At 31.7% G+C, this 144179-nt stretch overlaps 4 protein-coding genes across 5 annotated transcripts; 2 read left to right on the top strand and 2 right to left on the bottom strand.

The window, feature by feature from the left end:
• Positions 1 to 45462: 45462 nt before the first annotated feature.
• On the top strand, positions 45463 to 58137 carry LOC148282276 (uncharacterized; the record flags this gene model as incomplete). Its single annotated transcript, XM_088225354.1, has 4 exons — positions 45463 to 45587; positions 49526 to 49683; positions 55937 to 56088; positions 56194 to 58137. Coding segments are annotated over 4 exons (2043 nt in total), but the record flags the coding sequence as incomplete, so codon positions are not given.
• Positions 58138 to 67922: 9785 nt separating this feature from the next.
• Positions 67923 to 75106, bottom strand: LOC148282275 (uncharacterized). 2 transcript variants are annotated; one of them, XM_088225353.1, is made up of 7 exons: positions 74859 to 75106; positions 74699 to 74781; positions 74153 to 74562; positions 72702 to 73858; positions 71979 to 72165; positions 69299 to 69523; positions 67923 to 68176 (listed from the first exon to the last, which is right to left on the bottom strand). In XM_088225353.1, the coding sequence occupies exons 1-7, from the start codon at positions 74903 to 74905 to the stop codon at positions 68015 to 68017; spliced, it is 2271 nt and encodes a 756-aa protein (XP_088081479.1). In that variant the 5' UTR covers positions 74906 to 75106; the 3' UTR covers positions 67923 to 68014. The 2 variants fall into 2 exon arrangements, with proteins under 2 accessions (XP_088081479.1, XP_088081478.1); XM_088225352.1 differs by having other exon boundaries at positions 74981 to 75106.
• A 1656-nt stretch (positions 75107 to 76762) lies between these two features.
• fand (Pre-mRNA-splicing factor SYF1 fand) lies at positions 76763 to 79756 on the top strand. Its single transcript, XM_088225351.1, has 2 exons — positions 76763 to 76932; positions 77188 to 79756. Exons 1-2 carry the CDS (start codon positions 76894 to 76896, stop codon positions 79705 to 79707), a joined length of 2559 nt encoding a protein of 852 aa, XP_088081477.1. The 5' UTR covers positions 76763 to 76893; the 3' UTR covers positions 79708 to 79756.
• A 3448-nt stretch (positions 79757 to 83204) lies between these two features.
• On the bottom strand, positions 83205 to 88394 carry LOC148282273 (F-box only protein 42-like). The gene is made up of 4 exons (XM_088225350.1): positions 88098 to 88394; positions 87222 to 88018; positions 84460 to 84924; positions 83205 to 83899 (listed from the first exon to the last, which is right to left on the bottom strand). Exons 1-4 carry the CDS (start codon positions 88255 to 88257, stop codon positions 83417 to 83419), a joined length of 1905 nt encoding a protein of 634 aa, XP_088081476.1. The 5' UTR covers positions 88258 to 88394; the 3' UTR covers positions 83205 to 83416.
• Positions 88395 to 144179: the final 55785 nt, after the last annotated feature.

Below are 144179 nucleotides of genomic sequence, written 5' to 3'. Positions count from 1 at the left end.
AACAATTTGATATCATTGTTGCATTTTAATAAAAATTTAAACCAGCAATAGTGTTCGTTGGAAAAGCTACTGTACACTCGTATATTATTTATCAAAACGTTTGTACATTTTATAATAAACGAGCTTCAAAAGTTATGTGGATTATAATTCAACGATATTAAACCAGCTTTTGAAGCACAATGTGTTTTGTGAGCTTTGTATGAATAAATTAAACGCTCGTGTTAGTACATATTTACTCATAAATATTTGATACTTCACACACATAACTGTGACAAGAGAATACCAGGAAAACATGTTAACATTTTACACGCCTCTTGGTGTTTGGGATATATGTTGAGGGAGGAACAAGCGTGCTTCCCCCTGGGAACGCACTTCCGCAGGTTATATTTACCTGGAAACGAAATATTATATTCGCAAAATACCTTTAATGAACTCGTATATAATAACATTTGATAAGACTCCCACTTAGTTGCCAGGAAACAAAATGAATTGATATTTATTACGTGCCGTAGATTCGTGTAATTGATACAATATAAAAATGGATGCCCTTGGGAATATTATTTCGAGTACATGACATTAACATTCAAAACGTGATATTGGGTTTACAAAAAAAACACAATTAAAGAAATAGGAAAAATACCTTAACAATTTTTGTATTTTGTTTCAACATATGTTAGCAGGATTAACAAAAAAATAATCTAAATCAGACAGTAAATAAAAAAATTACTTACATGAGAACAATATTTTCGGCAGAATTTTTAAATACTTTAAATGACTTGAATAAATTAATTAAGAAAGAGACGATGATATTTTTATTATAATATTTATTTGTTTAAATGTGTGTTGTTATACAACGTATATTTTAGTACTAACAATATTTAGTGGAACACAATACATACTTTTTTTCCCTTCTCTTCCATGTCTTAAACAATTTTCACTTTGTCCCTTACAGCATTTCGAATTTTTGCCGACAAACGCGACAATATACATAATTGATAAGCAAAACAGCTAAATAATTTATTTTTTTAAATATTTTTATTATGTAATTCTTCACTAAAAACAAAACCTGAATTCGCGTCCGAGACCCCTACGTATCAGGTCCATCGCTCTTAAAAGTAATCTTAGTAAATCTTTTTTGCATCGTTTATTCAGTTCATATGTTGTTGATGTTTTATAGCAAAAAATGACAGTTTTATTCATTCTGAGTTCTGAATTCATCCCGAACGTTGGACAAAGTTTTCCAACCGAATTATATTTGATCAATGTTCCCGTCAATATGTCACACTATATCAAAATCAAATATCCTCTACTTCTTGTGTGAGGCGAAAGGTATTCGTGTTTTTTGCTTTTATGTATAAAATTTATTTTATTTTTTACAATAAATAATTCGAGTACCTACTATTTGATAATACGAGTACCCAAAATAGCAATGAATTTCTTACTTATTTTAAGATTTATGTGTCAGTTGTCCATATCCAAATGGTCAAGCGATGAAAATTTTATAATATGTGAACCCTCCCACAGTACACTATCCACCTGCCAAGAACGACCTGAGAATAAATTGACTGGTTTGGTTCATCTCGCATTCCCTATGTGAATTATGCAACGGGGGTGCTCAATGCTCATTCCAATAAGCTGAAACCCGCTCCCCAAGGATCAATATATTACAAACTACGTGTTTCTGAACACGACGCAATATTCCGGTCATTACAATTATACGTGGTGAGTGTTTGCTGTATGGAGCCACCACCTAAATCCGTAAATTAATTGAGCTTCGTTGGTAGAACGCATTCATGCATCAATAAAAAACTTCTTTTAATTCAAAATTCTGTGTGAAAAACACTATCAAAATTTGGGCATCAATTTACTCCCGCCGACGCCGTTCTGGAATGCCGTCGATAACAATTTTTCGGCTGTGTTAAACTGAACTTGGGGACACGAGATTACTGTGGGAGAAGACGAGAGTGCTGACTGGCGATAGGCGCTTAAGCTAGGGTTTCCTAGGACAGCGGTGCCCGTATTTTAACGGCCGTAGTGAACGGTGGTGCGGTAGACAGTCGTCGTAACGTCGACTAGAGAGTGGTTTCCTAGTGAAACGGTGTTAAATGGTGTTGATAACACAGTTTTCCTAGGAAACCACACTCTAGTCACCGTTACGACGGTTATCCACCGCATCACCGTTCACTACGGCCGTTAAAATACGGGCACCGCTGTCTTAGGAAACCCTAGTTTTAAGGCGTCTGGTGATGTCCACATGCTCTATGAGTAATTTTTTAATTTGTTTTTTTTTTACTGAAATAAACGGCGCTTAGCGCCTTTTACATATTAGTTGCATATACAATAAAATACACACACGTTAGTGGAATTATAAGTAATATACCTATAGTTTTTAAAACAAATTATTACTCAAAAGTTACTTACAAATTAAGGAGTCAAAAAAAGATACAAAGGTTAAAAATTATATTACCAGTTTTAAAAATATTTTTAAAAGATAATATTAGTTGGTTCTAGAAATATTTTGATCCTGTAAAAAAAAAACTACAAAAGCAACATATAATAATAAAACAAATGAAACAATTTTTAATACCACTAAACGATAAAAAAAATTAAAAAATACACGTATAATTATTTAAAACTGCTACTTAGGTAACTAGTATAAATATACACTGACATAAAAAAAAAAATATATATATATATTTTTATCTTTATCATAATAATCCTTCCTTACGAATTGATAAGGTTAAATTGAATAGAAATCGAGGTTTATTAAATCGAAATTTAAAAAAAGAATGTTAAAAAAAAGGTTTTTTTGTGTGAGTGAAACCGATAAGAAGACCATGATTTGGTAGACTAGGTCTTTAAAACGGTTTTCGGGTATGTGTAGGGAGTGGTTTCACATGCATAGGGGTGCATGTGGAAAAGAAGGAGACTGACATTACTTGTTTAATGAAGATGTCTAGCAACGGGAAATTAGATATTAAAAACTGTTATCTTAGGCGCGGAAAAAATTAAAGCGTGTAATTGTTCGGCGAAGTTTCTCGAAAATATATGAGAAAAATAATAAAAATGAAATACCTTAAACGACGTCACTAGTTCTTCAAAATTTAACAATGACAGAGTGTTATAATATTTCCATTCATCGGGAAACCAACCCACCAATCAGGACAACTAACCGTAGAGAACTTGAAACGTCACAGCCGGAGTCATTTCAAAATCATAAAACTTGAAAAAATTATAGCGCTAATAAAATATATTCTCGCGTTGTTTTATTAATCTTTAAAAATAAACTTAATCGGTTTTAGTTTGTATGCATGCGTTGTACAATGTACATGTGCGTATTTTAATGTTGTACTTTTATGCTCGCAATAGCCTGCTGTGATGTAATGTATGTATGTACAACAACGCATTACCTGCGATACCAATACGTTACGTGAGGTCACGTCTGTATTGAACCCATTTTTCACTAAATACTATTAAGTTTTTCTCCCAAGTAAGAAGTTTATCTTGAATATTATGCCACATATAAATGTAATCCATCTATAAGAAATATTTTGTTCGACTATTAAAAATAATAAATTACTTTCAGTACAAAATTACAAGATGTGTCATTTTGTTTTGTTCTTATTTTCCTTATTTAAAAACTATAATATCAAAAACTGTAATAGACTCTTTAAAAAAAAAATTCCAAAATCCTCTGAAAAGAGGACGAAAAAAAATTATGGTTTATCTATGTTAAGCTTCAAATCAGTTTCGGATTTATAAATTCCTATTTTTTTATTGAAAGTTTTTTAATTTGTTGAAACTTAATAATAGAAGAATAATTTACCTATTTTATCTATTCGGGATTTTTACAGCTATTACATAAAAAATAAGTAGAAATATATTAACAAAAAAAACAACAAAAAATTGTGTGTGTGCGACGATTGTATTTATGTGTGTGTATATGAATGTGTGAGTGTAGCTTAAAATGGCTGAATTTTGACTTTGACTAATAATATATTATGTTCATGTTTTATGTTTTTCATGTACGCGTACATTCCACATTCGGGGCAGTTATTTTACAATGGCGCAGAATATTCCGGAGCTGTTTATCGAATGAAACACCCCAACGGAGGGGTATTTTATAATTTGTGGAATGAATTTGGTTTTTCAGAGCATAGCTTTTACGTGGTCCGGCACTGCACCAGATGTTACGGCGAGGAAAGTAAATGCTTGCTAGACGGAAGTGACGCAACGAACTGAAATTAGCATCTTGAATAACTCATACATTTACAATAGCAATTGCAATTGCGAATTTTTTTGCTAATCTTAATTAAACAATCATTACTCCATAAATTTGCAAAAAAAATTACGTCTGTTCTAAAATTTTAATTACCAGATAGGTTACTAGATGATAATTTTGTTAATGTGCTACAGTTGAAATTTTTTTTAAACAAAATATCCATATTGATAGATTCATAAGAAATGGAAAAAAGTCTTCTTCTTCTGCTTTCTCTAGGAATGCTTTCTGTTATTGCTCAGGCCTGTTCCTGGGATGCGGACGTCCAACTCTGAATCCAAATGGAAAAGGGTTCAAAAATGTCCAGAAGAGCTGAATAAAGGCTTTAATTAAATTTACAAAATAAAATAATTTAGTGTTTTGTCTAGTTATCAATCATTTTTTTTAAATATTAGCGACGTTTTTTTCTTATTTCTATTTAAATTTGCTGAAATGATTATTAAAGCAGTTAATTTTTTTTTTTTATATTACCGTTAACATTACAAATGGTCTCTTCTGCATCTGGCTACCAAACTGTCCCGCCATCTTTTTTATGGTTTTCCGCGACTCTGCTGACAACTGGTATCGCATCTGCCACGATATTTTCCACTCATCCCGAATCTTCTCACTCTCCGTGCTCTCTCCAGAATCGTCTTCTCAATCTTCTCCGCCCCAAAACATCCTCGACGTTGCAGATCCTTCTTATTTCGGAGTATTTTTTTATCAGAATAGCACCCTTGATCGCGTCACTCGCCAGATAGAAGGTAGGCGATCGCGGTTTTGCTGGTTCTCGGATTTTGTAGTTGCAAATTGCGTTATCTTATGTACTTTAACTCTTAAAATCGCGCTGTGAATACAAATATCATATTCACAGTCGTTGACAGACTAGGTGATAAAGGCCCGAAGAGAAAAATAGTATTACCCACAGTATAATAATTGCAACAGGGCTCAGTGGGTAGTTAATACATTTAACGCAGCAACCTAGTAAATGTGAAATAAACGATAAAAATAGTAAATGTGGCTCAACCAACATCAACATTATGTAGGTTTTTATACTAAAAATTAATCTCCAGGAATGAAAATTTTCAGATGCTAAGAAAATTTTCGCATGCTAAAAAAATTAATAAAAATAGCAATAATTTCCGTCACCACTCGACGGGCTAACGCCATGAGCCACTATCGTCTGTGGCCAGATGGAAAATATTGACTAGGCAGGTCTTTTTTACAAAACCTTTGTTACTCCAAAAATATAAACGCGGAACGAGGAACAAATTGAATATTAAATGTAACATATTACTCGGCTGTGTTTACATAAGCCCCATTTTGTGTAAACACGCTTTAACCCATTTTTGTTTATTTACGTTTTAGCGTGTATAAAATAGTAATAAAATAACGAATGTAACATACCTATGTAATATTTTTTTTTACAACAATCCTCGGTAGCTGTTTTGTTAGCTAAGCACGTCGCGCAAATAATAATAACATACACACTTTTTTTTAAATACTACAAACAACAAAATTGCTTACAAAATATACAAAAATCTAAAAAAAAGACCAAAATAGTAAAAATTATGGACATAAAAACTAATTGTTTATTTTTATGCTAAATAAATCTTAGTCTGTGAAATAGAATTAAAATCATAGACGAGTGTTTTTGATTCTATGGCTGCTCTCAGATAATACTACTGAAAAAGAGAATCGAGTTGGAAAAAGCCTGCCTCGTAATACCGCCTACCATGCTTGAAGTCTTGGGTTCGATTTTTGGAAGGGTTGACATGAAATATTTGTGTGTGAGGTGAACTGGCACCTGGAGCGTAGGGTTAATAATTTTAATATTATGTAACAGATGATCGAAATACGTTGCATTTGATGTACCAATGCAGTACCCTATGCACCATAGTGTGTGAATAGGAGTATAATAATGATGATAATTATTTATTGCAACTTTATATAATATGGTATTTATGTATTTAATCGATGTAAATATTTTAATATTAACAGAAATAGATAATCTCTCGGAAGGCGAAATATGGAAATTTGCTTTCTACTTTTGATATTCATATAAAAAATACTGTGATGTCTTTTTTTTGCACCACAACAGACCAGAAGGGCTGATCATAGTGGTACATTACAAATCACAGACCATCAGGTTTGATAGAAGTCACATTAATTGTTTGTGATCTTACCGGGAATCGAACCCAGAATCTTCCGGAATGTCATCTTGCTTAGATTCATTTTTTTAACAGTCAATGACCACAACGTTTGAAATGCACTCGTTTATTAAAAGATACATTTGGTTTTTAAAATATAGCTTCTCAAGAATAATTGTCATCATCAGCCCCCTCGTTTCCAATGATGAGCATATAAGCCTCCCCCTTAAATGTACACATCTCCCTATCCGGAGCAAACCGCATCTAATCATTTTCTGCAACCTGTCTTATAATATGTATCATCATACCGCTTTTCCGGAGGCCTGCCGACACTTCTTCTGCCTGTTCTGGGTCGCCATAACGGGACTTTTTAGTCTAGAGTCTATGGTTCGGGCTTTGTGATCAGTTCAGCTCCATTTGTGGTTGATAACACTGTGTAACCTTGGATTTTCCTATTGTAATATTTGATTTCAAAGAAATATCATCAAAGAATTCAAACGGCCTAAATTTTGTTCAACGGCTTAAATTATACCCAAAACAAGTTTCAAATTTTATTCTGAATCAAATCTATCGATGTGTCTATCAAAGATCATTCGATTATTTATTTCACGGCCCAAATTCTGCGCAAAATGTCAGAGGCAGATGAACTATCCATTTCAATACTTTTCCAGAATATTAATGATTCTGTATTTCCTCCATTACTGCCAGACACGAAAACTTGGTCGTTTGTTGAACAAATGTCAAAAACACAACTTTTGGCTTATTTGTGTTCTTTCTTTTCTTTTTTCATATTATTTAATTGTCTAAAGCACTTAAGCAAGAATTTATTGAACAATCGTATGAAACTTTTTCCCTAACGGCTACTTGAGATTTTTAAAATGTTTTCATAAACACGATTTAGTTAGATTTTACATAAATGAAATAAAAGTTTCATAAAGTAAATAGCAAAAGCAATGTTTGAATTTCAGCATTCCAGAAAAGTTATAACTTGTAAAATGAAATATTTTCATAACAATTATTAATAACATATTTGAACTACGTGTAGTATCTTTATATATACATAAATAAATACATATTTTGTCGATTGTAATAACTCATTATGCAATCTGTATAATGTACTAAATATATTTTTCAATTAACTCATGGACAGGTTTAAAGAAAGAGGAACAAAGGAAAACTGACAGGAGGGAAAACGCCGAATCATTTCAGAAATAATTACCATTTCGGAACTCCGTTTTTCCGGTAACATAAAAAATTGAAATCAGCATATTTTATGTACGTATAAATGAGTGTGAAAGATTAATTTCACTTTTTTGTGGTAAAAATAACTATCTGTTTTATTTGAAAATGGGTATTGTCTTATTATTTTGTTTTTATACAAATTTGGAGTTAATATGAAAAAAAAAGAAATACAAAAAACTATACAAAGAGCGTACCCGCATTAACAGAAGATTATAAATTATAAGCTATCAAGTCTCACATTTTTATAAACGCAATTTTTTCACAAAAATACAATATTTACAAATAAACCAAAATTATTAGTTATTTAAAAAACTGACACATTTACGGTGGACTTGATATATGGATCTTTATTCTTAGTGCAACATACGTGACATAACACGTCATTTGCGTATATGTGTCTTGAAATATCCTATATTTCCGCATATGCGAAGCCTTCATAAATATGTTAATTCTTGAGAGCACCCTTCTATCTCATTTCTCGGTCATGTTTTCTTTATTAAGTTTCCTGGGGCGGAGCGTTTCAAAATATATTACATTTATTTTTATTCAGCACTGGGTAGATGATTGATATAAGGGAAACAAGCGGCAATAACGTTTTTTTTAGTCATGGCATCAGTGATTGTTTTATTTTATCAACTGAAACGTACCTCCTCTTGCTACTACCGTAGCGCCATCCCTCGGGCGAGCAAACAATAAAAACATAATGAGATTACTGACGATTTATTGTTTCCCACGCTTGATTTCAGAGAAAAATTATTCTGAAGGGATTATTAATAAAGCCAAATGAACTTAATATTTAATACAAAAGAAACCTTAATTTATTTTTGTGGTCTTTACCATTTAGAAAAAAAAAATTTACCACCATTCCTTATAATCTTGTATCTTACTGTTTAATAATTGTCTGGAACGTCTAAAAGATATTTTTTTGATGAACAATATTTTTTGCTAAATTTACTTTACTATCAAGAAATAATATACTTAATCAGATTTTTTTTTTTTTTTTTGAAAAAAAGAAATATTTGCGTTCTTATAATTTACGCAAATATTTAATTTTGAGGGCCATTTTCAACGAGTTGTAAATAACTCACTATTAGAAAATGGAAATCAAGTTGGGGTAGAGTGAGATTCGAACCACGGACCTTTGATCCGTGAGTCCGAGACACTAGCCACGGGACCACAATCCGATAAGTCTTAAAATAATACAAACATAAAATTTGTAAGTCCTAATATTTTATGTATGTCCTATAAACTTATATCTAATTATTATATAAATATATGCTTATTATTAACATTTCTAAATAATAAACATACACCAACTCGAATACAATTACTTTTTAAGAGCTAACTTATCTGCTACACACATATTTTTTTAACTTACGTTTAAACGAATTTTTTTTTTGTTCTTTTATTTCTAATGGTATTTCCTGATAATATTTATTTAATTCAATATAAAATACAAATACATAGTTTACAAAAAAAAAACAAAAATGTTTTTACAATTAGTACATTCAATATCATTTCATTTTTATTTATGGATGTAGCCACTCCACTGGCCCACATGCACTATACAATATATATAACTGTACATCTCGGTGCATCAACGAGTTCTGTGTCTTTGTCTTCTTCTAAATTTGGGTCGAATATGTAATATCAAGACAATTATGATATGTTGCATATTATACAAGTATTTAAATATTACAACACTTGGCAGATCATTTAAGACAAGAAATTTACCATCGTAAAGACCTACCCACTTTAATTATAACATTACCAGTACCGTTACTTTATTAGATGCTTTAATATTTTAGCAATACAGTGTTAACGTTGAAATCCGCGTTTTGTATTTAAGTTACAATTGGCAAATATCACATACTACGAATACATATAAAAATATGTGAAATGAATTTAGAAAAATAAATTGTCTTTAAAAAACGTTTTCACTTATAATGTTTAAATTAAAATTCTTAAAAAATATGCCCTCAGAAAAACGCGCCATGATTGATCGTGACATCAAGATTCATGTTCGTCTACAATATTTGGCAGTTTTCTTTACTATTTTTATGGACCATTATTGTCGCGCTGTTTTTACGAAGGATTTTGCATTGTGGTTTATAGTACATTCGCTGTGCATTTGGGTAGTATGCAATACTTATAACCTTTTTTTACAGATTTAGTACAAAAAAATAATTGTAAAATCACTAATATATAAAAATAAACGTGGATGAAATAATATACGACGGTCTTTTTGAAATTAGTTATATTTTTTTGTGATTATTTTAGTTTATATTGCTTATTATGTTAATGATAATTAGGTTTTGATTAGATTAATTACGTTTTTATTTTATCATTATGTAATTTTGTTAAATAACTAATTTAAGGCATGTTTCACTTATTGTGAAATGTTTCCCTCGGCACGGGACACCCCAGTGTAGGGAACATTATTCTGTCTAAAAAAAGAAAACAAATATTGTAAAAGTATAAATAAATTAATAAAAAATAAAATACTGCCATTTTGCGAGAGTTGAATAGTCGGCATTTCATTTTGACCGGGTATAGACTAGAGTTGCAGACAACACTCATCGTGTTGAAAGTTGCTCCAGCAAGCCTAAGGCGGCTTGTAGAATCTTTGTGCATGAACCGTCCTCAGTTATGTGAACTCCCAAGTATTCAATGCTGTCGACTTTCACGATCCTCTGCCCATCATTGTAAAGGGGCCAAGCAGAGTCAGAACCAAATTTAATGCATATAATAGGGGTCTCTTTGGCATTAATATTACGACTAGACGTAGACGAGCAGAGTTTTCCAGAAGTTTGTCAACAATTTCCTGAAGATCACCAACAGACTTTTTAAGGAGAACTCCATCGTCTGCGTATTCCAAGTCAGACAACTTTAGGGGGGAGTTCACTTCTATGCCTTGATCAGGTGGTATTGATTTACATAAGATAAAATTCATGAATATCGTGAACAAGAAATTGATTGAACTGCTCCATTCTTATTAAATTTAAAATTTATCTGCCCTAACGCTTTATTTTGTATAATTATTCTGTCGACATAACTTCCGTTTTGAATTTATGATATAAGTTGGTGTAAAGAATCACTTTGTTTACAAAGGCGATTACAAATTAACGTAAAGGTATTTATTTTCTTAAGAGAAATAAGCTTACTCTATTGTCCAGGAGTATTAAACCGACCCTTATTCCGAGACCTAACCCTCACTTAACAAGAGACCGGAAAGGTTCAATACAATAAAGTGCTGTTAAAATATTCATGATTCCTGAATGAGAAAGTTCAGTGAGTTTTTTTAAAGGTTTTTATTTGTTAATAGACTATCAAACTAAGCCAATTATTTTTATCACGTTATTTTGAAATTACTCCGAATGTGACGTCACACGCTCTCATCGGCGAGTTCTGCCAATTGGTAGGTTGACTTCCCGAAAACCGTAAATTTATCAGAAAACTATATCATTGATTGATTTGGGAAAACTAGTGACGCCGCTCTAAGTAGTTCGTTTTTATTTTTTTTAAATATATTTTGAAGAAACTTCGCCGAGCAATTTAATGGTCTAATTTTTACCCCGCGTTAGAAAACAATTTCCGTTTCCAATTTACCGTAGCGCCGAACTTCCATATTCTATTTTTTTTAATTTTGTAATTTGCATTAACTTTTAAGTGATTTTTTTATGAGATAACACATTTACAATAATCATCAACTGAAATTAATAAACTGACGTATTGGCTTATTTTAAACACCTCTGAGCAAAAAATCTATTTATTTTTCTGTTGAATAGTTATAATACAAACTATAGTTACCGACCGAAGTTTCGGATTCAGCCAGTTTTGGCCAATTAAATGAGTTTCAGTCGTGGTTTCGGTTTCAGCTAAAAATTGGTCGAAAATTCGGCTCAGCCGAAACCTGCGGTCGGGATGTGTCGGATTACGTTCGGCTGTACTCGAATGCATCTTATGGCTCATGTCCGTGACTTGGCCACGTGACCTGTGACCTGTGACCTGTGCCCATTAATTTGTTTTAAATTTCGAACGGTGAGTGTTGTTAATTATACGTATTACTCTTATCTATTTAAATTCTTACTTTTTAATTACTTTTAGCAAGTTTTCTTTCATTTTTAATATTATTTCACTTATGTAAATACCGATTATACTTTTAACGCTTTTTTTGTTTTTTTTCCTTGTAATATTATTTTACTCGAAAAAATTTAAATAGGTAATTGATAACCTTAGCATTTCTGCCTTGCGGGAGACTGCTGCGAGATATTTTACAAATGTATATACTATTAAGCGTGTTGTCTAGATTTTTATTGTAATATATGTTCATGTAATATTTTTTTAAATTATTTTTGCTGTTATTTGATAATGTACATGCTTCCACTTTCCATTATGTTGTATCCCAACTCAACACAGGGCTCTTGGCTTCAAAGAGTTTGGGATACGTTATTATTGTATTTTTGTAATATGTATGTAAATGTTTAAATAAATTTCAAATATTATAATAATAAATAAATCAAATAAATAAAATATGGAAACTTCACTGGTCCATTACAGTAAAGTCTAATTTTGTATACTTTAAAACTATATAATTGTACTGTATGTTATCTGAATAAAAGAAAATAAAAAAGTATAACAAAACAACTTTAAAAAAATACCTAAATTAAATTTATGCCTTTTATTACATTGTATATTCAAGTTAACATTTAATTTAATGAAATCTGAAGTAAACTTTGAAGTGTTTTAACTTATTTAAATAAGTTTCGATTTCGGTTCCGGTTCCAGCCGAAACTAAAACAGAGGCTGAAATTTGGTTTCGGTTTCATACATTTCGGTAGATGGATGTCTATGTTATACATAATGACATTTTATTATTTTTTTTAATTTATTTGTCTTTTTTTACAATATTATTTTCACATTGACGAGCTTATTGAAAATGAATATTTCTTCCAACCAACTAATATGATAAAAGTTGTATTCTTTTTGTTTCAATAAGTATGTGAATAAAAAAAAAACTATTCAAACATAACTAGTAATATGTGTACGTAAATGAATCAATTAAAAGAGTGTTTAAGGAAGAGATAGAAAATGTTCTTTTCAGATGTTTTTAAACAAACTTGCTGTAAAAATACATTCTACAGGACTCATATTGACCATATCGAGTCTGTCCAACACCGTTTTCAAAGAAAAGTGGCATGGTTGCTCGGATTACAAAGGGGTAATCCTATTTTGAAATAGAGCAATCTCTAAATCTGTCTTCATTGGAGAGACGTAGAACTGAGATGAACCTTATATGCATTTTTAAAATACTTAATGCTTTAAGTGATGTCCCATCTCTGTTGCAATCAATTTCTTTTCATGTTCCCAACCGTGTCACCAGAAGTCAAAACCTGCTATTTATAAAATCTTCTAAGAGCAACTTTGGTTTTTATGCCCCAATGTCCAGAATGTGTAGATTAGTCAATTCATCACACGACTTGGAATTTTTTGGGATAGATCTTCCGGCTTTTCGTAGATCTCTTCGCGACTAAACAGTGTGGGATGAAGTTGGATTGGCATGGTTTAGCTCAAAGTTTTAGGTCTTTCGTTTTTTGAATATATTGTGTACAATTATTGTTTTGCCCTTGTTTGTCTTTGCTGAATAGTTTTATGTTCTTTTTGTTCAGTTTCTTGCATTTATGTTTCTTCATGTAACTGTTGTAATTGGCTTAGGCCGTATATATAATAAATAAATAAATCTTCTTTGTTCAAAATCTGTAATTAGTTTACAACTTTACCTTTACATGTAACACCGTATGTGTTTCTTTGAAACAGGATTTCATTATAAAGAGTACTTACTTACCATAATTGTATTTATATTGATAACGAATAAATAAAAAAATTGATAAATTGAAAAGGATAAATCCTTAGATACTGTCTTCAGATCTTAACAAGAATGCTGGTACTTAATTTATCTTTATAATATCGGTTTTAGGCTTCCGTTTCAATCTGATATTATCTTTTAAGTTCCCATCTCTGTTGTAATGAAATCCTTTCATCTCTCACAAAGCTCTCTCTGGTCCAGAACCGAGAGCCGAGGATGTAATGTCCTCAGAGACTTGAAACTGGGATCATGCGGGTCTATACACATACAACTTCAACTTATTGTGTCATTGGTAATTTTCTTCGGAAAAAATAAATATTTAACCTTTATTGGAGATTTCTCTGGGGAAACGTAAATAATATAAATAACAATGCTCTGTCCTTTGGCAAATATTCATATTCACACTAAATTAAAACACAATACTTTGCACCATTGAAATCAATAAAATAACTTTAAATTTAAATTAAATTTAAAAAACTTTGATTTTACCAATTATTTTATTACCGACCGGTTTCGAAGCTACACAAAGTTTCTAATTAAGATAAAAAATCTAATAAATATAAAATCTAAATATAACGATTGTGTTATGGAGTTTTTATTGTGCAATAAGTTTATATTTATACAGGCAGGCGCCGTGGAGCAGTTGGTTAGACGGCCAACTGTGAAACTGGCGTCGCGGGTTCGATTTCCGCCAGTTGCAAGAAAAAAATCCAAGAAAGATTTTTTTTTTCAATTGGTCAGGGTGTTGTGGTGTATTTTCATTACCTCCTTCCGTATCCCCTCTATCCCACCTGCTTACAAGCCTCAAAATAGAGGCTTAGTGGGTTATTCCTTTAAAAAAATATATGTTTATATATTCATATTAACATTAAATGATATATGTTTTACAGATTCAGAACCTTAGCTTATTGCCTTAAAAATTGTTTTTTTATTTTATTAATGAAAGTACCTTTTTAATCAAGATAGCTCAAGGTTGAATAAAAAATGCCTTAAGCAGTTTCTTAGCTGTTATTTTGATTTTTTTGTACTTTAACGTCTTTTTTTTATTTCTCGTAGAAAATATACAGTCAAAAAGTTATTTGAGAATCATATTTTACAATTGCAATAATATAATTTATGGTGGCTGATAGATTGGACAAATGAGGCTTTTCACAAAAAGGGCCACCCATTGCTCTGTGTCAACTATCGCGCCATCCATTGCTCTGTGTTAACTATCGCGCCATCCATCCCCCTGCTAAATGTTTCGTGGAGTTTCTTTTGAATATAACCAAAAACACAATAATTTGCAAGAATGTTCGTACATATTAATTTTTACTTCGCAATAGCTTTTGATTCTTTCTTGAAATAATAAATGTCTATATTTAATTATGAAAAACATTCAGTAATGGAAAACACATATAAAATAAATGCAATAGCTTTTTACTTAAAAATCTATATGTAAAATAAAACACTTTTTACAGTGTTATCGTTAACATATTACAACAGACATGAAGAACATTTAAGAGAAGGTAATATAGAAGACTAGGCATCTACAGGGCTTATGACCTGTCAATGGCTGGTTTAAGTGGCCACTTTACACACTGTGTAACATTCACCATTCCGCCTATATTTGAACATCTATATTCCTTCAATTCTTTCATCTGTTGATGTTTGTGAAGTTAAAGAGCTGAAACCTTTATTTATGCAGGTGAGATTCATCCAATTGAATTATTTCACCTACATACTAGGCAACGCCTGAAAATATTATTTTTTCAATTTCCATACTTCTTCATGGACCAGGTAATTTATCAACAATATTTTGAGTTTGTCCAAACTTTTGTAGACAAGAATTGGATTCAACTCCCTGGGGAGCTGTTTATATTAACATATTACAACAGACATGAAGAACATTTAAGAGAAGGTAATATAGAAGTCTAGGGATCTACAGGTCTTATGACCTGACAATGGCTGGTTTAAGTGGCCACTTTACACACTGTGTAACATTCATAAGGGAGTTGAATCCAGTTCTTGTCTACAAAAGTTTGGACAAACTCAAAATATTGTTGATAAATTACCTGGTCCATGAAGAAGTATAGAAATTGAAAAAATAATATTTTCAGGCGTTGTCTAGTATGTAGGTGAAATAATTCAATTGGATGAATCTCACCCGCATAAATAAAGGTTTTAGCTCTTTAACTTCACAAACATCAACAGATGAAAGAATTGAAGGAATATAGATGTTCAAATATAGGCAGAATGGTGAATGTTACACAGTGTGTAAAGTGGCCACTTAAACCAGCCATTGACAGGTCATAAGCCCTGTAGATGCCTAGACTTCTATATTACCTTATCTTAAATGTTCTTCATGTCTGTTGTAATATGTTAATATAAACAGCTCCCCAGGGAGTTGAATCCAGTTCTTGTCTACAAAAGTTTGGACAAACTTAAAATATTGTGTTATCGTTATGTTTATCCTTTTACCGAACACATTATTTTATAAGGTTTAATAGTAAAATAAAAAATTTCAATGCAGCTACATTTCATTCAATGCACCTACCATATTTTCTTTTGAAAAAAATTCTCGGTTGAACGGACTTTAATGTTTACAAAGCTCATAAGTACAATATAGCCTTTTGATATGACTTTTCAGGGAAGGTGTTTTGTGCTCACTTCCGCGCGAAGGGAAGGTACTGTTATTTTGTAACGTACGAACGGTCAAAGCCTTCAAAGCTCTCCGGCTATTCAAGAGAAATGGGCTCAAACGCGAGACCTACATGCTTTGACAAAGTAAAAGCATTAACATAATCAAAAGGAAGTTATTATTACCTCTTGCGGTTTAAATCTGCTAACTAAAAATTAAACCTACATTTGCAAATTGTCATTTATATTAAGATTCACTTTATATTTTATCTTGAATACATGGCTTACATATTCTGAAGAAATGAAAACTACAAATTTCCAAAAAATAATTTCTTGAAATTCCAAACTGCTAACAGATATTTATATATTGGTTACAACATGGTATCATCGTATGTATAATGATTTTGTTTCTTTTATTTTTTTATTACAGATGTTATAAAAAATTATAAAACATTTGTTTTTTTACATACATCCAGTTAAAGTTTTTCACTAACATAGGTTTTTAACAATAAAGAGAAAAATATTAAATATTAAATGAGAAATGAAAAAAAGAGCACTGTTAAGAAGGTTGGGGACGAAGAAAAAAAGTGGAGGAGTGGAGGAGAGAGATTTTTGTAGTATAGTTGACCAATTCAAAATTTACTAACGATAATAATATAAACACATTAAAATGCACATAAATGAAGTATTTATAATGTAGATACTCGTATCTTAAATACGAGAACTACTTGCTTTGACGAAGTGAAATCGAAAAAAGAATTAAAAAGACATTTTGCAACGGCGCGGGTGGTTGCAAAATAGACCCAGGCTTGAGCCTGAAGATGCCCATTAGAGGGTGAAAGCGCTAATTAGTCAAGTCAAACAAATAAGTGGAAGTGTACCAAGTATTTTTAATTACGCCATATGTAAATATAAGTTATTACATATTTAATTATGATACATTTTAATCATTGCGATCTCATCGGAAATCAAATGCGGAGACCGCGTGCTCGCACACCTCACGGTAAGCTTCTTAGCCATTACGCCACAACGGTCGTGTAATCGATTTAATTAGTGGATAATTATGTTATTCGGTTTTGGAATCCCCTACATAGCTGCCACCCGGTGCTCGAGGGACAACAGAAACATTTTTTTAAACCCCTACTGATTTTTCTACATTCAAAGAAACCTACCCATTATTGTTATTTTTTTGACAAAACACTTTTAAGGTGACACGTCATAAAAATTATTTAAAAAAATGTTATTATTTATCAAACTTTTTTACACAGTTCTGCGTCGAACGTATCACTCATGTAAAAAGAGGCTCCAGTATATTTTGTTTTACTTATCATATGTATTGTTAACTCGATGAAACAGTCGTTTTGTCCTAAAAGTTAATGATTGAGTATGATAGGGGCCTTGTAACAAAAATTGATCCATAAGAATGCCTTTTTTTTAAAAGATAAAATGTTATATGGAAATAAATTAAATTAAACATACATATGTAGGTGCGTGTAATCTTAAGCTTTTTGTTTTCCAGTGGTAAACATATGTTTTTTAACCAGAACCAAACCAAAATATTTATTCCTGCTACTTAGTCGCTTTTGAACTGTTAGGTACTAACTCAGTCTTGTTTGAAAGCGCGTGAATTCAAAGCTTCCTTGTGTCCTGTACTCGTATTAGCCCGAGGCATAACCATCCCAAGCAGAAACCAAACATTCAGTAACATAAAATAAAAGAACTTTTAATAAAAAAAAACTTCGTTTACTTTCAGCTAAGATGAAGCCTTTTTACCTCGAGGTGAAAAAAAGTAAGATAACCTACCTGTGTTTTTCTTACTATTCTTGCATTTGTTGCAGCGTTTTCCGATCATTTCCTCAACAAAAACAAATGAAAGTTTTATGCATCACGCGTCAATTCAGAGAAACAGAAATTTTGTCGTTTTGAAATTTTCTGTTTTGTGAAAAATACCTGCAGGCCTCAAATTTTGCACTATTATCATTTATTTATAAAATGCAAGCAACTTACTCTGTCTACTTGACCATTTTTTTTGTTTATTTCAGTAGAAAATTCCTTTTTTAAAATAAGATATTATTTTCAGATTTTTCCTTCAAACACCGTTTTTTATTATTTATTATTTAATAAATAAACCTTGTGGTTTACATTTTACATCTTTGGGTAAGTTTGTTGGTTTCTATCCATTTTTTTATACATTCTTTTTATCATTTTTATACATTCTATACATTTTGAGTCCATTGTTTACAAGTCGGGATTGACTACTGAATAAATAATACACTATATCTGTGGGATTGACCTATTCTTGTTTTGGCTCTTTGTATGTGGTAGTGTTGTAATCTTCTCGTGTTGTGATTGCGTACGTCAGTTACACGAGAAAATTAAAGATAATTATTTATAACATTATATATGTACATTGCACATGCTTTAAGTGCATCGTGTTTTATTCGTATAAATATATTTTTAAATATTCTTAAGCGAGAACACAAAAAAAAAGCCTGATACATTTTGGGAATAAAAATTACTATTTTTCACAACTATTGCGATTTAAAACATGTAGTATAATATACACGTACGGTATGTGTTGCTAACTTGGCACTGGACATGGGCAGTTCTGTTCCACTTGTGTATAAACTACAGCACTCTCACATTATTCTTTGGGTGCTACAAGAAGAAGAACTGTAGAAGAACCATAAACTATTATGTTTCCTGTGCATTAAAAGACCCATAAACTATTATGTTTACTCTGCATTAGAGCAACCATAAACCATTACGTTTTCTCTACATTAGAAATTCGAGGCCAGTGGCAAATATGTACACCAAAATAATTGTTTTCTCTTTGGATATACAATGTTTAACCCAGTTTTCGATAAACTTAAACTCGATATATATTTATTAGAACTTAACACATGCAATATTGGCCTTTTTATGATCTCACAAAATATTTTTATTTCGGACTTAATAAAAAATCTAGAATTAAGCTGCTTTTGTGAACCAAAATAACATAAATACATAATAATCTTTATACATAGAATTATTCTATACGTGTGATGTTACTGAACTCTTCCTAAATGGGTTTACCGATTTACGTGCGGTTTTTAGCGAAATGTAGATCTTTGCGCTGCGCGTTTTTGTAGATATTAAAATTTTCAATCGAATCTGTAAAAAAAAAGTTAGAAGCATAAATCTTTTTTTTCATCGATCTTCCAGAGTTGCATTCGACGAGAATGCTTATACAATAAAAATAGGATGATGTTGTTTTTTTGTGTTTAAAAAAGTATGTTTTGAATGTTTACAAACAACATTCGCTTTTTATGGATACCGGTCAGATTCTTTTATTACATTCCTAATAATTTCTTCCCATTTATTTCTTTTTACTGGATTTTCGGTAAAACTGAAATAATATTAACTGACATTCAATACATTTTTGAAAATCGCATTCATGAATAAAGTACACCCCTGTTGGTGAGAAGAGCCGAGTTTTATATTTGCAAAAAGAATTCAATATTTGAATATGAATAATTTTTAGTTTTGAAATTCAATTATAAACAAGTACCTAGGTGCCTACTTATCAATGAAAAGTATTTTTCCAAGCCAATAGCAGGCAAGCCAACGTTCGGGCAGGACAACTTAAACAAAGCTAGAAATTAAAATAGGGTGTAGTTTAAAATAAAATATTGTTATCTATGTGCATAATCGCTGATCCGCAAATGTTTAATTTTTTTTTTTTCATATCGTATTTTTATTTTGTAAAGTTTGTGGAATGAAGATTATCAATAATGCGAAAACCACAAACATCATAGTAATTAGCAGTGCTTCAAGTGACGAGTATTCACATTTGTATATTACTTACTCGTCTTCATTTGATTTATCATCTCTGATTAATCATTCATCCTGAACCCGAAGTGCTAATGATTAAATGTCTGTTAACATGACACACCCTACAATATTGGATATATTTATCATAATAATTTCATTTTCTTTTATCTGATTTGCGGTGTTGTGTTAATTAGTTGATGGTTGGGAACTTAAAAACTTAGTTTAATTTCATTTTAATTTTCATTTTATGTATTTAATGCCATATGTACTGACACTAAACATTAAATATGTGGGCTCCATAGTCCATAATCGATGATACACGTGTTAAATTAGTTCATCTGAAGTAGACCAATGACCGACGATGCAATGTCATCATTTTCTATCTAATCCAATACATACGTATTTTTATTTTTTTTATTTTATTTTATTCGGGAAACATATAGTCATACAAAATAAGTATTAAAAACAACAATTTTTTAACATAAAAAGACCAATAAAGTTTTCATAAATTAAAAAGATATAAACATTAAATGTGACAAAAAAAATAATAAGAATTGCAACTCTATCAGTATTGCACATGAAATCAGAGGGTATCGTTCTGCAGTACATTCACATTGTCCCTACCATGAAGAAATGAACTACAAAAAAACGTCATCTATAAAGAGACCACAGGACGCAGCCAACGTCAGTCAGTCCGTTCAGTCAGTCAGCCCAACAAGATCAGTGCAGTTCGCTCAGCTCCAGCATGTAGTTCAAGTGCAGTTACTTCAACCCATCATCGACGTAACACTTGTCCGACATAACTCATTATTTATTTGCCATGTAATAAATAAACATCAAACAGCAACCTCGTGTCTTCTTTGTCAATCTCTAACTGGGGTAGGAGCTCCAACGCTCAACAACCCAATCCTACAAATATATGTCACATTTAAAAATAATGCAAACAATATCATATAAAAAGAACACAACTGAAGACAACTGTCTTCAACATTATGGAAAATTATGTTTCATAACATTAACTGTAAATGGGATTTCGGAACATGAGATTGAGTATATTTTTTCAAGTTTATTTTATAAAAGGTACTTTTGTTATTGAATTTAATTCAAGGAAGTATTGTATGCAAAGTATTAGTTTGCTTTACGATTATAGCGTTATAATATATTTAAACTGCGGTAACATTGTAATATGTTTTAATGTGAGATATTATTACTTCCGGGTCGTTATGGCCCGCATGTCTTACACACGTTGCAATAATTTTTCACACAAATGGCCAATAAGATTCCGAATGGTTTTTTGTCCCATAAAATCAGACATTTTTTACACTTTGAACTTTAATACTTTGTTCTCCGGGGCGTGGATGAAATATTATTAATGTCACATCAGGTTCAAGGTAATGAGCTTTACTCTGCTGAAATAATAAAATAGAATCTCTATGAATATCAACGGTTCTTTAAAACATTTTTGTAACCACCATCTAAAATTTATGCGCGCTTAACACGTTTCTTAGAAAGCCCAAACTTTTGAGTAGAAAACGGGATTAAAAGAAGATATTATCTTTTATCTTTTAATTTGAGTGAGTAGGTTGGAGGGAAGGGGAGTAGAGAAATAAAGGAGATCACAAGAAAAGGTAGCCCATTAAAAAGTAAGCTCATTATAGGTCGGTTAGGGGGAAAATGTTTGTCCATAACAAAGGACACTTAAGAACGATTGTAAAACCTTCCTTAGAATAATGAATGCCGTCACTAATTACGATCGTTACTTGGTTATTACTTTTCCTTGTCTGGATTATTGCAGCTAGATAAAAGAGAATTGAAAAGAGAAATCTTGCTGTCATTTGCATTTAAGAATATAATACCTATTTTCTTGAAAATACTATGAAGACTATCAATTTATATTCACACCTTCATTTAGCAAAAGAATAAATAGTGATGATCAAATAATACCTCATTTCTAGATTTAAAATAACGCTTACTGAAAGCGTTTAGTTGCTGAAAGAAAAACGAATATTTAATGAAATGTATTTAATGTGTTAAATAAGAATAATAAATTCTTTTACAATTCGAAATTAACTTTTAATGACTTTTAAATATAACACGTTTATTACAAAGCTAAAATACGTTTTAAAATTAGTTTTAATAATAATTAACCGTTTGGGAAATTAATCTTAAATGTGTGTATCTCACAGCTGAAACAAATGCTTCTGTCACGTGAATTTTCGTTGAAACTCATAAAATAAGTTTAATATGTTTTATAATAATTTTAATGAGCTTTTTATTACAGTTTGTTCAGTTTGTAATTCAAATACTCGAAGATTACCAAAGCACAAACGCGAACGTTTGAAAGCTGTTTGACTTGTTTTTTGGACTTCAGTGACGTACTTTTGAAACGGTTAGATTTTTTACCGAATATTTAAATACGAGTAGCTTTTGTATTTGCTTTTCAATAAGTACATCACATTTACATTTTTTGCACTATAACAGGCCAGGAGACCTAATTACAGTGGTGAATTACATCACAGAACACCCAGGCTTGAGAAAAATCAAATTTAATTTTTTGTGTTCTTACCGGGAATTGAACCCGGAATCTTCCGTGCGTGAGTCAAGCGTCTTGACCACTACACCACGGAGGCCACCTAAATAGTATGGTTTTATCGTATTATAGTATGTCGATCTATTTTGATAAAAATTAAATTCAACATACAATATACAACTGGTTGAAATTAATCTAAAAGCTGCACTTTACACCACTTGAAAATAAATATAACGAATATCGGGTAATTTTTTAATTCTCAAAATAAGATAATATAAGTACTATTATTGTATGTTTTCTAGATATTTGAAGTGTAATTTATTTTTTTTAAATAAAAAATTGATCCACGAATATTTTAAAATTATCTTATCTTAATATCGAGGATTATTATGCCACCAGCTTTGTGTTTTACGGATTTTTTAGTAATTCATTTAAATTTACATTAAAAAAATATTTTTGACCACGTATCTATATTTTTTAAACCTGGATTTTTCTTTCGTGCCGAGCACTATTTTAAAATGCAATATATATATTTTTTTTTATTTATTGGGGATATCAACTGTAATACATATGAAAAAATAAAACAAATAAAATATACAGATAATAAAACCAATGATAGATATTTACAGAAATACATGAAATACTCGTACAACACATGTTACTGTGTTTTTGTGAGTGTAAATGTGTGAGAGGGTATCAATTCTGGGTGGGCGTTATAATGAAATGAGGGTGGACATGTGTGTGTATATTACTGCACAAGTGTCAAAAAGATATAAAGAATAAATAATTAGATAAAAAATAAATTTAACGGTCAACTTACTCAAAAACATCATTAAATAATAAATGTTTTAATTAAAGATTTTATATCTGTATTATAAATTAACTAGTTGGTACTCGTGTTATTCTTTACTTTGTATAAAAGTGTCTGCCTTAAAACAGATTGTACCTAGTTAGGCAGACTAGACATAATGCAGAGAAATCTATGTAATTATGTATGTAGTAGATTAACAAAGTGTATTTTTTGTTAATGAACCATGATTATTATTATAATAATAAAAATAAGATTTTATTATAGAAACTACTAAGTATAAGAAAAAAATATTTATTTGAAAACGCGCATTTTAAATGTTGATTTGTTAATTTGTTAATCAAAGGGATCGATAACGGGAAATTTCAAATTATACTCACAAGCTAAACGTATAAGTGGAGAGTTCTGGGTATGTATAGGCACAATCCTCTGTGATATATATTACTTAGAACAGTAAAAATTTTATGTATATTCAGAATTACTGTATCATAGCTTAAAAAAACAATTACTCGGTGTATTTTGTGGAATGTACAGCTTTTGCGCAACATTGTCAATCCTCACAAACATAATTTTCAGCAATCATTTTCAAAGCATAAATACTTCGAATCTCTGTTCCGTATTTGCCTACTTCTTGAAGTCGGGATATTTTAATAATAAAACGGAATATTTATTTGAGTGCAGCCTTCCAGTAAGGGATGTTTCCGTTTGGATGCAACCTACTTCTCTCCTACTTCACTCCCCTCTCCACTTGTACTACACTCCTACTCCACTATTTCTCCGTTTCCACTCGGCTCATCCAAAGCAGAAGTATTCGCATTGTAAGAAGAAAACTGCCCTTACTCGGTGCAGTTTTTAACCCATCGCGCATCGTCTGTGATAAAATAAAAATAATAAAACAATTTCGAAAATTGTTGGGATTTATTTTTTTATTTATATCATATGTTTATATTTATGATTAATTTCTTAATTACTCATGCTATATTTAATGATTTGTATTTATGCTTCAATTTTTATTATTATCGGTATGTTTTCTAATTTACAATAATTATGTCTCATTTCATAATTATTAATGTTATATTTCTAACTTATATTTATGGTTCAATTTTTATTATTATTACTTGCATGTTTTCTTATTTATATTTAAATAGATTTTTTCAATGTTATTATTATTCTTTGATTTTATTAAGTATCATTTAATGAAATAAATAAAAAACATGTAAAAGTGAATGTCCTTCCTAAACACAAGAATTTCCTAGCTAGCCGGGACCCGAAACAAAGAAACTCTGTACATTTCAAAACTGTGAAATACGTAAATAAATAAATAAATGTATTTACAAAATTATCTTAAAATTTAAGCGCATACAAACTGTGGTTAGGCATGTGTATACTCGTAACATAGTCAATACATCACCAGACACTGTATTTTACGTTTGTTTTGTTTGTATCTAGATCTTTCTATTTTTCGTTTCGTACTTTCTCAGAACTATTTCATAACTATAGGGACTTTTAAAAAAAATAATTGTGATTTTAAAAACCTATCATTTTACTACCACAGATTTTGTCGCTTATTTCTGAAAATTGAATTCCTGCGTTTTTTTAATAAATAAGTATAGGTATATGAAAATACTTATTTTTAATTTACTTATGCGAAATTGATGTGTATGTGTGTGTACATTATTATTATAATTGAAATATGACTATTTATTAACACGGCTTAACCTAACAACACGTTCTTAAAGAAGAACTGTTAATGATCTCATTGTACTGTATAAAATTGTAAACTCTCTTTTCGACGCACCAAAAATACTTGAATTAATTAATTTTAGAGTACCTGCTGTCAATACTAGGACTACTTTATTGTTTTATTGATCCAGTACTTCTTACAACCAACAAAACAATTCATTGGTACCGAGACTGCATAGGTTAGGTATAGGTAACACTTATGGAACGGCTGCAGACATTCTGTCTAATTCTTTACTATCTTATAAGTCCACAATATCAAGTTTATTTGTAGCTGCTCGTCAAACTACTATCGACAATTCTATTCCATAAATTAAAAAAATACTTACTTGTTTATTTTCACTACCTTATACTTGTTTTTTTATTTTTTACTATTATATCGAATTGCATTGTAGTATTGGCAAACACGCATTTCATAGAGACATATTTTTATTTCTTATTTTTCGTAATAATATATGCTTGCTTGTTTATTAATTTAACTCAAATGTCTTTCTTGCTTACCGTAACACTTTATTTATTGTTTGCTTTACAAAATTTATTTCATAAGCTTATATCTTTGCATTTTGTGTTTATATGCTTACTGTTTTTTCTTGCATACCTTTGTTATTATTGTAATTTTTTTTACTTTGTTAATAATTTATCATATCCTTTTTAACTGATTTCACATATTTTTCTGCATATTCTGTGTTTATTATTTAGTATGTTAGCATGTATTTCATTTTTATTTTTTGTAACTGCCTTTTGGGCGTTAATGAACAAAATAAATAAACAATACTTGAATATCGCTTTTTTTTCGAATTATAGAATTTATTAATTGATTATAACAACAATAATCATAGTTTATTAACAGAAATAAAAATTGTTTTATCTACTACATACACAGTTAGGTAATAGATTTCTCTGGATCATGTATAGTCTGCCTAACTAGGTACAACCTGTTTTAAGGCAGACGTTTTTATGCAAAATAAACATTGACATTACTACCTACTAGTTAATTTACTATACAGTTATACAATATTAATGTATTATTAAAGAATGTATTTTGAGTAAATTTTCCGATTTTTCTCAACCTTAACCCAGTAACCATTTTTTTACAAATTTACTAAATTGAATTCGGGTCATGGTTTTGCAATGTTTGGGTAACATATTCAATATTTTAGGATTAGATAGAAAAATCGTTACTATTCGTGGATAATATTGATTGAAAAGATTAGAGGTAGAAAATTATTAGGTTCTTATTCATACATTTATCATCAATTTTTAAATAGCTAATTTGTCACGTAAAATCATAGTACTAATTGCAGGTTAAGTTTTGTAATTTTATTTACTTTCGTTTAAAACTACAAATAAGAAGAACAGTTTTATATGTATTTTGGGTGATTTGCAAGCATTTTGAATATGTATACGTTAAATTTTAAGTATGGACATTTTGATAAACTTGGACTGTGGCTATTTTCTTAAAAACTAGGATGTTTATGTATTTATAATCATCATAACTCCGTTCTAAGACCCTTTGTGCATAACAAACCCACTCGACAGAAGCATTTGCAAATTTATCGGAATAATATTATACTTCCGTAGGCATGAACATAATGTAACAAAGGAACTCGACTTGTTAAAAACTCACAGAAATATTATTTTTTGTTTTCATCAACCCGAGACGATTGTAAGTACTCTTACTAAAGTTTTTTTCAAACAAAGCATTAGTTTGGCTTTCTTTTTTTCTACATCGGAAATCAACCAAATTTCTTGGAAAAAATATTCAAATTCAACGCTTATCAGTATATGGCTTTATTGATTGATTTGGTGTTTATTTTGTAGAACTCCATATTCAAACTTATAATTAGAAATCAAACACTGATTTGAGTCTACTGAACACTTTATTTTATTTTTACAAATATAAACATATAAAAATAAAAACTTCGTGAAAATTGTATTTAGACTCAGTCAGTAGACTCAAATCAGTGTTTGATTTCTAATTATAAGTTTAAATATGGCTTTATCTTCGTTCACATTCTCAAAGCATCTTCTCGATTCCTCCCGTACAATGTCTATGCGGCTTGACTGTGAAATCACCTCCCATCCATTATCAAAGATGTTTCTACAGTTGTAGCTTTATATATATTTGGATCATTTTTAGACCGCCATTTTTATGAAAATCACCTCAAGGGCGCTGTACAATAAATTAATGTCCCAGCACGTATTGCAGCTACAGAGCGCATGGACGATTGAGATTCTAGTTCCTCGTCTCCAATTGTGATATTTTACAATTCTAATTTACAGGAGCTAGATTACAGCACGTCTTGCAGCTACAAAGCGCATTGACATTAAGTAATCTAGCCCGTATTTGCATTTTTTATTTTTATTTTATGTTACAATGAGTTTAGAGTTTAAGTGATATTTTAAAAAACCAAATTTAAAAGAAAAATTAAAATAGAAGTTAGATTACAACAAGTCTTGCAGCTACAGAGCGCATAGACGATTGGAATTCTAGACCTCATTTACTAAATTTAGATATTTAATAGTTGATAACATTTACCTATTGAAGCAGCTACTATTATTGTGGATAATGTATATGGCACAATTTTTTGTGAAAATCACCTCAAGGGCGCTTTACAATATCTAAACACGTCTTGCAGCTACATAGCGCATTGACGGTTGGGATTCAAGTTCCTTGTTTAAAATTATAATTTAATTCAGTAGCTTTGTTATTACGTCTGAAGAAACGTCTCCTTTCTCTTCCTTAATCTTTTTTCCTCCAATCTCTTTTTTCTATCAAATACTAGTATCGATATTAATTTATTACACATGTTGGTAGTTCTATTTAAGCATCTATTTTATTGCGTATGTTTTGAAACTGCTTGTTTAAAAAACAAGCCAAAAGCCCAACCGTTCTTAAAAATAAGTGAAATATTTTCTTATTTTATTTTTTAAAAATGCTCTTTTACTCATGTAAACTTAAATATTTATTTGCATCACATTATTGGTAAAGGAAAGTGGCGAAGATATTAACCGAAGGTTTTTGCGGTATCTTACATATTTTAAAAAATTAAATATCATTTTCACATTCTCCTGAACAATTTGCAGCATCTCAATTATGTTATATCTAATTATATTCTGACACGACAAATCCCATTTTGAATACCTAGGTTTTATGAAATATTCTTTGAATTTCATTATTTTATTTGTTTTTCTCTTTCCATCGACGCGACGTTACTATTTAGCCATAACTGTCGATTTGCTCGACATGCCCAAATTTCTGATCTCCTTAAAAATGTGGTTAATGCTAACCTGACACCCATTTTCCTTAAATCTTGACAAAAAAGTATGAACGTGTACCAATTTTAGGGACAGTTTTTTTTGTATTTTTTTACCTAAAATAAGTTTTACCTAAATTAATTTTCTATGGTTATAAAGCCAGCCAACCATTCAAAATGAAATGTTTTTTTAAAAACAAATCATAATAGAGATATTTCATAATACCTGTGTTATAAAAAATGTTGCAATTATTACTTTAAAGTTATCCTCAGATTGCTTAAGCCTGCATTTCGGCAGAATTCGGGTAACTTTCTTATTTAATTCGTTGTAAATAGTATAAATATACAATTAAAGGAATCCCGTACTTTACAAATTCTCGGATACCGAAATAAATTTATAAAAGAGGAGCTTCTCTGCTTCCAGTTTGATTATCTTCTTCCAAATAAAGTTTGTTACCTAACTTATTTATTGGTCCCCCTTAGCCCATCCGTCCCTCCAGAAATGTGTTATTCAGGAGCGCCGTGACGTCACAGGGCGAATTGTGTGAAACTTACTGAATATTTTACAACTCTTGCGATAAAGAAATAAACAGAGTTCTTTTGTTTCAATGTTAAACTCATTAAATTTATAATTAAAACAGTTTAACGGGTTTACTGTGACAAAAAAATATTTATGAGAATTTTCCGTATTAGTATTTAGAATCAATTTCGGGAGGGGTTGTAAATTTGTTTTCCTGTACATGATTTGCACTGCCAGTTGTAATTTTTTATAGTTGCTAGATTCGTAAGCATAAAATGATCGCCTTGCCACGTACCCAATAATTGTTTAAATACTCTTCAATTCTTTTAATAACACACTATTCACCGTTAGCTAAAAATCATAAGAACAATAAACAATATACTGCCTAAAAAATTTAACATTTATTTTTTTTCCTTTTAACATGTAAAAAGTAACATATTTTTTAACATTTTTTATTATCTAATGAAACATGTCAATTCTGTTTTTGCAAATGGCCCCTGGGTGAGAATATGTATTTTTTATTATTTTATTTTATTTATTTATTTCACATAAAACTTTTTCTTTTTTCTTTTCTGATAAACACCTCACGGGCATAACCCATGTCGAGACATTTATTTACATTATTTTTATATGATGTACCATTTGTTAAAAGGCACAATATAACTAACAGCATTTTGTAGGAAATTAATTTGTTGCATAATACATTCCTCCAAGTTATGTATTACCCACCTGCTTAAGAAACGTTATTATGTTTATATATTATATTTGTAAATCGCCTTGAATGTAAAAAAAATAATTGAAAATCCGAAACACAGAGATTGTTCAACTTATATTAAAATATAAGAAATGGGAATGTTCAATTCACTTTAAAATTCAATGTTCAGGAAAACCGCTCCCAGACGGTTTAAGACATTCATTTTACGTTCGCGATATAGTCACATGTTCTTTAAATGTTCGTTCTTGAAACATTTCAAGTCTGTCAATTCTCGGGGCTGGATTTCTGCTGCAAACAAGTCGATAAGATATGGGAAACTGGTTTCCTCTTGTATCAGGGAACTTTTCCCGCATCCGCCTAAACCGCAAAAAGAAAAGGAAGACGTTTTATTTCCCCGAGCAAACGGGCCAAGGCTTTTAAGTTGCCGTTGTGGAGATTTATTGGCGCGGAAACTTTCCGAATAAAATTAGACGAAAAATAAAGACAAGATTGAATTATATGCGCTCATATTGAAGGATTCGGGGTCGGGTAAACAAATGTAAAGTTTCCAGTACTTTATTTATTTATTTACTGTAAAGGGGGGATTTTTAAATACCCGTACAATATATTTATGTTTATATACCTGGGATTAAAGGGTTTTCTTTTTAATTTATTGCAAATTGTAGAGTATGGACAGTAACTTTTGTTAAAAAATACACCTTTGTTTATTTAGAATTCTTGATGTTTTTTGAGCTTGATGCTTTACAAAAGGTTCATTTCTTTATTTATTTATATTTTCAAAATTACACTCGTTTATATATTCATGAACTTATTAAGGTTTTTTAGGCTGTGCCCGTGGAAGACCATTAAAATTAACAATGAAAAATATGTAGTAAAAATTAATTATAGTAACATGTGATGTAATAGTTTAACATTCCAAAAAAATAAAGTTTACATAATAAAATTCCAAAGAAAATGACATAAAAAAATAATTTGAAAATATTAAAATATAAATTTTACATATTTCGTCTCCTGGTATATATTCCTAACTTCTTCCGTATTCATACATATTTTCATACATGCCCTTCGGTTCTGTATGCTTTTGACATGACCAGACTTAAGATTTTGGTTTATTTGATCATGCCACATCTTCCTTGGTCGTCCTCGTCTCACGTTACCGTTTATTTTCGCCATATATACTTGTTTTACCATTATTTCGTCCTTCATTCGTTCTACGTGACCAAACCATCTCAGAGATCCTTTCTTAATCTTATCAATTATACTTTACTTAAATTTACACTCTTGCCTGATTTCATCATTTGTAACCCTGTCATACATTGATTTTCAACACATTCGTCAAAGAGATCGCATTTCAACCGCGTTCACTCGGCTTTCATTCTTCTTCTGCCAGTTCCATGTTTCACTTCCATACATAAGTGTTGGGAATAAAACTCCGTTGTGCACTGCCAGTTAAGCTTCGATCGACATATTTTTAGTATCAATTACTGTGCTTATTGCTTCGTTTATTTTGTTGCCAGCATTCACTCTCCTTTCGACATCTTTTTCTACTCTTCCATCTCTTGGAAACATACTTCCCAGATACACAAATTCTTACACTTGTAGATATATTCATATAATTTTATCGAATCGGGTCGTGGTCCCGAGGTAGTATTGTGGACTCATGGACCAAAGGTCCCAGGTTCAAATTCCACTCTACCACAACTCGATTCCCATTTTTCCAGCACAAGTTATTTACGACTTTTAGGAAACGGTCTGAAAGTTTAAATATTTGAGTAAATAATACGAACTTTAATATTTCTCTTTTTTTTTTTTAAATATATCTACCGACATATTGACGCCATTATATAAATTTACGTGTTTCGTTTTTATGAGAAAAATAAAATAAAATAAAGTAAAATATAAAATAAATAATATGCCAATAACAGTGAGTACTCAATTAAATAATTCAACAATAAATCATGGAAAAACATCAAAATATAAAAATATATAATAAGGAAATAAATACTTTACTGGAAAAATTATGGATATTAAATAAAATAGTAACTAACTTCGCATGTGTCAATAAGTATTAAAATCTTGGGACTTCAAACTGAGAGAAATCGCAGCGGGAGAGCGCGAACTGCGTCGCGCGCTTATGTATTTTCAGCTGATTCAGACCTAACTCCTAACATAGACTGAACATCGCGTCTAATCACCTGTCAATAAATAAGCGCGCAACGCAGTTCGCGAGCTTGACACGAGAAATTTAATGATTCAAATAAGTTCTTTATAAAAAATTCACTGGAAGTCTAGGCATTTACAAGGCTACATTGATTTTTGCCAAGTCAAGGAGCTGACACCTTTATTAGTGCGGGTGAGAATTATTTCACCACCAAGGCAACCCCTTAAAATACTTTTAAATTCTTATACTTCTTTTCATGGCAGTCGTTTTATCAGTAGTATTTTAAATATGTTCAAATGTTTGTAAAGGGAACTGGATTTTGGGATTTAAATGAGATAAAGATTGAAATTTACAGAGAAGGAAAAAATGTAAAAATACAAGTAGAATGCTGAATGATACTGTGTGCAAAGTGGTCACATAAACCAGCCAATGACAGCTAACAGCTTACCCACTACATACTGCACACCGCATCTGAGGACGTAAGTCTCCTTGGCGGTGCCCACATACACTGAAAATTTGCTCGTTGTCAAACGAGAAAAGCTGAAATCTGGTAGCCTTAGCATCTTTATGCTGAAAGAAAGTAATCCAGAAGTACATAATATGTACTTCATTGAATTGAGAAGAAAGGGAAGTGGATTCTTCACTGACTGGAATGAAATTGATTGGACATGATCAATTCGCCGAAATGATTACAAAACTTTTTAAAAGCCTTGAAAAAGTCTTTTTAGACGCCACCAGATCATTATATCCGACAGGACCTATAACAGGGCCACGGATAGTAGCGAGAAGCTCCATTCGGTAATCATAGAGATGGGGAAAGGGACAAGACCACAGGATGTGTTCAGAAGATTAGTTAGGATATCCGCAGCAGCACGAAGGGGAGTCAACAATATTAAAAACAAATAATTTTTGATTAAATTTACCATGACCTGATAAAAACTGCGTAGTCCAGTAATCGGGGATAACCCAAGAAGATTCTAAGCGCTGACGGATTGAAGAAAAAAAAAGAAAGGTAACCCTCTCTGAAGAAGAAGATTCCCATCGCGATTGCCAAGCATTAAGAAGAGCATTTAAAGTCATTATTTCATATTTGATTGAGACATTCGTTCAGTTGGAAACAGCCAATGACAGGTGATAAGCCCTGAAAATAATCAGACTTCCATATTTCCTATTGAAAATTAACAAATAATGGTGAACTTTGCGTGAACATCACAACCATCACAACCCTTGCGTTGTTACTTCAGAAACATAGAGGTGACTCATACAAAGTTGCTCGAATAATTCAATCAGATGAAGAAGGTAAAACACGAAAAAAATTAGGAATTCAGTGCGTTTGAGTTTAAGAACTTATAATCATCCTATACATTTACATATCATACATACATGCATGTTATCATATATGTATGTGTGTATTTGAATACTTACATATATATAGTTTATGTTTTTTTTTTTATTTATATATTTTTTATGCGGATTTTAGGCCGAAGCGTTATCAAAAAAATTGTTAACATTTTTACATCGATCGATAAGTTGATTGATAGATTTCCTCGTTATGGTTTTAAAAAAAACTGGTAATTTTTTTAAATCATTGTTCAATAAGTCCACTTATTATTCACTACACATTGTCACATACATACATACAATATTCACACACCCGTACGTCCCATACACATATACACACACCCTCACTAACATGTACAATAATAAAACTGATAAACTAAAACAAGTACTTAGCATAAATATAATTGTGTTATAGTCATAGTTATCCTCATAATGTAATTGAGACACATATGGAAACCATTGCATATATTCCATAATGTGTTTTATTTTAATGTAAAACATAAAATAAAATATATTAAAATTATTTAAAGTAATAACTTATTGTTTAATTTTATGAATTTGTATTACTAGATATCTAAAAAAAATACATTACATAACAAAAATTATTTCCCTCTCTGTTGCAATAAATTTCCATTTTTAATACTATGTTTATATTAAAACTAATACATCAATAAATAAATTCATAAAAAAATTTATTTTTGGAACAAGTGTAAAAACTGGTATGAACGTATTATTATTTTCTGTTTTTCCTTTTATATCCTATAAGTTTTTGTTTTTTTCTCATGTACTCGTATATTCAAAACCATAACAATTCTAATAAAAAAATAACTACAACAGTGTAAGTCACTCTCCAAGCACAAGAGTTAGTCTCTTTTTTTTAAGGGTTACAGTTATAACATTTACTATATGTATAAAAATAGATTTGAATAGAATAAAAAAAACATATACCATTTATGAAATATATTGAAATAAATAAATCCACAATTGTCAACGGACATACTGTATATATGTAATAGTTTATGGTACCCCGGGGTTTATATGATTTAATTTTGCCATTACGAAAATCAGCATTCTCCGTCTAGCGACACACTTTGCAGTCATATTAGTAGCACAGAAAATACTAGAAAACACTTTCCAAAATACTTTTTCGTTCTTTTTATCACAGCTCCGGGCGGCGGCGGCGGCGGGTTCCAAAAATTTATTGGTCTTACGATAAGATGGGAGGTGACGGTGACCCTTTGGCCGGTCCTGCTCTTTCATATCTCCATAAAATATAATAAAATGATTTTCTGACTTTAATCCGTAGGCCACGTTTGCTTCACCCGTAACAAACATACGATATTACAGCTTAGTTTTATGCTCAACATTACGAGACGAAAATGTGGATACATATTTATTTATTTTTAGAAAGTTACATAAATTATTGGCGTAAACACAAAATGCATATCAACGGTGGAAAGAAAAAAAATCCTAAGTGACAAATAGCAGCTTTGCAGATGAGCCATTTTTTTAAATTTTATTATTAACATTAAAAAGAAGCCTAGTAGGAGAAGACCCGTACTAAGGCAGACTAACATATACGTTTATTTATATATTTCCATATACATACACACACACGTGTGTACACATACAAACAAACATACACATACACACATACATACACACGTATACGTGCATACATACATACATATACGCTGAAGTCTTTGTAGGCATTTTTTCCAAATTATGTCATAGCTTAATTTTAAGATGTATTTTTCTAAAGTGTATTTTGTAATTATATTTCTATATAAATATATGTATGGAAAAATAAACAATTTTTTTTTTTTAATTAAAATATATATATGTATATATATATATATATATATATATGTAAATATACACATACCCCACATACACATCCGTACATATATATATACACACACATACATATACACACCCTAACATACACATACATATGCAAATATATAAATATAAATTTTGTCCTTCTTGTCTTTGTATTTGTTTTATTGTGTCGGCCTCGTGGCAAAATGATCGGCGCGTTTGCATACCATGTGAGAGGTCTCGGGTTCGAATATTTCATGATCCCTGTACTGGTACCTGAAGCGTAAGACTGATCATTTTACCTTCATGTAACAAAAATAATCAAGGTGCGCTGCAATTGGTGTACCAATGCAGTGCCCTATGCAGCATTAGGTGCGGAAAGGGAATGATATGATAATGTCTGTGTATTGGATAGTGTTCAAATTGTCGTGGATAATATTAATTAAAGTTTTTATGTTTTTTTATCAATAAAAAATCTCCTAAAAAACATGCTTGATTCCTTCATAATTTAAATAACAATTTCAAATATGATGTTTTTTATTAATTAAAAAAACTTTCATTGGCTCTTCTCAAAGTTAGCTACATGTTTAGGAGTTTTATCCTTTCGACCGTCGATATGAAGCTTTTTTTATTGTTTAGCGTTTAAATAAAAATATTTGGAAAAATACATTTCTTGAACTGAAAGTAACATTTTATATTTTTTCTTATTTGAGTATTAAATATGTTTATTTATAGCACTGACATCATTTTGGTTGGTGTTGTTATGACTGACCCAAATATTTCAATTTTTGGGCTATTTTCTTTTCATTGAAAACAGGAAACAAGTTGTGGTTGGGCGGGATTCGAACCTCGGACCTCCTGATCCGGAATCGGCAACACTACTCACGGAATCACAATCTGTCTCAAATACTAGCTACATCTAAGATAGAGCAAATATTGCACTGACCTCAACAATTAGCTAAAAAAAGAGTATTAATACACATAGACATCCCTGAGCCCTCAAAAATAATGACACTTAACTCATGCCTAAACGCTGAGTCATAGACAAAGCGTATTTAATCATTCTTCGATCGCCAGCTAGGTGTGGCATTTAGAATCGAAACCAAAATGTCTACCTGTTGGGTAAACATTGTAAAAAGGATCGTGTAACTTTTCGTTTGTAAATATTTGTTCTTATGTGATCAACAAAGCTTAAAACAATTAACATTCAAATTTAAAGCTCTTTTTACATGCAGGGCTGTACTGATAGAAATACGTTTTTAAAATATAATAAATGTGATATTATTTTTGCATTCCCCAAAATCCAGTGAATAGAAACAAATGGGTCAAAAAGGGAATTTAAGGAAATAATCTGATTGGGATCCACCAAAAACGAATGTTGAATATGAACATTAAAATACAAATTAAAAAAAAAAAAAAACCTGTTTTTGGTAGTATATGCATGCTCATTGAATGCAGCCCTTGTTTAAGTAAACAAACTCAGTAACTATTCGTACGTTTTCGTGTCACCGCTTTTAAAAATATTTTACTCTATAGGGCGCGCCTATGTATTAATATGTCAATGGCGAAACACGATACAAATGCAATAATTTATGCTAGAAAGTGAAATGAATATTTTACTTGTTCATATTTATTTTATATTAACTTGTTACCATAGATTATATATGACTGGCCGCAGCTGTCGATTTTTTCTAATTTATTATACTAAAAATACAGATAACTTATTTCCTGCTAATTCCATAAATTGGATTGTATTTAGCATTGAAACGATATATCTCTTTTGTTTTTTCATCATAGCAGTGCACCTTGAGCATTTTTTAAAAATATTCATGAATTAACTCCCTTAGAGAATATAAGTACGGAAAGCAATTACCCACCAATCGAAACATTGCTATTGTATTGTATTTTTTTCGATAGTTGTAAAAATAAAATTTGAACATCTAGTTGTACTTTAACTAATAAACAATTTAAATATATAAAATAAATCATTTCAAAAACAAAACAGTGTTATAAAATCCAGACGCTTTCCGATGACACTCTACCCATATGGATTATTGTTTTTAACAAAAGTCATCGCCATCCCACGAAACGGTGCTATAGACCCAGCATCCCTAATCTCCGCAGGCAACTCATTAAACATCTCAAGTCCTTTATGATACAGATTGTTTTCAGTTGCCTGGATTCTTGTTTTGGGGAGTCTGAAACCTTCATCTCCCTTCATAGGATAGCGATGAGTTTTGTCATTACGCTAAACATCACAAAACATGTAATCTATTTCTAAGGCAATAATCTATTTTTTTATTTAAACATCAACACTTAAGTATTTCAAATTACTCTTTGCTTTACCAAAAGCATGTTCAGTACCGTCAGCATATGCTGAATTCTTGTATATCTGCCTATTCTCAATCTAAAAAATATTAGAATTATATACAGTACAATCAAGACACGTGCGTACAACAATGAAGGAAACTTTCATTTCATGTTGAAAGCATTCAAAAAAATATTTATCTTATTTGCAGAATCCTTCTTATTTAATTTTTCGTTCAGTTTCATGGATGGTATCGAAGTGTTAGCCACAATTTATGCTCATTTTAATACCTACTTATTAAATCTATCAAAATTACAAAACCACGCATACCGTAAAGTACAGAATTCTAATAAACTATGCGCCGACCCCATGTTCGGAGTGAATATTGAATAAGGCCGTTCCAACCACCCACCCTCTTCAAACATCGTATAAATTACGTTTGTTTCTTTAGGAAAGATAAATCTACATTATTTCAATGATTGTGGTTCAACAGTAGTTATCCGTGTATTAACGATGTAATGTTTGTTAATCCGGCGTAACTCTCCATTTTAATTTTCAATAATTCGATGGATGCATTAATTCCATACATATTTCACAAATTGCCACCACCAGCGTCTCCTACTAAGAATAAAATTACGCTTAATTTTACGTCATAACATTTATGAGGTTTGTATTTATACATATAAAATCAATCGAGTTAACATTCAATTCAAAACTAGATTAATGGAGTCTCTCTACAATTCATGCAGTTATAATGGTAATTTACAACCCCTTACCCCCTCATTATTATTGTGATCATTGCGTTGCGTTTTCATGCATTTGTTTTTTTTTAAAAAACCTAAAAAACTTTTAAATACAAATTTCGTTTTGCGGTTTTTGTTTTTCACGTATTAACAGTACATTTTAAATGTAAAATCAAAATGGAAATTTATCGCAACAGCGCAAAATTATAAAACACACAGTCGCAATCGTTTTGAACCAGGTTGTAGTCCCGTGGTAGTATTGTGGACTAACGGATCAAAGGTCTGAGGTTCAAATCCCACGCTAAAACAGCTCGATTTCCATTTTTCCAGCACAAGTTATTTGTGACTTTTGGAAAATGGTTTGAAACTTTAAATATTTGAGTAAATAATAAAAACTCAAGTATTTCTCTTTTTCAATTTTTTTTTTTTTTAATTCATCCATCTACCGATCCACCCCGTTTTACGTATCAACTTTAACTGGGAATACCAAAAACATGATACCAATATCTCATAGTTTAACGACATGGTTGGTAAAAATGAGTTATGTATGGACTTGTATATACTCTTAGTGTATGGACCATTTTGACGCGTACATAGTAGTTAAACGTTGATCCATTGAAGAATTAACAAAAGACATAAAAAGGGTATTTTTACCTCGCCAATAAATTAATTGAACCATAACCTAAGTCTTGGTAAAATCACTTTTTTGTTTAAATTTATTTCAACAGAGAGGGAAAATATTTTTGAGAATGGAATATGGAAGTCTAGGCATTTACAGAGTTTATGACCTGTCATAGGCTGGTTTAAGTGCCCACTTTACACACTGTGTAACATTCACCATTCTGCCCATGTTTGAACTTCCACATTTCCTCAATTCTTCTATCTGTTGACTTTTGTGAAGTAAAAGAGCTGAAACCTTTATAACGTGGGTGAGATTCATCCGGCTAAACCAAATTACCAACTGGGCAACGCCTGAAAACGATTTTACAATTTTTACACCTCTTCTTTTACCAGTTAGTTAATTCAACAATGTTTGAGTACGTCCAAATGCTTGCAGACTGGCTGGATTTCCTCCCTAGGGAGTTATTTATATTTAAACCAGCCAATCACATGTCATAAGCCATGTAAATGCCTAGACTTCCATATTCCTTTCTCAAAAATGTTTTCCCTCCCTGTTGCAATAAATTTAAATATGAATGACTTTTTATGTATATCTTAATAGTATACTAAAAATACAGCGATGATTTATTTAAAAGGATTAAGTAATTTGACGAGAAAAAAATAGCACTACGTATATTTATAAAACATTTCATTATCTTCTCGAGGATTTTTAAAAATGACTTCATTAAATTGTTATTACGTATGTTTAACAATAACTCTAATAGCTGTTTTAATTCTTCAAGCAACATCGCTTAATGATCTGATAAACATTATTTTGAATTTGATTTCCAAAACTGGATTGAATTTTCCGGGGATTTATATGGTTAACATATCACAACAGAGATAGAGGACATCTTAGAGAAGAAAATATGAAAGACTAGACATTGGGGCTTATGACCTGTCATTGGCTGGTTTAAGTGACCACTTTACACAATGTTTAACATTTACTATTCTCCCTATGTCTAAACGTCCGCCTTTCCTAAACTCTTCTTTCTGTTGACTTTTGTGAAGTCAAAGAGCTGAAGCCTTCATTGATGTGGGTAAGATTCATCTGGCTGAATTATTTCACCTTCTAGGTGTTGTACGGTATACCAAGTAGGTACGTCGTACGAATGTTCTCATTTTAAATAAGTTCATTGTCAACACTGGGGTATAATTTAATACAGATGATACTTCATGGAACGATAGGTTCAAATTACGTTTTAAAAATGTGCAAAACGCGTAGTAGAGTAAGCTGTATGTCGCGCTTTTTTACGCTGCTTCACATTTACTGACCACTGCGCGTAAAACACTATTATCCATCAAATAAAAAATAAATTCCGGAGCCTCAATTGAATGGAACACGAGACGGATGCTTAATGCCGCATTTAGTGTAAACATAAATTTCAATGATTATTTATTTATATTTATTTTATTTATTTATTCACACATTTTATCATTTATACACTTTTTTGAACACTTTGCCCAGCTAACAACGGTACATAGGGGAAGGTGGGGTATGATGGGGTAGTGGGGCAAGATGGGGCCCTGTGGTAAAAGCCGAAATCTGCCGAGTAGCTCCGAGCACATTACGCCATTTGATGCTCTCCTTAGACCTCCCACCAATGATGCAATTGCAGCGGACATGTGTGCACGCTTCGATACGCAGCGATACTAAACGTGTTTTTAGCAAATTTTATGTTATTTTATCGAGTTTTGCTGCTTGTGACATTAAAGGAAGCATATCGTGATTTTAACTGGCTGATGGTCGTTTTACAAGCTCAAAGTATTGTAATTTACAGTAAGTTCATCAATTATTTCCAGAGAAATTGTATTTTGTAAACTATAAGCGTTGTTAACCAGCATAGTAAAAGAGGCAAGACAGAGAAGAGAATAATATTTACAAGTTGATAGAAAGAACAGACAATTTAAATATAATTTTACTAGCATATATATTGATACACATATATATGTACATGTATATATATATATACATATGTGCACACATATATACTTATACACTCATACATATACTCATGTGCACACACATACATACATAAATACATAAAATATAAACAATTTAATTAATACATGCGAAACTTTATGATTGCCATTTGTTTTCGTTAAACTATTCTTTATTTTTATATTTTATTTTGAACATCCAGTAAGAATCTCCAATCCGTAGCATGCATCAACCTCTCTGACTCCCCACGACCAATGTCATGAAAAAGCGAGGTCAACACCTTTCTCAACTTGACAACACTCTCGCTTTTCCACATTTTGGCAAAAAAATATGGATCTTCTCGCCAACGTAATAGCGTTGCCTCGATGCTAGAATAGTGTTGACCCCGTCACTTAGTATCAGATCCCTATTGGTGTATATTGTATTATGTTTGTGGTTGACGCTTGGATATTTGTCTCTATCTATGTGTGTAACCACTACCGTTCTAAACATATGATATATTGTTGAAAGTGTTTAATGATAATAAGTACTCTGAATTCTCTGAAAAGCAAGTCACTTGGATAACGAAATGGTTTTTTTTTAATTTTATTACTCTGATTAAAGATTTATGTGCAAGTGTTACCGGCTCAAGGGTGTTTTTTATGCAAGCTCCCAAACCAATTAGACCATAAGTCAACTCAATATTTTTCAGTGCGTGGTATGGTGTTTTAGGTCCGGAACTTGAAGTACATTTCTGGGTGGGATGAAAAAATGTATCAAGCGCTTTATTTTTACAGTTTCAATTTGTTCATCTCACCTCAAATACTGTTTTTTTTTTTAAAGAAGGCTGGATTTAACTCCCCAGAGATCTTTTTTACTGAACAGAATTCCTATTCACGTGTTCGTAATATAATGTTCCGCTTTTTAACCAATACCCTATTGAGAAGAAATGAATGGAATAGTTGAAATAATTGTGAATGGCTCAAGCTAAGCCGTGGCCATACCATAATAGAACTTCATTACATGTTATTGTCATAGGTACGTTATTCATTCAATAATCTATAATAAGTATCATTTTTTGCACAAATAATCATTTGATAGCTTAAATGTATTTTGGTGTTTATTTCGTATTTGCTCTATGTGGTAGCCCACCACATACATAATAACGTGTAAGATTGCAAAACAGGTCCTAAAATTAAGCATCTTACTACCAACCTAGGACACAGCTGCTATCATTATTTATAATTATTACCATCATCATGTCCCTATCCACTTTGTGTGGTGCATAGGGCATGACATTGATTCACCAAAAAGCGGCGTATTTTGATCACACCAGTTCTGAAACAATGAAATATTGCAGTGTAAAAACACCTTTTAAATCAATATTTCATGTCAAACTTCCCGGGAATCGAACCCGGGACTGCAAGTATGGGAGGCGAATGGGCCAATCAATACTACGAAATGAACTTTTAACCACTCGATTTCCTTTTTTTCCTTTTTCAAGATTTTACCTGAGAATACCCATCGAGGCAAAAACGCTCACCCAGAACACACAAAATGAGGAACTTTAGCCCTACGGGAAATTTATACGAAAAATGTTTTCTTGCGTTCGATAAAAATTAGGGCATTAAATTATACTGCAAAGTTTCTTGAAAATGTACGAAAAAAATGTACATATATTTAAAATAAAACACACTACTTTGAACGACGTCACTGATTCATATAATCTAACAAATGATATGAGAGCCGTGAAGGATATCCGGTTTGCTTACCGTCGAGAGAGCTGACAGAGAAGAACCTTTGACGTCACATGTGGAGCTATTTCAGAAATATAAAGCTTAAAAAAATCATAGCGCTGATAATACGATTTATAAATTATTATTTTTTTGCCTTTATTTAATTGACTATGAACAAATAAAAAAATATAAGAAAAACACAGAACTTCCTCATCGTATGGTTAATTCCCCCGGACACGGCAAGCAATAATAATAAGCGTATCAAAAAATAATTGTCGGTAAAAAGCAATTTATTGATAATTGAAAGCCTTATTTATGGAAAACTGTCTAGTATTAATTGAATTCCAAACAATTTAACTGCTCGCATTGGCCGTAAAATGTAATAAAATATAAAATTTACTGAAAACGGAAAGACATTTTAATTCACATATGGTTGTTTAATATTTTTTATGATTCATTCAATTCAGTGCCGAATAAATCGGCATCAATTGTAAAGCATAATAGTATAGTGAAAATTAAAGTAAAATTAAGTAATTTAGAGTAAAATTAAAGTAAATTAAAGTAAAAGCAAACATATTGGGTATTGTCTATTTTTACTAGGTAAAGTAAATGTAAACCTGTTCTGAGGTAGACAGCATTTAAAAAAAATAAATACACATAATAAATAATACAAATATTTTTTTTGTAGATTTCTATTATTAGTATCAATTATACAAAATTGAATAATATTTAAAAATATGAAATCTTACAAAAAGTTTTGGAACTAAAAAATCAAAACTGTCAAAATATACGTAACTGAAAAAATATATGAAAATGAAAAAATATATGAAACTGAAAAAAAATTAATACAGAAAAAGAAATAATCATTAAAAGGTATAAACTAACAGAAAGTAATAAATTTGTAAAAACAAAAAAAAACAACACATTGACAAATAAAATTATATCACTCAAAACTCTTATTAGCTGTTCCAACCGGCTCTTTCCCATTTTTTAAATTCACTCTTTTGTACATATTTTTAATTTTTTTATTTTAATTTTGTTGTTTAGCTAGAGCTTAGCATAATATTTCTTGTGAAAGCGTGTTGCATACTCGGGGGCCTATAAAAATTGGATGCCTTTGGACAAAATAAGTTTTCATATGAGGAATATTTTTTTCCCTTCAGTTTTAAATCTAGTATTTATAGTATGGGTGACGATGAGCGAAGCTTTGTTAATATGAATGCCTTCTAAAATTGCCTTTATAAACATTTGTCTTACATTTAATTTATTGGCTTTACGAAATAATGGTTCTGATTCACAACGCAAAGGCTTTTTGAATACAACTATTATTCTTAATGATTAATTTATTGATTATGCGAATCAGTAATGTATATTTTTTTTTTTTTTATCTCGGAACCAGATCTAGGAGGTTGCCGCGGGATTCGCGACAACCTCCACGTTGGCGTTGGCCAACACTCCAAGCTGGCGCTTTTCTGAACAATTTACATTCCTAGAAAAGTATCTGGCCGCGCAAACCGCTGAATTTCAATCTCGCTCTTGAACAACTTTCACAAAGAATTTTGAAAATATACAATACAGAATTATTTCCCAGGGCACCCCTATTATGTGTACCTTTTGTAAAGTTTAAACCATTTTTGGGTTTCGTATACAGAAATTGCGAGGGATAAGGTTTTATTGTTTGATAAGAGAATTTCTAGAATTTAAATACCCATCTTATTGTTACGATGGTTACGATTATCATTTTCAAAGAAAGTTTTGACTGAATAACTTGGCTAATTTTATTGCGGACGGTAATTTACAGCAGAAACGATTAATGGTAAATTTTTGTGGGTGACAGATTCGTGCTTACTGTGCTTAAATTTTCAAAATACTGGTTGAAAAAAAATTATTAGTTCACTTTCTAAATCCTTTATTTTTATTACATCTATATACATGTACAAGTTGTACTTATATACATAGAAAATATGAAAAGTTAAAATTATAATTCTGAAAAAATTATATTGAAAATATAAGTTTTTTTTTTTAAAAACTTCTTATCTATTCATATCAAATACACGCCCATTCACCCTCCAAAACCAAACCCCAATCACATACTCACACACCCTTACGCACATGCACTCCCCCTATAATTATTTTTAGTATGTTTTCTTTTCTTAACTTAACGGGATTTAAAAAAAAAAATCTGTGGAACACTCTATTGACTTTATTTTACGCTTTCGTATAATATTGCATAATGTATATTTATTTTGTAAAACCTGTTGATTTCCTTAGTAAAAAATACCACTGGAAATGTTTTTTGTTTTCGTTAATAGCCTTTTCAAAGACTGTTTTTAATATAGGTACAATTATTAAGTGAATATTTTGTTGAAATCAACAAAGAACACCTTCTAAATCATTTAATTAAATCAAACATATTCGTGTTATGTCATTTTTCCAGCGATTTGTCCTATTTTCCGCTTTTTATGATTCTTTAATCAAAGTGTTTTTATTACCCGTGTATTTATTACCCAACCCAGGCTCAGCTTTAATTTAAAAGAAGCATCTGACGATTACCTCTACCCACGCCCACGTATGTATGTACTGTAATCTAGAGCGATCGTGTGATCTAAATCACCAGATCCCAATTAAGCCTACCCCCATAATTAACTTCCGATTAATGACCGTTCTGTTGGTTGGAAGGTAGGCCTCTGTTTCCCGCGGTTTTACCGGGAAACCCTCAAAGGAAAATTCTCATTGTACCCGAACTTTCCATTCACGATTTTTGAGGGAATTTCGACGAAACCACAAATTATACCGAACTGGCATATGCAGGGAAACCCTTGTTTTTGTTTTATTCATTCGTTTGCCTGATATTCCATTTTGCCAATGTTTCCGGAATGGTTGAATATTTTTTTTGTTTTGTTTGGTTTTGGGTATAATTGAATCAGCTTTGGAAATTCATAAAGTCGAAATGAAAATAATTGTGTTTTGATAAATCAATTTTCCTTTTTGATATAATAATACCGAAACATTTATGATGTAACGTAATATATTGTAAATAATAAAATATATTTCAAATGCAATGAAATATTATTTTATATATGAACAAAAATTATCATTATGAATGAGGGCAAGTTTATAATTATATTATTGTGCGACTGTAAGTTCAGATACATTTATTTCGGAGTATGTTTCTAGCAATAAAAAATTCAAAAACATGTTTTTTATGCATTAAAACATAATCTACAAAAACCCGAGTTTGTAAAAATATTTTATTGTTCCAGTGGATACCACAGCACAGTATGATGCAGCAAGGGCCTATCTCAAGGAGCTAGACATCATGTCCAGTGTCTGGATTGGACTTATTAAAAGCAATGAAGAAGGGGATTTTACATGGACGTAAGTTTTCAACATTTTTCGTTTTACAATTCCTTATTATGTTTTAAAGAAAGATTCCATCGATAATATTATATTTTTTTTAATCTAGAAGGTAAATGAAAACAAGTTGGTGTTTTAAATCCATAATCTGTACAAATAAAATAATGTTAAAATAGGTAAGTTCGTTTTGTCCACGTTTTTTTAAATAATTATTATTCAATGTTGTATTTCATTGCCATATATTTTTTTTAATACTCTGATTTACCTCTTATGTACATTGTAAAAAAAATAACAAAATATTATAATAAATAAAAAAATAAATGATAACTTTTTTTCACAGCTTCTCTTACATCAATTTACTTTACAGACGGATCGAAATGATTATTTTTTCCGCATTGGAAACTGTTAATTTTTCATATTTATTTCTATTGACATCCAAAAAATACATGAAATAATACAAGAGTAATACAAATTAATAATCTAAACAATTACAATTAATTAAGCTCTTGCTTTTGTTTGAAGAGTAGGACCATTACGCGATGTAGTATGAAAACTTTGCAATTTTTAATATATAATTATTTAATGAAAGAAGAAAAATAATTAGGAATGACTATGGGCTTATGTAATAACCAGCATTTTTACTTAAAACAAATTTTACTGCCCGCGGAGCTGTTATCGAATCTGAGTGTAGTACAATTTTTGATTCGATCTAACTATCAAACTTGGCAAAAGCCTCCTCAGAAGTTGGGATAACGAATAGAACTTTGTACTATAAACGTATACCTACCTACAAAATCTCATAAACGAAGTTAAAGTACTTAAGTAGTCCGTAAGTATTTGGCTGTATTTAACTTAAACTATTTGCCCAGTCAATTGCCTCTACTAAATTCCAGAAACGTAATCGAAATCCGGGTCAGATTTTGAAACAAATCAGGGAAGAATGCAAACAATTTTAAATTAAGGCTCAATCTTATTCGGAAGATTGATTTATTGGAAGCAATAATTAAATACCACAGTATTAATACAATTTTAATATAATGGCCAACAGTTGTCGGAAAGGACAAATAAAAAACGTAAGAGGTATTCAATTTTTTTTTTACATTAAATAGTACAAACTTTGAAAGTCCACTTTTTTAGTAACTGCTTTGGATATTTTTCTTAGCTTGTTTAAATGAAGTTAAGTAAAAGTAAAAAGAACCTACTTTGTGCTACTACCTTAAGAATAAGATTACTTAATACAATATACTTTGTATAAAGGTTCTAAAAATTAATAGATCAGAAACATTCTTATTATCAAACACAAGACGCTCAAAACAATTAAAAATCTCATTTAAAACATTTCATCAATTAAAACTACTTGAAATGTATGGAAATATAATAAAATTACAACAATGTTGTTGTAATTCATCAACTATTTAGTTCGTAGTTATAAAATATTGTACATGTCATGATGCTTTATACTCGTGTACTTAATATTATGTCCTTGGATTTGCTCCAAAAAAGTTTTAAGACACGGATTCTTAATTCAACAAAACATTTTTATAACAGTTGAATTTAAACTCTTTGGAATTTCAGAAACTTATAGTGAACAATTTTATAATAAAGACAAACGAATTTACATTCCCGTTACGTTAAATGAATGAGGAAGTTCTGTGTCTTTTAAAAAGTATTATTTGTTAATAGACTATTAAACTAAGCCAAAAAACTAATTTATTTTTTATATATCGTATCATTTTTTTAAGGATTTGTATTTTTTAAAATTAATTCGCGTGTTACGTCTCAAGTTATTTTCCCCTTCTTTTCAATGAATTCTGCTGATTAGTCGGTTGACTTACTGTAAACCGTTAATCTATTACTAATTTCTTATCATTAGTTGATTTAGAAGAATTAGTGACGTCATACAAAGTAATCCGTTTTCATTAAAATAATTTTTATCATGTTTTTCATACATTTTTCATAATTAAGTGCTCTAATTTACACCACGGGTAAGAATACCTTTTTGATATCCAATTTCCCGTAGGGCTGAACTTCCTCATTGTAAACGTTGTGCTCTGTTGATGGGTTTCCTTTTCCTGTATTGTGAAAGTTTTCCCCTGATTTGCTGAAGAATATATTTTTTTAAATTTTGTTGATCGAGTTGTGAAATCTGATAGTTTCTCAAATTTTCAATTTTTCACATACACATAATATATAACCGCAGTTTGTTTATAAAATAGAGATTTGTGTTTAAACTTGGCTCATATTTTTCATAATTTACCACATTACGTAATAGTACGTTTTGAGTTTAATTTATGAATTGTGTGCATGAATATATTTCGTTACCGCTAGATCTTAAAATATTGCAAGAGGAACTGGGAATATTTTCCCGGCCGTTTGTGGACCGAATTTAGGAACTTCTCCGCATTTTCTTTTTTAAAAAGGAAACCACAGAAAAGTCAATCAGTAGAAACTGGACCATTGATAAACATCACCAGAGCTCCCTTTCCGCTTGGTCCGAGTAGCCGGCATGTTGTGTCCTACTTTTGTATTTCAACAATGGCATATACATATTACTCTCACCATGTACTGGTGATTTTTTATAAGCTGTCGCGTGCGCTATACTTACACATACGCATTGTGTAGTATCCGTGAATAAGCCCACGGTATGACATCGCACGGCATACGCATTACGAAAATAATCTCTCTCGCGCTCAGACGCGCTTATGAGCTTGACATAAACAACTATTGCTTTATTAGTTGCTAATGATATGGTAATACAATATACACAGGATGCTTCTGCGTTCGTCTGAATTTCGCTGCGATTCTTAATAGTAAAAATATAATAATATGTACAAGATTTATGTTATGGATTAAAAACACCGGTTTATAAATATGTAGGTATTTTTATTTAATCAAATCATGAATAGGTCGGTTATGTAGTGATGGCGCTTTCAGAAAATTTACGCAAAAACATTTTTAATGTACAGAATACTGATTTTAAAAATCTTGATGTTATATATTGTTATATTAAATGTTTTTAAAAATCTCTTTTGGATTAGAGCGAAAAAAAACAATTACTTAAGAAAATGTCATATATAGAGTATTTATTTTTAAACAAGCATGTTTTTTATTTAATATTTTGTGTTCATCATAATCATAATTAATAGAATGTAATTAAAATGCACATTTCAAATTATATTGAAGAAAATATGTATTCACACTTGTTGATAAACAATAAATCTTGAATTTATATATTTAAAACAATCTACACAATTTCGCACTCTAGTTCTAGAGTCTAGAGTAATTGACTGTAAAAAAAAATAATTTTCAAACTTAAATTGCCCCTTGTTCTTGGAAGGACTATAATTAGAAAAATGCAACATTTTAAAAATGATTTGAAAAATATAAAATAATGAAACAATTTATTTTAGTAAATTAATATGACATTTTCTTAACCCATTGAATTTATTTTTCATATACACAACCCTCGATTCCAACACCGAATTTTAAAAATGGATGGCACATTTGGTTCAAATTTAATGCAACATATTTTTTAATCAACATCCTGTAGATTTTAAATGCGTTAGTGTGAGTTTTCTGAACGCGCTAGCTTAAGTTAAACCACCAGTACGTCAAGACTTCTTGCGAAAAATCTCTGTGACTTTCAAATATTTTATACGGTCCGGTCCGTGCGAAGGTCCGTCCATCTGAAAAGTAAATTTTACGATGTGAAAATTATTGTATCGCATCGATATTGATATAATATCTTCGTTATTTATTTATTTTCTTGTGACTTGATCAACTGAAGGCAGAATTGATCTTTGTGAATTTATCAACATTTTGACATGTTTGTATGATAAAACTTTTTCAGAAATGATAGATTCGCAACTTTCCCATGAACTTGACGATTTAATAAATGCGTGTATTGAATTTGGGCGACTAATGCAGAATGTTTATATTTCATCCTGTTTCTTTTTTAGGGATTACAAAGCTTTGAGCGGTGAGGGTTACTGGGCCTCCGCCCCTGAGGGGGGCCGCACCCCCCTGTGCACCGCCCTGGACCCCGCCAGGGACTACCGCTGGGGAGCCCTCAGCTGCGGGGGCCCTCAGATTGCATCCTTTATCTGTGAACTACCAGGTTATATTGCTATAAGCATATTTTTTTTAATATTTGTTTTAATGACGTGTGAATTTAAAAAAAAAATGTGCAATGTTCGACCTTACCTGGCAAAACTAGGTACCTACCTTTATTTAGCTATGACATATTTGTAAAAATGCAAAGAGTCATTTCTCGTGCAGGAAACCTTGCATTGACATAAAACTAGAGGTGAAAACAAACAAATAAATTTACTATCCGAACCAACATAATTGAATAAATTGAATATTTGAACGAATTTGAATGAATTGAATATTCGAACAAATTCTTTGAATGAATCATTCATTTCTGGCATTCCATAAATAATAGAAATGAGCGTTTCAGTTATTGCGGCCTATAGTCACTCAAAACCTTAAGAGGTAGTGGCCACAAAATTTGGAGAAAATTTAGCTTCTTCAAAATTTATAAATTCGTGGGGAGGTAGTACGGAATCCGCATTTTCGTCTATTTTAAAGGAATAACCCGCTAAACCTCTACCTTGAGGCTTGTCAACAGGTGGGATAGAGGGAACATGGAAGGAGGGTAATGAAAAATACCCGACAGCAGGCAAACCATTTAAAAAAAAAATATTTCTTGGATTTTTTTCTTGCAACTGGTGGGAATCGAACCCGCGACGCCAGTTTCACGGTTGGCCGTCTAGCCAACTGCGCCACGGCGCCTGTGAAAATAGTCAGTATCCTCGAAATCCTTAAATTATGTGACTACCTCCCGCAGAATGTCAAATCGATATTTCAAATAATAAATTCAATCAATTCGTTCGTTCGATCATTCGTTTACTCGTTTATTCATTCATTAATTCATTATTTCATTTATTAATTCAACTACTAATTGATTCTAATGAATTACCGCATCAGAAAGAATTTAGTAATCGAATGCATTCGATTATTTTCATTCGAATGAATCATCTCTACATAAAAGATTTTACTATAATTTAATTTTACGTAAGATCAACGCACAAATATGTGTCATGATTGTCACAACGGTCAATATGCCAATGCGAAACGGAAGTATAAAAAAATCAACGTAAGTATCCGGACATTCGACATTAGGATTCGCGGCTCAGTTCAATATTCTGATTTGTGATATCCATATCCACTATCCATATGAACTAGATATTTTTTTTATTATATTTATAGTAATATTGGCAAACTATTCGATTTGGTTTTCTTAGTCTAAATATTACATTTTCTTGCGATAGAGAAACTTAATCCTATCACATAATGGATTCCTTTTTATTCCCATTTTATATATCTTCCTCTGGGGACATTTCACGAGTCGAAATCGCAAAAAAACAATTTATTTTACGCCTTTTGCTATGTTTTTCAACGCGTATCGCTTCAGGTGGGATCTGAAGATACCTACATCTATTTTATTTATAAAGTACAACACACGAGACCTTTAAAAACCAGTTAAGATAGTCCATTTTTTATATATCTGGACTCTATTAACGTCTGTATTTTTAATAATCACTGTGGAATAAACTGTTATGTAATTGAAAATATTTTCTATTTAAATTAAAATAAAATAACTTTGTTTTATACCACTTCTATTTCTTTATTACCGACCAATTTCGAAGCTACATAAGCTTCCTTATCAAGGTTCAAATAATTACTAAATTAATTATACCTTGATAGAGAAGCCTGTGTAGCTTCGAAACCGATCGGTAATAAAATAAAAGAAAAGTTATTAAAAACAAAGCTGTGTTACTTTTATTATAATGGTTAACCACAAAGTTAACGGTTCAAATTAGAGGTGGTAAAAAAACAACAAACAGACAACCCACCGGCGAAGCGCCTACTTATTTTCAAATTATATTGCTCATTATTGCTATATTTCAATATTTTTTAGTGTACTTTTTAATTTCGAGATGAAAAATAAGAAGCCTATTTTAATTCGCAGCTCTTCGACCATTCCTATGAAAAAAAATCAAGTCAATTGGTAGCTCCGTTGCGATGTGAAGAAAACACAAACAAACAAACAAACCCACTTTCGCATTTGTAATATTACATTAGTATTTCCATACTAGTAAACTTCCGTATAGATGTTCAATTCACAATATTACCTAATTTGCATTCTACATAACCTACCTTTGATTAGTAAAAAAAGTCAATAGATATCATCTCAATACCCACTCTTTTAACCGCAAACTGAAATCTGCATTAAGGTAAGATAATCACGGTTAGTCAGTTAACAGAGGTATCTTTAGTTGTGTCTAAATTAAACTCCACTGATATATTAATACATAGACGAGCCCTATAGAGTAAAATATTTTTAAAAGTAGTGACACGAAAACGTACCCATAGTTACTAAGTTAGTTTATTTATACCAGGGCTGCATTCAACGATCATGCATTTGTTACCAAAAATTGGAGGATACTCATTTTTGCATATAAAAAAGTTTATATTTCAACGTTAACAATCAACATTCGTTTTTGGTGGATCCCAATCAGATTATTTCCGTAAATTCCTTATAATTTTAACCCATTTATTTCTTGGATTTCGGGAAATGCAAAAATAATATTTTTTCGTATTTACTCGTTTGGGCATAATAATCATTTTTGATGACTCGGGGCATGTCTATGGGTTTCTAATATAGGTAAACTCGAATTTCCCGTCCGAAAATATTGTGTTTATTTCGCTAGCACAAAGCAACAGTAAGATATCTCTGAAAACCAAATTCTTGTCATTTTAGGCTGATTATTTATTTATTTACTATACGGCACAAGTGCCTACAGGTGGATTACATCAAATTACGAAACGGCCATATTGAAAAGCGACTGATCTATCGACGCTTTGTATTTTACAATTTGGATAACCACAGCTGCTTTGTAAATTTGTAAAGATTTTAGATATTTTGGAGAGAGCGTTAAAGTTATAATAATATAATTTACTTTACTTTTAAAATACGAAAAACAAGTTTATTTAGGTAATAATAATTAATACGATTAGGTTAGGTTTTTTGTATTTCAATAATTATTATAAATTAAACCATAAAACAGTTTAATAACTGTTTAATTTATTTTGTTATGTGAAGTTAGGCTAGGTTGGGTTAAGTTTAATAAAAAAAAAATGTAATATTTATTTTTACTACTTTTTTGGTAGAAAGGGAACCAAAAAGAACAATCGCGCGCGATTTATATTCGGCCAAAACATTATGGCTGATCGTTCGGTCAGCCAAAATGCAAAACGGCTTATTTTCCTTAAGCCGTTTTACATTATGGAACCGTTTCGTAATTTGGCTGGCAATGTATAATCCACCTAAAATGTCAATCCGGCTGGGACATATGTAATATGAAAAGTTTTTTTTTTCATTTACATATTTGAAGTTTTTATTTCTACTTAGTCGGCCTCGTGGTATAATGGTCAGCGCGTTTGCCTGCCGTGCAAGAGGTCTCGGGTTCGATTATCGACATGTTTGATACGAAATATTTATTAAAAGGGTGTTTTCACACTAAAATATTGTATAGTCCCTGAACTGGTACTTGAAGCGTAAGACTGATCATCTTACCTTTATGTAACAAAAATGATCAAGATACGCTACGATTGGTATACCAATGCAGTGCCCTATGCACCATTAGGTGCGTAAAGGGAATGATGATGAGCATTTTTTTGTAAGGTTAAACTAACACTAAACAAAAACATAAATAATATTAATCTAGATTCTAGACTAGATTATTACTTTGAAGAAAGTTATAATCTGTAGGTACCACTTTAAAGTGATTTTGTTTGACTATGAATAATAGGTACATATACGCCGCATTTTGTTGATTATTAGGGACTAAAATTACGGAATATTTACAAATAACTACTAAGTGCTTACTTACATAATATATTATATTATTATCTCGTTCTAATTGGGGATAGGATTATCTTCATTGAGAGAACAAACTAAGTCATCGGTCAACATTAATAAGCGGCTTAGAAAGATTTGCTTAAATTATTTGTTTACTCTCTAATTTGTTGAATGAACAATATCCAGAGAACTCCAGGCCTGGAGTTTTCTGGAGGGTTGGGGTGTTCGAACTCTAATTTTTGGTCGATAATAGTCTTCTTTAGACCAATTTTTAAATATCGTCGTTAACTAACTAAATAACTTGTAAATACCAAACTGTATTTTTTTCAGGAGAGTTAAAACTGTTTTTTCTTCTTCAGTAGAAAATTCCGAAATGTAAAAAAGACGTTTTTTTCATATTTACAGAGTTAACTAGATTTACGATTTTTTTTTAATTTTTACTAAGAACATAATCAAATTTCTATTTATAGATTTGAGGGGTTTTATTGATAATTTTTCTATTTTAGATAATGGATTTGGGAGGTTTTCATACGTAATTTGGGTGAGCATACAAAGGAAAAAGTGCAAAGGTTAAGTTTATGATGAAATTGAGTTTACTAAATTAAATTTCTAGGATTCATTTTAATACCCCAATATTTGCTAGAATATGGAGTAGGACTTTTTCGGGCAAAGCGACATACGCCAATGTATTCAGCGGGAACATTTATGTTCCTGTTTTTCATGTAACATTTGTTTGTTAAATGCTTTGAATCGACAGGCATTTGGGTAGGTCCATATTCCAAATAAACGGTGAAGCTAATGCAACCAAAATGCCAAAGATTCCAAACTGTTGAAAGTGAAATCAAACGGAGTTCATCTTTATTTTATGATTTTCCTCGGGAAGAAAATTATGTTAACGTTTGAAAATCGTGTTTTGTAATAACACTATAGCTCAACAGAGCTTAACAAAGAATCGAAAAAAGTAATCGCATGTAAAAAAAAGTCCGCATAATCGATTCGAAAATTATAGTAAAAACGTTTTATTATTATTATTATTTTTTATTGCGGGGTATATATTATTATATCAAAACCGAAACGCAACAGCGATAAATTTATGAAATATCACTATGATGTAAATTAGTTTTTATATTGAAACAGAGTAGTGAGGGACTGGACCAAATTTGAAATTTAGCCATTTAAAAACATTTATTTTTTGTGCAAATAGAAGTGAATTGGTAGATTTCTAGCAAAAGCGATGCTCTAAAATAAATGTACAAAAATATTCTGAAAAAAAATAAAAACTCATTTTTGGAGATAATTCCTGAACTATCTCGACAGAAGTATTAATTTTTGCTTTATCATCGTTAGTTAGTAATAAAATAAATATAAATAATAATGAAATAATGTGAACAGCTTCATAACCAGAAGAGCTTTCACGATTGATATTTAATACAATATATTCTTCATTAGCGTCAAGTGTTAATATTTGTAGAATAATTGTATTATCTTTTTGTGTTCGAAGCATGTCTACACTGTTATGTTCTTTGACACCTAAAAATAATAAAACCACTATATAGTAAGAGGTTACATAATTGTAGACGAAGAACTAAAACTTGTTAAAAATTGTAGTCAACATGGACATAATACGAGAATATCAGACAAATACCATATGCAACTTTCTAAAACAAGGCAAGGACATTGAGACTAATGAACCAGGGACTGAAATTATACAATAAACTACCAGACAAAACTAAACAAAAGACTCAGACAAACTTTTCAAAAGATGTAAAAAATATTATTTTAAACAACAGAGTATGAATGAAAAATGTATATATTATTTTATGTAAAATGAATGTAATAATCCGTAAGGGTTTATTAATAAATTTTCAAATAAAAAAAAAAGAAATCGCAACAATATGGATACTCCTTAACTTAACCGATATCAAGTTTAAATTTAAGATTTAAAATTTTGCAATTCAACTTCACATCCCATTGAAAAATCTAGAAAATAAATCACTTACGGATCTTTAAAAAAGTTATAATATGTTCGTAGAAATCAATAAATTGCTTTGCTTTAATCCTCGGTAAATAGCGCGAACCATTGTAATTTTTAAATAAAAACAATAATTATCCAAACTGGACACAACACGAAAGCTCAATGATAGTACCCGGCAAGAGAATTTCCCTCGCAGCGGGATTTACGAGGTTTACAAGTTAGGCCGACGAATATTTTCGGATACAAGTATATACTACTATCCGAAAATAGTTACGTATCATAAAATGAACGCTAATTTCATCAAATTGTGTTTCAATTTAAATAAGCTAGGTAGTTTACATAATTTTTTTACCTGTTTTGTTTGCTTTTTTTTAACGCGTAGTATCCAGATTTTTAGCTGTATTATTTTTAGACTTCATTATTTTAATTCGCATTTTAAATTACATTTTCTACGTCTTTATTTTTTAGTACCAGCATGGGCCTTGAATCCGCCTGGCGGTTGTCTATTGAAGTCTCTACCTTCTCTCACGGTACAATTCCTCCCAGAATTGGCTGGAGTCCAGCTCATCTCCGACTGTGGACTGGATGGAACAAAGAAGGTCACATGCAAAGCAAATGAGGTGATTTTAATTTTCCATTCTTTTGTTTTTCTTACTTTATTGTCTAATAACATCAATCCCGATTAAATATTGTTTTATTTATAACAAATCCAAATATTTTTATAGAGCCACACGGACGTCCTTAAAGAGCTATCGTGCGCGATCTCGGAAGAGGACTTCTCCGATAATACTGTGACAGGAGTTAATGCAGTAGAAGTCAGTAGTGGTTCTCCTCGACCTTCTCCGGGAGGTTGGACCTGGGCGCCCACTACGCCTGCAGGAGACCTCTCTACCCGGCCTCGCAGAGAAACAACGCCTCCTTCAACCTCGATGCCCGTCTCTACAACCACCGCCATGCCTTATTCCTCCACATCGCAACAGTCAAAAACCAGTCCGCCGGTAACCAAGCCTCTCGTCCTTTCAGAATCAGCGCCATCGACTACTAAATCTACAAAAATTAATCAATCTACAACACAATCCAAAATGCTTGAAGATTCTGCCGTTAGTGAAAATCCCAAACAGGCAACAGTGACAACAACTCTTTTAGAAAGCAGTTCTTTAAAAACAAATATGGCAACTACACCGATAACTATCTCTCCGATCACGGACAAAGTAATCACGACCCCACCTCACACCCGAGATATACAAATTGTGCCGAAATCAAAAGAAAAAGAACATCAGGATATATTCACGCAAGCCACGGATCATTTTATCCCTCCTCTTGTCATGGCTAAAAGCAAATTGAGCGCTGATATGACGGTTGTGTCTCCAGAAATTAAACATCAACAATACATCGCTCATCACCTGCATCAATTGCATAAATCTACGGAACAAAGTGACATTACAAACACAAAATCTGTGATAAATAACACAGATTCGAACAGTAAGTTTGTTGAATTAAAAACTACAGATAAAACTCTAGTTACGGAAAAAGTCACAGCAAGTGTAACTCTTAAGTCTCCCATAATAGTCCAGATAAATAGTAATGCACCAACAATTCCCAAAGAAGAAACGGTTTCTAATTTAACAACTCAGTCTCAAATAGAAGCAGCCAACACACCTGACCAATTTATAGATGACAAATCTAAATATCGCAAACCAACTAAGGGAAAAAAATATGATAAAGTAAAAGAAGAGAAGAAAAAATCTAAAACAAGTACAGAAGTACTGACAACTGAATCTGTGCACAAAGTAGTACAAGTAACAATACCAAATATGGTTGGATCTAATACGCCAACTACTATCCTAGATATCACTACTAAACTACCAGATAAAATCTCTACAATGCAGCAAACTACACCAAAAACTGTTTTCACTACAACAACTCCTCTCACTACTTCCTCACATGTAATGAATACAACTGATATTGAGGAAACTAAAATTTTGATAGATCCAAATTTGATGAAACTTAATAAAGAGGGAAACGTTAACAACGAAAGTGAAATTGTTCAGCAAATTATAGTAGAAATTCCTATTACAATAGAAAAGGAAAAGATTAATCAAACGGAAAGTAATCCTACTAATTTTGCTAACAAGAAAAATTCTACATCCATAAATCATTCGAGTGATTTAAATCCTCAAGTAATTACAAAGGAAAAAGACACAAACAGTTCTGAAGAAATTCTCGAACAAAATATGGAACCTATACCCAGGCCAAATAGGTCACGCACACTAACACAAACACCACAGCACAGATCATTCTACCCATATTTTTTCAACAGAGTTCTTGGTTAAAATTACATCATGAGAGAGATTAATCGAGATAGAAATCTATAGTTTTGTCGTAGCTTTGAAGCCAAAGATGTGCTAAATGCGGATTTATTACATTTGCACAAGCACGCTTTGCAATGAGTTTATATAAACAGATTGGCACAATCTGCACAGTGGGTTTGTGATATGATCACATAGTTTATAATAGCGTTGATGTTCCGAAATATTATATATGTATTACCTTCAAACAGAATTTGTTCAGAATTAAGTGTGTTACATTAATAAAGTTAGAGATGCATGATTTGACTTAATAGAATGTAACTCTTGGCACAAATTACTCATATACATTGCACAATTATATTTAAAAATATCTGAAAAACCATTTGGTTTTTATGTACGTAATACATAGTATGTACCTGCTTGTTGAGAGATACCAAATACCAATAATGAATAATTTCAACCCATTTAAAGAAAGGTCGTTATATAGTTAGTTTGGCAATGGATAAATACTGTATTGCTTTCGTACAGATCTACAGCTACATTCAATAGAACACATTTGTTTACTTAATTACTGACACGCTGTTTGTCACACTCCTTTTGATATTTTTTATGACAACTTGCAACATTGCAAGTTTAATATTTTGAAATATTTAAGCACCAATTATCACAGGATAAATAGCTCTACCTAGATCTAAGACAATTGATCATCTTTTGCTAATAAATAGTACTCACTGTAAATTTTAAAAAATATCCTTTTATATGTTATTGACAATTACATACTTGGTGAGGGTTAATAGTTCAGATGTCATTTTTAAATACAATGTATTAATAAAAACATATCCCACCGTAGAAAGATGTATCAATGTCATAATAATCTTGAATAATATTTTATGATATAATAATACTTCCCTCTCTCTGTTTTTCTATTTTTAAAAATTAGGATTATTACCTTTTTAGTTTAATATCAGACTCTTAATCTGCAAATTAAAGTCTTAAAGAGAACAATAGGAAGTCTTAGTTTAATCAGTCTAACAAGCTGAATAATTCTTCATTCCACTGTTTGACAATGCATCTAGCTAGATAAGTGTCTACGTTCTCTCAACTGTATTCGCATGGTGTCTGGGGTATTGGCAAACACATCTTAGGGAAATACATATTAAAATTATCGACCTTATCTTTATAATTACTAAAGAAATAATATATTTATGTCATTTATGTTATTTATACAGTTAATAGCTAAAGCTAGTCCAATGTATCAAATTTTAAGTAAAAAATTCACTCTATACCTTGTTATAAAATATTTTACATGGTATAATGACCAAAAATACGAAATTGATAATTGTAACTTATAAAGTGTTGAAAGCATTTATTTACTGCACATGAAAATGTAAATAACTAACAACGTTAATAAATTTGATGTCAATTTGTGTAGAATAAAGGTCAGTTGTTAGTTGTATTTATTAATAACATAACAGGCATATATGCAGGTGGGCATATTTCTGTGTAAACAAAACGAGGGTTCAACCAGTATTAAATTTAAAGAGGTGATCATGTAGTGATGCTAAAATTTGAGGAGGATTTTGATAAAGAAACAAAAATTCCAAAAGTAATGTCTAATGACTCTCAAATATGCACTTTTACAGTAGGTGTTTTCCACAAAACATACCTTATGTAGTGTGTTCATATTATTAACATTAATTATTTATATGAATGTATGTTAAACTTTGTTTAAAATCTCGGATATGTAAAAGAAATTTATTTTAGTTTGATAAATTATGAATAGTTTTTATTTGAATGTTCATATTATGCACACAACCATATCATTTAGATAACTTAATACCATAATTATACTAATTCATTATGAAATACTCAACACATAAATTGTATTTTACAAAATTAACCATATTCAAAAATAGATATTATTCACCAAGATTCTATGTAATTCACTTAGAGAAAATAAACATAATTATATGTATATATATATACCTATGTGCACACCCAACACAAATATGTAATGGTGTACTACTTATCAATGTACAATTTATCCACTTATATTTGTAATGTATTTTTACCATATAAATTTATTTCAAAAAGTTATTGGTAACATTTATTTCTATTCCATCTAGTAAACATAAAATACAATATAATACAAAGTTCAGTGGTGTTCTCATTAGTACTTTGAATTTGATTAACTTTTTTAGCCCATTGTAAGTTAACATTTCAAATTAATAGAACGTGCAATATCTGGGCAGGTAAGTCTAGATAGTTTAGCCTAAAAAAGCATTAATATGGCTGGAAAATAAAAATAAATTACGAAGACTATAAACTTCATAACTTATTTACTACAATATTTAACCGCTCAGTTCCATCATTCATAATAAAAATTAAATTATAAACATTCGTTTTCAAACAAAGTTGACATTAAATACAATAAACTAAACAAGAGAAGGAACAAAAAAAACGGTTTTAACTGGAAAAAAACAGCATCACTCGTAGTTATACTTTTAAAATGAGGAAGTTCAGTGCTATGGGAAATAAGATATGAAAAATGTTTTCTCACACGCTGTAAAAATTTAAGCATTTAATTGTAAAACGAAGTTTCTCAAAAATGTATGAAAAAATTAACTACTTTAAAATGTCACCAATAACCAATTCCCGGTTTCCAGGTAGCCGTGTTTTTTGACATTTAGTGTGTTTTGAAGGGTTTTCAAGTTCCTACTTTTAAATGTCGAGTAAACTTACGTCAAGTGACATAATTTCAAAATTACAAAAATTAATAAATATCATTGTGACGATAATACAATACACATTTTTTTTTATTAGTTTATAGTCTATTAATAATTAAAAAATAAATTTAAAAACCACCGAACTTTCTCATTATCCATGCAAACATTGGTTTTTAAAAAAGTAATAATGTGACCTTTTCAAATAACTAGGGAAACCAACATTTCTATACATACATACATTATCTTATACATACCAAATATCTATAATTTATTACACAATAGTTGGACGATCAGTCTTACTCCACAAGTTCCAGTCATATTGCAGTGAAAAACCATATTCTATATCAACCTTGTCCGAGGTCAAACCCAGGACCTACAGAATGAAAGGAAAATGCACCAACGAATACACCGCAAGACGGACATAAGCTTCTAATTTCAAGATAAACATACGAACCAGTTTATTAATCAAAGATCTGCGCCCATTTCGTTTGTCGTCGTGCATTACCACTCACCCATATCCTCATTACTGAATCACAATATGCTCTCAATATGCCTCACAGATCTGTGATGAATGTGGACTGGTTTAATGTTGTTAGCATCGAAGAAACAAATCGCAGACAAAAGGACCGGGATTTTTAATTTTATTAGTCATTTCAAACAAGCACCATTAAGCGTACACAACACTCAGCTAACTCATAATGGCGTCAACTCCTCAATAAGTCAGGGTAAGTACCACAAATGCGCAAAACTGTGATCGCAGCGCTGCAATGGCAAAAAATACAAACAGAACATACTTTCTTGATATACCTCGTATATTATTGTAATGTATTTCAAAGCTGTAAAGAATAAATTACAAGTTAATCAGGAGACCATAAAATAGATGGGATGTATCGAAAACTCTTTATTTTCACTTGTTTATAGTTATAAAATTTCAATGACATTTATGAGATATTTACTTTTTGATTTTATCAACTACTAAAATTAAATATAGGTATATTTTATATATAATACACAAGTATCACTGCGGGAAATTTCAATTGGAGGAAGATAGAACTTTTCGGGAGAGGTAAAAAATCTCAATTTTAAAACACTTTTGTGACACACATCTTAAACCGCTGTAGCATATTTCTTTTAGATTTTTTTATTTTTTTATTCTCTGAGATAAATAACTCCTCTATGCCAATTTGAATTTCCATAAATTATATTATGTATATATTACATTTACCTATATATTTTTAAAATAAGAGTTGATGAAATCGACTAAATAAATGTGAAATAATATCTACTGACATAGAGGGAGAGATTAGTACATGCAATGTGAATTTTTCTCTTAGACAACACAGATCAATGGATGACACTAATAAATACTAAAATCTTCTTTTTTTTATTTTTCCTTAAAAGGATCTCAAAATTTTGACAGCAATATAAACAAGTACCTGGTGGATGATAACTCTCTGATTTACTATAATACAAGAAAGTAATTAAACTACAGGTATACATTATCATATTTTCTGTTTTTACATTTTTATATTTCAGATGAATTAATTTTATAAAAAGTCTTGAAAATTTTTATTGATTGAATCGGCATTCACTTTGTAACACTTCGGGATGAATTTCTTATTATAAAAAAAAACTTTTATTATTAGCGTTACACATTTATTCCATTGAAATAATACAACTACAGTATCAGGAGACCACTACTCCCATTGACAGGTAATACAAATCTAATATTATAAATACAGAATGCTATTCAGTGTAATCATAGTCTATACAAATGAATAACGAACAAATCAGTGGTGGAAACTAAATTTGGATTGGTAGATGGGAATTCAACTTATCAAAGTTGTTAGCAGGATGTTTGCGTCCTATATACTAACACCTTAGATGAGTATTGACAATAATGTATAGTATTATCGACAATGTTTTATTTGTAAAAATAGTTACATTTATGGGGAAAAAAAAAATTGATTTATATTCATTATAAATTACCATCACCGTTTAGATATTCGTCCAAAAATAAATATGTAGGTATCAATAAAACGCGCCCAGCCTGTTCCCAGTAAATGAAGAAACCAGCAGATTACTTCAGCTTATTTCTTCATAGAATATATATACCGTATTTAATTTCGTAAAAACAGTCAATGTTATTTCCTCCTTGCAGATTACAGATATTATTTGCAGATAGTTCATTTGAAAAATAGTATTTCGAACATGATTTCCAGAAAGCCTATTTTTCTTTAATATTATACAGTTGACATATTAGGACATAGGACATGTGGCGCCCGATGTGGGCCTATTTGGCCATTATTCATTTCCAAGAGTCAGCACACAGCTTCACGTTGACATTTCAATCATAAAAAATATCTACTGAATGTCATTGTGGTATTTTTAATAAACTTCTGTACAAGTGTATTAAAATAGTGTGGAATATATATGTGGCTACATATATCGCAAAGTTAATAATAATTTATGTTTGTTGTTGATTTGATAGATTACTTAAATGTACAAATTTATGAACATGAACATGTTCATAAATTTGTTAAAAACTGTCAATCACCTATTTAAAAAAAACACCACTCGCCACTGGCATGGGCCCTACATGCTAAAACCTTAGATAAGTGGAATACCCGCCCACCAATCCAACTTTAGTTTCTACCACTGACGTGTTTGTTTTTTGTGTAGACTATGATTACACTGTGAATGGTAATCTGTATTTATAATATTAGTTTTGTATCACCCGTTGATGGGAGGAGTGCTCTCCCGAAACAATAGCTTTGTTCTTTTAATAGAATAAATGTGTAACACTAATAACAATTTTTTTTTAATACAATTCCTGAAAAATTATTTTTTATTATTCTTAAATCTATCTTTTCCACAGAAAAACTCATTTGACAAATATAAAAATTGTAATCAAAATCATACTAGGGCCAAAGACCTATGATGAGGAAGTTAAGTGGTTTTTTTTTTTTTCAATTTTTATATATCGCATTATCAGCGCAATGATTTTTTAAAGTTTCGTCTTTCTGAAATAACTCCGCGTGCGACGTCAGAGATTCTTTTCCGCTTATTCTGTCAGTTCTGCCGATCGGTCTGTTTACAATATGCAAACCGGATATCTTTCACAGCTTATTTATCATTGGTTGATTCATATGAACAGTGACGTCGTTTAAAGTAGTTTGTTTTTATTAAAAAAAAATTTATTCTTTTTTTCATACATTTTCAAGAAACTTTCCCATACAATGTAATGCTCTAATTTTTACCGCACGCAAAAAAATATTTTTGTTTCCAATTTCTCATAGGGCTGAAGTTCATTAAATAAACATGTTAAAAGCGCGCAATACATGGCATTTCAATTCGTGGGTAAATGCCTTTCTGGTCTTCATTCTCTTTCAAACTTTCGTCGTGATTAGACATGACACTAAGAAGATTAATGCTGCTGTGTGTGATGAGAAAATAAATTACACTTTGACTGTGAAGTGCATGAATAGTTTCATTCATGAATATAATCCATAGTACATTAGTAGATAGTACATTTATGAACATTTTAAAGTAGGAGTGTTAATATTTGATAGTTGCCAGCTAGTGTCGTATCTATGGTATTGAGTTAAACAGAAATAACAAATAAATAATATGAACAAAGGAAATGTGTATATCTCTTTCTTACATGAATGATTGCAAGTGTATCCATCAATCATCGCTATCTCTTTTTTTCAATTGTTGGAGAAAACACATTATTAATTTAATTATAACCCACGTAGAAGAGCATATACCATACAAATGAAAAAAAAAAACCGTTTAATTTTAACATAAAATGGTACAGTTCCCGGCATTATATATCGTACATCGGCACTTAGAAAGAGTATGTTTGGCCATTTTATCAAACTTGACATTGCAGAGTGTCGTCTCTGTTGCACGATTCAAATTTGAATCAGAGCAGCGCTGTTAAAGTTTTCATTCTTATAATTGAACGTAGTTATGAAGAAAGCACCAAGTCCACAATTGAAAAAAAATGAGATATTGGTGTTATCGGGTGTCGTAAGGACAATTTTATGTTTTGCTTAAAGCAGCTAAACCGCTTTTATACAAAAAAAACTGTAATAATCACCTTCTGAAAATAGTGTCGATCACAAAAACGGCATTACTCAATTTGCAGAAAACACCCACAACACCAAAAAGTCTAACGGCACTTTAAAAATCATTAAAACTAGTCAAATACATAATTAAATTATTGTTTGTTATATAAATAAAACTAATGTATTCATTGCTCATCATTTGTTGAAGTCAAAAACATTCGAACTGTTGTGTAATTTGATTATTAACTCTTTTCATAAAAGCGCTATTATCTCAGTTTCACTTTTCTATGGCTGGCTGCTTTCTGCATAACTACGTTTAATTGTAAGCATTATAAATAATAAATAACATTATAAATAACAGTAAGCATTTTAATAACTGATGACTTATGAGATGTCAAACATTAGAGAAGAAGTGATAGTTTATTTTTGTAGTATTATTGTCTGTGTTATATTTGCGCAGATTATTATATGATATTTGCGCAGTGTACGGTGAAGATGCTATGAATTATTTACTAATTTGTTATTAAATAATAAAGGAGAATACATTATTGAGTAATTCGTTGTATCCTCTTGTTTTCATTTGGAAAAAAACGCTGCTTATGTTAACACCCAATACATCACTGACATAAAATAAATAAACAAGTGCAGATTGAATTATGCTTGGTAGAAGGGTATGCGTGTTTTTTTTGTGTAATTCTTGAGTAATTCAACAAAAACTTATAGGCAAAGCTCAATTAAGTGAATTTGACCGATTATTTTTTAACAAAACATCGCCTATTTCACGAAGTTCAATGATTTTCAATGGTACTTTGTTGCTATATATACAGTACCCGTCAATATATATCGTACGTCGGTATTTAGAAAGAGACCTTCGGCTGTATTTGGCTTGTGTCACGCGTAATGTCCTGTAATGGTTAAGCATTCTTAAGAATGGATAATTTTAAATTAACTATCAATAAAATAAACTATCAGACTTAAATAAAAACTATCAAAACTAAAAACGAAATGAACTATCAGAAGTTTCATAATTAAATAACTGTAAGCATTTTTATAACTGATGACTTACGAAATGGCAAGCGTTAGAGAAGAAGTGATTGTTTATTTTTATTCGATTTACAAATTAATACAGTATTTTTTACAAATTGTTAGGAACAAAATAAACCTAATTAGATGGTAATAATGGAGAGTTACGGAAAACACCTCACAATTTAAAGAAGTGGGATATTCAATCAATTTTGGAAATCCCAAATAGGCAATTATTAAAAATAATCCGTTAAAGCAATTTAAAAAAATTATGTACAACCTTTACAATTTTGGTTTAATTTTTAAAACGGACACGACTTATGTTTACACCTAATATAAGAAATAGACCAGTTATTTCTATGCTGGCTACATCTAAAACCAATCGCCGGGTTTCTGGCAAAAGTTGGTAACTACATTTTACTAGTTGTGAGATATTTCACTTTTAAACTTAAAAGCTTATCCCAAATCAACAATTCAAATAAAACTGAAAATTGAATAATTTTTATTTTTTAATCTGTGTATTTATAAAACACGAAATATTTTTATTGACCTTTTAAACAAAGATTATTTGATGTCATTTATGAAGACATCTTATTTTTCCAAAATTTATATTTATCAACTTGTGCCAAAGAACCGACGAAATATTGCATCGGCCTCAACAATTTGAAAAAAGGAGATAGCAAAACATGTACATGCAATCATTAATGTAAGAGATATACACATTTTCTTAGCTCCTATTTATTCTGTGTAACCCATTATCATAGAAACGACACTAGCTGGCAAATGTCCACATCTTGAAAAATGTAACTAATTACATACCTACTCATTCCATAAATTAGTTTGTATTTACAAATAAAACAGTACATTTGTTGTTTTTCACCATTAGTGTTATTAAATTATTTGTTAATCACACAAGATGGCATATTTCTGCGTAGTGATCATGATGAAGGTCCGTTAAAGAATAAAAGCAAAGAAGGCCTATGAATTGAAATGCCATTTCCTTCGCACTTGTAACGCGTCTTTGTCACTGAACTACCGGACTTTATTTGATCAGAGGTCCTACTATAAGCAAATTACTATTCTATTTCAAACTAATCAACATTTTAAGGAAATTCCTCGGCAACTAATAATAGCGAGCAAATAAAACAACAAATAATGTATGACTGCTCTCAAAGTTTGTTCAGAATTTATTTTTGGCTAATTACATTTAATTTATGAAAAAAGGGCGCCTTTTTAGTATGTAAGTAAAATCAATTTTTATTTTGTCTAGTGGTAATACAAGTACAAATGATGTGTTTTTTTATTTATTGTATAAGAAGTGTTGTAAATGCTTTATTTCCAGCATATTTTTCGTAGATTGCACAAAATATTTCAAACAATTTTCTAATAAAATCAATAGTTTATATAAATTAACTATCTCAGTTAGTCTTGGATAATTGAGTTAAATTAGCAATTTTACAAAACATCAAAGTTATAAAAAAAAGGTTCGACATAAAAGATTTTTCAGACACCAGTTGGGTCCAATGATTAGTCTTATAGGATTAAATGGATTCAATATGCAAAATTATCATCTTTGAAACCCAGGATAATTGTTTAAAGTACCAACTATTAAAATTTAATTAAAATAAGAATTTTAATAAATGAGAACACAATTATTTGTTTGTATTTTGAACTAGTAACAATATTTCCAAACGACAACTTAATAATACTCATTAGAGTTGAGCCAGGTACATTTCGAGACCTTTAGAAAACTGATAATTTATGTTATAGATTTTAAGAATTAATAAACATTGCTACATAAAGACTAGCTTGAAATAATTCATGTAATGCACATGTTACTCCGTAAACATTCTGTTTGTATAAAAAAAAACATGTTCTGAATTCTAGGGCATCTGATTATATTTTCTAAACAGATGCATCTGATTATATTTTCTAAACAGATGCATCTCATTATGATTATTTCCAGAAACATTTTTTTTAATAATGAAAAAACTAATTGCTATACCAAGGTAAAGATATTTATTTATTTGAAAATTTTTAATGAAAGGATTGTATTATTCTATGAATGTGTTTTCTTTGAAAAAAACATTATAAACTAGGCCAAAGCGTATTTTTTAAATGTCACAAAACAATATCAGTGCAAAAAACATAAAATGTAATGTCTTCATAGACCCTGAAGAAAAAATAATATTGATTATTTTATTCCATATAAAAGATAAGTATATTTTTAACAAGAAATTTCATTTTCCCATTTATTGTTAAATAGTATTCGACTTATATTTTGATTATATTACTCCACTTAAAACTATTAAAAAAATCGATATTTGTGTAACATTTTTAATCACAACATCATAAATAGTATATTAATATGGGCAGAGTGTTTTTGCACAATACATATTAATCACAAATCACTTTTTACAAAAGGAGTTTCCCCGTTACAATTTCCAGAATCATTTTCCGCCTCAGGTAAGGCATGTCATTTTGGGAAAAGGAAATCGACGCATCTCGAGACAAAAACTCGGCAAAAGTGCACGAGAACATTCCACAGTCACTTCCGTTCATCTGCTGCGGTATGTCCTGGAATGTTTAACAGCACTTGTTTAATTATTCATTGTTATAAAACACTTCATCCCAATATAATTTTAACTATTGGTTAGTGAAAGTCGGTAACCAAGATACTCAATATGTAGATACAGCAAATAAGGTTTTGGAATAATCAACATGATCTAAAGTCAACCTGTTATTTACATAACATAACCTAAAACACATTTTCATACAGCACCAGTCATTTATAAGTGACGCCTACTATAGATTTGGTGTTGATCATTGACATATTGATACGCATAGACATGCCCTGAGCCCTCAAAAATTATGACACTTAACTCATGCACAAATGCCCAGTCATGCCCAACGCGTATTTAGTCATTCTTTGACCGCCAACCAGTCACGACGTTTAGAATCGAAACCAAATTGCCTACTTGTGTCACGAAAGCGTGTAAAAAACCTTTCGGATAAACATTGTAAAAAGGATTGTGTAACTTTTCATTGGTAAATATTTGTACATGAGTGCCTAACAAAGCTTAAAACAATTCATATTCAAATATGAATATTATTTTTTGCAGACGGCAATTACCAAGCTCTTCTTAGTTACAGAGCACTGATAGGAATATGTTTTTAAAATATAATAATTAATATTATTTTTGCATTCCCCGAAATCCAAGAAATAAATGGGACGAAATTATAAGGAATTTAAGGAAATAACCTGATTGGGATCCACCAAAAACGAATGTTGATTGTTAGCGTTAAAATACAAACTTTTTTATGTAGCAAAGATGAGTATCCTCCAATTTTTGTTAGCATATGCATGATCGTTGAATGCAGCCCTGGTTAGTTAAACAAACTTAGTAACTATGGGTACGTTTTCATGTAAATACTTTTTTAAATACTTTACTCTATAGGGCAGTGAGTTTGTACGTATTATATGTCAAAGGTGTTGATAATTGGAATTTTTTTAAAGGATGATTGAATGTTATCATTTCTTTCATTGCAGTACTGTATGTATACATAACATCATTAACAAAATTTTCGAAAATGTAACACATTATAATATACATTTATTTCAGGAAATTTTTTTTTACTGAACCAAATAACACAATATTAATTGTGAGCTTATCTATTAACTGATAACAGATATATTACCTTAAGACATTCTTTTCCCCATTCTGATGTATCCATTTTCTCTTTTCTTTTGTCCATGCTCTCATCTTCTAAATATTTTAGCAGAGCATCGCAACAGTCCATATTCTTTCCTCCCATACTATCGAAGTACTTTATAGATTGTTTACGGAAGTCGATTATACTCATGCACCAATGGATACCGAGGTGAACCGGTATAAGCATCAAATCATGCGCAAACAAATCAACCTGGGGGATGAGAAAATTCTAAATAAGGTGGACAGAATCATCAATTTAAACATCATAGTTACCCGCTAATTCCAAATTGTTTTTGGAGGAACACAAGTTTTAAAGTAAGTTTGTTATACACATACAATGAAAGCCCTCTCTCCACATACCTGAAAACCGTTTTAAAGGCCGGGAGTCTTCCTATAGGCATGCTAAAAATCTTTTATTTTTGTCAATAAACGAGGCACTTTTTAAAATTTCAATTTCATAAACCGCAATTTTAATTGTATTTAACTATACTACTTTCACTGGAAGTTTTTTTTAAATTTATTTTATTAAGTTCTATGATAACCATAGTCTAATATATATTTACAACATAATATTTACGTCTACACTTATTCTAACACTATTCATCACTATTGTACACTTACTATCTTAATTTATAATATTCAAACTGTTCAATATGTACACTTATGTATATTCACTATTTACAATACTTTTAATACTACTATATTTTACTATTATTTTGTTGATTTTAATGATACCACTATTTTGTATATTTGATTATGTGTGATTCTTAATTTGTATAATTTATATTTTAAAAATTATTTCTGATTATCTTTTTTGCATTGTATTCTTTGGAATTTGATTATTTATTACATTTACCTTTTTTTCTAGATTGTGATACTATGTCATTATAATTTGATCTAATTAACTTTACTATGTATTTTTATTGTTATTTATTGTGGTTTGACACGGGCATAGCCTAAAAAGCCTTAATAAGTTCACAAATATTTAATTTTGTAATTTTGAATGAATAAATACATAGAACCTAGTATTTGAGTTTGACAAATTATATGAATGACTTATATCGGATATTGTCATTCTTCCTCACAACCATATTGCAATTACACGAATGGTAGTAAAAACTGTGTTTACTCTGATTAAATTGAGTTACAAAAAATGTTTATAATTTTAAAATGATAAATCAAATTAAATCTAACCCATTCGTGTTCATCTTAAAAGTTCTCACTATGTAAAACCCAGAATATAATGTTTATGCAGAAGAGGATACTTAAAAAATAGGGTATGTGAAGTCACTTGTATGAATAATATTTTTTTTAATAAATTAATTTAATCAATAATACATTCAGTTATTCTAAAACATTACTCAGATCAGACAGCTTACATATACATGTAATTATTAGCAGCATAAAAGGAAAAGAACAGTAGTACTCTGCTTATCCTAGTCAAGAAACGACTGAGAGTGTAGAATTTAATTCCATAATTAATTTAATAAATCATTGTTTTTTTTGTGTTTTATAAATTTGTAAAGAAAATCTTCTATGTACATACAGAATATATAAAGGATTCAATAAATGTAAGTATTTCAAAAACCAGCTATCTCCCTATGACGGCCATAGGGAGATAGCGGGTTTTGGAAGTAGACAACTCAAATCTGGAAACTAACTAAATATTATTGTTTTCACAAACCTTGAGTACAATGTACTAGCATTAAATTTGAAAAAAGTAATTTCGTATTACCCTATTTTAGTTTTATAAAAACCTAAGTAAAATCGTCCAAAAAACTCTGCGACCTCGAGTATACCGATGATGCGGTTATAATTGATGATTAGTCAGGGGTCTTCGGGTCACTAAGGGAGGATAAGCTAAATAGGTACTCCGCATGCATGGGTTTAAAAATCAATATTGCAAAAACCCATGTACTGTGTAATGCTTCATGCCTTGCTCAAAATCTTCAGACTTTGTCAAAGCAAATCATCAAAAAGGTCGAGAGTTTCAAATACCTGGGAGTATATGTTACGGAAAATGGCAGCTTTCAAAAAGAACTGGGAGTGCGGTTAGGAGTAGCAGGCGCCAAATTTAACAGTATGAATGCTGTCTAGAGATCGGGTATTTACTCAGTGAAAACCAAATGCCGCCGATATAACACCTGCATAACACTATTCTCCTCTACGGATGCGAATCATGGCACCTCATTAGGGCCCAAAACCGAAAAATTCAGAGTTTTGAGAATAGGTGTCTCAAAAGAATCTTCGGTGTGCGGTGGTTTGACTTTGTGAGGAATGAAGTAATAAAAGAATGGACGCAGCAAACCCTGTGATAACTGTCGTCAAATGGAGGCAATACGGGTTGCTAGGCCATATACTGCAGATGCCTTATGAGAGCCTTAACCACGCTTGCCTACTTTACAAGGCATCAGGTACTCGACGTTCTGAACTTCCACTGCTAATGTTCGCCGGCAGTTTATGTCAGAACTTCGGGACAAAAAACTGACTTGGGAGGACGCAAAGGAGTTGGCAGCCGATAGAGATGCATGGAGTCTCTTTGTGGATACCATATGCTCCAACTAGGGAGCAGACATGGAATGATGATGATGATGAAGTAAAATTATACAATCTTAAAAAATACTAAGCTTCTTTGAGTGCTGAAATAAATCAATGGTTATTCTTACTTTTCGTGTCCACCTTTTGAGGCCTGAGTGACCAGATTGCATAAGTTTTGGGTAAAAAAAAGTATTCATTCCATAAACTTTGGGCAAATCTTTGTTTTCCTGCGCTCTCTCCATTATGAGATTCATATAAAAGTTTATGACTTCATCATTTAGCCAATTTAGACCAGCTAATGTTTGAATGTCTCTCCTGCAAACACAATACAAATGGGTTATTCTATTTTAAATTCAATTACCGTTTTCTTAACAGGCAGGTTATTTTAAACAAAACAACTGTCATTTTGCTGTCTGAAATCAATATCAGTTTCTCACCTTTTTATATTGCTTTACATAATGCCCTTTTGATAAAGCACATGATTAATCACAAAGGTCATTAAAATTAAAATGCATTAATATTTAGAAATTAAATAGATTGGAGAATCACAAAGTTTGCTTAAGGCATTTTTTAAATTATATATTTTGGTTTGCCTCGTATTTTTTAATTGCTTAATTCAAAAGTTATGGTACAATTATAAAAAACAAAATGTTTGACACTGAAATAAAATTATTCATGTGTCATTTTTTTTTGTTTTATCTTTTGGTGATTTTACACTCTGCAGAGGATTTTGAACATTTTAGTAGAAATAGAAATATGTAATTTAAAGTTAAAGAAAAGATATAGCAATACCTCCATAGATCATAGACATTATGTTTATCACAAATTAAACAATATATAACATTAAGTACCTATGTATGCTCATGTTAAATTTCTCAATCAGTACTTGATTCGATGGGTTGGGTCTCAGGGCATTGTTGATAAGTTTTTGTTGCTCTTCTGTCAACTCTGGTAATGGAACTTCTTCTATTTCTTCCGGTTCATCAGTCAAGTCATACACCCGGAGAGATTTCACATCATTTTGTTTTTTCTTTAACCAAAACTCGCGGTTAGATTTAGATTGCGTAGTAGAAACAACGAGGCAGTCTGATTCTTCCCTTTTTTTTTCTAGATGCATGTTTTTATATTTTTTATCGAGGTTTTCCAACCAAGTGCTGTTGATAAGAGGTCGCTCTTGAAATGATTGACGAAGGGAATTGACCGGTAATATGCGCACTGATGAAGATGTAGAAGCATCATCAGCCGAGACCACCTGTTCAGGATCCGAATCCGAAAGCACCACAGCCCCACCGGGCTCTTCGGGTGAATCTATATCTATTACTCCATTATGAATCTTTTGGCCTACTTCTGTATCATTATGTTCAAAATTGTTACTTAAACTTATTGAAGAAGTTAAATTTAGAATGCGACGCTGGGTGTCAGACAACTCTTGATTGGAAACATGGAGAGATTTTTTTCTAGAAAAGTTCGAACTCGAAAGTCTTATCAACTCTTCGTACCGCTTTTTATCATCTAGTCTGAAGCATTTCTCAATGAGACTTCTTGTAGTATCGGGTAAACGCACTCCCCCGGTTCTCTTTTGCAAGGGTCTAATACGGTTGACATATGATTTCTGTGATTTCCAAAACGGGGTATAAGAATTTAATCGCATGGCTTTGCTTAACGTGAGAGGAGTTTTGAAACGACCGAAGCTCTGTCTTGATCCTTTAGGAGAACCCGATCTTGCGTACGATCTCCCGGGCTCAGAAAGTCGAGGTTTACATCGGGTACAAGGACCCTCTTCAGTCAGGTCAGCAGTATCTTCAAAGTCATCATCGCAGCGATGAGGACTGTGTCCGTTAAATTCGTTAGACTGATTCTTGGTGGCAGGATTTACCCTTTTCAGTACGATAAGGTCGTAATCTTCAGAATCCGAGAGGTCAATAGTTTCTGGTTGGGGCTCTTTGCTCAGGATTGGAGAATTCTTGGATTTAAAGAACCGTCTATCTCTCACAACTTCGGGAACATACTAAAATTAATTAAAAAATATAAATTAACTAAAAATATAAACACACAGGTGCAAGATTTTAAAATTAACTGATATATCAAGAAACATCAAGAAATTATCACTGACAGATATCGCCACCAAAATGACCTGTCATTAGCCGATTAAAATTTAGAAGTGCCTAGACTTCCATATTCCCTTATCCCTTGAACACAGTTGGGATATCTATCAATGATGAATTCTTCATGTCTGTTGAGATGTCTAATTCTGTTTTCGGCTTCTGATTTCAAAATGAAGCGAAATAAAAATATTACAAACCAGATTTTCATCTTCATTTTGCGCAGAATGGAAACGGGTAGCACTGGTAGCAGATACATTGAGGAACCTATTCTGATATGCTGTTTCTATTTCTGCTCTTTTTTCTAGCTCTGCCTTGGATATATTGGATGCAGCTTTTCCTATTTTAGATTTAGAAAGAGGAATATCGAAGGATGACACAAGTGTTTCAGATCTTCCACTAACACGTCGAGATGATGTGGGCTTTTTATATGACAGGCCACATAAACTAGCTGCCCCCAATGATTTACCGAAATCATAAACGTCATAGTTAGACCCTTTATTGTTAGCAGGAGTAGAAGTACTAGCTGCTAGATCGACTTCTTTAACAATTGGAATGTAACGCGTGCGAGGAGCTTCCCCGACTCTTCTAGGAGCCGTCCATTCATCCTCTGAAAATAAATTAGATATTATATTCTTAAAAAATTATAAGGAATCCAGAGTAACAAATGTCATCTAAAAAATAACACAACAAATTGGGGAATTGTTTTATAAACATTTCCACATTATAATTAGTCGTAGACTTACCATCTGACGGCATGACTACCTTTGGAAAAATATTTGTAACTGTTTTATACTTTTTCATCACAGGAGGATCGTCATCTTGCTCTCTAAAACATAAGTCAAACGTATTAAAAAGAAATATAAGAGTACAGAATATTCGAACAAATATTTTATATGTACAAACTGCCAAAAATTGCTGGCATTCTTTAATGGTATCTTGAATGTCGGCATTGTCAGACAGGAGGAACACAAAATATTGCCGCCATAACAGACGAACCGCAGTGAAGTTAACAGCAGTTAATATACCTGTTCCTTTTAAATGTGGAAGGAATTTCATCATCACGAAGCCCTATAACACCTCGCAAATATCCTAAAATAGCCTTCATATTCTGCTACATGAACTGGCTCCTACAAATTATTTGAGAAAACGTCAACAAGGCAAAGTAAAAGCCTTAAAGCGTACATTGATAGTCCATAGACAACTTAGCGCAAGTGCACGAAGTGCATAAATTTGGCTTACATCTTTATTCGTTTAATCTATGGAGTTGATATGGCGTGACCACTCATCACTCTTATCTCTTTTTATACCTATGTTTAAGAACGTAGACCGATTGTTACATTCTGCACTTGTTACTTTTGGCACCACCTTCTCTTTATATATATTTAGTAATACATAAAACTGTTATATTTAACTTCTATTATATATAGTAATACATAAAATTTTGAAACATTACACGTATAACACTTAAAAATATTATGTTTTCAAAATTGCTGTTTTGTTGAGAACAAAAGTGAAGCAATTATGTAAGATCAGGATGTTTCAAATATAAATACTTTCAATTTTTTATAAAACATTGGATATTTGTGAGAAATATTTAAAAAACTTTATACAAATTTATAAAAATTAATAATATTGACACTGGAAATAAAAAAGTTACCAAGCGAAGGCTAGCAACTTTAGATAAGACCCAATACGTAAACATTAATTCAAAATCATTTTCAGTAAATAAAATTCAGGTTGACATACTTCATACAAAGCAACAATGCCCTTTCATAAGCTATACAGGGTGTTCATTAAACCCTGTCACATCCGAAACTACGATGATAAGTATAAGCAAAAAGACATATTGGCATATTCAAATATTTTTTTAGAACAAATAAAATTTATAAAAATAAAATATCAAAGAAAACAAATGGTTGCTTACTTCTACAGGGGAGAAACGAGGAGGGGAGGGGGGAATCTGAAACTGCGCCGCACTTCCCTCACTCCTCCCCTGGAAAAGTGAGCAACCATTTGGTTTTTTTTTTAATTTTCATTGTTCTAAAATATTTTTTAGTATGCTCAATTGTCTTCTTGCCTATACTGATCACTATTGTTTCGGTTGTGACAGGGCTTAAAGAACATCCTGTTTAGGTTTGGACATACCAAAAATAATGTTTTTACTATTTCTCCCTATATTAATCGTATTTACTGACATGATCATTCCTTGTCTCTTGAAAAAATAGTACAAATAATATTTTACCTTTGTTATATGCTGTGTCTATCGCGTTTGCAAAGAAGGCGATCCACTCCGGGGATCCTGCCTACAGTAATATTAGGTAGCCTCCTCCCAAGCCAAGGGTAGACATCTTTTATAACTGAAGCCAAATGTAACAGGAAAGCCTTGGTTTTCCAAAGTGATTATGAACTAGTTTGAGACATTCTCCGTATGCAGAATGCGCATTGGGCACTGCTGCAATGGTTCTAATCTGTTCAGAATCCATGTCCGGAACTCTGCCATTTGCGAATGTCAATTTGACGAGGAAGATTTAAACCATGTTTTTTTTGGATGCCCCATACATGATATTTCATTCCCTATTATATTGTAAATATCTAGTTATACATTATGTTAAGCTGTAAATATTTTATATTATTATATGTTTTTATTATATTAAATACTTACTTGTATATTACTAACGCATATGTAAATATGTAAAAATCAAAAAACTCGACACTGGCCAGAACACCCGAGTTGAGAGGTGAAAAGGCCATGAAAAAACGAAGAACAAGAAGAATGCTCTGTCTATGATACAAACGCAAATGTCAGAATTCAGAATATGTCAAAAAATCCGAGCGTTGTGTATTTTGCCGGTCTTCGTATAAATTCAAGTTTGTTAGAGTCATATTTGTATAAATGTTGTAAGATTTGATCATTTGACATTTTTATCGAGTATCAAAAATGCCCACTCTCGAAGGAAGCGAAATTGATATCGTATTCGTAAGTACAGTTTTAATATATTATCCGAGCACTTGTACAACCAAACGTCGTATAAACGTTTAGATATTTTCATTTTAATATAATGTTTTCTCTCTTTACGATAAGCTAGTCCAGAAAATACACATCGTTACAATATGCTCGATTAAGTCAAAACTGTCAGATTTTTTCAGAAATAAAAATATTAACCCAGGTCTAACTATTCAATTAGATTTAGTACTTTGAAGTTTTAAAACTCAAACAAATGTTTATTTTCAGAACGAAGATGATTTACCATATGAAGAAGAAATTTTAAGGAACCCATTTTCGGTGAAGCATTGGTTGAGGTATATCGAGCATAAGAAAGGTGCTCCCAAAAATGCAATCAATATGATTTATGAGAGGGCTCTCAAAGAACTCCCTGGCTCCTTCAAACTTTGGTACAACTACCTTAAATTGAGACGTACCCAAATGAAGGGAAAGTGTATAACAGACCCCGATTATGATGAACTAAACAGTGTTTTTGAAAGGTCTCTAGTTTTCATGTACAAAATGCCCAGAATATGGATGGATTATTGTGTCTTCCTCACTAATCAGTGTCGTATAACTACAACTCGTAAAGCTTTCGATCGAGCTCTGAGAGCTTTACCTATAACTCAGCATCATAGAATATGGCCTCTCTATTTAGAGTTTTTACGAAAGCATAATGTTCATGAGACTGCAGTAAGAGTTTTCAGAAGATACCTCAAGTTATGTCCCGAAAATGCAGAAGAATACATTGAATACCTTATATCGATCGATAGATTAGATGATGCTGCCGTGAAACTCGCCCAAATTGTTGACAATGAAAACTTTCAATCCAAGCATGGAAAATCAAATCATCAGTTGTGGAATGAATTATGTGAACTTATTTCTAAAAACCCTGACAAAGTGCATACCTTAAATGTGGATGCTATAATAAGAGGAGGATTGAGAAGGTACACTGATCAGTTGGGACATTTGTGGAACTCCCTCGCAGATTATTATGTTAGAAGCGGTTTGTTCGATAGAGCTAGAGATATATACGAAGAAGCTATACAAACAGTGACTACTGTGAGAGACTTTACTCAGGTGTTTGATGCTTATGCGCAGTTTGAAGAATTGAGTTTGAATAAGAGAATGCAAGAAGTTGCTAAAAACCCAATACCCACAGAAGATGAAGAAATAGATTTAGAACTGAGATTATCTCGCTTCGAATATTTGATGGAAAGAAGATTACTGCTTCTTAATTCAGTTCTCCTTAGACAAAATCCACACAATGTCCCTGAATGGCATAAAAGAGTTAAATTACATGAAGGTAATCCCCATGAAATAATCAACACTTATACAGAAGCTGTTCAGACTGTAGACCCAAAGTTGTCAGTAGGAAAACTTTTTACATTGTGGGTATCTTTTGCCAAATTCTATGAAGAAAATGATCAAATTGAAGATGCTCGACTCGTTTTCGATAAAGCGACTCAAGTAGCTTATATTAAAGTGGATGATTTAGCTTCAGTGTGGTGTGAATGGGCTGAAATGGAAATACGCCATGAAAACTACGAAGAAGCTCTAAAATTAATGCATAAAGCTACAGTTCTACCCAGTAGAAAAGTAGCTTATCATGATGATACAGAAACTGTTCAAATGAGACTTTATAAATCCCTTAAAGTTTGGTCAATGTATGCTGACTTGGAGGAAAGCTTTGGTACCTATAAATCATGTAAAGCTGTTTATGATCATATTATAGATTTGAAAATAGCTACCCCACAAATTATCATAAACTACGGACTGTTTTTGGAAGAGCATAATTATTATGAAGAAGCATTCAGAGCCTATGAGAAAGGAATAGCACAGTTTAAGTGGCCTAATGTTTATGACATTTGGAATACCTATTTGACAAAATTTTTAAAACGATATGGTGGCACAAAACTAGAACGAGCTAGAGATTTGTTCGAGCAGTGTTTAGAGAACTGTCCTCCTGAATTTGCTAAAACATTATATTTACTTTATGCAAAACTAGAAGAGGAACATGGTTTAGCAAGACATGCCATGGCAGTATACGAGAGAGCCGCTAGTAGTGTTCCTCCACAAGAAATGTTTGAAATGTTTAATATCTATATTAAGAAAGCTGCTGAAATTTACGGAGTTCCTAAAACACGTCAAATATATGAGAAGGCTATTGAAGTATTGCAAGAAAACCAATCAAGAGAAATGTGCCAAAGGTTTGCCGAAATGGAAACAAAATTAGGAGAAATTGATAGAGCAAGAGCTATATACGCTCATTGTAGCCAAATGTGTGATCCCAGAGTTACTAATGAGTTTTGGCAAACATGGAAAGAGTTTGAAGTTAGGCATGGAAATGAAGAAACGATGCGAGAAATGCTAAGAATAAAACGTAGTGTGCAAGCTACGTTCAATACTCAAGTAAACATGATGTCTGCGCAGATGTTGAGTTCTGCTAGTCAATCAGCAGGTACTATAGCTGACTTGGCACCTGGTGCTAAAGACGGCATGCGAATGTTAGAAGCGAAGGCTGCTGAAATGATTACTCCAAATTCGGCACCCAAAGGTGGAAACATTATGTTTGTAAGAGGAGAAACCCAGGGACAAGACAGAGATGGCACTGATACAACGAGAGTTATAAATCCAGATGAAATAGATATTGATGATGATGATGATAACGAAGAGTCTGATGATAGCGCCGATGAAGTGCCGATTGAAAAACAAGTTGTGCCCACCAAAGTGTTTGGTAGTCTGGCTCAGTCAAAGGATACTGAATAAAAATATGGATTGTAGTGCTTTCTGGTTTAAAATAAATGTTCTTTTCAAACTCGGTTTTTATTTCCTTAATTTTTTCTAGCTTGTTAGCCCTGCAAAAATATCGTCGTGATTGTAGAATGACGAATGTGCGAAAAATGCAGCATCTTCTTTCCTTTATATTTGATCTTGAAAAAGTTTTATTAAGGCTTTATATTCCAGGTTTGAAAAAAAAAATATATATGCAGGTAACTAAACCCAAGTATCAAATAATATACTTATCAAATTGTGACTTAGTGTCAAAAAAAAATTTAACTGCTCTCATGTAAAGTTGAAGAAAATCACATGCGTCGTTATACGATCATGACAATATTATCTCTTTTTATTCCTGTACTTAAAGTTTCTCACTTTTATGTTTTGATCAAAACTCATGTCATAATCTATATACGAGGGCGGATTGAAAATGAAACTACCTAAGTAGGAAAAAAACGTTTTTTTTTTTCAAAAACCATTTATTTCTCAACATAGTCTCCTTTTACTTCGACACACTTAGTAAGACAATATTCCAACTTTTTTATACCATCTGAATAATACGATTTCGGGAACCTCTCAAAATACGCGTTAGTTTCGGTAATCACTTTTTCGTTTGAGCTGAATCTTTTTCCTGCGAGCCATTTTTTCAAGTTTAGAAACAGGAAAAAGTCACTAGGAGCTAAATCTGGACTATAAGGTGGATGATCAACCAATTCGAAGTGTATTTCACGTCATTTAAGCATCGTATCTAATGCTGTGTGAACCAGTGCATTGTCTTGAAGAAAGAGCACTTTTTTCTTCTTTAAATGTGGTCGTTTTTCCTTGATTGCATCATTCAATTGATCCAATAATGCACGATAATACTTTCCTGTGATTGTGGATCCTATTTCAAGATAATCGATGAGCAATATTCCGAGTGCATCCCAAAATAGTGGCCATAACCTTGCCAGCCGATTTCACTGCATTTGCCTTCTTCGGAGAGCTTCCACCCATTGTTTCGATTGATTTTTGGTTTCAGGTGTATAGTGGTGCACCCACGTTTCATCAACAGTTATTAATCGACGCCAAAAATCAACAGGATTACGCTTTATCATGTCCAAACACTACTGTGAAGTGGTCTCTCGAACTCGTTTTTGTTCGACGCTGAGCAAACCCGGCACCCATCTTGCCGATATCTTTTTCATATGCAAATGTTCATGCAAAATGTTCACGTTCATATGAGATGTTTACCATTTCAAAAATCTCACGCAACTTCACTCGGCGATCATTCATAACTATATTGAGGATTTTCTTGATATTTTCTTCAATAACCACCTCTTTTGGCCTTCCTGTTGATGGTATTGTTGCAGTGCTTGTTCAGCCGCATTTGAATTCAGCAATCCAATATTTTACCATGTAATCTGACGGAACAGACTCACCGTAATGTTTATCAAGCTTTTCTTTTGTCTCTTTTGCCGTTTTCCCTTTCAAATAATGGTGTTTAATCACTGCACGAAATTCGCTTTTTCCATTTTTCAAGAAACACAAAAGTTGTTTACTCCAATCGGCTACAACAAATAAACTAATCGATGAATTTGGGTGACATTTTAACACCTGCTGTTTGACAGATCGCAATTTGGAAAAAATAAATCTTTTTTGTGTTTGTGCTGCCATCTAGCGCTAGGTAGCTTCATTATCAATCCGCCCTCGTATATAAAAGGCAATGTTCGAATGGTTGTCCTCGATGGACTCGATAACTACCGGATCGATTTACGTGTGGTTTTCAGATAAATGTACATCTTTACCGCGAGGAGTTTTATAGCTCATAAAATCTTCAATTTAATAAATACAAAAAAAGTTAGGAGCGTAAATGTTTTTTTTATCCATGTAAAAAAAAAATGGATGTTATTTTTTGTGTATAAAAAAGTTTGTTTTTGAATGTTTACAAGCAACATTCGTGTTTTTATGGATCCCAATCAGATTGTCATTGAATTCCTTATAATTTCTACCCATTTATTTCTTTTTACTGGATTTTAAAAAATAATATCAACTGACATTCGATACATTTTTGAAAATCGCATTCCTAACTAAAGTACATCCCCGAGCAGATTTTGACATTTGTTAAAAGAATTCTATATTTTAAAATGAATTATTTTATGTTTTAGAATTCAAACAAAAAAAAGTACTTAGGTACCTACTTAAATTCAATATTAATTTGAATATCTACAATTTATAGATTTGGAATTCAATCATAAACAAATACGTAGGTACCTACTTACCAATGAAAAGTTTCAACATATTTTTTACGTTTATCCGAACGGTTTTCTCTAAATATTTTTTAGTAAAGTTTTCTATGTACACTTAATTATGTTTAATCTTAAGAGGAAATGCGGTTTGACTTTTCTTCATACAAACGTATTCACGTATTTTCTCTCTGAATTGTGGCATTAGAGAAATGTTTTTTTTTCAATAACAACAAATTATCACGCCGTTTTCCCGTAAGGGTACGGAGAGAGGGTAGAACGTCATATCACTCTATCTTTGCATTCAGATCTCGCTTCCTCTACATTCATAGATCTTTTCATGCACGCGCGCCGATTATTCAGACTTTTGCCATTTCTATCTTTAAGTATTTGTTGGATTTGGTCATGCAATGTCTTTCTCGGTCTTCCTCTATTTCTGCATCCATGAACATTCGCATTGTAAATATTTTTAGCCGTACTTTTATTATCCATTCGCTCTACATTTCCAAACCAACGCAGAGCTCTTTTTTTACACATTATATATATTTACAATTGATGTGTATTGTTTAGTTTTCAAAAAAATGGTTTATTATGGGAACTAGAACCATTAAAACCCATGAAAAGGCAAAGTTTTATCTGCAGTCTTCGGGGGCACGGCACACAGTGTACAAATATAACTATTTTTGAAAAACGCAAAACATATCGATACAGAAAAGTTTATTCTGATACTCTGTCTTAAAAAATAACAAAATCGGTTCAGTTTTGAGGTGCGGAAAATGGTAAAGCAAAACGTCAATTGTGTATATTCTAACAAAAGGTCGGACATGCAGTTGTCTTTTTCGCACAGTATTGGGGAGGCATCTGCGAGACAGTGACAGGAAAACAATGTTCGAATACCTATTTATCAAAATTCTCTGTCTTTACGATACAAAAATAATAATGTATATGTACATATCTAATTTGGACTAAGTATGTACAATTGATATCAAACTTTCGATTGTGTTCATTTAATCTATTTAGCAAGTACTCAAATCTAGCAATAGCAAAGCATTGCCGGGTTCAACTTATTATAAATAAATTTAAGTTTTTATTATTATTACAAGTTTCTGTGAAGCCTTGTCTTTTTTAAAATAATTAAATATGTGCCTTTATCTTCACACTTTCTTAAAATCATCAGATAAATCAGTGATGCCAGTGTACTTACAATATATTGCAAATAAATAATTTGCTGGATTTCTTCTGCCATATACGCAAATGAAAAATGTCTCACGGGAAAACCACTTTATTCAATTTTCTCAAGAGTTACAGTGCTTAAAAGAAAAAAAACATATAATATATACAACATAATAAGAATTCATTCACAATGACATCTTATTTTTTCATATCAGTGTACATAGTTCCATATAATATAATTTTAATATTTCGATTTTATGTCAAAGAAAGATCTTTAAAGACAATCAAACATATTTATAGACCGATTATATGATACCCCTAGGCGGAGTGATGAAATGTAAGGAATTAGAATATTGAGGAGAAGATGTGTGATTATTTATTAAGTTGACATCATTATGAACTCCGCCAAACATAATAAGTTCTCCCTTACCCCTAACAAGTGTGTACATAATGAATTCTTCTGGCGCTCCCCTAATTTCCTCTTCACGAGGACACATCCAGGAAACAGAAGAATAATCATTGTCATTCAAAACTGAAGATATATCCAAAACATGTATGGCCAATGTGTTTCGGCATATTTTTTTGGTAACCGGTGTAACAACTAGAATGTTTTCTTGTCTCAGGCGCAATTCTCGTCTTGTACCTGCAAGGTGTTCCAGAGCAGCTATTCTCCTTGGGTTTAATAGATGATGGGGAAGTGGTGCAGGGGTATCACAGGAAAAAGCAGCCATTTTGTATTTGTCTGCATCATTCAATTTACGTACAATTTTGGCCCCACTCGGCATGAACTAAAAAAAGTATATATTTAAACATACCATACATATGTATAAAAAATAAATACTCACAAAAAGGAAAGATTTTTTATTAAAATGCAAAGGACTAAAAAATGCTTAATGTACGTATTGCGGATTGGCTTTCCTATGTGATATTGTTACTTGTGACTACATTCTAAAGCAAAAAAAGTTTTTTAACTTTGAAATGGGAAAGCTTCAATACAATATTTGTTTACTATCACTCCAATGGCCTGTGTCACCGAGCTTGCAGATTACTCTTTCTTTTTTAAAACAAACATCTCATGATTAACCTTAATATTTTAATTTAGAAGCCATTTTATTTTTATTGTAAATTACTGTGTTAGAAAATGGAAAGCAAGTTGTGAGCAGGGTCTGTACTTTAGACCTGATCCTACACCCGAGACAATACTCGGAGTCCATAACACATCTCAACCCATAATATGTTTCTGTATCCTGCCAAAAATGAACAGCTGCACAAGTGTAATTTTTATAGACTGATTCTAGTTTTTTATACCCTTTTGCTGTACAAAATCCTTTTGAAAAAAACCATTTACCCTTTTTCCTGTATTTTTTTCCCCGAGTCTTTTTGAGAAAATACGACTATTTGGAAGAACCTCTTCATCGGGATTACTGTTGTTTGCGTTAGGTTTGGTTTCGCAAATTTCAATGCTTTTAGAAATGGTTCCATTGTGTTGATCTTCGTCATGGCTCCCTTTTAATCTACTGTTGCTATCGGTCCAATTCATTCCACTAGGACCAGGTTCCTTGAGTGCATCATTATGAGCCTGGTTCTGGTTTTCTAATTGTATAGTATTATTTGTTCGTCTGTGAGGCAATGAGCCTCTCTGCCCATTAACATTATTATCTCTGTCTAATGGTCGTCGTACATTCTGTTCTACGCGTTGAGATAAAGAATTAGTGGTAGCTCTCTGTTCCGCTGTTGCCATCCTTACAGCTGAAGTAACGGGATGTTTGCCTCCATTTTGATTGCGACTAAGACTAACAATTTTGTCTCCAACCTGAAATATGTAAGATTATCAACAATATTTTTAGTTTGTCAAAGTCTCTGTACACAAGTACTTGATTTTACGCCTAAGGGGGTTATGGAGGAAACCGAAAGTCTGGGCTTTTACAAGGCCTATGACCTATTTATTAAATAGTTTAAATGATCGCTTTATTTTTTTAATTTATTTAACTTTTTGTACATAATGTTAATTGTACATTGCCAAATGACAATTTCTTCCAACCAACCAATAAAGTAAAAGATTTTTTTTTATAATTCAAGTTACAAAACATATTCAATAGAAAATTAAGATAAAAAAGCTAAATATATAAAAAAAATATAAATAAATGTATTTGTATATAAATTACCTTAAATCAATACTATTATTAAATGGAAAAAATGAAAAAAGAGGAAAGAAGGAGGGATTAAGGAAGAGAAAGTAGATGTTTCTTCAGACGCAATTAACACAAAAATGTAGTAACATCTTTGATGGTGGATGGGAGATGATTCCACAGTCGAGCCACATGGACACTATATGAGTGAGAGAAGAAATAGGAATTGTGGATGGGTAGTAAGAGAGTGCTTTGAGAATGAAAACGAAAAGGTAAACCAGCGTTGATCAGCGTTGAAATTTTTCACACAGGTATATAGGAGCGTTAGGCCTATGATGTACATTGAACAGAAGTAAGAGGGAGTGATAGTCTCTCCGCTGTCTAATTTTGAGCCATTTCAATTGCCTACGATATTCAAAAATGTGGTCATATTTCCTAAGACCAAAAATATAACTTATTCTGAAGTCGTTCAAGTTTACACAATGTGTAACATTTATTTATTTAACTTTTTGTACATTGCAGGCTTATTTCCAAATGGCAATTTCTTCCAACAAACCAATAAAATTAAAGGTGTTATTTATATCATCTTAGTTTCAAAACATATGGAAAGAAAAAAAAAATATTCATCATGCTATCTTTACTTAAAAATCCATATTTCTTACATTTTTCCATGTGTCAGAGAGTAAAAGTATCTACTGTACAGCATCTCTGTTAAAACCACGTCTGAAGAAACATCTCTTTTCTCTTCCTTAATCTCTCCCCCTTTCCTCTTTTTCCTTCTCGTCATTAAGTAATGGTATTGATTTAAGGTAATTTATATGCAAATACCGTTATTCTTATATATCTTTGGCTTTTTTTTTTTTTATTGAATATGTTTTGTAACTTGAATTATAAAAATAAAACTTTTATTTTATTGGTTGGTTGGAAGAAATTTTCATTTGGCAATAAGCCCACAAATAAACAATTGACATTATATACCAAAAGTTAAATAAAAAATAAAAGAGTTTAAACCTTAGTTGATATGGGTTAAATTCTACTGAATTATTTAACTTACTATGAATGCCTTTTTATTTGATTATAATGTTTTATAACTTCATATTCGCAGCTAAGAGAAGAGTATTTATTAATATTAATCTTTTTTAAAACAGAGGAAAGGTGATCTACGGTCCTGGGAATGTGGGGCACTTTCGACGTTTGCACACTCGTCTTTACGAGTAACTTTTTACGTGAATATTGGCAGATAAGTGTAGAAAACAAATGTCATACATTATTGTTGTAGGCGCGGCGCCTACATATGTTACCGGGACCATAGTAATTTTGACAATCCATGCCTACTATAATGAATTCCAGTAAATTATTGAAGCTCCGATATTTAACTACTGTATTTTTCGGACCATAAAATGCACTATTATGCTCTAAAAATTCAACCAAAAATTGAGGTGTGTCTTATGGTCCGATGCGCCTTATCGTCCACAAAATACGGCATATTATAAAGTACAATTTAAATTGATTTATAATAACAGTAATAAACTTAAAACCTCAATATTTCAATCTCTACTGTGTATTATTTTGTAACCCGCAAATTGACCATTTTGAGTTTTTAATGTGTTTTGTCAATGTATATTATTATCATATTTTTAGTTTCAATGAAAGAAAAAAAATGTTTTGCAATTAGTTAATTTTACTTAACATCTTTTTTGAAGTATAATATCATTTGCGCATTTTTACAAAAACCGGAAAACATTTAAAAAATAAATATGCACACCACTTTTTTTAAAAATCAGTCTATTTTTAGATTTATCAAAAAATATCTCTAAATCCTTATCCTGTAAAATCGCGTTTTGTGGATTACAATGATATTATATGTAGGAAATTCCGATTAAAAAATGTTTGTTTTTTGCAGATTCAATATTTTGGTGCTGCCTAAATGATATGATAAGCTATGCCATCTTTATAAGTAAGACAGTATATAAGTACAAACCTTGACTGCGGGATGACACCAGATATTTCCAGCAGACCATTCCTTATTTTTGACTGTTAATTCAAACCATTTCCAGACGGATCCCTCCATTTTGAGAATCCAAGCATCACTATACACACACTTATTTTGAAGAGCCTGAACACCCCCTAGGATCATCAGACTATCATCATTCAATAAGATCAGCGACTGGCCATACCTCGGGCATGGCTTAGGATCAGCTGTCGGTTGCTTCTTCCAACAGAATGTTTTAAGATCGAGAATCCAAACTTCGTTGGAGCACTGCAATCGAGACTGCTGAGTCGGTTTATAGAGACCTCCAAAGACAATCATACTGTCATCTTTGATCATGGCTGAATGTCCCGCCATAGGAGGTGGGTTGTCAGTTGAATTCATTAGGATCCATCGATTCGTTTTGATATTATAAAAGTGAATTTCATTGAACATTGTCCAGTCCTGATAATGTTGAGATAAAGACGGATATGTCCAACCGCCAAATAAAATCAACGAGTCTTGATAACAGATCAAAGATGCATACGCTTTTGGTGTGGGGTATGCTCCCATTGTCAGAGGTCTTATCCATTGTCTTTTAGACAAATCAAAACGCCATAAATCATTAAAAGCTGTAGAATTAGTTGTACATCCACCAAATATGAACATCGAATTTTTATGAACACACGCCGCGTGGGAGAAACGTTTAGTAATAGATGGTGCCATATCAACAGGGGTAATATTTCTCCACCTTATGTTGAATTCTGATATAGCTCTGTACAAATCATTTGAAGTTTTTCGCATGACATCTGAAAATTAAACATTGTTAGATCTTACGGTACATAACGTTGCCAAATAAATACGTAATTTTATAAAGGATAATCTTACTTTTGGTCAAAATGTACCATCTCTTAGAAACACACATACAATCTTGTAAATCTTTATAGGGTGGTAAAAACCCAAGAATAAACTCGAGCACTTCATCGGGAAGGTCATCAATGGTATTTTGCAAAGATTCGAATTGAACAGAATTATCAGGTTTCTCCATGATTGCTTATTCTCACACAGTTGTCATATTTATTTATTTTATTAATATAAAATTATTATTTTTTAAAAGGGTGAGAAAACAAACGTCACTCGATATTATTTAACAACACATTGTAACATTTTTTCAATGTTGCCACAAGTGAAAATAACAATATGAAAACATTTTTGTTTAAATTTGACATATCCATTACGTTTTGAGCAGCCTAATATTACATAGTCTATGCTTTAACACCTTACAGTGAAATTGAAATATTGTCAGTTTTCTATGCCAATTCTTTATTTGCCGGGAATATTTAATTTTGTGTTTTTAATAATCAAAATATGCAATAACAATCAAATTATTCAATAATTTACTTCAATTTATATAATTTTGAACCGTTATAAATTATAAATTATCACGTTTTACAACCTTTCAACTTTTTCCTAGTTTTTGTATGACAGATAACCTTCAAAGAACTGTCAGATTCATAAAATTAAATTTAAAAATCTAATAAATAAAACGAAATACAAATAATTGCTTGAAGTATTTAATCATGTCGCTAATGGCCCAAATTAGTCCTTTTATTGGTAAAGTTCAGTCGTGGCGCCAATTCGTTACATACCGGGATATCAATATAACAACATCACAAAAGGTAATTGTTATGTTTTACGAATTTTATTTTTTTATTTTTATGTATCTCGTGAGGTGATTTAAATTTTTTTTAAAACTAACTTATGCCTGTTTTTCCCCTTTCTGTATATTTTGGCAATTTGTTTTAGCTTTACTTTTAGTTTAATTATAAAAATTTACCAAATTTTTAAAGTGTCCTAGGTATCTACATCAGATGTCATGTTATGATTAGGGTTGCCACCCTTCTGGGTTTTACCCGAAGTCTACGGGTCTGAATGGTGTATATCCGGGCTGCACGTTAATATCCCAGATCTCCAGATCAGATGGAGTTGATTGTAAAGATTAATTCATTCATTTAAAAAACTGAGCAAGAAAAGATGGTAATAAAATCACATAGGTACAAATAAAAAAATGGTTTTAAAAGTCAATCTGGTCCTAGCAGAACTGTTCAAGTTGTATTGTAATTGAAATTTATTCCAACAGAGAGGGAAAACATTTTAAAGAAGGTAATATGGAAGTTTAGGCATTTACAGGACTTATGATATGACACTGGCTGGTTTAAGTTGCCACTTTATACACCGTAACATTCACCATCTATTTCCATAACTCTTCCAACTGTTGACTTTGGTGAAGTAAAAAAGCTTAAACCCTCATTGATTTGATTCCCTTCTAAAAAATGTTTTCCTTCTTGTTACAAAAAATTTCAACCTTAATAACTCCCTGGGGGGTTAAATACAACCTTGTCAACAAAAATTTAGACATACTCAAAATATTGTATTGTAATTTATAATACTTATTCCATTTATGTTACATAAATTATTCCTCCAACTATTAACCCATTCCCCGCGTTCAAAATTAACGTATTTTATTTATTAGTTTTTACACTTATTCTGTTAGTGACCATGAATTTATTACCTCTATACTTCATGAATAAGCGTTGAACCTTTTTAATAATAAATTACTCACGCATACTGTGAGCACCGCATACTAGTGCTGTCGTAGGCGCTCACAGACATATTGCACCTTTAAAGACCTTTAAAACCGTTTCTAAACGAAAATACAAAATTTTACACAGGAGCTCAAATAAAAAAAATGCTAGGCTTTTTTGCCATAGAATTTAAGATAATGGTGCTTTGAGCCATATTTTGGGGTCATAATGATAGATATTTATTTATACTATAACATCAAATTCAGATTTTTTTTTTTTAAAATAGAACATTTAAAATTAAATTCATGAAAAATTTAGTTTAGTAACGGTTTTGTCTTTAAAGCTGCGATATGTGAGCACCGCGGTGAATGAGTTAATCTTTTATTTAATAATTTTGGGATATGAATTGATATAAGGAATTTAATATCATCTTATTACGGTTATTTGGAATTATGTAAGTTATGATTATGAAATGATCCACGATTAAGATAATTTACATGAAATTTATTTTTAACTGAATTTACAACGGTAAAAATAATTTTACAATCAAGGGCTGTGCGATTAAACGTCACATATTACTTTAGGGCTGTTGGCGTGGAAAAGAGAATGGTCTCTCTTGTGCTCTCCTTTTATAGAATTTTGTCAGCGCCCTCTGTTTCGGCCTTGCATATTGTATGATGTTCAGGCATGGCACTATTAAAATACCGATTTTCCCAATATCTTTGGGCCTTCTCTTTTTAAAAGCTGGCAGCCCTAGCTGTGATCCGTATCACCCATCCCCCCGGTTTATCAGATCAATTTATTTCCATCTTTCATCAGTAAGTGTTATTATAATAGCATGCTCATTTATTTTCTAGGTGGTAATATGGAGTGTCGGTGTGATGGGTGTGAGTGTAGTGGTGGTAGGATTCCTGGCAAAGTATCTCGCCCGCCGCCGCACACCAAACATACCCAACCCCCAACTTAGGAAAATCCTCAGTAAAAGACTTAGAGCTTCGGGAATTCGAAGTCCTAATGGTACAATATTTTTTCTGTATTGCATTTGATTACATCAAAATCGGAACTAAATACTAAATATCTCCCAAGTACCCTGTTGATTATTTATTATCAATGGACTGGCACTTGAAATGTAGTATTTCATGTTCTTTCTATGTCATGTATTTATACTAAATTTTAAATGCATAGCCCGACACACTATTGTATACAAATAGAATCAATCAAGTTAGTTTGGTATGTAATGATGTTGTTCAGTCGAGTCTTTTAGTTAAAAATTATAATACTTGTTATGTTTACATTTCAATGTGTTGTTCTAAAAGAGCCAATAAAACACTTATGCGAAAGAATTTAAATAAAATAAAATAAAGTGGCATTAAAGATTTACAGATCACCATTCTGAGATGGATTGTGTGAAGTACCTTTATTTCTAGTGGTCTTAGAATACCCGTGATCACTAAAAAATTAATGTCTAAAGTATTATATGTAGTTATTCTGTTTTTTTTTTCAGATTTAATTTCAGTGTCTGGCAGCTCTGGAAGAGCTTCTCGAAGTTCACGCCGACCCGCATCGTCAGTGGGACTAAGCGAGCGGCTCTCCCTAGCCTCAGGATCACTGGCGGGGGCAGGAGCTGCAGCTTCAGGGGGGGCTGGAGAGACATCAGCCTTGACTCCTCAACAACTGGGTGTAATGGGTGAGTCGAGTATTTTGTTTATTTCTCTTATTTATTAAAACGTCCAGATTAGACATGAACCAACAGCATGTGTCAGTAAATCAAAGGTATAATCAGGACTGTCTCGGGCTTTGCAGGAGCCCTTGGGCACGCAGAGGCCCTTTTGGAAAGCAAAAAAAACGTGAATTTGTTTCGTGATATTTGGAGATCAGGCTGGGGCCCCTGGCCTTGTGCCCCACGTGCCCTTGTAGAAAAGACGGCCCTGGCTATAATTCAATATGTACAGTATAATATTGTGGGGTAATTACTACAACTAGGTAACTTCAAAATCAACCCTTTTGAGTTACCCTCTGAAAACAGATACAGTAAAACTCCAATTATCCAGATTTATGAGTGCCAGACGTGTCCAGCAAAGTTAATTGCTTTGGCGCACTGACCACTAGCGCCCGTTTTTATTATTTTTATTTCCTGATAACAATCCAGATGACTGGAGTTCGGATAAACGGAGTTCTACTGTATTTGATTCTTCCTCCATGATTGCTACAAATAGAAAAGTAGTGATTCATTACAATCATGTATAATGATAATTTGAAAGCATGACTTATCTATTTTTAGAATTCATGGAAGAGGATGAAAACGTATTTTTAGTGGGTAACTCACAAATGCTAATTTTGACGTTACGTAGTTGTAGTTATTACCATAAAAATATAATCATATTAATGTCTAAAGAACATAATAGGTTTACAGCGTTTATGTTAAATTCATTAATATATTTAGGTTTTTTAATGTTTAGAGGGGTAAATAATTAAAAAATCAAGTGTAATCAAGAAAATAATACAAAATAAAATGTTTTTTAGCCACACAGTGTTTAAAAGAAAATTACTTTTTCTTTTTTATAAAATACGAGCTGAACCTGGCAATGCTTTGCTATTGCTAGATTTGAGTACACACTCGTATATATATTAAATGAGCACAATTGAATGTTTGTTATCAATTATTGTATTTAGTCCAAATTAGACATGTACGTATACATTATTATTTTTGGGTTTCGGTTTACATAAATTGTGAGGACAGAGAACTTTGATAAATAGGTTTTCGAACATTGTTTTCCTGTCACTGTCTTGCAGATGCCTCTCCGATACTGTGCGAAAAAGACAACTGCATGTCAGACCTTTTGTTAGAATAGACATAAATGACGTTTCGCTGTACCGTTTTCCACTCCTCCTGTTATTTTTTTAAACAGAGTATCAGAATAAAATTTACTGTATCGGTAAGTTTTGCGTTTTTCAAAAATAATTATAATTTTATACCGTGCGCCGTGCGCTCGAAGACAGCGGATAAAACGGTGTTTTTTTTACGGGTTTGGATGGTTCTAGTTCCTATAATATTTTTTTTTTTTAAAACGAAACAATAGGTACACGCCAATAGTAAATATCTTTAATGCGTAAAAGAGATGTTGTAACTTTTCAACCCCAGTTAGGTAAGTAGGTACCTAGGTACTTGTTTATGATTGAAATTCAGAGGTTGAATTAATTCATTTTTAAAAACTGAATTTCAATAAGTATCTAAGTACTTCTTTATGTTTGAATTCCAAAACATAAAATAATTCATTTCAAAATATAGAATTCTTTTTTTCGGAAGCGTCTGGTGATGTCCACATGCTCCACTTAGGAGTGGAAAAAGAAGAAGAAAAGAAGAAAAATTACAGCTTCACCTCTAGACGCGCCTGTGCTCCGTCAATTTATTGATTATCAACTATTAATTATTATTATTCTAATAAACAACTTAAATAGCGTATTAAATAATTCTGAATAAACCTACTAAAATTAAGAACGTGCTTATTTGTTGTCAGCATCCTTACTGATAAAAGTCACCGCACGCGCCTGATACCTAGGTGCATCTCATTCCTTTTCGCTGTCACCAGAACTTGAAGTGGTACTTATACATGAATGCTAGTCTCTTATTCATTCGGCACTAGTTTACCGATACACACTTGACATAGGGAGGAAAAAAACGATGTTTCTCAATTTAACATGGAATGCTCTCCCAGCAGAAGTGCGAAACTGTGAGAGTGAAGTGAGGTTTCGAAAAAAAACTTAAAACCAACTGTTCTTAAAATCGTTTGCCTAAATTTGTATCATGTGAAGAATAAATAAATAATTTTACGCAAAGCTTTACTTAAATAAAAAGTCAAATTTAATTATAAAACGTATAAATCACTTTTGTAAAGCGCATATGAGGTATTACTCGTATATTATGTAAATGGTGCTAAATAAACTATTTATAATACTCGTAATTTTTTGTTTTTTTTTTGTTTTGAATCTTGAAGTTCACACATAAGCATATTCTTATGTGTGCTCTAAAAATAACAGTGTGCATATATTTCATTTATAATATTTCTTACCCTTCAGTTTGAATTTTGATTTTTTTTTTCTTTATGAATGTTTTGAAATGGCATTTTGTGATTTAGTTTTTTTTCTAAATGGGAGTCTGATTTTTAACTTTTTTCCGGTATTGTGATCATGTTCATGTTGGCTTTGATTAATTTTTTCATAATTTTTTAGAATTAATATTTTCCTATATGTAGTTCTTTTTAATTCATTTAACATCGAATTTACACTTATGTATCGGTTTTTATAAATAATTATTATGGTTTTGTTTGTTTGCTATATGGTTAGTTTGTTTAAATTTTCTTCGTTCGGCAAAAATAATATGCTGCTACAGTAGTCAATGTGTGGTTTAATATTTGTGTTTCAAATAATTTTGCATGAATCCTTATCAACAAATTTTCTAATGAGGAATTCCAGCCCAACCCGGAATTAAATTTTTAAAATATTTTTGTGTACATGAAATATCTCAAAAACGCACGCAAAAATAAATAAAAAATGTTAAAAATAGTATTCATTTTAAAATCGTAAATAATGACGTCACTCCTTACATCTACGTGTAGTATTTCCGGTTTCCGCTTTAAAGCCCCCGCACGTTGTAAGGAACGTTTTGACTATAGAAAAAAGGAGTATAATTTGTATAATTTGACATTTCAACCAGAGATTATGTCAACTTTCTAGGTTTTTCTAAATCGAAATGTTCGTAAAAACAACCATAACATAGAAATGAGCAAATTACGCTCAACTAAATGAAGTAATCAAAGCAATAATCCATAGATTCTTGTCAGATTTGTTATTGGCTGGAGAAATACAACTTACCGCGGTCAGTGAAAGTAAGAACGCCAACCGTTTCATGACGTCACTACTTAAAAGTGACACACTGATTACAGTCATTTGGCGCGGTATTTGATAAATGTAACTTTAAAAAATCATGTCTTTGTAAATAACGCACAAAAAAATAATAATAATATTTTTGCTTCGTTAAATAGTACGCTAATAGAACAAAAATAAATTGGAAAACAGTAGAATTCCTCATTCTAGCCAAAATGGATTTTTTTGCAATCTTTTTCATTACCATCTAAGTGTTTTGATGAAATGTAAGTTTCGAATCCATCATTACACACAAATATTTAGTTTCCCTAACTTCATTTAGCTTTTCATTATCTATTACAACTGGCGGCGTTATTTTTATATTTTTTTCTATATTCGTGTATTTCGCTTTATTTATATTTAATTTCAATTTATAATGTTTTAGCCATAGATATACGAGTACATTATTTAAATCATGATTCAATTAGTCCATTATTGTTTTTTTAATTTTCTTCCGATAATATATTAACTAAGGGGAAGTCTGCAAAGAGTCTTATTTTCGAATATTTTAATGTCTCTACAATATCATTGATGTATATAATAAATAAAACTGGTCCGAGAACAGATCCTTAAGGTACTCCCAATGAATTTTTTAGCGGCTCCAGAACTTCTTCATTCACTTTCGTTTTTTGAACTCTGTCACTCAGACACTCATTGAACCATTTTATTGCTTTTCTTTTTATTCCTATTTACTCCGTATTTTACAGAACGCCGCTCCGTGTTTTTAGCCATTATTTTGTCATAATCTTTATTTTAATAAGAAGCATATGGGACTATGTGTGGTATTTTTAAAATATTTTTTTTAATTTAAATTTCATTGATAAACCCTTACGGGCTACATACATTTAACAAAATATTTTCACTTTTAAAATTCACATTCTACTGTTAATAATAATATTTTTAACATCTTTTGTAAAGGTTGTCTGAGTCTTTTGTTTAGTTTTGTCTGGTAGTTTATTGTATAATTTCAGTCCATGGTTTATAAGTCTCGATTGTCCTTTTCTCGTTTTAAAAGATTGTATATGATATTTTTCTGATATTCTCGTATTGTGTTCATGTTTACTACAGTTTTTTTCAAGTTTTAATTCTTCATCTACAATTACATCAGTGGCTAATTTATGAATAAATTATCACAGATATACAGGATGTTCATTAAACCCTGTCACATCCGAAACCACGATTATCAGTATGAGCAAGAAGACATATTGGCACATGAAAATAAATTTTTAGAACGAATAAAATTAAAAAATATATAAAATCAGAAAAAGCTAATGGTTTCTGACTTCTGCATAGGAGAAACAAGGAGGGGGGGGGGTAAGTCTGATACGCCAAATACGCGCGGCCGCGCTCCCCTCGCTTCTTGTCTGCAGAAGTAAGCAACCATTTGTTTTGTTTAATATATATATTTTTTAATTTTATTTGTTATAAATATTTTTTTTAATATGCTAATACGTCTTCTTGCCCATCCTGATCATCGTGGTTGCGGATGTGACAGGGTTTAAAGAACACCCTGTATATCTATTCAGTGGGTGTATAATAGATACTGTGTCCCGTATTTTTCCCTAAATCTTGTAATTTTTTATGACGTACTTTAATTTTATCATATTTATTTTACATTGAATTTTTACATCACAACAGGCCAGGAGGCCTAATTACAGTGGTGAATTACATCACAGAGCACCCAGGCTTGAGAAAAATCACATTTTATTTTTTTGTGTTCTCACCGGGAATCGAACCCGGAACCTTCCGTGCGTGAGTCAAGCGTCTTGACAACTACACCACGGAGGCCGCCGGAGGAGGTTACATACATTAATATCTCTTAGTCAAATTCGCGCATTAATTCTCGGTTCCCGAGAGTTCACTCGGGACCAAAAAATCGGTCCTGTGGCTAGTGTCTCGGACTCACGGACCAAAGGTCCGTGGTTCGAATCCCACTCTACCCCAACTCGATTCCATTTTCTAATAGTGAGTTATTTACAACTCGTTGAAAATGGCCCTCAAAATTAAATATTTGGGTAAATCATAAGAACGCAAATATTTCTTTTTCTAAAAAAAAAAAAAAAAAAAATATGACTAATAAATAAAAACATTTGTTACAACTTTAACAAATTTTAACAACCAATTATTCTTAAATTTTTAAAATAATAATTAGTACCTATCTAGTATTTCGACTTGTTTTTTTTTTCTTTTTTTATTGTATTATTATATCTGTAATTGTTTATAACCTCGGTATATGTAATAGCCCTTTAGGCGTTAATAAATAAATTAATAAAATTATCGCAATTGGGTTGGTAACCCAAAATGAACTCGAATTTTCCGATAACTTTATGACATTCCAGCTCGTAACTTTTCGCGTCGATGCGATGTAAATATACATTATACCTACGTAGGTACTTGGTAGTAGGTAGTAGGTTTGTTTAATACGTGAACCCGTCACAGCATCACGTTGAATGTCAGCTCTGTCAATTCGTCCGGATGGACGGGATGGAAGAAAATGCATACTATGCCAATTGTAATTGAAGGATGAAGGTTATCGTTAGATACTCTTGTCTCGGATAATGACGGACGCGGACGTCGTGTCGGATAACGCTGTAGCGGGACTTCTTATTCAACATGCTAATTTACAGATCTCTCGATTAAGGACTTATCACGGCCATCACGGGGATCTATGCGATTTCTTTTCTTTCTTGAATCAAACTGTTGAATAAATTTAAATAGCCTGGATTCACATTTGAAACCAATGTAGCAGGAATGTATCCCTATCCTATAGTGATGATGTTTGAACGGGGGAGTGAGTGATTGCATAATAAATGTGAACAACGAATGTCTTGAACAAGTCTTTGAATCGGGTTGTGGTCCCGTGGCTAGTGTTGCGGACTCACAGATCAGAGGTCCAAGGTTCGAACCCTACTCTACCCCAACTTGATTTTCATTTTCTTAAAGTGAGTTATTTACAACTCGTTAAAAATGGCCACCAAAATTGAAATATTTGCGTAAATTATAAGAACGCAAATAATTAAAAAAAAAAAAAAATGTTAACAAAAATGTGTATCTGGGAAGCATGTTTTCAAGAGATGAAAGAATAGAAAAAGATGTTGAAAAGAAAAGGTCATTTTTCGAATTTAGAATACGTCTAACGTATATCTAAAGAGATAGATGTCCCCTATCCTGCATCGTTCCTCATGAATGAAATTGTACTGTAAATCTTAAATTCCTTTTCAGCAAACCTCTTTATTATAAAATTAACCTAATTTAATGCCAGTACGCTATAAATTTTTTGCCTACGCCCACAGTTGGTGTTGTATGTTATAATTAAACAACCCCAATTTTAAATTCACGGTAGAACTGTATTTATGGGGCATTCCAATAAAAAATCATTACGGTTGAATAATTATTTCTTGAATTGTTTTGTAAATAATTTGGTCTAAGACAGGAAACTCAGTGGTGGCATTTTTGTAAAGAAAGACATATGCATGTATGAAACTTAGCTATTGGTACTAGAATATTATATAACGAAGTCAGACTAGTAACTGAATTTAGGACCGATAAAATTACAACTATGTCTTGAATTTTACACAAAATTTAACTACACATAGAACTTGCGAAATCGGTATTTTGCATTTGAAACTCCGTTTATTTATGTGTACATGTAGTTTTACAATAGTAAGTAGTAATAAATAAGCTGGAAGCTTCCTGGAAGCTCTTTTTACACGGGAATACGTATCACACACTACCTTTTTAAAAATATCCTAAAATAAGTACAATGCTGGATAAAAATCAATTCGGGATCAAAAAAATAATTTATTGTAAATTATTTTTTTGTTAAATATAACGTGACATAAAAAACGTAACACATATTATTCACTATCATAATATATTATACCCCTATTGAGTAGAAGTGTGATGTAGGGCATTCCAATAACGAATAGTACCTTTTCTTATATTTTCAGGAATCCCACAAGGCTCTAATTTAGGTCCACTTATACTATCTATTTTTATGAATGACACACTCTTAAATGCGACACCGCGCAAAATTTTTGGATTTGTTCTCCGAAAAGCTAAGGTGTTCTTGAATACTCGTGTTCTTAGACTTCTTTGAAACTCATTAGTGCTTAGCAGACTTGAGTGTGGATCTCCGATCTGGGTGCCCCACGAGTTGAAGTACTCTCTTATGTTGGAGACGGTTCAGAAAAAAATTCTGAGGTATCTTTACTTAAGAGAGTACGGTTAGTTTCCTTGGCTACAGTAGTTTGAAGAAAAAAAGAAATGCATATTTGATTTTTTTTCCGATTGTTACAAGATATTACGATCAACTTATACGTAATGGAAAATATATTTCTGTATATTCCTAGTGACTACCTCAGACGTCGGGGACTTAAGCTGTTTTTTCTTCCTGCTTGCAGAATCAGCCTGCCAATGGTAATGCCAGTAGGAAGAGCAATAACTTTACTCAACTGTATATCTTTGGAAATTGACATCTTCCTTTTTTACTGTAATTACAAAGTATTTTAATTTGACCGCTTTTCACATTATTTTTTTTTTCGTGTTGTATGTATGTTGCTGCCAAAACACAGAAATAGGTAAATTGGGCAAATCAAATAGGATTGATAATGGTTTTCCATTTTAAATGACAATTATTTCTGAATAATTTAGTCTAGCTATCCGAAAGCATTTTAGAAAAAATGTTCATTTGGGCAAATGCCTTGCAAATGCTATGGTTCGGTGTCCTGGACATTGCTTGGAGACCATAATTCTTATTTGCGGTGGTCGCTAGATCACCATGCCCTCCGTTAGCTAGGATTGAAATGGTCTAATGTCGGGATGTACTGGGAAGATATAGCTGGCTCTTTCTTTCGTACTTATACGTGGAGATAATCTTTTACGCAAGCAGGCTATACCTACGTTCTCAGATGTGATGTTTGGCGAGAATTCGGTTAAACGTTATTGGACAACGAAGACCAATCACAGAACAGCATTCCCATTTCGGGAACATTATACTGTTTTGAAAGATTTTTTTTGTTACCGATACGAAGAATGATGTTGTTTATATTACATAAACCACCAATGAACTAATCTGGCCTTATACATTTTTATAGAACAATGTCTTTCCTGAATGTTTTTAAATACTCGCGCAAACAATGTATGTAAACGTACTGAATAAATCATTCGACATTGAAATAAAAACATATACCCATTGCATTTTAAACGATCTTAGCGCATACAAATTTAGAAAGTGCAAATCTTTGTATTTAGGTAAACGATTTATGATGGTCGTTCTTTAAAAAAATGTCCAAAAAATTAGCTAATCGCGAACCAATTTTCGCAGACGCAGTTGTTTTCAAAATCAGTTATCTGAACCAGCAGATTTTATTTTAATTTTAATTATAACATTTTTAAAGTCAATATATATAAAACACGATGGAAAGAAAAATACATAATTCGGTAGGACTCCGTTTATTCGAACTCCAGTCATGCGGATTGCCAAATATCCAGATTGTTATCAGCAAATAAAATACAAGGGAAAATGAAAAGAAATAAGAAGAATGAATGTTTTTAATTTAAATCTGCAATTCACTTTGCTGGACATGTTCAAATAAGTTTTTCATGTAGTTCCAATTCGCTGTATTATTTCAAAAGCAATAAAATCTGGCACTCATTACTCCGAAAAATTAAAGTCTTAACTACTGTAGTATACATAGGTATAATAAAAATACAAGAATAGAGTATCATAGGTATAAGAGAGAGAACAGAATTGGACTGGGTGGGAATGGAAAAGGCAGAGAGAGTTAAGGGCCGTTTACATGTGGACAATACAATAGCTATGACAATATAGTCTTGTCCCAGCTCCGTGAACAGCCTCGACCGCGCAAGACAGATCGCTGGGACACACGTAAGTGCTGCGAAAATGAATACGAGACGGCGTTTGTTATTAACGAATTCACGAAAAATATTAATATTTTTCTACCAATATATATTGGAATTGTTAAATAACGAACTGAATGATAAAAAAAAATTGGAGCGACACGTTCACATGAAGATAATCGGTATCGTCACAAGGTCCCGCCTGTGGACAATGCGGCCGCGCGCGGTGGTGGGGGTAATCATTGTTCCGCGAAGATGGCCCGCCCCTCTATCTCGGTGGCGATGTCTCGGGACAATTTATTGCCCTACAAATTGCTGTTTACACGTGAACAATGGCCGAGTCCTGGGACAAAACAACATTGTATAGCCTACGCGTAAATAGCCTTTTATGGTTGAATTTGATTCAGTGATCATGTGAAAGTCAAGACTGGGATATTTGTTGGCAGACCTTAGAATTCCGAGCATGGCGGAGTGAAATCTATAATTAGTCGTATGGTTTCCTGTAAGAAAAAATAAATTTAATAGTAAATTTACGTCTATACGTATGTATGGATTATATTTGAAAATATTTTTTAATGGATACAAAAATACATGATTATGTGGTTTGTGTTTTAAATACTTATTTTTGATTATGCGTTTTAAGCAATGATTAGATGCATTAAAATATGCTATATTATTATATTATACGACAAACCAGAAGTCAATATGAAGTCATAAATCCTTGGAAAAGAAATACGTAATGTTATAGGCATTTGGCCGATAAATCTTTTTTTGCACCTTCAGTAACTGCAGTCAATATTATTAAATAGGCATTGCGTTGCAAACTGTATTATATTATGTGAGGTTCCAACCTGATGCAACAGCTTCCTAACAGGTGATTTAATAAATACCTTATTGCAAGATTCGTTATATGTATTTTTGTTGTATATATTTCAACTTCGGCTTGATAGCTTTAATACCATTGGTACTAATTACTTCGACAAATTAAAAAAATAATTTTCGAGCTTATCATACCGTATCAAAATCTGTATTTTGTTTATGGGTTTCAAGGTTAGTTTGACATATTTTTATTTCCTGTATAAAATCCGTTTATAGTTTGATCCAGTAATACCTAATTGTTTGCAAAGTTTTAGATACGCTCAAAAGTATTTTATTCATTTTGCTTATTTATTTGTTTACAAAATGTACAGTGTGAATACGTTTGCGTTATTGTTTTAATCATTGTCTCCGCACAAATGTTGTTTTTGTTGGTACAAACCATTCACAATTTCTGATAAAATTGTAGAGGTGTATAACTACTATAGTAGGTTGTTGTTGCGGTTTGCAGCTCGTGCAAAAATATAATTAAATGGATTTAACCTCAAGGAATAAAGAAATAAAAGATTTGAAGTTCCTTTCAATTTTGGTTTATTGATTGAACACACGAAAATACAGTGGTTTCACAAATTAAACAAAGAATACTCTGAAGTCGATTTGAATATTGGCGGAGGCAGAGAAGGGCGAGTGACGTGTTATTATTATTATTGTTATTACAGTTTGGTAATTTATAAAGCGCCATTTTTGTGGAAATCATCTCAAGGAACCTGTACAATAAATAAATATCCCAGTACGTCTTGCAACTACAGAGCGCATGGATGGTAAGTAATCTAGCCCCCATTTACATTATGTTTTAATTTGACAATGAAGTTTAGTGTTTACATAATATTAAAATATTTATTTTTAAAAAAACGCGTTTGTAAAAATAGGAGTTAGATTATAATAAGTCTTGCAGCTAGCGCATGGACTGTTGAAATTCTAGAGCCCGTTTACAAAATAAGTAAGTATTTTATGGTTGATATCATTTACATATTGAAGCAAGATTACGAATTGTCTCGCAGCTACAAAGCGCATGGACGAGTGGAATTCTAGCAACTTAAAATTATGTCAAGTGTTCATGCAAAAAAGTAAACAATAAAAAAAGAAAAAGAAAGCACTGTCTACACATTATGGTTAACAAATAAAGGAACTGGCAGGGGAAGGATGAAAGCCGAGTGGACGCGGTTGAAATGCGATATCTTCGACGAATGTGTGGGAAATCAATGTATGACAGGGTTACGAATGATGAAATCAGGCGAGAGTGTAAATCTGAGTCAGGTATAATTGATAAGATTAAGAAAGGGTCTCTGAAATGGTTTGGTCACGTAGAACGAATGGACGACGAAATAATGGTAAAACAAGTATACAAGTAAGTAGTAACGTGAGACGAGGACGACCAAGGAAGACGTGGCATGATCAGATAAACTAAAATTTTATGTCTGGTCATGTCAAAAGCAGACAAGGGCATGTATGACAAGATGTATGAATGTGGAGGAAGCTAGGAATGTATGCCAGGATAGACGTGTGTGGCGGTCCATTTTCTCTGCCTACCCCTACGGGGAAATGGCGTCATGATAGTAGTAGTAGTAGTAGTAATAAAGGAAGATATCCGAAGGGTACGTAGGTAGCTTTTGTAGATTGTAAGTATTGTATTTACTGCCGGACATGTGGTGACAGGTGTTGCGTGTCTTAAGGGCACTGTGTGCATAGACAACGCGTTCTCGTATCTCACTCTCTGGGGTGGTATTCCAAACGCTCTAGCGGCCGTATTATCTCGCGTATTTACCAACAAAATACACGAGGAAAACTGTTTTCTCGTGCCGCGAGAGCGGTTCAGAATAGCACTCCGGGTCCTTATCATTATTTTCAATTGTATTACAATGCAAATCCATCGCGTCATTTGAAATGATTTTACGAAAGTCACATTGCAAGTAACACCATCAATTTAACGATGTGTTTTTTAGCAAATGAAACTTTTAGTCAATACGAAACTTTATAGAAGTATCAATTTTCCCTAGGTGAATAACATATTTTAGTATAAGCTAACAACCACTTGGGTTGAGAGTCGTGATGTCACAAATTACAGTAATCACCAGTGAAATGTCGACAAAATAAAGCCGGCTGCCCTTAAATGTGGTAGCACCCGATAGAGTCGTCATGATATTATATCTGCCCCCGTTCATGGAATAAACTGAGTATAAAATACTCCCCGTGGGCGACTGTTGTCGTGTTCTGTGTTCCGTTCTGTACCCTGTCCCGTATGTTGTATGCCATGCACGGTATATGGAGTATTGTGGTCCATGCGCATGCCCCTCGGGACGATATAAATAACATCTGAAATAAAACCCCCCCATAAATAAAGAAGTTGACCACAATACGAGTACTCTGTATCCATCGATGTATGTGAGACAGTAAAAAAAAACGTTTGAAAGCGATTCCTTCGGCCCACGTAAAAGCATTAGTTGGGATTGGGAATGAAATAAAGTGATTGAAAACGATGTTTTGAGTATGTACAAATGCTTGCAGACTGGCTGGATTTTCTCCCTAGGGAGTTGTTCATATTTACATTTGTTGCAACAGAGAGGGAAAACATTTTTGAGAAGGGAATATGGGAGTCTAGGCATTTACAGGGCTTTTGACCTGTCATTGGCTGGTTTAAGTGGCCACTTTACACACTGTGTAAAATTCACCATTCTGCCCATATTTGAACATCTATATTCCTTCAAGTCTTTCACCTGTTGATTTGCCTATGTTTGAACTTCCATACTTCTTCAATTCTTCCATTTGTTGATTTTAGTGAAGTTAAAGAGCTGACACCTTTATTGTTGTGAAGAGATTCATCTGACTGAATTATTTCACATACTAGGCAACGCCTGAAAACAATTTTTCAATTTTTTAACTTTGCTTGGACCAGTTGGTTTTATTACAACATTTGAGTTCGTCGAAATGTTCGTAGACAAATGACTAGATTTCACCCCCTCGGGACACATTAAGATTAATAAATTACAACAGGGATGGAGAATACCTTAAATAAGGGAATATGGAAGTCTAGGCATTTACAGGGCTTATGACTTGTCATTGGCTGGTTTTAGTGGCCACTTTCACACTGTGTAACATTCACCATTTTGCCTATGTTTGAACATCCATATTTCTTCAATTTGTTTGTTGTTTTTATTTTAACCAATCATCGGGTTATTGAATAAACCCTTATGGATTGGTATGTAAACAGTTCGTTTATTTAAGATATAAAAAGTATGTTCAAAACTGCATCATGTTTCGTATTGTAAACTACATAATATAACAAAAAAATATACAAAGAAACTATTATTATCTCAGAAAAATTGCCCTGTGGATAAGTTTCATCTTTCGAAAAATGAGCTAATTATATATCTTTTTTTTTATTGCATTCGTGTCCTAATTTATTTTCAAACACCGATTATTAGTATTCATTAATATTGGGTAAGAAAAATTATGCGCTGTTTATTTTTAGGTGTTGTTACACGACACAATCCATTGAAATAATCCTTATAAGTGTTCAAATCCATTATTTACAAAAATAGTTAGTGAGTACCTAACTTCTGTTTTTTTTTTTTTGATTTACAGTATTGTTTGATATCTGGCGGTAAAAAGGGTAATTAAAAACCAATTAATTAGTTTAACATAGCGGTATTGAAGAATAATTATCAATTACTTCGAGTCGGTGATCTCATTTCGCTCTGCTGTCTAACTGGGAATTACTTTTATTTGTACAGATGACGTTTAGCGGGTTACGAGTTACGAGCATCTCGCAGAATAAGAATTTGCCTTAATAACAGAAGGGTCTTATAATAATACGTAACGGATTGACCTCCATAATTTGTTATAATAATATACATAATGAGGTTTGCTCATTGCTCATTGCTCATTTAGTTTTGAATTTCATGTAGTGGTAAGTAAATAACGGAATTTTAAGAAATTTTAACAGAGTAAACCATGCGTTCAATTTCACAACGTTTTTTCTCATTTATTTATCGATTTAAAAAAAATACAAATGCTTATAATTTTTTCAAATCTGAGGGCTCTTTCATGACATTGGTCGTAGGGATTCAGAAAAGTTGATGCATGCCACGGATTGGAGATGCTTACTGGATGTCGAAAATACATTATGAAAATAAAGAATAATTTAAAAATATATATATACAGATGACAACCATGAAGTTTCGCATTATAAATAAATGGTCTATGTTTTATGAATGTATGTATGTGTATGCGCATGGGTTTATGTACGTGTGTGTATGTACATGTGTATATATGTATATATATATGTATGTGTGTATGTATATGTATCAAAACGTGTATACGAGTAAGTTTATATTTTATTAGTCTGTGCTCTCTATTAATTTGTTATATATATATTTATATATATATATATTTATATATATATATATATATACATATATATATATAACAAATTATTTATGTATATATGTGTATGTGTGTATGTATATGTATCAAAATGTGTATACGACTAACTTTATATTTTATGTTCCTTTAATTATATTTATTTTATTATAATATCAAAATTTTGAATTGGTCAACTATATTATGAAAATCCCTCTCCTCCACTCCTCCACTCTATTTCCTCATCACTTAACCTTCTTACGACCTCTTTTTTTTCTCATGTCTTATGCAATATATTATTTTTCTCTTTACTGTGTAACATGTTCTCTCATTACATTTGTGAAAAAATTTAACTGGATGTATGTACTATTTTTTATATTTTGTATTCTTATATAACAACTGTTGTTTTTCCTTAATAAATAAAAATAAATAAAATAAAAATAAAAAATTAGTCTGTGCTCTCTATTAATTTGTCAACTATTATCATATATATAAGAATGTAATTGCTCAGCTTGGAACGGGGTATGTATCCTTGTTAGCTGGGCAAAGTGAACGTAAAATTTTATTTTTGATAAAAGGTGTAAATAAATAAATAAATAAAATTTGGGTCAAATTATGATCCAAATGAGTTGGGTATCAGAAAGTTCTCCTCAATAACAATTATATTAATGCTATAAATGTACACTGGGGGTCACTTTGAGAAATTTGTAATAAAATATGTTTTTTGTGGGTATTTCAAAATAGTGTTTTGTCATATTTTATAGCAAAAAATGTCTTTGTTGGCATAAACAAGGTATTGGAATTTTACATGACAAGTGCATTAGATCGCATAGGTTATTGTAATTAAAACAATCTTATTATTTTTAATTGCGAAAAAAATGACTATATCGCTTTAGTAATTTTATACGGAAAATCGGTTTTGACGTAGGCATTTCTAACCCCCAGAAATATATTTTTTATGTTTCCTATTATATCAATAAAATCGTTCTTTTGTATGTGTGTGTGTGTGTATATATACAATTAATATAGTCTTATAGTTATATTTTTTTACTTTTTAATTTATTCTTACAGAATTACTAAAAAATCCAAAGCATTTTCATATCTTCTTCTTATGATCGCACTCCGCGGTGGAGGTTGGCATCGTGGCACTTTTAATTTTATCCGCAGCCGCTCTGAATAATAATTTGGAGCTACAGTGGAACAAATGTATTAAATTTTTCAGCCAGTAGATACGTCTTCTTCCTACACTGCGTTTCTTTCAACTTTTATAATATAAAATAGTGAATTCCTCTGTTAGTATAGTGGTGTATTGTATTATTTTATATATTTAGTTGCAAAAATACATTTTTAATAACATGAACCTCATCAGTAATTCTGAATAAACTTTAAGGATCCTTTTTAATAAGTAATTTACTTATTTTATCTGATTAACGTATGGATTTTTAAGTAAAGCTATGAACATTATCTGGATTAGATCATTTTCAATAATCATTTAAATATCTTTAACCAATGCGCGATACTTTGTTTGACTCAATCGCGGTAATCAACAACAAAAAAAAATTGCCACTTAACAGTAGGTAAAGTATGACAATTATTACAAAAACTTTTTAAACAATATCTTCGTAACAGTTTGGTTTAGTGTGTTTTTAAAAACTTTTTGGTGAACTGTAGTTATTCGTAAAGAATATTTGCTGGCAGCAGACAGCTGTGGCAAGATTAGGTCACAACGTAACAATAGATATTGCAATTAAGCGTGGAGTGAGACAAGGCTGCATATTATCGCTCTCATTATCTAACTCATACTCAGACAAGATCTTTAGGAATGCTCCCTCTGATGTCAGTAAGGGAATAAGAATCAACGGCGAAATTAACAATAACATCAGATATGCTGACGACACCGTTACCTTGGCTGACAACTCATGTGTCTTTCAGGAACTCCTTAGTAAAATTGAGGAAGCTGGTAAAATTATGGGCTTGAACCTCAATGTTGCTAAAACAAAGATGATCGTGTTTTGTGTTTAGCTGAAACCCTCAAAATAATGCTGTATTGTGACTGAATGGTCAAACAATCGAGAGAGTGTTTAACTTTAAATACCTCGGTAGTCAAATCATTTCTGATCTGGACCTAGATAGGGAAATATGATGCAGAATCGAGATAGCACAATCAGCATTCAACGGCATGAAATCATTCTTCTGCAGTGAATTTAATTTACTTAATTTAAAACTGAGACAGAGGATGGTCAAGTGCTATATGTGGTCATTACTGCTCTATGGGGTTCAAACATGGACTTTCAAGATGAACCCCATGAACCGATTAGAGGCTTTTGAAATGTGACTTCACCGGAGAACGCTGAGAATCCCGTGGACAGATTTAGTTACCAAGGTGGAGGTGCTGAGACGAGCCGGTGCCGAAAAAGAACTACTGTCCTCAATAAAACAGAGAAAACTCGCATATCTGGGCCATATTATACGCGGAAGCAAATATGCGCTTCTACAGCTAATCATGATGGGGAAGATCGAGGGAAAGCGTGGAGTTGGAAGGCGACAGACGTCCTCGCTGAGGAACATCCGCGACTGGACGGGAGTGCGCGGGGTTGAGGCGCTGTTCCAGTTGGCACAGGACCGGAATGCCTACTCTAGAGTGATCGCCAATGTCAGGGGACCTGATATGGCACAGAAAGAAGAAGGAGTTATTCAAAATTTTATAATCATTCCGCCTGAGTGTGGTGCATATAAATATGTTTATTCAAATTTTCAATCACAGTTTGTTATTAAAAATACGGCTTGTACCTAAATATAATTGTATCCAGATGTTTTCTGAAATTCTTGTTAGTGAAGTTTCATTTTCAACCAGTTTTCTTCAACTGTAATAATATAAAATGTAAATTTTACACCTCCCTGTCACCTCGTGATAAAATCAGTGATAGCACTGGAGATAACCCTGTTAAAAGTTGTATGCGAATAATATCACATTTTATAGTTACATTCTTACTTTAATTTTATATCTTTTTTCTATGGTTGTAAATTATATACATTACTTTAAGTAACTAAACTGGTCGTTTCTCGTTGAGAATAACTTAACTGCTAATAACCTTATTTTGTGGCATAGTGAATACTAGAGGTTTAATTATATTCAATAAACAACTTCAGGAGACTTTTCAAATTATTGATAAATCGTCTTAAAACCATAATTTTAAATATTAAAACAATCTAAAGATATTTATTATGTATGCAGATAATTGGTAGAGTTACATATTAACATTTGGTAAGGTATCCAAAATAAAACAGTGTTTTTGGATTTAATTCTACTTGTATTTATTTATTTTTAAATAAGTATGTCGCGTTTCGTCTTGTTAGGACATTATCAAACTGACTTAAATATTTATAAAGTATCATATACTAACAATAATTCCTGTTTAATGATATAAGATCGCGCTCAGCCACCGTACGGGCTGGGCGTGAAATATAGTTCCTCTCCAACCGTAGCTTATAATTTTATAATATTTTTTTATGAAAATAAGTTGTTGACCGTTAGAAAACGCTGAGTTAATGTGTAGTCATGTCGTTAGTGTGTAGTCATGTTATAGACAAACAGTGGAAAAAAGAAGATTGTTTATTTGATAGCATAGTTTTATACCTTATTCTTACCAAAATATGTGACAAATAGTGGACAATGGAAACTTTCAAACAATAGTGCGCCTGTAACATTAAAATCATAAAATTTTATATGAATCTATTAAAACCGTTTAAGAATGCATCAGCCTTTGACGCGAAAGTACCCATTTTTTTCTATCTGGAACACTACCCCCATAATTAATAAATTACAACAGTGCTACTAAAGGTAAACCGACGTTTATTGATAAATACATAATATTTTGAATACCTGCCTTTTAAAAACATACAAAATGATAAATCGAACCGCTCATACACGCGTTTGTGTAATATTCATGATGAAAAATTAATTAAACAGGAATGTTGCGTCTCATAAAACGAAATAATACAGACTAAAAAGGACACCAAGTTGTTGGAACAATAGGCAAAGTCCCTCAGTAACTACACATGTTCGTTTCCAAAAATTATCAAGCACCCAGTAGGCCACATGGCAACGGTATCTACCTACTGTCTACAAAAGCTTCTCTTTGGACGTCTATCTCCTTTTGTTAACCATGAAGTTGAAATAGTGATTTATTTATTTAGTTTCTTATTGTTTACTTCTTGGCGTGAACATTTGACAAATTTACTACTAAGCTCTATGTTTACGATTTTTTGTAAATTTAATGATATTAATTTTACCTTGCTAGAATTTCACTCGTTCATGCGCTTTGTAGCTGCGCGATGATTGGTTATCAAGCTTCCATGTATAAACTATAAAATACTTAAATTTTTGTAAATGCGGTCTAGAATTCCAATCGTCTATGCGCTTAGTAGCTGCAAGACGTGTTGTAATCTTACACCTTTTTATCATTCATATATTTTTTTTTTTTAAATATCAATTATACACTAAATGCATTTGTCAATTTTTAAAATGTGTAAATAGGGGCTAGATTTCTTACCGTCCATGCGCTCTGAAGCTGCATGTCGTGTTGTAATCTAGCTCCTATCTGTTATAATTTTTAATTCATCTCAATTAGAAACGAGGAACTAAAATCCCAACCGTCCATGCGCTCTGCAGCTGCAAGACGTGCTGGGATATTTATTTATTGTACAGCGCCCTTAAGGTTATTTTCACAAAAATGGCGCTATATAAATTATCCAACTATATATATAATCATGACATAAAGGCGTCTGTCAGTTACAATGTTTATAAGAAGAAGGTGAGCAAGTGGATAAGGGGTAGATCTTTTTACATCCTGTAATTATTTTCATGACTAAAAATTGTGTTGCTTTTAATTGCCAAGTATCTCCTTATTGTTTTTATTTATATTATATTTTTATTTTTTAAGTTTTTTCATTTACGTTTGTTTTATTTTTCTTATTATTATTAGTATTTACACGTAGGTTTAATTTTTAAATTATAAATGGTATATTCTTTAACTTATATTTGTTCGTCAATTTTTTATTATTATCGGTATATTTTCAAATTTATATTTATGCTTCAATTTTTATTACTATCGGTATGTTTTCCAATGTATTATAATGATTAATTTCTTAATTACTAATGCTTTATTTTAAGAATAAACAAAACTAAACAAAAACACAAGTAAAAAATAAGGTCCTTCTTAGGAAGGACGTTTAGGTGTTTAGACACAGGAATTTCCTAGCTAGTCGGGACCTGAATCAAAGAAACTCTGTACATTTTAAAACTGTGAAATACATAAATAAATAAATATAGGTGTTTAAAGGTGCTAATAGTTTATGGGGGTATTTAACTAGTATTGAGGATTTTTATATTGATCAAGAAAAGTAAAGTAATCAATAATCAATTAAGGTATACTGAGTGCATTTTATAAGGTACATTATGGGTATATTGGGAAAGCTTTTCCATTGTTTAAAATTATCTTAAGATATGTAAGACAATAAAATTTGCGCATTTATTGGTCCAAGGTACAGTAACTCATGAAATGTGAATGTATAAAAACACCAAAAATAATTTTAATCGAACCCGGGATCTTATGAATACCTATGCATATTATCCGATACTCGACACGAGAATTGTTCATTCGATCCTAGAATTGACTTTTTAGTTATTTGATCACTAAACGATTTGGTTGATTTTTTTCTCGTAATTTCACACAATGCTATGGAATACTAATTTATAGCGTTCGTAATTTTTTTTATTTCAAACATTCCACAAAAACGTTCCGGTATCAGTCACTTGAATAAACGATACCCACATCCCACGCGCATTATGTGCAGTTGCGACCAAAATATGAGATGGAAGCAAACATGGCGAGAATGAAATGCAGTTAGCCAAAACGATGTGTTGACAAAAGAGGGTATGTTACGACGACAAACTCTCGAGTATTTCAAGATAAGTTACCTTGATTACTCTGCAGACAGTTAATGTAGCACCGAAAATGAATGTAAAATATGACTCTTTGGAGTGTTATTTATTTATATTTGCGCCTTGAAATGAAGTATCTATAATGCAATGGCCTCGGGATCCGATGACTTCACGCTTCGTCATGTATTTGTTCACCACTTACCTTAAACTTATCGTCACCATAAATCAAAACTAAAAACTGTAAATGTTCAAGTAAATGCACGCTGCTGTTGAGAAACACGCCTTTTCAGTACATAAAAAGTTATCAGCGTGGCGATACGCTGCTAATTTTCCTTTCGAGATAATCTCGCCATTAATTAATAGATAAACTCGACGCCGAGACAGATTTAATTGTAATAGCTTGTCGCTCATTTTGCTCCCGACTGCACCAGTTCTGGCGACATTCTTCGGATCAATTATGGCGAAATAGGAATTAATCGGGTACACGCTCAACTCAGCGCCTGCTACATACGGTGTGTACTCGCACCTAGGCGGTTTTTATACCGTTTGAAGTTTGAATCGGAATTACAGCAATGTAATGACTGCCAATCACTACTACCCCCCTTCCTGCATCTGGAAAAATCGCAATTTTTATGAATTAAAACATGTTCGAGAATAACCAGTTGCTTATATTTAACTGCGTGATTCAATTGATAAAAATGTGCTCATCCTTATAAGGGAGTTATTAGGTTTTTTGATCTCTACCGTTAACATTATAAAATACCTCGAGTACTTAGTAAGTAATGCAATAAGTGATAGTACATTTTTTAAGTAATGGCAAAAGCAGCTACAAGTTTTTCAAATAGAGAACATATTTTTTGCATATTTGAACTAATATGCACTAATATTAGACGGGTTATGGTCCCGTGGGTATTGTCGCAGACACCGGATCAGGAGGTCCGAGGTTCAAACTCCGCTCTACTGCCACTTGTTTCCCATTTTCTAACACGGTTATCTACAACGAAAAGAAAATGGCACCACACTTTAATTTTAAATTACAAGAACACACTTATTAAATAAACGTAGTTTTACAATTAATTCGTTTTGTTTGGGTCAATACTATGCCAGCTACAATTAAATCTTAAAATATGCTCATGTATTCAATTTAGTATATACTCTCTGAATAATTAAAGAACCTACTTATGTAGGTAGTAGGTAAAATTCACAAAACGTTTTTTTTTTTTAATTAATGTATTTTTATTTTGTGGATGTTATTTGAGGGTTTAATATTTCAACGGCCCTTTCGTTACACATGCAAACAACTTTGCCGATTGCAAAATGTAATTCTCTTATTATAATGATTATTTCCCACAACATGAAATTTACTATGAAATATATGTACTTACACATCTACGATTTTTAATGTAATTTACCATGTTTGATAGTTTACCGAAAATAATGAGAAATTCCCCCTTCTATTACGGGGTGCGTCCGATCTAATATTTAACTCCATACACCAATGAATTACCATAATTTAACAACGCAACGCTTATCGAAATAATTAATAGAAACTAACAATCATACAGAATTATGTTTATGTTCTTTCTCGGGCTTACTTCCAAATTATATCTAAGGAACATAAAATCTTCCGAAATATGCTGCCCGGAAGGACTTAATTGAGACTATAGACCTTAATGTACCATTTTTAACTATCAATTATTACATTACGGATACTTGATTTGACAGCAAACGTTATACTTATCTTCTAATCTATTCGGATTGCGTCAACTTTAACAGACTGTAAATTTGTGCATCTTTATATTGCCTTTTTATATTGGATATTTTAAATACTGTTATTATTCAAACTAGAAAAGTTATGAGGAAATAATGTTTTGGTTGTTAAATGTCTAACATATACTCGTAGGTACCATAGAAATAAGTAACATACTGGGTTTCTCTAAAGTAGACATAGGCAACCTTTTTCTGGTCTAGGCCAGATTGCCAATTTTCCTCCGAATTACAAGCCGGAATATCAAAATAACCATCCCCACTTTCAAAACATGTATAGTTGTATAGGTTATAGTGGTCAGCGAACACCGCATGAAAATAAATCGCAGTAATACAATAATAAAAAAATAAAGACTTAGGTAAGATGCGCTCTGGATTAAAATAATATTCTTGATAATTCACTACCGTGCTATTCCAGTCGATTGAACATGACACACAATGACGCGCTCTGGGCCTGTATTGCAATGGGAAGTTTACAGAGAGTTATCTTCAGTTCTGTAAAATAAAATCGAACTTTTCGTTCAAAAATTTCTATATTTGTACAAAAATTTTAAGTATCTTTGTCAGTAACCAGTAATTATTGATGATGTTTTAAAATACGTAATTATATGAATATTTAGTTTTCAATACAGAAAATTCACTGTCACTTTACGATTGAAGATAACTCTGTTAAATTTCTATTGTGATCGGGCCCTGGATTGAAATTATTCTAACGTTCCGAGTGCATTTTTTAATTTAATATAAAATCTGATTCACTTCACATGCTTACCAGGCGCGTTCCGTCCATAGATACTGTGGAAGCGGCGTATTCCTTGAAAATTTAAAAACAATACGTATTAAATACGAAATAACATCAACAAATATGTATTCCTAAAATTCTCACTGAGAACGTTCGGGTCCACGCGATTCAATGTATATTTTCAGTATACATACCCAGCCACTAGCTACGTATTCGTATTTTCTATATTAACGTATGTACCGAATATCTAGATATCTTGTCCTTGGTAGTATTTGTTGTATACGCGGGATGCTAGATGCTACTAGTCGAGTTGCGTCTAGTCCCCATAGCAATCGTCCGAATTTTTGCGCACGGGCTTTAGGTTCATTACGTTTTAGATTTCTTCTACAAGACTCAAGAAAGATAAAAGCATCAATTTTGTATAATGCAAAGAAATAAATACTCTAATAACGTTTAGCATAATGTTTGAAGTAGCGTATTATTGACATTTGGCCCAAATTTAAGAACGACTGTCTCGGTCATATTGTAGGTGTTTTAATGTTTTTCTCCTTTTCACACCTACGAGCATCGTCCTAGAAGACCGTCGATGGTGATCTTTCACCTTTATTCGGCGGAATTAAGGGACGCGGAATTGACGTTTGAGGAGGCAAAAGTGCTGGCTAACGATACGGCCTCCTGAAGGCGTCTAGTGATGTCCACATGAAGAAAAAAATAAGAACACCTACAGCTTCACCTCTAGACGTGCCTGTGCTCCGTCAATTTATTGATCGTTAACTATTAATTATTACTAATTTAATGGATAACTATAGTGGATTGGATGGAACTATAGAGAGGGTTAATGGATAGCGTATTACATAATTTTTCAGGCGCGCTTTACGAAAGTGATTAAATGCAATACTGAATTTAATCCGACTTAAAATTTATGTAAAGCTTTTCAGAAAAACAATTTATTTAGTCGTCACCCGCTTAGAATTGATTCAAATCAAAATTTTGAAAAAACATAAATAAACATACATTTAACAACATAAATGATTGATGTGTAAATTTTATGATATAAGTTTGTATGTATATCTACGATCATACCTACTAAAAATAAGAACATGATTATTTTTTGTCAGCATCCCTACTAATAAAAGTCACCTCACACGCCTGATACTTACGCATATACACTAGATTGAAATCGGTTTCGTGTTTTAATTTTAGTTATTTCTAGTAAATCATTAAAGTTCAAGTTAAAAAATCATTAAAAAATATAAGTAGAATTAAATTTAAAAAAAGTGTTTTATTTTGGATACCTTACCAAATTTTAATGTGGAATTCTACCAATTATCTGCATACACAATAAATAAGTTAAAAAAGCATTTTCAACGGGACACATACCTACTGATGCATGGATTCAAAAAGTTACAAGCTGTAAGTTACTCGTGCTATTGAATATGACATGATATCTTTTGATTTTAATAATAGATTATGATTTATTAACAATCGTTTTCGTTAAAAGCCGCCTCAATCTTGCTGATAACCTAATTCGTCTAAGTATTTAAAAAAAAAACAATAAATCACGTATACGTTCGATGTTTCGAGTTTGTAAACGATTTTTTATATGAATTAACTCCACATTTCCACGGGCCGGATCAAAACGTCACGTGGCCCGCGGACCGAGGGTTGCCCACATGTGCCCTAAAGGCAGCCTGTGTGAGGCAATGATAGAAACGTTTGCATGAATTATCGATCTATTAGCAAGATAATCACTCCAATATAGCTTTAAACGCACTCATTTGCATATATGGTGAAAAATATGAAAATATTAAATATTGTGCTATAAAAATAATTCGGATATTATTTATTTATTTATTCACACTCTTTATCAAAGTACAATTCCATGTTCACTTTGCCCAGCTAACAAGGGTACATACCCCGTTCCAAGCTAGGTAATTACATTTGAATATATTATAATAGTTAACAAATTAATATAGAGCACAGACAAACAAAATATAAACTTATTCGGATACACATTTTGATTCATATACATACAGACATACACATATATACACACATATATATAAATATACACATATATACACATGTACATACACATACACGTACATACACCCATGCGCATACACATACATACATTCATAAAAACATAGACAATTTATTTATGCGAAACTTCATGGTTGTCATCTATAAATATTTTTTTTTTTAAATATTCCTTATTTTTTATATTTTATTTTTGACATCCAGTAAGGTTTTCCAATCCGTGGCGTGCATCAACTTTTCTGACTCCCTACGACCAATGTCATTACACAAACGTCTTTTCCAATACAATACATGTTAATTACAAATCCTGAAGATTTTAAATATTTTGTTACGGTTACTTTATGCCCGATATTATTGCCCGCCTCATGGTTAAATGGTCAGCGCGTTTACCTATCATTTCTCGAAAGTCTCGAGTTCGATTCCCGACATGACTAACATTAAATATTTATTTTAAAATGTACTTTTACTCTACGATATTTCTTCGTTCCCTGGCAGCTAAAGCGTAAGACTGATCATTTTACGTTCGTGTAACAAAAATACGTTGTTGGATACGTTGCTCTACTAATGCGGCACCCTATGTACCATTACGTGCGGGAAATAAGTAATAAATTATGCCCGACTTTTTAGAAATAACATCCGCGTTAAGTCAAGAGTGGGGACTTACAGATGAGTTAAAAAGTAAAATTGGAATGGGTTGATCGATAAAATAATTAAAATGTAAAATAATTAACATAAATAAATACGTTAAATAATTAGGAAATAGGTCGTAGCATGAATAAACTATAAAATATTATAATTATAAATGAATACCAGACAATAAATAATACCGATGTACATAAATTAATTATAAACATAAATATGTAGGTATGTAGTGTTTAAAACTGTCTGAACATTTTGTTAATTATTTCTGTTTATTAAGTTAGTCTTCTTTTTTTATTCTCAAATGTTTTTTTTTTAAACATATGTTGTTGAGTGTCCTCGGCATGAGTAACCCTAGTGAGGTCACATTATTTTTATTATTAATTATAGTTTGTTAGACAAAAAATATAAATAAATAAAAAAAATAATGATAATAATGTAAAAAATGTATTAGTTTTTTGAACTTCTAGTATTATGGAAATCCAAATAGGCAAATATGACCTTTTTTTACATTTTGAAAGTAATAAAAAAAAGAAAAAAAAATATTCTACAGTAAGAATTTTTTTTTCGCTAATTTTTAGTATCATAAAAAATATTTTTAAATTTGTAATTTTGAATTCCCGCAAAAACGGTCAATCCATTGGCCACGCCCCTAATACGTCACGATTCATGGTTATTTGTTCCTGGCCATTAAAATTTGTTTAGAACATTATCACGAATCTTGAAGTCACAACAACCAAGGCCAAACACGTCGCGTTTTTCTTGCAACGTATTTTTATTAAATTTATTTTTTTGTATGAAAACATTTCTTCACAATATCCATATTGATTTTGAAGATACAATTGATTCTTCTTAATTTATTTCATATATTTTTATCGGTATTTGTAGTATGTGATATTTCCCTATTATGATACCTATTGTCATTACTCTTTTTAACAAATTACAGCAGGGATGAAGAACATTTAAGATAAGGGAATATGGAAGTCTAGACATTTACAGGGCTTACCTGTCGTTGGCTGACAGGTCATAAGCCCTGTAAATGCCTAGACTTACATATTCCCTTATTCCTAATGTCCTCCTCCCTGTTGTGATTTCGTAATCTTAATGAAATCCAGTCTTTTGTTTACATACATTTGGCTAAATTCAAAATATTGTAATGCCTTTTTTAGTAAAAATTTGCACATTTTTGTCGTTAATTAAAAATATGTATACTATTAATCAAAAACCTTTGAAATATAAAGTTTGTCGTGTTAGGAATTTACATAATAAATCGTACGCCGATTAAGGCTGTAGTCTGGTAAAACGAACGCAAAATTAGGAAATCATACGTGACAGCGCGGTTTGACAAGTGATTTTCTTTTCAAATACGTTATCCTCATTAAAATCAGTATCACAGCGTGATGCGATCACCTCCTCATGTCCTCACGTCTCCCCTATCGTTTACTGTCAACCTTGAATACGACACACGGTAGATCCATAACGGTAAACAGTTTAGTCCATCTGCATCGCGAAATCGTCATAATTTCGTCCAAAGCACTAAGAGCAAAAGACCGTAACCGCCACAGGAGCTCATGTCAAAACGAACATGAATTATCTCGGCAGTTATGTCATTTTACTATTAAACTTATGATTGACATGCCAATTTGCCTTTACACGGGTGATCCGCTATGTAGTTAAGTACTCTTCATTACCCGTCTAATGAAAATTTGTTTACAATGCACTTACTTGATCAATGTTTTATCTTTCTGTATATCAAACAGCATTTTAATTAAGTCTTAATGTATTTAATTCAATCAGACACTTACGAAATGTTTACACAAATGATTTTACGTTGGGTAATAGGTCATGCAAGCGAACAATATGTCTCGGATACACCACGAAAAAATACGTTTTTTTCAATTATTATAAATATTTTTTCTATCCCTCAAAAACTAAATGCTCTATTCAGGAATTGATTTTAAATCAGTTTTACGAACAGTCGGGTTTTCCAAGAAAATCATAATCTTATAAATAAGAAAATCATAATTCTATAAATTTTATATTTACTTATTTATTTTATTTTATTTGGGATTTTTACAGCTATTACATAAAAAAATAAGCACGAATATATTAACAATACTAGAGCCACAGATACTAAATTTATTAGTTCCATACGGAGCACAATATTGATAGAATAAAATAGGATAGAATTCATTCGTTAAGTATACCTTGATAAAGAAGCTTGTATAGATTTAAACCGGTCAAATTGTTCGTATTTTTTCATTATGTATGTTTCGTTGTTAAATAAGGTTTTATAAAAAAGATTTTTAAAAAAATACACTTAAAATTCTTTATGTAAATAAACAGGATGTTCTTTAAACCCTGTCACATCCGAAACCACGATGATCAGTATGAGCGAGAAGACATATTGGCACATTGAAATAAATTTTTATAACGAATAAAATTTACAAAAATATAATATTAAAAAAACAAATGTTTGCTTACTTCTGCAGTGAAGAAACGAGGAGTGGGGAGGGGGGAGAGGGGAGTCTGATATACCGTCAACCACGCGGCAGCGCCCCCCTCACTTCTCCCCTGCAGAAGTACGCAACCATTTGTTTTTTTAAATATTTTCATTTTAAAAAAATTGTCCGTTCTTAATACTTTTTTAATATGCTAATATGTCTTCTTGCCCATACTGATCATCGTGGTTTCGGATGTGACAGGGTTTAAAGAACACCTTGTATAGTGGTGTGGCGTCCATCCTGCGGGGGTAGTACGGCGCGGCGGCGCGGCGTGGTTTGTTGTCAATTATGAAAATTATTTAGTTTTCGTCTATATAAATGAAAAATTAAAGCAGTTATAATGTACAATTGTTTTAAGTTCTTTATTTATGTTTTTTTTTTTTCTTTTCTTGATTTTTTTATAGGTACAAATTAATTTTGTTAATCGGTTTTTTATACGAGTATGTATTTTTTAATATATCCGTATACTATTTACTTAAGAAGTAATTTTAAATAATAAATAAAAATACATATTTATATCGTTTAGTGTTATTAAAAATAGCTTTTAATTTCTTTATTGATATGTATATTTTAGGTTCTTTTTTACAGGTTCAAAATATTTTTATTACAACTGTTTATTTAATTTTTATCCTGTTACATTTTCAGACTTCTTAATTTGTAAATAACTGTTAAGTATTAATTTGTTTTTTCTTACTTATACTAACATCTGAGTATACTATTGCATTTGCAACTAATATGTAAAAGGCACTAAGTGCCGTTTATTTCAATAAAATAAAATAAGAATTTAAAATATTGTTACATTTCAGATTATATAAACAAAAATACCAAAATATTGCCTTTTCTGAAACAGTTTATTTTTTGATGAATACATGGATATTTCGGCATCTACAGTAGGTACAATAGAATTAAGAATAGTCCAGAAACCGTATACGCACATCAAACAGAAGGCGACTCAACTACTCATAAATGAGTAGGTTTACGTTTTAACCCATTAGTTTCTTTGTAGACATCGCTCAGTACGCAACTCCTGATTTGAATTTAACTGTGCCGTGTTGTGTCCTTTAAAAGTGCAGAAATACTGCTAGGATCTTAAAGAAACAGGATGCAATCGCATTTTATGTGTAATTAGCAAATGAATGTGTATATAACAAATGCATTACTTAAAAATCAAATAATTTTTCCATCTTTCAGATTGTCGAAGAAACAAAATGGAAATTTCGTTAGTGTTGCCAGGGTAGTAATTTTTTTCACCCTACTTTGCTCATCTAATTAAAGAATTAATGAACATTAGATCTCGGATTAAACAACTTTACTCTGCGGTGGACATTTGACTGACATTATCTTCAAAACGTTAAATATTATTTAACATGATATAAAAAATATCGGTTTTATCTAAAATAAAATTTGTTTTATATTTTAAGTTCATTAATTCAATTACTCTTATTAAATGACCCTTTACTTATCTACTCTGTTGTGTCAATAAATGTTTCTGCATGCGCAATAAAATTTTAGAGAAATTAACTAATTATTTTATTTTTTACCTTACATTTGCGTTATGATCACATTTTTTCCCATCTGGTAACATTACGCGGCGACTTCACGAATGCGCGCGGCAAAATTGGGGGGATTTTTGGACACAGTCCGATGTATTCAAATATGATTCTACGCTCCTTCTGGACTATTCTTAATTCTATGGCAGGTACTTTATGTATCAAATCAACTTATTAGCATATTGTATCCCTTCCCTACAGTTCCGCTACGGATGAGTTTGTTACCACCAACGATCGACGGATTTTTATTATTAGCTGTTGGATTATGCAACATATTTTGAATGATTGATATGTCCAATGGTTCTATACAATTATCCCGAGTCTCTACGTATTTTTGCACAGCTTACATTACACAGTTTAGTACAGTCTAAACCAGGTCTGGCCAACCTAAATTGCACCCCGGGCCGCATTGACGAGCTAAATTTTTCCCAAGGGCCGCACGTACAGACATACAAAAATAATTTCTTTTTTTTTTACAACGAATTTCATACTTGTAGATTTTTTTTAAAGTATTAAAAAAAATAATGCTGAAGTAATCTGAAAGTAGAATCAGAGTAATTGTGAGAAAAAAACACTACAACAAGATATTGAAGAAAACATACATTGAATCAACAGAAAATCTCAATCCTCTGTTCATCATTATAGAGAGGCTGGTCAGGGTCAGAACAGGATTTGTTGCATATAATCTGAGTCTTTTTTGTATTAATATTAAGACACAGAGTTCGTCAACAATTTTCTATCAATCAATAAAAATCACCAGCAGACTTTTCAAAAAGAACTGCATCTTTTGCGTACTCCAAGTTGCACAACTTTAGGGGGGAATTCACTTCTCTAACTTTTACCGTGCCTAAACAAACATTTTTATATCCGATTTCCCGTAGCACTGCACTTCCTCGTTACAAAATTAGAATAATATACACACATGGGCATGAATTGAGTAATATTGTATTATCTCAGATTACTATTTGTGTCCGCTTAATACATCCATCTTGTTGAAAAAAGACCCAATTTACATACCCAAGTAACGGTTGAATTTATTTCTCAATATGCATATTATGCATTATTACAGCCACTGCGATATATCACTTATATTAATCTACATCGGTATGTGTTATATGAAAACAAATTTAAATTGGCTATTAATCCTTAACCATAACACCCATTTTAATCTGGAGTCAACATCAACGTTCTGAATGCTTACAACTATAAATGTTATTTTAAAATATGTACTTTTGTGCATGTGATATGTAAATATATGTTAAATATAGATAAACCATTTTTCTTTCAGTCTCGTAGAAAGCTCTAGAACTGACTACTCTTTTGTGTGCTCTTGTTCTAATATGAATCTAGTTATACCTGTTTTATTGTACTCATGAATTTACGACTTAGTTTTTATTTGTTCTATGAAATATCTCGACTTGAATAAAATCACTCAAAGGAATATTAATGTTTGAACTTCGTATGCGAGAGGTAGAAACCCGACATCAAAATTATTAAAAAAAAATTGTTTATCTTAAATTTATTTACAAATTCAAAATTGAATATCGTCTTGATAAAAAATAAAATATTGTAACGGGTTTTTAAAAATTTTGAGTAAATAAAAAATATGTTATAATAGTAATAAAATAAAACATATTTTCACCGCTGATTAATGTATTCTAATTATTATTATTTTATTGAATTTTCAATGTTACAAACATACAATCATTATTGTGAACAAAAGTTTTATAATTTCTTTCATGTACATAAACAAACAAGCAAAACTAGCCGTTCACAATGGAGTTCTAGTGCCAACTCTAATGTATGGGAGCAAAGTATGGAATTGGAAAAATAATTATGAAAGTAGGTTGAATACTGTCGATCCCTCGGGCGAATGATAGGTGCACGAATGTCGAGATCTGTGAACTGTGTAAGGCTGAGGTTTGCATTATCGACAGAATCAAGAAAGGGGTGCTGCGTTGGTTTGGACATGTAGAGCGAATGGACAGCGAAAGAACGGCTAAAATGATCTACGATGCGAATGTTGATGGATGCAGAAAACGAGGAAGACCGAGAAAGACGTGGCACGATTAAGTCCATCAAACAATTAAAGATGGACATTTCAAAAGTAAGAATAATCGGCGTGCGTGCATGAGAAGATGTATCAATGTAGAGGAAGCGAGGTCTGCATGCAAAGACAGAGTGATATGGCGGTCTATACTCTCTGCCTATCCCTACGGGGAAACGGCGTGATGTTTTGTTTATTTGTTGTTTGTTTGTACATAATATGTTAAATTATACAATTACTTATGTCAGGTATATTTTAATTTAAGTTTTTAAATTGGTTAAGCTAACACTATTTAAACATAGAGTTTTTATACAAGCTAATTTATTATTTAAATTTATAAAAAGTTAAATAAAATTATGTTTATGTTATATAAATCAACTGAGGAGAATTAAATTAAAATGCTAACCAAATTTTGCTGTTTTTTCAAAATAAATAATATACAATGTTCTACATTTATGTTAGTAATCCACAAAGTATACATGATATTACCTACATATATTTTTCTAAATTTTCGCGGACATATAAAGACCGATTGCTTATTTCTGGGTTGTTACGCTGTGCCAAAGCACGTTTTTTTTCTCCATCAGCATTGCTGGGTCATCAACTCTACATAGCTTAAATAGACCATATTATTATGTTTGTAAATATGGTTAAACGGTAAATATTTATAGGGAATAGGTACCAAACAGTTTTATTTTTATCGCATCATTTAATGAAAGAAATGCAATTATTTCGTTTTTTAATTACACTAAAATTTTAATTGAAAGCCTACCGTGGGATGAAAGTTTCTACTGTAAGGTTCCGGCTTCTTTGTAATAAAATTTACATGGACCGGCAAATATAATTGGACATTACCTTTCTTGAATATTTCGGTAAACTATTGAGTGTTTACATTAGTTATGTCCATTTTTTACCGAATAAAGAGAACAAGAGGACACAAAAAAAATAATACAGAAAATTAGTTAATTATTCGTAGCATCTTCAACCTACTCTGCGCAAATATCGCTAGCAGCTTTGGCAACTCTATTCCCTTGATTGAACGCGAACAGAAAGAGGTGTCGGAAATTTTCACTTTCATCTACTTGACAATCCATTTTGAAAGCTTGTAATCAAATCAAATAATATATGTAACTTAAAATCAAACACAATACGAAGCGAACGCGCAGAAATTTTTCTTTCGAATGACCGACAGCAATCCAATATCTCTAATTGCACCCGAGTACAGCCGAACGTAATCCGAACCTTTACCATTTTTTTTACTTTTGGTTCTAATTTTTAAATTTGGAAAAAAACAGACACAACTTATGTTAGTATCTAGTAATAAATGAACATTGCATAATTGTTTTCTTTTAATATATAAAGGGAGGGAGGGGGAGGAGCGAGGGGGAGTGGGGGTGGGGAAGGCGGGGGATGGATATGGGAGGGGGGGGGAGAGGGGAGAGAGGAAGAGAAATGATATGTTTCTTCAGACGTGATTTAAACAAAGATACTGCAGTAACATGTTTGATGGTGGATGGGAGAGGATTCCACAATCAAGCCACATAGACACTATCTGAGTTAGAGAAGAAAGGGGAATTTCGAATGGGTATTAAGAGAGTGCTTTGAGAATTAGAACGAAGAAGTAAACCATGATCTGATAAGCGTTAAAAAATTTCACGTAGGTATATAGGAGCGTAAAAAAATATAAATTATAAGGATTTTAATGAAAGAATCAGATTGGGATCTACAAAAAGCGAATGTTGTTTGTAAACATTCAAAAACAATATTTTTTTATATACAAAACAACATCCTTCCATTTCTTTGTGTATGAATTCTCGTCGAATGCAGCCCTGCAGAACGATAAATAAAACATTTACGCTGCTAATGTTTTTTCTACTTAACATATTAAAAATTGTAAAAGATATTAATATGCCCATGGCAAAACTCATCAATTTTAGTCTATCGAGGACATACATACGAACATTGCCTTTTATATATATATATATATATAGATAACTAATATATTACTTTTGGCTAGTTATCAGGTTAATTCATGACTTTTTAAAATTAGACCTAACATAATTCTGTGCATGGCAATGTGCTGTGGTGCAAAATGTTTCGAAGCTTACATGGCCTTTATCGTTAATTTGTGACCTTGAACAACCGTCGCTCGCGCCGCCATCTTGAAAAACCCCGATTCAAATCAGATTTCGGTATATAGGTAATTCTATTCCTATAGGCTTTCTTATAGTGCTCGAAGTGCAAGTGCGTATCTATGGTATTCATCATTTCTCCAGTCCCGCCTACAGAGGGCTGATAATTATTAAGTCTCGATAGGTTCAGCGAAGCCTAATAGTAGTACGAGCCAGTCACTTCATAGTAATATACAGTAATCGGTAATTGTAAGTTCAGCGGACACGTTTGATTTCGATCGAACATCGTGTTTCGTATTTCACCACATTAAAACAAACGTCCATAATTTAGGGTGAAGTGTGTATCTAACAACGGGTCTCGACACTTACACATTTAACTTGCACAAGTCAGTGACACTTATGCACTTCAAATTGTTAAGTTTAGTGCTAGCGACATGATAATCTGGGAATGTTATGTTATAATGTGCAGTTTTTACGCATAATAGCATGTGTCTAAAGTACGCACACAATAAGCAACGCATTATTGCAAAAAATAATGCATGACGATGACGCTTTTACTTTTTTTCTAGTTTTCAATAGAATATTTCATTAACATATTACTTATTAGGTATTTTGAAGTTAATGAGATTCAGGAGTTCACAACAATCGAGCTCCGAATTTAAAATTTAAAATAAAAAAAGCAGGTCATTTATTTTTCTACGACCTTCTAATAAAATTAAATTTAAATTGTCAAATAAATACGTGTAATTTATGTTATCTAAGGGAATATTTAATTTAAAATTTACGAATCTCAAATACTTTTTTTGAATTCTCTCTATGTTCCTAATGTGTAAATACTGAGGAGACCAAACAATGGAATTATATTCTAACTGACTACGAACTAGTGCTACATACAAAATATTTATTACTTTAAGTGAATTAAAATCTTTGACAGTACGAAGCAGGAAACCTAATGTTTTCATGCTTTTGTTCGTTATATTACAACAGGGATGAAGAACATTAAGAGAAGGTAATATAGAAGTCTAGGCATCTACAGGGCTTATGACCTGTCATTGGCTGGTTTAAGTGGCCATTTTACACACTGTGTAACATTCACCATTCTGCCCATATTTTAACATATATATTCAATTCGATTAATTGAATCTCACCCGCATAAATAGAAGTTTCAGCTCTTTAACTTCACAAACATCAACAGATGCTAAACTTGCTTTGTTTCTTTGTTGTTCTCAATATGTGTTATTTACTAAATGCTAATATTATTTATGTCCCGAATTGAGTTGTTGTAACTCCTGGGAATGTAATTCAACGTATTATACTTGTAAAATACTTTGTGTTATATGATTTATAAATAAAAAAAAAAAAAAAAAAAAAGATGAAAGAATTAAAGAAATATAGATGTTCAAATATGGGCAGAATGGTGAATGTTACACAGTGTGTAAAGTGACCACTTAAACCAGCCAATGACAGGTCATAAGCCTTGTAGATGCCTAGACTTCTATATTACCTTCTCTCAAATGTTCTTCATTTCTGTTGTAATATGTTAATGTTAACAGTTCCCTAGGGAGTTGAATCCAATTTTGGGTCATTGACTTTCTTTTTTTTAATTGATTAATTTAAAAGATATATTTCATACGTTATATATATGAAAACTAATCGAACCTTTTCTAATATTACCTATAACCGTGGAACAACAGATAGACCCATTTCACAACATTGTCAATATCCACACCACGGTAATTATCCACGCCACACGATAAAGTACGAGTAACATATGGTGGATTGAAAATTATTATATTATAATTATTTTTTCATTATATTCATTTATTTAACGCCAGGCAAACTCAATAACCAGTACACCACAAGGACGATTAATTCTCTAAATTTCGATTTCCTTTTACGGGATTTTTACCCAAGAGTAGCCGCTGAATAAATTTTTAATTAATAGAAAATAGTATAATAAATGTCAACTAACCCTAATTTTACCGTGCCGTGTGAATTTTGACAAATTATTTATTATTATTAATTTTATAATTGTATGCATAAATAAGTATACATATTGAATACAAGGGAATCTATATAAAACTAGCGAATTAGAAAATGAATACGGAGCGTCCTCTCGTTAGGAAAGTCTCCATCTAACATGATTGTAAATTTCTTTCTACGGGTGTAGTTAAAAGAAAAACATGTTTCTATTTTTTCATTTAAGTTTCTTATAGGTAACTGTTTCAAATAAAAAACGTGTCTGCTTTACATAAACACGCATTATTAATTAGGCGTCAATATTGTTATTATACGATGTTTGTATATTTAAATACCTTTGCTATTTATAGAAATGTATGTTTTTACTCCAAGCAATCATTATGGTGAAGGAGCAATGCTCTTACCATTTTTGCATCAGCTTCCATTTCAAGCAGGTTAAAGACACTTGTGGTTTTAATTTGTTTAAAGAAGTTTTATAAATAGTGTCCAAAGCTTTCGGCATCCTTTGTCTATCCTTATACGCTATGCAGCGGTAAGACGCCGACGGCGCTGACCAAATAACAAGAGACGGAAGAGTCCTTGTATGCGACCTACTGAAAATACTCGTACATAATATGTCGCCCAAATGAGCCTAAAGCCACGCTTATATGATAGTCACAGCTCACTGTTTTGGCCAATGCAGTTTAATGCATCTGCTTTCTGCGCCTATGACAATGTGGGAAATAAGCAAATGGAACACACGACCGTCACGTATACAGATTATCGCAATAGGTTGTTCAAAATAAAGAATTTTAAACAACCTTTTATATATTTTTTTAGTGAATTAAGCCATAATTTCTCTGAATCAAAGTGTACATTGGTTTTTAGTGTTACTGAGTACACTTCAACCGATATTAGTTGTGTCGTTTATCAATAAGAGTTTTTGGTTATCAATAGCAGAGAACTCTTAACGCGTGGAGAAAAGTACCTCTTGCTTAATTCAATTTGGAAGGGCAAGATTGAGGGTCGCCGAGGGGCTGGAAGAAAACGGATTCTGGCTGCGTAATATACGAGACTGGACTAGCTTCAGAGTTGTGGGGCAGATTTTCCAGGCAGCACAAAACATAGAGACTTTCGCCAGAGTTATTGCCAACGTTGGGAATACCTGACAGGGCGCTAAGAGAAGAAAAAGTCATCAATAAGAATTTCCCCGATTGAATGATATATTTATCGGGATTGAAAGTAGCTTGGTCTTCCAACTATCTCTGTGAAAGAAATACGATGATCCGTTAGTCTATTGTGACATAGCATCGTTATTCTGTTTACACATCCAACATCAAGCCAAACTAACCATATGTAGATAAAGCAAGTCAATTATAGAAATTTAAAGAATAAAATTGGAATTGATTATTTTTGACATCCCATCTTTGTTGATCTATTATACATTTTTCTCATTGATTTTTTTTTATTCAGGATGAAAAATAATATAATATGGGTTTATTCCAAATGCACTAACCGTCACAAAGATTTGAAATGCACAACTACGAAATAATTTTTGTTTTAGGTACCTACCTACTTTAAAAATATTTTTTTAGTGGAGTTTTTGCTTTAAAAAAAAATCCCTACGAGGAAGCCTTACGTTGCATGATGCATGATCATCTGACTATCAAAATCATAACTTAAATTTAAATGTGTTGATAATGTTTCCTTTTTTGTTATGAAATAAATAAGATAACATTTTTAATACATATCGTAATACTTTCAAATTTTTTTTTTTTACTTTTTTATTAATGGGACTTTATTGTGTACGATGATGATTTACGTGGTTAAAAACATAATTGAACTGTATGAATGTCTTTTACTTATTATCTGCTATTTTTAATAATGATTTAACTTGAATTTCAAAAATTTTGTCAGTGCACATAATAATATTATTAGTTTTTCTGCTCAAACCCAAAACTATTGGAAAAGTTTTTCACTGTCAACCGGTAAATTTACGTCTAGGTAGGCCTTAGTAGTGGGATATTATAACCCTCCACCTCGCATGTGTAGACAGTATAACAAATTACCCTAAGTCACTGCGAGAAATATCGATATCTTTGGAGACTCGTTAAACGTTTTTACGAGGAGGGTTTTCAAACGATCGTTGCCCTAAATATTTTTGTCTATCTACCTACCTGCCTTTTGCTTTAATTTTGTTCATATCATCATCATCATCAGTGGCGCTACAGCCCGTTGTGGACCCTGGCCTCCTCCAGAATTTATCTCCATTCGTCCCCGCACCCCGCGGCTCTTCTCCAGTTCGTCAGGCCAATCGCTCTTATGTCACTTTCCACATTATCCAGCCATCTTAATTTTGGTCTGCCTCTGCTTCGTCTGCCTGGAGTGGTATAAATAATATTTTTTGGGGTGCGGTTATCATTCATTCTGTGCACATGGCCCAACCATTGTAATCTTCTTATTTTAATGAATTGTGCAATGTTGGGTTTGCCATACAGTGCTTCTAATTCATGATTAAACCGTCTCCTCCCCACTCTTTTTGGATTGACAGCACCAAATATCCTCCTAAGTATTTTTCTTTCGAATACTAATACCATATTTTCATTTCTTTTAGTCATAACCCAGCATTCGGCACCATATGTAATGACCGGTCTGAGGAGGGTTTTGTAAATAATGGTCTTAGTTTTTCTCGTGAGCAATTGGATCCCAGATGTTTAAACAAGCCATAATAACATCTGTTTGCTGCCGATAGCCGTGCTCTAATCTCGGTTCTAAAAAGCTCTAAAATTTTGTTCATATACAGGTTTAAAAAAAAATGTGTTGTGTTTTATTTCATTATTGCTTCATTTTTTAAAACATTCTTATGATTTTTGTAACTCGCATGCTGGATTACTGGTCCAGTTATATTTTACTTTGCTTGTGTTTGTGTGAGTGTTGCTAATAATAATTTATTGTTCTTCATTTTATAAGAAAAGAAAGTTAGGTATTTTCCTTGATTAGGGCTTTTAACCAAAATGTGATAATACCGGCTGAAAAACAAGTTTACAAATCACATATTTACAAATTTACACGCATGTGAAATTTATTAATTAGCATTTATTTATATTTAGAACAACAGTAACAGAAACCACAGTATACATAAATTGAGATGTTTTTTGCGTAGGTATTATTATTATTAAAAAAATTACATGCAAAAACGAGCTATAAAATATACTTATAATAACTATAGCAACAATGATCTGATATAAACATTGTTTTTAAAAATTGTTGTACAGCTATTAAATTGAATATGTATCCATTTGAACTCCCCTCACATTTCCATACAATGAGCACACCTTGCGGTTGCTTTAAATGCAATGCACCCATTGTAAAATTGTGCGCGAAATGCAAATATTTTCGTACCGTAGATTTGACATTATTCTCGTGCTACAATACCATAGACAACTTTCAAGAATCTATTTGTATAATGTTTTCATTTTGTCCTTGAAGTGGGTAGTGATAAATTTATCGTTTAATTACCTTCGCTACATATATACTTAACTGTATAAATTCAATTATAATAATTATTGATCCACAATAAAACTTCCACCTTTAAAAAACACTATAAAAAACCAATGATACCAAAAAAATAAAGCTATATCAAAACGAAATAAAATATGTATTTACAAAGCAGTGAACAGTAGGTAAACGACAGTAAAATGAAAGTACGCACACAAGACAAAGACAATAGAGAAAAAATAATCAAGGTTCGTAGGTTTTCACGGCCTTTATCGCCGGTTCTAGCAATCTTTTTCATGGAGGCATTTGAAGAAACGGCCTTGGACACAGCTCCATATGCACCCAAAGTATGGCTTCGATACGTAGATGACGTATTTGTCATTTGGAATCATGGTGCAGAAAGATTAACAGTGTTTTTAGACCACCTAAATAATCTCCACCCGGCAATACAGTTTACTATGGAAGTAGAGGAGGACAAAAGCCTATCTTTTCTAGACGTCAAATTAAGCAGAAAGGAAGATGGCAGACTGGGACATACGGTGTATAGAAAACCCACACATACAAACCGGTATCTCCATGCTACCTCACATCACCACCCATCTCAAAAATTAGGCACCATAAACACGCTGGCCAGAAGGGCAACACGTATTTGTGAAGAAAGTAACCTAGAAGAGGAATTGAATATACTGACAAAAGTATTAGAAAGTAATGGCTATGAAAAGAAGGATATAAAAAGAAGAATAATGTCGGTAACAAATCCAAAGAATATTTCCAAGATGGATGATGCTAATACGGATAAAAGAATAGCGTTCCTTCCCTATGTCAAAAATGTCACGGATAGAATTGCAAAAACGCTTAAGAAACGGGACATAAGGACAGTGTTCTGTACGACCTCAAAAGTAAGAAACTTACTAAAATCAGTAAAAGATCGGGACCCACTTGAAACAGATGGAGTATATAAATTAAATTGCAAAAGCTGTGAAACAGTCTACATAGGGCAGACTGCCAGAAACATAATGACAAGAATAAAAGAGCACAAGAGTGCATGCAAGTTGGGCTACCCGGATAAATCAGCTCTTGCAGAGCACTACATAGAAACAGGGCATAATTTCTCATTTGAGCCAAATGTCCTTGGAAAGCCCAAAAATCATCAAGCCCGTTTAATAAAGGAAGCCATAGAAATATACAAGCATCCTAATAACATAAACAGGGATGATGGGTTACGACTACGAACCTCATGGTACCCGGTGCTTCCAAAGCCCACGGTACAAACTCCACACACTTAACCACATACATTGCCCGACTGCGACACGGTACAAATTCCTCACAATTAAACACACTAAAACATACATTCAGCCCTGAAGATGGACACTGCAATGTGCTCCGAAACGTCGGCAATACAAAGCCCACAAACACGGCATAATAACCCAGAAAAACACTATCGAGAAAAAATAAGTTAAACCTAATATCGTAAAAATAATGTGTATAGAAAACTTAAAAATATGTCTTAAGACAGCAAAGTAAAAAAACATTTACATGAGAGTAAAGTAGGAAAAATAATAATGAAGATGATTGTAAAGAAAAATATGTGTATAGCGGTTAAGTAAAACGATAAAATAGTGATTAAAAAGATTAAAAAATAATATGTTAGATTCCGATTGGAGTATCAAACCGATTATGTTGTGACGTCCTACAGTATAAAAGAATATAATTTATCTAACATTTATTTTATCTTAATGTTATTTTTAATGCCCCCTCGTTAGTGATAATATCTTAACTGCTTCATATAATTTTCCAAGGAATGGGAAATTTCTTTTATTTCTGATTAATTTTGCTCTAGAAACCATTGGGTTACCTTCGACTCACCCCACGGAGCACGACTACGCCTGTTTGCTGACTTTTGTATCGTGATTCCAATTCCAATACAGAATCGCTGTAATCTCCATTCAATCTCTTGTCTTGGGCTGTAAAAGCTCGCTCAGTTCTATTGTTTGGTTTGATTGAGAATTGTTCATGATTTACAGTTAAATCATGCCTCATGATCACGTCCAAGGCCGCTATTACAATGTAGATTTAGAGTAAAGCCTATCTTGCATTACTTTCGACATAATGCTGCTTTGCCATACAAGAATCTTTATATGCACGGTTTTTCACGGCCACACCGTGAAGAACATTGTTTTACCATGTAAAATACTTTTAAAATATCCTCCTTTATTTATTGGAAAATCACATTTTTTTATGTTAAAAAAATTAAGAATCGAGATTAAAAACGTATTTGACCAACGCAAAGATAATACACGTACCAGGTGCGGTCTAGGGATGCGGTTGGGTAGGGGAATGGTAGAGGTTTGTGGAAGGGATGTTAGTCCAAAATATAAAGGATTTCGTCCATTTTCATCACAATCGCAATCGCAATGATTTCCAACCTCCATCGGGGAGAGGAACCATAAGAAGAAGAAGTCCATTTTCAAAATATAATAATTTATTTTTTTCGTTAAAAAAATAGTTTTTGCAATAAACACTATTGTTTCTAAGAGTTAAACTATACCCTTTTAATATTAAAGAAATAGCGAGATATGCATTGATAATTTTTAATAGTATGATTATAAATAATTTATATTACGAAAATTTCGTCATAACAATACGTCTGAAATGCTTTGTTGATTATTCCAAATTATTTTACATACAATTTTTGTTTAAATATTTATTTTAACTCTAACATTTAACCTTTTTACGGAGTATGTAAGTTAATTCGATTTAAGTTAATTTATTGACAATTCTTGATCACACTAATTATTAATTTATAAACTTATAATTGAATATATGTTGTAAATTAAAAATACCCGGTACACTTTCACTTATTTATTTGATCAGTTAGCGCTTTTCCCGTCTAACGGGCGTCTTCGGACTTCGGACTAGTGTATTAGTTGGATTAATTGTTGGAAATCCCAAAATGTAACTTTTTAATACAAATTATATACCTTACCTTGTTTTAAAATGCACCTGAAATGCTATATTAAAAGTATTAATTATTGAAAATACTAACAGTCATAATGATATATTTTTTTATTGAAAATGTGTTTTGATATTTTCCTTTTCTATCTAAAAAGTTAGTCATAAATTTGCTTTCCGAAATACATCGTAAATCGTAAACACAATACCCATCTGCATACTACCCCTTGCTCTAGCTGCAGTTTTTTATCACCCACTTTACAGCTAACATTAGTATTTATATGCTAATAGTCTAGAAAGTTTTGACATAAAAATAATTCAGGGATGAAGGCAATTAATTAAACCTCCCTCGGCAAAATACTTGAGCCGTGAAACCCACACACTTTGGTATCTAGGATCTAATATTCAGTCTTTAGGAACCGCCAGGGCACCGGGCCCGGGTTCCTCGCAAACCGCAGGGTTGGATGCAAACCCTCGTCTGTGTATACCAGCAACAAACGATATGATATTAAACGTATTTATGTTTCATTCAGAGTATCGAAAACGTAGATGTTTAATTTAAATTTCCATAAATAGGGTTTCTTACTATTTAAAAAAATACTTTTTTTATTTTAACTTTAACTTGTAAAATAAAATGTAAAACAAAAAAATATATTGGTGCGTGGGGATATAATTAATTATGAGTATCCATGAACCTATGTACAAATATAATTAGTAAAATATGAAGTAAGACAAAATAAAATAAATCAAATAAAAAAACATTTTTTTTTTTGATTGAGTAATGAATGACTACACAGTTAGTGATTTATATATATGTATATAATATTCTAAACACATTAAATTTAAAATTACCCCCTGTGCGAGTAGATATTATTCTGCGATCACCTACTTGCTTGAGGACCTTGACTAGAGTTCCGGTTATCGAAAAGTACCGTATTTTTCGAACCATAAGACGCATTTTTTGCTCTGTAAATTCAACCAAAAATTGGGGTGCATCTTTTGGTCCGATGAGTATTATCGTCCAAAACATTTTGGAAAAAAAATAGGTAGATCGATTTTGGGTTGCGTCTTATCGTCCGCAAAATAATATAAAATTTTCTTAAAAATATAATTAACGAAAGTGAATAAAAATGGTAAAAAAAAAAAATGAAAATAAAAATTATGAAAATAAAAATTATTTTAAAGTCTAAGTGTAGGTACATAGCTTGTCATTCCTTGGATAATCGAATTTCCTTTATAAATCGTGTAGCATTCACTATTCCACCCACGACTAAACATCCATTTTTGCCTTTAATGATACAGGGTAAGATTCTTCCAAATGATTACACCCAAAGAATTTAAGAAATGTTCATATTCAAACATAGGCAGAATGGTGGAAGTGAGAACTTAAAGCATCGCATGCCATCACATGCCCTGTAAGTGCCGTATTTATTTATTTATTAGGTGTATATCTTATGTTAATATACATTATGTGTGTAATATATTTGTTTTACAATTTTATGTTGACTTATTCCAATTTCAAGGTGACCCTTGTCAATGCTAGTTAATCTCTCTGTCGTTCAAATCAATAGTGGTTTAGCAAATATGCGCAAATTTCTTTGGCGGACAAGCCAATTGCCAGATTTTATGGACAATTTTATTACTGTTTTCAAGCATGACAGAATGCCGTCTATTTCTGAGGTTATTACAAAGTTGACATTCGTAAAACAAATCTCGAATGCAAATAAGTAATTGTTGTTCTACAAACATATAACTGAATGTTCTATTTTCATTTTTTTTTCATTAAAAAAAATAAAATATTACGGCTTTTACCATTCTTGGTAATACTAGCCAGAAACAAACAGCATTTACAAATGTTAAATGGGAGAAAAGCAATATTACAGACGAGACAGAATAAACAGATAAACCTTACAAACAAACAACAAAACAAAACAAACCATCACGCCGTTTCCCCGTAAGGGTAGGCAGAGAGGATAGAACGCCACAACACTCTATCTTTGCATACAGATCTCGCTTCCTCTACATTCATACATCTTCTCATGCACGCACGCCGATTATTCCGACTTTTGACATGTCCATCTTTAAGTATTTGTTGGATTTGGTCATGCCATGTCTTTCTCGGTCTTCCTCTATTTCTGCATCCATCAACATTCGCATTGTAAATATTCTTAGCCGTTCTCTCGCTGTCCATTCGTTCTACATGTCCAAACAAGCGCAGAGCTCCTTTCTTGATTTTGTCGATAATGCTCGTCTCAGCCTTACATAATGAACGGATATCAACATTTGTGCATCTATCGTACATAGTTTTACTACACATTCGCCTGAGAGATCGCATTTCGACAGCATTCAGCCTACTTTCATCCCTGTTTTTCCAAGTCCATACTTCGCTCCCATACATCAGGGACGGGACCAGGACTCCGTTGTGAACTGCCAATTTTGCCTCTTGTGACAAGCATTTATTTGCCAAGGTCGATTTAAGTGCACCGTTCACTCTGTTCCCGGCACTCACCCTCCTTTCAATATCTTTCTCAGTCATTCCATCCCTAGTGAACATACTTCCCAGATACACAAATTCCTCTACTTGTTTTAGTATAACTCCATTCACAGTGATTTCACATTTAGTCATACTTTCATTTCTTTCAAAAACCATCACATTCGATTTATCGACATTCATCAGCAAATCGCTTCTCTCGCATACATCGTAGACCTTTGTTACCAAGAATTGCAGTTCCTCTTTATTGTTAGCAAGGAGTACAGCATCGTCAGCATACAAAAGACAATTGACTTTTAAATCACCCATTTTGCTCCCATTCTTAAGCCTTTCAGTTCTTTCATGCAGTTATCGATATACACGTTGAACAGCCATGGTGACATAACACATCCCTGCTTCACTCCTTTATGAATGTCAAACCACAATGTGTATGATCTGTTTACCCTAACACATGCTGTGCTGTCTTCATACAGAGAAGCAAAAGCACGTGTTAGATTTCCACTTACTCCGTACTCCGATAACCGAAACCTTAAACAACTTTAAAATACATAGAATATAATAAATCTTAAAATTAAAATAACAACAGTTGGAAATGAAACTAAAATCGCAATAATAATATGTATTATTAAAAAAAACACCCAAAACCTCGATAATAAATATTTTACAACAAAAATATACAATGGAAACTTACTACTCTGGAGATAAAGATAATTTATGAAAACTTATTTCTATTTACATAATAACAGCTTAAAATATTCAGATACAACAATAATTATTTGATGGATTATGTTTTACAATAAATTTTATAACATTATAAAATTTATAACAAAATATTACAAATAAATTAAACAAGTTAATTTTATTGATCTGAGACATTTTGGTCTTTAGAATTTATTTCGTTTTTTTTTTCAAATATTGTCTTTATTAAAAAATACACATTGCACACCCGATAAAACATAGTCGAAACTCATTTAAAACCTGATCTTTAGTTAAGTATACAGAATAAATTATTTTAAAATAATTAATGTTTTAAAAATTCACATAATTCTAACATTACGATTTGCCCACTAGATAGCTGTATGACAACACCGCCGCGCCGCAGTTCTCAAAGAGTGTCACATTATAGCTATTTTCTTTTTAACAATCGAGTTTTTTTTTTTTAATGTTAATGGATTTTTTTAGACTAGGAAATCTAAATGTACCTATATTCGTATGAAGCATTGGAATTGAATGGTAAATAGAATATTAAAAAAACACAACAAAAAAAATAAGGATTTATTTACTCATTTGTAAAAGGATACATATTACAAAAAAAAATATAACGTATCCTTAACTCTATGAGGCTAAGAGCCCTTTTGTTGAATTGGGATACAACAAAATGTTGAAGCATGCATATTATTAAACAGTACCAAAAATAAAAATTACAATCTTTATATATATAATTCCTCTGTACGTGTGATGTCACCAAACTCCTCCTAAACGGCTTAACCGATTTACGTGCGGTTTTCTGAGGAATGTAGATCTTTGCGCGGCGCGTGTTCGTTGATATTAAAATCTTTAATCTAATATGTAAAAAAGAAGTAAGGAGCATAAATGTTTTATTCATAGATCTACCAGGGTTGCATTCGAGGGGAATGCATTTACAAAAAATGGAAAGATGTTGTTTTTTGTGGATCTCAATCAGATTCTTTCCTTAAACTCCATATAATTTCTACCCATTTATTTATTTTTACTGGATTTTTGGTAATACTAAAATAATATTTAATTCAACATATTTAAAAAAATCGTATTCCTATAAAAGTACACCCCTCTGTTGGTGAGAAGACCGGAGTTTGACGTTTGCAAAAAGAATGCCATATTTGAAAAAAATACATTTTTGTTTTGGAATTCAACTATTAACAAGTACCTAGGTACCTACTTAAATTCAAGATTTAAATATTATCATTTTTTAGTTATGGAATTTAATCACAAATAAATACCTAGGTACCTACTTATCAATGAAAAGTATTTTTCCAACGTCAGGACAACGTCTGTCGGGTCCGCTAGTATAAGCATATATTTCAATGAACACCCCGACAACACGCTTAATAGTATATAAATCTATACAATATACTAACATTGGTGAATTATTCATAATGAATTTCTCTTGTATTAATTTTATATTTTCACCAGAGTTCTGTTATGAACCGCACCAAGAGTCATTGGAGTTCATTTTCAAGTTATGACGAGTGTGGCGCCAGTAAGGTTTTGGAATTATATTACAGGATATTGGTGTCGGAATGAGATCACTGTAAAAATATTAGCTGCACCGACTCAAGCTTCAATTCCTTCTACAGAAAGCAAACAATCGTATCTCGAATCACAAGAACCAACCGTTTTTATTATTTTATATTATCAGAAAACAAAATCTACTCGTGCATTTCACTAATAAAATGGTTTACCTATTCTCGGAAAATACTCAATTTAATTTTGTAACTGATTAAGCCCACCTATAATCCTTAAAATATAGCTTGATTAGGATGACAGCTGTCAAACTAATTTCATTAGTGATGGGAAATTACTGATCACTGATCAAATCGATTTTATCAGTTATTTTATGCAATCATGTAACTCTATTTCCGAAAATTGATATAAAAACGCAAAAACAAGCCTAGTATAGTGTGTTTAACACAATTATTCACCAAAAAACAAGACATTCGTACTTTTTTCATGAACAATATCAAATGAATTATTTTTTTATTCGATTAATTTACATTGATCAATTTGTCCCATCTCTAACGTTTTTGCAAAATGATGTAACCTTGTAAGAACGTCGTTAATAATTAGGTTTATTTTAGTTTTTTCTTAGTTTTAAAGCTGACTTTATATTAATGTTGATTTATGTGTCAAGCATAGTATTAAAAAAATAATTTAACACGCCAGATACGAATGATTTTTCGTGTGTCAATATACATAACTCCTTTGACGTTACTACAAAGTTATGTCGTCACTTTTTCTGACAAATGTCATTCTAATCAATCTTTATTTTAAGGACTATAGTGAATTCACGTAACTGATGTACATAATAAGGTTAACCAATTTTTTTTATGGTGTATTTTTTTTAAACTTTCATCAGGTGTTTAAGTTTTATGTTTTTTTTGCACTATAGAATTATAATAAAATTTTTTAAAAAAACTCAAGCGGGAGTTGCGGGACCCCCAAAAACACTTTTATTTTTTTTTCTCTGTGTCCAGGCGGATGGAGAATACAGTTCTTTGTGTGAAATATATCAAAAACCCTTGACGAATGCTTTCGACTCGATGGTGGCTCTCACGTAAAAATACTGGCTTTGGAAATCGAGTAAAGATAAGTTTGCCTTGAGGTCTCAGGTGCGATTCCTAGCAGGGTCAATGTGAAATAATCAGTTAATCTCCTGAAAGATCTCCTGATCCTAAGCAGATCTTAAAAGAAAATGTTGACAAAACTTTTAAGAAAAAAAATATTCAATTACTAATATGTAACTAGGCTTTATATTGATTATTATTTTATGTTAACAGTCGGCTATCTAAATTTTTGTAACTAAATTTTGTGTAAAAATACCCTTTCTTTTAGTTCTTAATAATGTTTATATTACTTTTTAAATTTATATAATTTCTTAAAAAAACCTACTGATAAGCCAGTTTCGCGGTTTAGTGGATTTAATTATTTTTCCTTTGATATTTTCTATTCATGTTTATCTTCTTAAATAAAAATAAATACAATTTTTTTTTTAAAAACATTTTTGACATAGAAGATCTTCAAATGAAAAAAAGAACTGAAAACTATCTCTTTAGTACTTAATAGTCAATATTATAAGGTAATTAATAAATAATGTAGTTTATATGTGTATACATTATTATGTATGTGTGTAAAATAAACATGTCTTTAAAAATATTGTCCTTCTGAAAAGTCTCTAGACTATGTAGGCAATTGTTACTTAAAATACTGAAATTACGCAGTTCTGCAGCACTGAAACTGAAATATTTATTTAAAAGGATAACTGACCTTGGACAAGCACCTGAAGCGTAATACTGATCACCTTAACTTCGTATGGAAATGCGCCGCATTATTGATGTACCAATGTAGTGTTCTGCGCAAAAGGGCAAATGATAATGATGTTTTGTTTTTTAAACATAAAATTTTCTGAACAAAAATCTGATTAATTTTCGAATCCATATAATACGGTCTTTAATTTTATTATATAAATCAACGTCATTCTCGTATACAAAATATATTTTCCTATTTAATTGTAGGAATTAATCAAATCGCAGTGCAAGAGAAATATTTTTGATTATGAACTACGGTATGCTAACTATCTAATATGTCGAAAGTTATCAAAACCTTAATCAAAAATGACATTTGCTGGGAACTGAACGCGCATGCAAGAGTGTCCATAATTTCACATAAATTACTGGACTACAAAAAAGTAAACTAAATTGTATTTTATCGTTAATAATTCATAAATATGATGGGACGTTATTAATGTTATATCCAATTCCATAATACACATATGTATGTACATAGTAAGTAATGTTCACTTTAAGTTAAAAATTAACCTACGCATTATACAATCATGTTAATGATTCGTTTTTTGTGTATTCTTCTCAATCCGTTAGTTGTAATGATCATTTATTTTCTAACGTTCCAGTGTTATGTTTCATGCCTACAAATATTTAAATGCATACAATTCTTGCTATAGTAAAACTCAGTCAATAATAAAAAAATATATATTGCATTGGATCTTGTGCATACAATTTTTACCTTTATCAAACATAAAAATACCGATTAGAGTATCGTTGCAATATGCCTTTTGTTAATATAATATTAAATTCGATATAAATATTTCAAATTGTGATATTTATAATATGTGAATATTATAATAGGGAAATCGACGTTAAAAATACAGTTTAATAAGCTAGTTAATGCATCGCGGGATAATTACTACATTTCGGTAACTTCAAAAGTAGCATTTGTGAGTTACTTGGGGTGCTATTCTGAACCGCTCTCGTGGCACAAGAAAACAGTTTTTCTCGTGTATTTTTTATGTACACGAGATAATGCGGCTGCGAGAACGTTTGGAATACCACCCCTGATGGCGTTGATTTTCGTTAAAAACAAACATTCATACAGGTAGATTGAGTGTCATCGGAATGCGTCTGAACTTTATAAAAATGTTTCGTTTTTAAAATTATTTTTATATATATATATTGTTTATTAGTTAATGTATAACTTAGTGTTCTAATTTTATTTATACAGCTATCTAAAAATAAATACATTACATTACCTTAAACGAGTTGTAGAAATTGGTTTTTCTTTCAAATGAAGTGATTTAGAATATTGCATATAGCTTCTGTGCTTTTTTTAAATTGTATTTAGGATTACGTCGAAAACTATAATTATAGATAACTTATATTTAGTAAATCACTAAAACCTTTAAAACTTTCCAAAAAAGAGACTAGCTCTTGTGCTTGGTAGAGTGACTTACACTGCTATAGTTATTTAGTAATTTGAAGTTATATAATTGCGAATGTACATGAGAATAAAAAAATATACAGGGTGTTCTTTAAACTCTGTGACATCCGAAACCACGATGATCAGTATGAGCAAGAAGACATATTGGTATATTAAAATAAATTTTTAGAACGACTTAAATCTTAAAACATAAAATATTTAAAAAAAACAAATGGTTGCTTACTTCTGCAGGAGAATCTGATACACCATCAACCGCGCGTCCGCGCCCCCCTCGCTTCTCCCCTGCAGAATTTAGCAACCATTTGTTTTTTTTTATATAACTTTTTTTTTTAATTTACTTTGTTCTAAATATTTTTTTTAATATGCTAATATGTCTTCTTGCCCATACTGATCATCCTGGTTTCAGATGTGACAGGGTTTTAAGAACATTCTGTATACATAAAATAAAGAAAAAAACAGAAAATAATAATGATACTGTAATACTAATAAAATAGCTTGCTGTTTTTACTCGGGTTCACAAAAAATATTGAAATCGACTTCTTGTAATAAAATATATATAGCGCTGTTTTCGTAATATAATTACCTCAGTGTCGCTCTACAAAATGATTATATTAATATTTATTTAATTGTAACTTAAGATTTATACTTTTAGTAAAACAATGGTAAAATATTGATTTTCTTGGTGATATAATGTTTGAACTGCATCACTACTCGTATGTACGTCATTCCTGCGTTATAATATTTCCCTTCCCGGCCGACCGCAATTATTATTCCAGGCCATGTCATCCCGGGCATATTCCCAGGTCATGTGCTATTAACATAATATTGCAAGTGTGCTATTTCACTTGTGGCATTACCGATCCATTTTATTACGAATGGCTTACATGGCCAATAAATATTTCGTTTTAAATAAAAGGTTCTAAATTAAGAATTCTTAATCCGAAAATATGGTTTATTGAACTGGCAGTAAAATGATAAAGCAGAGTATACGTGGTTGAATTGCGACCATAAATGCAAATCTTAAACAGGTGGACAACCTCACTTAGTGGGCTTGGTCATACGCGACAAATAGGTGGAAAAATAATGGTAAAACAGGTATCATATCGTATATATCATACCCCTGTCCGCACCCGATGGTACATAAGGCACCGCATTAGTACACCAACTGCAGCGCATATCGATCACCTGTTTGTTACGTTAATTTAAAAGCTGATCAGCATTACGCTTCAAATGCCAATCCGGGAGCACGAAATATTGAGGAATCGAACCTGAGATCTAGGGGTATACTTATCTCTACTTAATTTCCTTTTTCAGGATTTTTACCTTAAAGTAGCCATCGAGTCGAAAACACTCGTCCAGGATTCTGGTTCTAATTCACACTCAAAACTGTATTCTTAATCCTCCCGGATTATGGATGTAAAATTACGTAATTTTACCAAAAGGCGCGGTAAAATACCGTAATTTACGGTATTTTACCGCGATTTACGGTAATTTACGGTATTTTTCGGTAAAAAACGAATTCGGCGTACTAATTTTTATTTAAAATACTTTAAACAGTGTTTATTATAGTATAAACATAATTTAATATTACATAATGCTACTTCAGGTTAGCCTGCTTAACAAGGCATCAAGTTCTTGACGTCTTAGACCTCCGCTGCTAATTAAGTTGGTAGTTCATGTTGCAACTACGAGATGCGAACCTGACCCGTGAGGATGCACAGGAGCTGGCATCTGACCGAGATGCCTGGAGGATCTTTGTGAACACCATATGCTCCAACTAGGTAGCGGATATGGAATGATGATGATGATAATGATGACTTTTCGTCGGTCAACTATCAAATAATTAGTAAAAAGTTAGTGCAAATACCGCTTTTCCGCTATTTTGATAAAATGTATTTGATGTTCAAATGTGTATCTTGGAAAGTATTGATCCTCCGAAAAAAAAATCATTACGATTTTAAGTAAATTTTATTTTCTCAGACTTTCGTAAATTTTTTTTCTATAAAACCTTGAGGGACGTAATTTAATTATACACAATTAACTGATTTTAAGCACCATTTTTTCAAAATCGCGGCATGAGCGGTGGTCGTTCAAGGTCACAAACTTAAGGTTTTGTCTAAGGATCCTATGTCCACCGATCCTGTTAAGTTTCAAAACATAATAACCTTTTTATAAAAAAAGTGAAAAAAGTACATACCGAATGACCTTGAACGTCCCATACTTATAATAAATTTCGACAACCACCCGATGGATCTAAACTTGGTTTTCGTAGTCATGTAAAGTGTCCTAAAACAAAGCTGCTCGTATTTGTAATATCTTTGAAAAATAAAAATTAGTACGTCAAATTAATTTCTTACCGAAAAATACCGTATTTTACCAAAATCTGGTAAAATTCCCGTAAAATACCGCAGTGATTGTACCGCCTTGCATCTCTAGCCCGGACACAGTCTAAAACATGTAAATTTATGACTGTACATGTATTCGTATATGACGAGGCATGAACCAAAATCTCGTGTCAGACGCAATCAAAGGACATGTGTGACAAGATGTATGAATTCTTAAGAAGCTGCAAAAACTGGCGTGATGGTGATAGTAAGTTGTGTATAATTTGTA

The sequence above is a fragment of the Micrasema longulum genome, unplaced genomic scaffold, assembly GCF_059751315.1.
Source record: "Micrasema longulum isolate JH-2025_06_02 unplaced genomic scaffold, ASM5975131v1 h1tg000345l, whole genome shotgun sequence".
In the NCBI taxonomy this organism is placed as follows: Eukaryota; Metazoa; Arthropoda; class Insecta; order Trichoptera; family Brachycentridae; genus Micrasema; species Micrasema longulum.
The sequence above is the reverse complement of the archived record's forward strand: the minus strand, read 5'-3'. Positions and strand labels throughout refer to the sequence as shown.

Excerpts from the sequence above, each read along its gene's own strand:
- LOC148282275 (XM_088225352.1), bottom strand. The coding sequence starts at position 75,060 with ATGAAGGCTATTTTAGGATATTTGCGAGGTGTTATAGGGCTTCGTGAT. Across the intron at positions 74,782-74,980 it reads TCCACATTTAAAAGGAACAG|AGAGCAAGATGACGATCCTC; the intron begins GTATATTAACTG and ends CTTATGTTTTAG. Across the intron at positions 69,524-71,978 it reads TCAAAAGGTGGACACGAAAA|GTTGATTTGTTTGCGCATGA; the intron begins GTAAGAATAACC and ends CTCATCCCCCAG.
- fand (XM_088225351.1), top strand. The coding sequence starts at position 76,894 with ATGCCCACTCTCGAAGGAAGCGAAATTGATATCGTATTC. Across the intron at positions 76,933-77,187 it reads GCGAAATTGATATCGTATTC|AACGAAGATGATTTACCATA; the intron begins GTAAGTACAGTT and ends GTTTATTTTCAG.
- LOC148282273 (XM_088225350.1), bottom strand. The coding sequence starts at position 88,257 with ATGGAGAAACCTGATAATTCTGTTCAATTCGAATCTTTGCAAAATACC. Across the intron at positions 84,925-87,221 it reads GGTGTCATCCCGCAGTCAAG|GTTGGAGACAAAATTGTTAG; the intron begins GTTTGTACTTAT and ends TACATATTTCAG. Across the intron at positions 83,900-84,459 it reads AAAAAAATACAGGAAAAAGG|TTCATGCCGAGTGGGGCCAA; the intron begins GTAAATGGTTTT and ends TACTTTTTTTAG.